Source organism: Mus caroli, unplaced genomic scaffold (assembly GCF_978045245.1).
Source record: "Mus caroli unplaced genomic scaffold, Mus_caroli_1 scaffold_19, whole genome shotgun sequence".
NCBI classification, from domain to species: domain Eukaryota; kingdom Metazoa; phylum Chordata; class Mammalia; order Rodentia; family Muridae; genus Mus; species Mus caroli.
Genome location: NW_028227274.1, coordinates 56,532,258 through 56,663,544, shown reverse-complemented (window position 1 = coordinate 56,663,544; position 131,287 = coordinate 56,532,258). Strand labels below are relative to the sequence as shown.

General features: G+C 40.3%; 1 protein-coding gene and 1 non-coding gene across 2 annotated transcripts; one reads left to right on the top strand and one right to left on the bottom strand.

Annotated features, from left to right (window-relative positions):
* Positions 1-33,577: 33,577 nt before the first annotated feature.
* On the top strand, positions 33,578-33,709 carry LOC115029903 (small nucleolar RNA SNORA17). The gene has a single exon (XR_003835480.1). It is a non-coding gene; the product is annotated as a small nucleolar RNA SNORA17 (small nucleolar RNA).
* A 2,059-nt stretch (positions 33,710-35,768) lies between these two features.
* On the bottom strand, positions 35,769-95,361 carry Slc27a6 (solute carrier family 27 member 6). Its single transcript, XM_021150779.3, has 10 exons — positions 94,610-95,361; positions 81,095-81,298; positions 70,106-70,264; positions 67,470-67,594; positions 52,142-52,336; positions 45,789-45,879; positions 43,103-43,301; positions 40,441-40,538; positions 39,347-39,477; positions 35,769-36,419 (listed from the first exon to the last, which is right to left on the bottom strand). Exons 1-10 carry the CDS (start codon positions 95,088-95,090, stop codon positions 36,243-36,245), a joined length of 1,860 nt encoding a protein of 619 aa, XP_021006438.1. The 5' UTR covers positions 95,091-95,361; the 3' UTR covers positions 35,769-36,242.
* Between the last annotated feature and the right edge of the window lie 35,926 nt (positions 95,362-131,287).

Here is a 131,287-nt window from a genome sequence, read left to right as displayed (position 1 = left end):
GTGACTGTTTACTAATAAGGAAGCCCAAGTCTAAGTTCCTTTGTGGACTATTTAATTTGAATCATATAGTAATCTGTGGCAATGATGACATCTTAAATACATCTACACATCTACACACATGTGGGAGAAAGTCGGGGCGGGGAGAGGCAGGGAGAGGGAGAGGTAATGGGAACTAGATCGAAGCTAAGAATGGCTATGGCCCACTTGGAGTAACAGAACTTGAAGTGCCATCTCAAGTAAGACATCTCACTTGATTTCAAGGGCTGTTGGTCACTGTTGTAGAATACTTCCCCTTCCATGCATGTTCTCTTCTTCAGGAAGCTAATGTTAGCTCTAGACACTGTTTAAGGCTGTTGATTGCAAGATTTTCATGAATGTCTTATATAACCCTGCCAGGATGTGTATAAGTCAGATACTGTAATTCAGCAGGAGGAGAAGGACTCAGAGGATGCTGCGTTCCTCTAACGCTGCATTGGTCCTTTGACTTTGCTTGATCTAATGATTGTCTACCAATGCAAGAGGGAACATTAAATTGGTGTGCATGTTTCCTTCATGACACTCATCACAGTTAGCTAATATGTGTGACACCTGCCCATATTTTAGTAAATCCCCTGAATATATAGCCAGTGGTCAATGAGCTTTTCTAGTTCTCGGCACTGAAGAGTGTAAAATTCTGGCCACTTTCATGAAATAAGAAAACAAGCAGTTAAGAATTTTCTGGCAGGGGTCCCTCTGTTAGAATTAGTTGTAATACATTTCTACTATCTGGGCAACTTAACGCAAAAGAAATTGTTTCTTTCCACCTGAAGATCTAGAACTTGTCCACTTCTGTAAAGACCTGGGCTGCCGTCAGAAATAACACATAGAGTTAGTCAGCCTGGGGAGCTATGAGTCAGTCTGCTTCATTCAGTATTGCACACTGTGGTGGTGTGAATAGGAATGGCCTCCATAGACCCAGGGAATGGCACTATTAGGAGGTGTGGCTCTGTTGGAGCAGGCCTGGCCTTGTTGGAGGAAGTGTGTTGTTGTGGAGGTAGGCTTTGAAAGCTCATAGTCTCAAACTAAGCCTAATATGGCAATCTCCTACTGCTGCCTTGGATCAAGATATAGAACTGTCAGCTCCTTCTCTAGCCCTGTGTCTGCCCACATGCTGCCATGTCCTGCCTTGATGCTAATGGACTAAACCTCTGAAGCTGTAAGCCAACCCCAATGACAGGTTTTCCCTTATGCCATGGTCATGCTGTCTTTACAGCAATAGAAGCCCTAACTAGGACACACAACTATAATTCAGTTAATCAAATCGCCACTAGAGTTGTATTTTGCCTATTCCTATCTTCTGCAGAAGAAAGTGACACCGAGTAGCGTCACACAAATCACTCAGGGGCAAATGGCTGGGAAACTGCAGTGTCTGTATTTGACCTCAAAGCTACCTGTCACTGGGGCTACACAAAAACAAAGCAAAGCAAAACAAAACTGCAGTCATTTATATAGAAGAACTCTCACAGAGTGCACCATAATCAAAGCCAACAGAAAAGAATTTCTTCTTTAAACCTGTCCTCTGAAGGCACAGCATTCCACTACTTTCTTCTCGTTGGCAGGACTTCTTGTCCTATCACTCTCTAGTACACAGAATCACTTTAAGTGCAGGGCTTTTAGAGTAATACAGGGAAAGGGTGTTGTATAAACTGTGTGCACTTGAGGTGTTTGCTGAACTAATGGACTTTTAAGCAATCCATCAAAGTCTGCCATGTTTGAGCCTGCACCAAACAGGGAATAAGCCTTTGTAGCTATTTCATATCAGTTTTTACTTACAAACACAAACCCTTCTAGAAGAGTTTGATAGTACCCCACTATTCAACCTTCCTAAAGCTTCCTTAGCCAATGCTGGATCCTAAAAAGGATTTTCTAAACTACAGAGCCACAATTCTGAACTTTAAGAATTCCTACCAGAAAGCCCACATCTTTCAAGCTAAGGATCTGTTTCTCCCAGCTTTTGATCTGGGTATCTTGCTTCTTGCTAAGGCTATTTCATCAAACAGCCTGTGTCTGTCAGCATGTGCTGGGGGCTATTACTTACAGATCTGTGATGACAGCTACCCTGGGTTGATGTTGATGTTATTTGTGCCGAATCATGTTCTCTTTTGCTTGCCCAAAGTCATTCTCTACTTTTCTCAAAGAATTTTCATAATTACTCATTTTGTGACTTTTTAGGGTTGCATCTTTTGGTCTGTAAGTCAAATATGCCCTTAATATGACTCTCATTTATGAAGCTGGACTATTATAGTAAATACATATATATATAACTTAAAAATAGCTAACCAGTGCTAGGATACAAGTACTTTTAGTGTTAAAAATACTGTGCAATGTGTTTAGATAATAGCACTATATCAAATAACAAGCCAGTTAAAATATTATATGTTAGTGGATGAAAGAGACATTCTCTTATATGTTTCTGGTGAGTGTATAAACAAATAGTCTTTACAAAAAGCAACCTGGATTTATATATTGGGAATCTTTAAAACATAATATTTAATTATGAATTTTATGGTGTAGATCAGGCTAGACTAAAGAGTTGTAAGTCACTGACCCAAATATATAAATTGATCTAAACACAATATAAATGATTTTAATATATAGAATATTATATAGGAAGGAAATATAGATCCACTACCAAGGGAACATGGGCTTCAGGAAAAGCCAAATTGACTTGGGATTGAGCACTGTCTGGCCTTCATAGACTGGTGTTCTTCAGGTGTTGCAAATTATTTCACCTTATCGTTTGAATCTGTCAAGAAATTTGGTGAAAATTCACACATTCAATAGAATACACTAAAGCCATTGAAGAGATAAATTTGCACAATACTAGAGCAAACATTTCTAAAGTGTAAGTTTAAAACACAGAGAACCTAAAAGGAATACAAATTCAACTAGTTTTATACAAAAATTTGAGCGGTCATTTGTGACTTTCCTCTATTTTTGTTTCTGTTTTTCTTTCTTTTTTTTTTTTTTTTTTTTGGTTCCTCGAGACAGGGTTTCTCTGTGTAGCCCTGGCTGTCCTGGCACTCACTTTTTTTTTTTTTTCTTGTTTCTGTTTTTGAGACCAGAGACTATTTTGCTGTTTTCACCTCATTGACACTCTGTTAGTTAAAGTTTCTTAAAATGATACAATATTGCAGACTAAATTGAAATTATTTTTTTAAAATTCTACCTGTTGTCTCCGAAACAGCCAATCTTTATGTATATCGGCAGACATTGTGTTCTGTCTGTGCAAATACAACTGCATAAAACATGTTCATTTCGAATGCTTTAGATATTTGAATAATAACCACACTTTAGTTTTCCCATGAAATAGTATATGTCTAACAGATATACATATTGAGTCTATAGATCTATTTAGTCCAGCGGTTCTCAGCCTGTGAGTCTCAACTCCTTTAGAGTCAAATGACCCTTTCACAGGTGTCCTGCATATCAGATATTTACATTACAATTCATAAGAGTAGCAAAATTACAGTTGTGAAGCAGCAACAAAAATAATTCTTTGGTTGGGGTCACCCAAAATGAGGAACTGTCTTAAAGAGTCACAGCATTGGGAAGGTTGAGAAGTACTGACTTAGTCTGCTTTTTTTCAACAGTTCTTTAACATTTAATTGAATGAATATAATCCAGTCCATTCACTCATTCAGCATCTGAATATTAATTGGTTTGCAATTTTCTCATAGTTTAGAAAATGCTGCAGTGATCTTTCTATGATTCCTAGTGACTTATGTGACAACATCTCTGGATTTCATAACAGAGTATTCTGAAGTTGATAAAATACTGCCAAGTAAACCCCCTACTGGGATTACTTCAGTCAAAATATGAGATTAAAATGTACGATTTTTTTTGCCACTTTAAAACCTTTTTTCTATTTTTAGCCAACTGTATGGCATTAGATGATTCTCCCCATGGTTTCAATTTTCTTCTCAATAACAAATTATGAGATTAAGCATTGTTCATATTTATTGAATGCCCAAATTTAATGTTACATTAACTGCATAGAACATTATTCCTTGCTAAAGCAATATCATATAGAACATCATAGATATTGTCAGAAACAAGTTCACTTTAAAACATTGGTATTTCAATTGCCCTTGTCTATTTTAATATATTGCATTAGAAGGGAAAAAAAAACAAGCTAATGTTTGGTAACTCGGATGGGAAATACTAACCTTTTCCTGGATAATTTTGTTGTGAGTAGGACATGTGACCCCCCCTCCCCACAGCGATGTCCTAGAGAAAATATGTATTCCACAGACCAAAGAATGACAAGCCACTAAGCCTCTGACAGTTCACCTTCCCTGCAGCCAAACACACCATGCTGCCAACTGCCCCCGTTTCATACTGTCCATCTAGGCTTAAATATCTGCTAATTTAGATAATGGCTGCAGTCCATCAGTTAATAGTATTTACAACAGAAACATATGGCCAGTCCTGGGAAGGCCAGTCATTAGCTAATATGAGTCATTCCGAAATGACATAGAGATGATTCACATTGTCAGTATGAATTCTCTGTGAGCAGCCTGACATCTACCAGAGTGAACCTTAAGAGTAGACAGCAGCAGCGATTTATGTGTTTATTACTTAGGAGCCCTGCAGCCTACTCACCCGTCCCAAGCACCAGGCATAGCCATAGACAACTGCAACACACACTACAGCTGGAAGGAGTTAAGAAGAGATGACAAACAGATAGGGAGTCACAAAACACCAGAAGGACAGACTGAGCCAATCTTGCATTAATCAGAATAGGTGCATGGTTATATTGCAATAAAAATAATCTATAATAATAATTCTAATTATCCCCCAAATAGTAACTTAACAGTTCTGGTTGTTTATATTATACATTCAGCTTAAGTTTTATGACACTTTTGTCTAGTGAAGTTATTTGGAAGATAAAATGAGTATTATGTCCATGGTCATTACTTGGTTGTCCAAAGCAGATTTTACATTCAGCTATAGTTTTTATAAAAAAGATTTATTTATTTTATTTATATGAGTACACTGTAGCTGTCTTCAGACACACCAGAAGTGGCCATCAGATCCCATTACAGATGGTTGTGAGCTACCATGTGGTTACTGGGAATTGAACCCAGGATCTTTGGAAGAGCAGTTAGTGCTCTTAACCACTGAACCATCTCTCCAGCCTTCCCACCCCCAACTATAGTTTTAAGAGGATTTATGTTGCAGTAAATATTAAAAAAGAATCCACGCTATTGCTAGCAGGCCCTGGTGGACAGGCCAGCCAGGCACTGGTGGGCATGGCTGGCCTGTTCTCATTTCATGGAAACTCTTTGACTCAGAGTTCCCAAATCTTCCCACCCAGCTCGCTAAGTTCTCACGGGGTGGGGAGGAGGGGTCACTACCATGCCAACCCAACGCTCCAAAATTCCCACGGTCTTTTAGGGCGCATTTCTTACAAACCCACTCTTTGATGCCGTGCATGATGTCTCATTGGAACCCAGTTGAGCCACCTCGTGAAGAGAAACACCACACAAATTTAGTTCAGAATCAATGCTAACTCAATCACTGGCTGCAACAACTAGCATCCACATTAGATGTCACACTAAGTTAAGTCCTCCAATAGTGGATCCAAATGGATCTGCCACCTGAAAGGGGTCTCCACCTAAAATGGGGTCTCCACTATCTACATCTTCACTGTCCAAAAGCCCGTCACCCTCTTCTGCCTCTTTCCTTCTTCCTTCCAACCCAGAAGTTCCGCCTACTTGCCCAGTGATTGGTTTCTTTATTCACTAGAAGGGACACATGAAGTCCTTAGTGCATGATTCACTCCTCATCCAGACAGCCCCTCTTAGAGAAATTTAATTAACATCAAAATACAAGCAGCACCAAGGCTACCACAACAGATCTAAAACTTAAAACTTTTAATAACGTTAAAGGAAAGAGATGAATCGAAAATATTTAGAAAGCAGAACAGTGACCCCAAAGATCTTCATTATGGTCACACACCCTGAGTCCCATGCATAGAAGTTATCTTGCCTCTTCTCAAGAAAGATTACTCCAGAATCCAAGCCAGTAACTTAATACATCGAACAACTGTGGTAAATTCACCACTTGTCAGTTTGTTTATGCTACTCATAATTCAGAAACCTAACAACAACAACAAGAAAAGTACCTTCCAACACACACGCACAAGCACACACTAGACACATAACACACCCAACAAGAACAGGAGACTGTCTCAAGAACTTAAGAACTGCCACAAGCTGTTTAAGTTTTGTTTTGGTGGTGTCTGCTTTTCTGTGAGCCTTACAAAGGCATAGAGTCTGAGACTGCTCAGCATTTCATTCATCCTAAACTCCATTTTGACTAATCCCTAGAAAAGACAGACATAGCATCACTCTCTTCAAGTGCCAGACTAGCTTGGTGACATTAATAGTCCACGTGACACACACTGAGGTAGCAGCTCAGGACAGCATTTGCTTTATCTCACACTTGTTTATTGGTGTCTAGGCTTGCAGATTTGAACAGCATCATAGATTTAGATTTTCAGTGATAGGATTTCTCTCTCCAGCCACATCTGTCTTCTCATCTCATTTTATTCCTGACAGTATGGGCAGCCGTTGGATGCATGCCTGTGATTCCAACATTGACTGTTTTATGCCAACTGAGAATTCTCTCTACAGAAAACAGTTCTACAAAAAGAAAAGAGACTTTAGTTTTTATAAAGATGGAAAATGTCGGTTGAAGGAAAATACCACAACCTTTCCCAGTGACTAATAACATAACTGCTGAAAAAGAACTCTAAATGAGAACACGTAGGTGAGGGTCTTATGCGGATTATACTTTAGAAGGAATGATATAAAATAATGAAATAATCTCGGACATAGAGGAGTACACATCAAAAAGAATACTGTCGAAACCCAAAAGGCTAAGGGACTTCTTAAACAGAAATTAGGCTCTTGGCTCCAAGTATGGCCTGCATGCCATTTAGGAAGTGCTGAGAACCTGACTCCTCCTGAAATTTACAAAGTCTGCATTTCAACAACAAAATCTGCTACCTTCTGGGTGCTAGTTGTTTGAACTTGTCTAGGCTGCATTTTACTGAAAAGTTATTTCTGGGAATATGGCTCAGTCTGAAGGTTCTTGCCACACAAGCACAAGGACCTAAGTTCATATCCCTATCTCTTACATAAAGATCCTAGTGTGACGTGTACCTGTGATCCTGGTGCTGAGGTGGGCTGGAGTGGGAGGTAGGGAGGGGGTTAGAATGGAAGTTAGGCAGTGTAGAGACAGGAGAATGACTGGGACTTGCTGACCAGCTAGCCTTACAGAAGTGTCAATCTCTAGTTTCAGTGAAGAGGCACTGTCTCTAAAATTAAGGTGGAAAATGACTGAGAAAGATATCTGATGTTGAACTCCGGCCTTCGTATGTATATCTCACATGTGCAAACACAGATAAACACACACATATATAGAAAGAAAAATTATTCACATATTCTTGCATACTAAAGGGGGCACTTAACTGACAAATATGCAACAATAGAGAATAATTTGAGCTAAGCAACATTTTACTAGGATAGATGTGAAATAGTATGGAATACTATTGCTGTCATAAAATTTATATGACATGACAAATGATAAGCAAAACTATGAAAAAATAAGCAGAGAATTGCCTGCCACTTATTTGTCTCCAACATGAACAGAGGCCAAATTATGAACAAAAATGTACAAAATGTAATTTTAAATTTTTTTCATGTAAAAACTTTTATTTAATAAGGGCTAGTGGGAAATTTGATCCAAGTTTATAACTCTTATTAAGTACCGTAATAGAAAACAAAATTTAACTTTCCTGATCATAACCCAATATCATATTTAATAGCATTGAAAATTGTTTTTTTTGAAGTTCAATTACAGCATTGATCTTTAAATTGATAATGTATCAATTGCAGTTGCCTGCAACTCTGTCTTAATTGCAAGTGGCCTGGGGGAGTGACTAGAGCAGAGCTGGGGAAGGCTGGTGGGGAGAGGCTCCATCTATGTAGCTACAGGGAAGCCCTCATCCCTGCTGGGTAAGGCTTTCCAGGTTCGAGTTGTTGGGGAAGCAGCACCCACACCCGCGTGTGCGTTCCTCACCTAAGCTCTGTAAGGACGCCCAGGCAACTCATTGATTTCTTGGAGTGAATTTCGGTCGAAATCTGCTTTGGTTGGGACCTTAGGAAGAGGTCCCATTGCTTATCTCTTTCCCTGGGAAGGAATTTTAGCAACAGTAATCAACAATTTACATATGTAATAAATTCATACAACTCAATAGCAAGAAAACAGCAAAAGGATCAATACAGATTGTCCACAGAAGAAGACATACACAGAAATATAATGTACAGTACAGTGCCATTAACCATCAGAACAATTCCAACTAAAACAATGAGAAGCTATCTATCTCATAGACAGCAAGCGTTCACAGGATGGAGGAAGGGGAATCCTTCTGCACTGTTGTTGGTGGGAGAGTGAGTTGGTAGCGTGAACATGAGAAGGACTGAGGGCTTAAGGCGGGGTGAAAAGAGCCAGACACGTACTCACACATGCTGCAGGATCCCACATATACATGGAATTTAAATAACCAACGGAGCAGAATTAGAGAGTGGAACTGAGGTCACGAAAGAGTAAAGAGGATGAGAAGAAATTGGGACAAGGAAGGTGCGAGCCATGGAGTATCAAGCCTCAGACTGATTCAAAACCCACGGGTTAAGAACCACTGCTTCCTGAGACCCAATCTAAAGCATAGCGGATTCATAAGTGTCGAGGTTTGGTCTGTTACTATGGATTGTAATGCTAAATTTTGTATACCAAGATCGAGTTGACTCAAGACTAGTGAATTCTCATGTATACCAACTTTTTTTGTACAAACCTTGCTCCTTAATTTAAAAGAATTGGTTGAATAAAAATGGCTACAGCCAATCACTGGAGAAAATAGAGGTAGGCAGGGTTTCAGTTACCTGGTTGGGGGTCACAGGTAGAGGGAAAAGAAGAAAGGACACAGAGAGAAGAGGGGCCACCATGAAAGGAGATGGACCATGATCACATGGCCAGGAGAAACAGCAAGTATTTGGGGTACACTGCCAGGGGGGAAGTAGCCAGGCCAGCAGTTAGAAAAGTAGCTTAGGGGTAACTCCTAGGAATTGTCACACTCAAATAAAATACCCTTGATCTGAGCCTCATTCATTTGTAAGCTAGATGCAGATGATTTTAAATCGGATTAATTACACATAAAGATTTTTATAATAGACTGGCTCTGCAGCTCAGCCTTTGTACCATGAATAAGAATTCTTTCAGCATCACTCTTCAATATCCCTGCCACCAGTTTTGGGTTATCAGAAATCCAGGGTCAAAGAGCCTCAATTGCTTGATTTGTTTCTTTGTATGTCTTTCACTTCATCCAATAAATCTTAGCCTCTTCAAATACACTTACTACATTTTAGTTAACATACAGTGATAAAGTAGTGTTTCATATAACGTTTTCATATACATTTATAAAGAAATTTGATCATACTTACTCATGATTTCTCGTTCTTGTTCCCATCTCCCCTCCAGTTGCTTTTTATATGAGGAAAACAAGCAGTACTTATTTGTGAGACTGACTTGTTTTGATTAGCATAGTAATCCATGTTTTCCCCAGTGGCATGTCTGAATACAATTTCATGTGTATCTGTATACCATATTGTCTTTATCTATTCATTGGTTAAAGAGCACCTAACATGATTCCATAACTTGGTTTCTTATGAATATTGTTACAATGAAAATAAGCATGCAGGCATCTCTACTGTTTGCTGGTTTTGGTTCCTTTAGGTATATACCCAGGAACAATGAAATTTACAACATGTTTTATGCAGGCTCTAGAATCTTCCTAGTGGGAAGACTGGTTCAAACCCTTCATTTGCAGCCACAAGTGGAGGCAATTTCCTTTTAAAAACATGTATAAGTACAACCAGTTTGCCCTTTTCTGATATAGCTAAAAATTATTTCACCAATTATTAAAGTTTTTAAAATAATTTTAATAAACAGTAAAAAAAAACATTAAAAGCCACTGAACCTCTTAGTTCGAACAGTTGTGTCATAAGGTTCTTACAGGTTCAACTGGTAAATTCTATGTATTGCAACAAAACCCAATCCCAGGAACACGAGCACATGTATTGTACAGGAGTGTTTAACACCAACTTCCTCAGCCAAGGTAAGCCTACAGAAAGGGCAGTACTACAAGTAGAACAAGGAACATCCTGCACGTGCATTCCAGACGGACCCTGAAGCCAGAAGCAAGGTGTAAGAGCATCGTACTGCTGAAAGGAAAGTGGAGAAATGACTGTGGATATGCAGACAGCAAATCTCTCTATCTCTCTCTTTTTTTTTCTTAGTGTTTCTTAGGAACAACTCTGGTTTCTTGAGTCTCTTATGAAGTAGCTGGCAGCTATCCTAGTATGCAGATAATGTTGAAGTTGGAGCGCTAATGTGAATATTCCTCCCATCTCAGTTGTGCTTAGTTATTCTTAATAATGAAAACATCCAGATGGCAATGCACACAGAGACAGCTTGCAGAAATTAAGTAGGTGGACACAGAGTAAGTGACACAGAGGACTTTGTTTGCTTTGCTTTGGATGAAAAAATGTGTAGTTCAAAAGCAAGAGATGAGTGGGATTACCTTTAACACCGCTAGCTTTGTGGGATCTGGTTTTGTGTAGAATCTACTTAGAGTAATGTGAGGGATAAAGGTGAAGGCCTGTGACTGTTGACTGTGAAGTATGAAATTTTAATGCATCAAGGGGTGTTGAGAGAGGGTAGAGGGAGCTAGCTAAGAAGGAGACTTTTAAGGCTACATCAGATAAGAAGCAAGGATGCCGCTTTGATTTTAGTACTTAAGTAGGAAACCAATGATGGCAGCCACTGGCATCAGAAATGTGGTCAGCTGAGATCTTGGGAGATTCTGGTAAGAAATTAAATGGGACTTTGAGAAAAGTGAATCCTTTCTTTCTCCTTCTTCCCTTCCTTCCTTCCTTCCTTCTTTCCTTCCTTCCTTCCTTCCTTCCTTCCTTCCTTCCTTCCTTCCTTCCTTCCTTCCTTTCTTCCTTCCTCCCTCCCTTCCTTCCTTCCTTCCTTCCTCCCTACCTTCCTTCCTTCCTTCTTCCCTCCCTCCCTCCCTCCCTCCCTCCTTCCCTCCCTTCCTTCCTTCCTTCCTTCCTTCCTCCCTCCTTTCCTCCCTCCCTCCCTCCCTCCCTTCCTTCTTTCCTTCCTTTCTCCCTTCTTTACTTCTTTCCCTTCTTCCTTCTTTCCCTTCTTCCTTCCTTCCTTTCTTCCTTCCTTCCTTCCCTCCTTCCTTCCTTCCTTTCTTCTTTCCTTCCTTCTTTCCTTCTTTCCTTCCTTCCTTCCTTCCTTCCTTCCTTCCTTCCTTCCTTCCTCCCTCCGTCCCTCCCTCCCTCTCTTCCTTCCTTCCTTCCTTCCTTCCTTCCTTCCTTCCTTCCTTCCTTCCTTCCTTCCTTCTTTCCTTCTCAAATGTCAGGGTTAGTATTGAGGACAGCTGTGGTATAGAAGTTAGGTCACCCTTCCTCCTAGCCCCATGTTCTCAGAAATAAGACACAGACTCAAAATCCATTTACTAATACTTTGGACATATAGCTGAAAACAGAAAATTTCCATAGTCACTCACAGTAAAAATTAAATTAAGAAGAATTATTTTTTTTAAACAAATTCAGCAAAATGAGAGAGGAAGGATGGTAATTTCAAAATTGTATGGCACAAAAGAATAGGTAAGAAACAGCCTTTGAGACAGACCCTGGGATTTACTGTGAATGGGTTACCCAACTGCATTGCTCTTTGTAATTTAGATAGAGTACATATCCTTTCCATTCATAACAGTCTTGAAGGTTGCAATATCATCCAGCACTTACTCTCTGGCTGTCTTAGATTTAGGAACACCTTGAATAAAATGAAGAAAGGTCATGCTGTGGTTGAGTAAGTGGGTTGAGTTACCTTATCTAAGAAATTTTTAGGTTTGGGTACTTTATTCATTCATGTTTATGTAAAGGTACTCCTAACCAAAGCATCACGCTTAACTGTCAATTGACTTTGATGATCTTGCTCATTATTGTAGAATAGCCTTTGAGACTATAGTAAATTAATTGATGCTGAACTGAACATGGTGGTTCAAATCTAATTGTTCAGTAAATTACTAAGAAACACATAAACTCCAGAGTTTTCTTAAACCTCCCAGTGGTGTCTGGGCTAAAAGCCTGCTGTGGTAGTTTGAATAGGTTTGGTCTCATACTCTCATGTGTTTGAATTCTTGGCCCACAGGGGATGACACTATTAGAAGGTGTGGCCTTGTTCAAGTAGGTGTGGCCTTGTTGAAGGAATTTGTCATTCTGGGGGTGGGCTATGAAGTCTCCTCTGCTCAAGCTCTGCCCACTGTGGAATTCCAGTCTCCTGGCTGTTTTTGGATCAAGATGTAGAATTCTCAGCTCTTCCAGCACCACATCAGCCAGGCTTCCCACCATCATGATAAAAAACTAAACCTCTGAAACTGTAACCCAGTCCCATTTAATGTTTGCCTTTGTAAGACTTGACTTGGTCATGGTGTCTCTTCACAGCAATAAAACACTAAGAAACATGTTCATAAGAAAGACATTTTATTTGTAGTCACAAATGAACAGGAATGGATATATTAGTAATTTATTAAGGGATATATTAGTAATTTATTAAGGGAAAAGGAGAAAAATCAAATTTGCATCCCACTGTCCCCTGATTGCTTTGCTTCCTTCCTTTCTTCTGTTTCCTTGTCATGCCTCAAAAGGAAAGTTTCCATTGGAATATTATTTCCAGAAAGAAAATCAAGACGAACCTTCTGTGTAGATCTAGTGATCAATGGCACAAGAAAGACTAAAGGGGATTGCTAAGACACACCCTTGAGGCAGCCTTTGAGTTTCAGATTCTCTAAGTACAGAAAGAAGCCTGGGAAGTGAGTAATAATATCTTCCTAGTGATGCTGATTTTACTGGTCCAAAACTACACCTGCAAATCATTGCCTAACTGTAGGCAGCAGTCCAAAGTGCCCCGTGTGAACTAAACATGGATTCATTTCTCCTGCAGCACCTGCCTCCTAGATGCTGATAAATAAATGGAAGCCAGCACTGAAAGGCCAGGTCACTTGTACCTCTCTTTTCATGAGCCTCTGAAATCTACAGGGCTGATGTGAACACTGAGCCTGAATGGGCATGAAGGGCTTGGTTACAGATATAATAGTTTACTAGTTACTCACTCAATGCCCATATGAACCAGACAAACAGGATTAATGAAGCCTTTCCATGAAGTTACAAACGCATAGCCCAGATATCGGAGCAGTCCAGAAACTCACTTCCTGCATGGGACTTAACTGTCCCGCATTCTGTCTATGTGCATAGGTCTGCTCACTCCTAGTTATTTCTATTTGTTGTTTAAAGGCAAATTTTTCATTGTGAGATGACTATAATCTTCCATTTGACAGATCAGTTGGTAAAACTAAGTATTAAACTATAATTCTAATTCTATTTTTTGTGGTTCATAACTTTGACTGAGGAGGTGGATCTATTTTGATAAACTAGAGAAAGCTGTGGAGATTTTTAGGGGAAGTTAATATGGTTTGGGCGGAAACATGTGTGCCCTGAGGTATATATATACATTTTCCAAATTCAGAACCTCGTCTTATGACTTCATGTTCAGTAGTTTCATTCATAGCCGATGAAAGCACCAGTCACTTTTCAAAGGACCTCAGACTCAGGATGGAGTAGGCGCCCTTGGAGCTAGTGAAGTTCACCTTCACAGTAATCTTTTGTTTGAGAAACTGGTATCATTCTGAACTGTGATTGTTGTGACAAATGTCTGCAAACTTTGTTGCTAGTAAGAGCACAGACTTATTACCTTGCAGCCCTGGATGCCGGAAGATTTTCAACCAGAATGCCAGTGGAACTGCATTCCCTGGCCCCAGGGGTGGAGCCTGTACCTTGCCACTCCGTATTTTAGAGCCATCAGCATTTCTCCATCCATGGCACCTGCCGAGGTATACAAAAATCAACCCAACACCTTCCCATCTCTCTGCTCTCAGCATTTGCAGGAGACATGTAGACATGCATTCTTAAATTCCATTACCATAATGTATCTTGAAAAGGGGAGAGGCTTGCTAATAAATCGGATACTGCTTTGATGGCATCGGTGTGCAAGTACTGTGCTAGAAAGCACAGTTACAGATATACTCCTTTAATATGCTGCTGTGGCTGGACCTTGTTTTCACTGTTGCACGTAATGGTTTAAATCAAAATGTGTTCTGTTTACAAGTCTGGACACTGGGCACACATGAGACTATACAAACACAAAAGAGAGGAGTTTTCTGAAAATGTGTACAGGCTTCTAAAATAAATTTATTGGCATGATCTCATGACTTTGATTATTTTTGAAGCTAACACATTTCAGTTTAAAAATTATACTACCAAAAAATTTTTCCTGAAGCTCTTTAAAAAGTTCACTGGTTTCCAAATGACAGACTTTCTTAAATATTTTATCTATAACAAAACAACCTTGGAAAATTCATACTGCGATTACAAGAAAAACACTAATCCTTATACTCGATATATCATCGCATAATAATTTTCTGAATTATTGTATTTGATTATTGTATTTATACCCATACATATGTAGCTGGTACTCTAAATTAATTTAACCTTTTTAAGATTCTAACTCAAATCCCCTGTTTATATATTTCAGATATACACATATTCTAAACTGATAATGAGACAGATTGCTTATCTTAGATACTTTTCATGAAGAAATAACTAATTTTCTCTTCCAACATAAGCATAAGCATGAGAGTTGAAACCTAAGCAAAGCTGGTTGGTGTCTGTATCAAGCTACACATAAGCTCTCAGGAGTTGGACTGGGGCCTTGGTCACTGTGATATCTTCATTCTTTCATCTGTTGGGTTAAAGACCATTGCTCCATCTGGTCTGTAAGCATCATTCTGTGTCGCTGCTGCTGATGCTAAAGTTTTTGTTTGTGTTCTTTCCCTGCTACTACATCCCTGTAGAGAGCTTGAGAGACACTTAGCCCTACTTCCAAACCCTACTGGCACAAGAGTTTCCTCATCTACCTCAGGCCCATTTTGTGTAGATGCTCCCAAAGGCAAGTCCTCTCATGCCTGTATTGTGTCATCTAAATGCAAGGGCTCTTGGGGTTTTCCTGCTTCCCTGGGTTGTACCTGCTCCAACTCTCTGAAGTAATTAAGTTTTTTGTTAATTGTTTCTTCCAAGGTTCTAAGCAGCACCATCAGCTGGAGCGCAGACACCTCTGGGAATGCAGCACTATTGAGTTTCCTTGCCTCTCTGCTTCCAGGCTAGCAAACTCAAATGCATTCTCCAAAGATGACACAAAGATGTCACTGACTTTGCCAAAGAAGACCTGGAGGGTCGCAGACCAAGTGTATTTTTCCAGGTTGTGCTGTGCCTTCGTGGAGCTAATTGATGTGATTGTCCTTGGTCCATGGAGTGATGGGGACATGGGAAGAAGAGAAAAGAACTACTTAGCATAACTTTGACAGGAATCCAAGTGAGAATGATACTCTACTGAAGTCACTTCTATAAGGAACACAGTTGTGCTCATCATTCCCACTACTAAATTCATCAGCGAGTGGCTCTAAATCTAAATACTCTTTTGTTCTGATTAATGTATCTATTCATCTAAGGAAAAGCATTGCATTGAATTTTTCCTGTATTTTTGGAAAACAGGTACTATGTTAGTCAGAAGTGTGTCATTTGACAAGGTGTCTGAAAGAATCAACTTAAAAGTGTCTGAAACCCCAAAGAATGGATTTGATATGAATTATATAAACACATATTAAATGGGTACTATCAAAGTCATGTCCTCATTGTCACAAATCGAAAGATAATAGGGGCTGAGTCTCTATCTCTTCTTCTCTCTCTCTCTCTCTCTCTTTCTCTCTCTCTCTCTCTCTGTGTGTGTGTGTGTGTGTGTGTGTATTTAACATCCATCCATTCATTTATTTTGTGTATTTAGTGGGAAGCATGGTTCTTGCCATGGTAGGCATGTGGAGGGTAGAAGACAACCTGCAGGAGTTGGTTCTTCCCTTCTATCATGTGGACTCAAGTCAGCAGACTTGGAGCAAGTGCTACTACCCACTAAACTGTACCACTGGTCTCAGCAAAGTTTTAAAAATATACTTTTCCTTTAGAATGCCTTTAGATTGGTAGAAAATTTGGATCAACCAGGCAGCTTGCCTGTGCACATAGCCAGTTTCCACTCTTGTAACATCCTAAATTAGTGTGGTATACTTGTTACAGTTAAGGAACGGATGCTGATGATATTATGAGGTACAGTTCCTTCTTTATCTTATTTCATTAGCATTTATTTCATTTCCCTTTCTATTGCAGAATTCTACCCAGGATACAACATTACATTAATATGTTTTATTTAGTCACCTTGATTTGAAGTGATTTTGTATAATGTTTTCAGTTAGGATTTCTCTGACATTTTTTTCACAAGACCAGGGTTATCTCTGTGTTATTGTAGTCCAGTGTCAGGAGAACTGGCCTCTTGGAAACTTGTTTTCTCTTGCTGTTTTACTCCTCTCAAGGAATTATGCAACGTTCACTCATTTTGATAACTACTCCATTTGCTCTAAATGTCTCCAGGTTTTCAGTCAGCATATATGACATATGCTATAATAATTCAATTAAAATATACAGTAGTTGTTATAAGAGTTTCAAGTATTTTCTCTTTGGATTTTAATAGGCCGGGTTGAAAATAACAAATTCAGCCATATTAATGTTGATAAAGAACAACTGACCATCATAGACTTTCCTTGTAAATCTAATGGTTTGACTTACCCATTAATTACCAAAATATTTGCTATCCAGCTCAGAGAATCACTGTCTGTGCTATGAACTAATGCATGTGTATTTTTCTTGTAAGAATTTCCCTGCTAATATGGAAAAGCACTGTTATTGTTTTTTCTAACTTTGATCTGAGAAGAAATTGTTCATTATGTTATTACTTTTTTGGCAGAACTTTTATGTGCCATTTTCAATATTTTAGCTTATTTGCATGATGGTATAATACTGACCTGTATACTATAGCTCTTAGTATTTGAATCTCTTGCTTTAATTTGTCATTATGTCATTGACAATTTAAAGAACTCATGTCTATAGAAACTGGTTCTTTAGACATCTACTTATAAACACACTTAAGAAAACAAGAGTCTGGTGAAAATGATGATGTCCTTTGCAAATTTGATGGCACAAGTAAACATGCAACTTTGGCCCCTCCACCCTCCGAGCTTTCTGTTTTCTCCTCAAGGACATTGAATCCACTGCAATTTCAAGGCTGCTTTACTGATTCAAGACACAATTCACAAATGCACTGAAAGAAGAATATCCATCTTTCAGTCCAAGAGATCTATCTGCCTTGGATTCACATGAGAAGACCATTAGAAGTACAGTCAATAGCACCTGAGCCTCCATACACTGAAACCATTTTAGTTAGCAACGGTTTTGTATGTAAAGAGTGTAAAGCTATCTTGCAGAAAATATAAGGTTGAGTTTGAATATCATTCCATGTCAATTCCCATGCCAAAAGTTTATAACAAAGCTTGATTTCAGACAATTATGGTCTTTCCCGTTCCAGAACATCAGGTCTAAGTTGTTTAGAATAACTAAACACATTTGGAGACGAGGAAGGAGTCAGACTTGATGCTCTGCAACTGCCTCCAAAGTAATCATTATTGTGTTTAGTTCTCAAACGTTCATAGTTTCAGTCACTGAAATGTCCCTCATACTCAGTCACTAAGCCTCTCGAAAGCACAGTAGAGTCATTGGAGCTGTTCTGCTTCCGAAATGACCTCATCAGTATCCATATGCCAGTTCTCTACAGCCAAAGGAACTGGTATGGATGGGGGCTCTGTTTCTCCTAAAATTACCCGTTCTATGATTTAATAAGCATGCTAGGTGTGCTTTACTTTTTGTTTGTTTGCTTTTTGTTGCTATTTTAGTAAATATGGGAGACTTTTCTATGTGTTCTGTCCTGGAAAACTAGATCTTGACACAAACTCTCCTCTCTCATATTCTCTCTGTGTCTCTGTCTCTCTCTTCCTCCCTCCCTCCTTCCTTCCCTCCCTCCATTCCATTTCATCTCCCTTCCCTGTCTCTCTTTATGATATATCTTTACACACACACACACACACACATCTGCAGATGGATGCATTCATTGTGAAATCACAGCTCAACCTCTGGTTTCTTTGTTCAGGTTCCTAGGGTCCCTCTATCTTGTTTTGTTATTTTAAGCAGGGTCTCTCATTGTCCTGGTGCTCACTAGTTAGGTTAGACTGGATGACCATTGAACCACATAGAGCCACCTGCTTTTGCTTTCCCAACCTATGGGATACAAACCTGTGTCACCACTCTAAGCTTTTTAAATCAAATACAGGTCCTCAAGCTTGGATGGCAAACACTACTTTCCCTAATCTGGAATCTTGTTAGGAATGCGTTTTCTGACATTCTCTTCTTTACCCTTATGAATTCTTGCTCTATTCACACTGCATAAAAATTATTTAGGGAGGCCAATCCTCTTTTTATCCTCCTGCCCCTTGTTTTCCATTCTCCTGAAGAATTCATGATTGCCCCTTTCCTCTGGAGAGGAGGCTGACTCCCAATGAGAAAGAACATTGCAATACCTGGGCCATTACACACAGTAGAGATTTCCCACAAGGGACTGATGGCCGTTTACTCAAATAATTACACACTAAAGAAAAGAAATACCCAAATTTTCTCATAGCTGTATATCAGAAAACTCATTTTAATATGTTAAGAGCGTATAATATAAAAGTTGTCACATTTAATAGAATAAAAATCAGAAATAAAGCAAGTTCACATGACACTGGTACATCTGAGTCTATAGACTAAGCCTGTCCTTATCTTCCCAGTTCTAGACTACACAATAGAGACAGCCATACAGAGAAAGTGAAATACATATTAGTTTTTGTTGTTATTGTTGTTGTTTTTTAGCCTATATGGTAAGACCAACAGCAGTGAAATAATCACTAGTGGTAGCCTTAGAATTTCACTAGTTCATGCTTAGGTAGACATCAACATTAAAATTCCAGGTGACATGGCACAAACTTATGCTGCCTGTAAAGTCATAAATATATGTTACAGAGGTAATGGTCTCCATCATATCCCTGGTTTAACTGCTCGATACATGAAAAGATTAATGGAATCATGGTGAATGTTTGTTGGTGAGTAAGAACAAGCCAGGACAATGAAAAGCTGGCAAACATATGGGAAGCCTTGCTCTCATAAGTTACATGCACTTTAGAAGGCAGAATAAAAGTGCTATAGATATTCAAAAGACTGCCTGTTGTGCTATAGTTTCCTCTAAGATAAAATAGTCCTTCCTGTAGGAAAGCTCCTTAAGCAAGAACTAAACTTTAAAAAGCTATAGAAAGTCCCTAAAACTATCCAGATTCAATAGGCCCCTTTTTGTCAAAGTAAGCAATACAAGCTGGGATTCCCTCTCAGAGAAGCAAAGCCAATTAAAAAAAAAACAACAACAACAACAAAACTTTAAGACAACACAAGCTGCAAAGAAATCTCTTAAGACCAGCCTAGTTGTCTGGAAGCAAAAACCAGCTAAGCTGCCTGGAAGAAGTTTAGACCAATTAAAGCATCTATAAAGGATGTTCTGCACCATTTTGATCTGGTTGCAGACTTTGCAGTATGCTCCAGGTTTTCCAGCTTTTGAGATCTCCCATGTCAGGGTGGACTTTGATGTTGCAATTGTCTTTGAGTCATTTCTTCTCCTGTAAATAACCCCTCACCCATACTACTATAAGTAAACCAAATAAAACTCATTGTTTCACCAAGTTGGGCTTTGGTAGCATTCATACTTTGGTCTGTCCTAGGTTCCCTATCTGGGGTGTATGAAGCTTCTCTCCAGGAAATGTTTTGTCACACAACATAATTGGCGCCCAACCAGGGACGTGCCAAATCCAAAGATGAGCTGGAGAGTATTGAGGGCATTTGTGTATGGGTAGTAAGGAATGCAACTGTGGTTGAAAAGTCTGAGTGGGGAGCATCTGTGGGAGAAATTCTGATACAGTTGTCCTTTCCTGTGTGCTGTGTGTTTAATGTACCTTTGTGCTATGACAGTGGATGCATATTTCTTGCTTTAGGTAGTGAGACATGCAACTAATGTTGAGTGACCAAGATTCGTAGTGTTTGTGTGAGGAATCCTAGCATGGCAGCCTTCATGTATGTGGTAGAGTGTGGCATGTCTGTGACATGAGTGGAATGCATGACATGAATAAAGAGATGCCCTAAAGTCATTTAAAGTTTTAGGGGAAATTTTCAGTCTTTGGGATTAGCACACAAGAGTGGGGATTGTTGGCAAGTGGCAGCAGAGGTTGCTAGGCCTCTTGTGTGTAGTTAGAAATGGTTCTGGCATCAATATAACAACCAATTAGGAACTTGTGTAAAGCAGGAAACTGTTTAAAAGAGCAACTGTGACAATAAAGGGAGTTGTAGCTAGCATCCTCCCTGATAACCTCTGATTTGACAAATTAGATGAGAGAATAAAGAGAGAAGGAGTAAAATATCCCAAAGTCTGACCTTCAGTAGAAAAGGAGAGAAAAATCTGTCGTCCAGCATATAGATGGAGGCCTTGATAGTGGTCCAACACAAGAAACTAGGATGATCAGGAAATACTCAGAACTTAAACTTATGAAATCAAGGAAGACTTAAAAAACAAACAAACAATGAAAGAACTTGTCATGACCTGCCTTCTGAGGCTGTGGGACATGGGATCAGATGGAATCCATCTGACTGCTATGGAGGCAGAAAACTGACTAATATATATATATACCTTAAGGCATAACCTGAGCCAGTAGGAAATTAGTCCCTGATGAATTAGTTTATTAGAGCCATTACTCTCTTATCTCCATTCAAGGTCTCCACAAAAATGTCTGGGAATGGGAGACCATGGAGAAAGGAAAGGCACCATTGAGAAATATGGAATGAAATAATCTGTACTTGAACTCGGTTCCAGGGTCAGATAGACCTGTGTTCCCACAGGCATTTTAGAAATGATTGATCCATGAGGGACCTGGAGACTGGGATGGAAATTTACTAGCTTTGCCAAGCCCATTGATGGGTCAAGGTCTTTACAAAGTAGAAAAGTCTTCATCAGATCTCAGTAACTTAGATAGCATGTAAATAGTATCCATAAAGTAAGAGAACAGCCTACTGAAGATTTTGAAAAAAAAAAATAAAATAAATAAATAAATAAAACAGAGAAAGGAAGACGGCTATCTGGGTTACTTGAAGAAAAATGTGGCAAGACTTGTGTTGAGTTATAAGGCCTAAGGAAAAATTGATAAAAAGCTAAAATGTATGCTAAGGAGCTATTGGAAGGCATTGAAGACAGCCAGCCATGATAAAACAGCACAAGCGAAGCCTGTCCCGGGTGTGGTAATGATTCTCCAATACAATAAGAAGGGAACATTTTGTTCCAGCAAAATGTTATATGCTAAGGATGGAGATGGATGCCAATCTGTAATATGGTCAATAGAAAGGCAATGGCTAGAGACACAATGCTAACCCAGGGTCACTGTGACCCTGGGAGCCAGCAGATACAGCAGAATAAGATCAGGGCTACAGTAACTGAATAAATCCGAGCAGATTAAGTCAGGCCCACTGAGTTGACCAGTGGTGGAAAAATGTAGGCAAAGCTCCATTAAACAGCTCCAAAATATAAAATGTAATGGCTCAGAGACAGAAATGTCTCAGGGCTACAGAGAACACCCCCTGTCCATGCTTTGTAGCCAACACTGACCTGTGGGGAAAACAGTTAATAAAAATAAATGGGCTGTTTCTATGCTGTATTAGACCTTGCTCGTGTCTTTTGGTGCCTTTTCAGCTGTGACCACTGGGCTCACCTAACATTTACTGAGACTGGATAGCAACAGATCTTCAGTGTTTCACCAAGGATCTCTCTGTAACCCTGATGTTTGTTATGGGATCATGATTAGGATGTTACTTTGTCCTGCTTATCTTCTACAATTGTTTTTTTTTAATTAGATGTTTTCTTTATTTACATTTCAAATGTTATTCCCTTTCCTGGTTTCCCCTCCAAAAACTCCCTCCCCTATCCCCTACCCCCTACCTCTGCTCACCAACCCACCCACACCTGCTTCTTGGCCCTAGCATTTCCTACACTGGGGCATAGAACCTTCACAGGGCCAAGGGCCTCTCCTCTTGTTGATTACTGACTAGGCCATCCTCTGCTACATATGCAGCTGGAGCCATGAGTCCCACCATGTGTTTTCTTTGATTGGTGGTTTAGTTCCTGGGAGCCCTGGGAGTACTGGTTAGTTCATATTGTTATTCCTTCTATGGGGCTGAAAACCCCTTCAGCTCCTTGGGTCCTTTCTCTAGCTCCTTCATTAGGGGTCCTGTGCTCAGTCCATTGGATGGCTGTGAGTATCCACTTCTGTGTTTCTCAGGCACTGGCAGAGCCTCTCAGGAGAGAGCTATATCAAGCTCCTGTCAGCAAGCACTTGTTGGCATCCACAATAGTGTCTGGGTTTGGTGATTGTATATGGGATAGATTCCCAGGTGAGTCAGTCTCTGGATGGTCACTCCTTCAGTCTCTGCTCCATACTTTGTCTCTGTAACTCCTCCATGGGTGTTTTGTTCCCCCTTCTAAGGAGGATCAAAGTATCCACACTTTGGTCTTCCTTCTTCTTGAGCTTCATGTGGTTTGTGAATTGAATCTAAGGTTTTGACCTTACAACTTACTGGGGCTTGGTTAATTTAAAAATAAAATTCAAAAGTCCTCCTTCATGGGTGGAAAAGGACAATCCCAGAGACCGTAAGATTATTAAATAAAAACCCAGTGTCAGGGGTGGGCTACTTCTCTATGAGTTGTTGACTACAGAAGCCCTTGAGGCCTTACAAACCATAAAGGCTATTGCTACTGCTATTGGCTGTATGTAAAAACTGAAAGGTAAGACCCTGTTGCTGAAGACACACATGCATGTTGTAACTTCAGGACATGGAGAAATTAATTTGGGACTGTACTAAAAACATTCACCACAATAGCTGATTTTTGTAGTGCCAGAAGGGGCCACTACTGGTGAACAACTATCACCAACATTCCTGTTTGGCTAAGGACCCTATATGCTAAAATACCAACATGCCAGGCAGGCTATGCCAGCTTGAGCAATCATGGCTCTGTCATCATGGGTAAAAGCCAATAGCTTTCTGAATGGATTTGAGATCCACTCCACAAGAGATAGAACACACCTGGTACTGTAAGCCAGGACAAACCCATAGCTGGGAAGGTCATAGGTCTAAGTTCAAAAACAGCCTCTATTGTATTACTAGAAGGATGTGATGTGCCTGTCAATATACTTTCTAAACTTATGTGTTTACACTCATAGGTCACCCATCAATGTTGTCAGCCACAACTCATGACCACTGGTAATGCTCTGGGGAACAAGTAACTGATTGTGGCTACATGTTGATACTATATGCTGCTCCAAGACCCAGAAATGATTTAAAAAGAGAGGACAAAAACAAACAAACAAACAAACAGACATAAGAGCTGGAAAAGGGAGTGGAGTGTTCTATAAATTTCCTCCACGATCAAAGTATTCTATCTAGTAGGGAAGTTCTTGAACATTATGGTAAAATTCAAAATAGCTCAGGAAGTCCCTAAAACTGATCAGATGCAATAGGCCCCTCCTTGCCAGAGTAAGTAATAAATGCTGGAAAAGAAAAAAAAAATCTTTTCAGACAAACTAAGCTGTAGAAAAGACTGAGACCAGACCAGCTTCCTGGATGAAGCAGAAACCAATTGCCCAGAAGAGGTTTAGGCCAGAGTCCCTTAGAAAGGATACTCGCTAACCTGGTCAGGCTGTGCAATATGATCCACATTCTCAGCTTTGTGAGCTGTTACCCATTCTGGGGTGAACATTTGTCACATGGATGTCTTTGCACCATTTCTGCATGTATATGTAACCCCTCATCTATACGTCTAAAGTAACCTCATTAATTCACCAAGTTGGACTTTTGTGGTATCTGTACTTTGGTTTGTTATTGGATTCTGATCTGGGATGAGCAGACGTCTGTATTGTGTATGTATTGGGTCTCTTAAGGAAAAGTTTTGTCACACAACACAGCTGGATCAATAAAGCTTTCAGGGGCTCTATAGCTGAATTTAAGGAATATCCAGGGTATCTACTCCAAAACAAAGGGCAAGTTTTTGGCTCTTGTGCTTCCTAACCATATGACAATCACATAATATCCAGAGGTATCCTAGGAATGCTTTTATAGCCATTCATGAATAAAAAAAGTATATAGCAATAATTTTTACTGTGAAGTTTCTGTAAGTATGTATACTTTGGAATACATACGTTTTTCATATCCACAGTCTCCAAAAGTTTTCTCTAAACCTCTTCTCTTATCCCTTTCTGCTTGGTCCACTGACCTTCTCTAATGGTTCCTCTACTATTTAGGTCACACTCTGACCCCAGCTACTATACAAGGAAGTCAATATGCAAGACTTGTCTTTCTTCATTTGATTTCCTTTGCCTGACATAGTGACCTCTAGTTCTGTTTTTTTTTTTCTTCTTCTGCATATGGCATGATTTTATTCCCTTGAGGCTTTACAAAGAAATGTATTCCATACTCATAAATATTGTTTTGGTTCATTTTTCAGGTAATGCAAAATACTCTGGTTTTGTGTGTGGTATAAAGTAAAAGTCTGAGATATCTAGCATGGTCTGTGGTCTCCACCATACCTTTGTACATAAAGTCTTTGTTTTCACATTATCTGTAGAAGATATTTCCAAAATTAGTACACAGAAAGTCACTTTTATAGTACTTTAAATATGTTATTATAACTTATTGAAATAGCCCTCTTGTTAGTAGATGCTTAGAAGCTATCAATACTGTTCTACTAAGTACACTCTCAAATTACTGGCTTTTTAAATATTTCTGCCAATATAAGTCTGGGTGAATCTTTTGAATAAACTCCCAGAAATGAGACTGTTGATTTAACATTACAGTTTTTAAAACTGTGTTGACCATGGCATGCTGGCTAGTTATATGTCAACTTGACACAAACTAGAGTCATCTAGGAGGAGGAAATCTCAATTGAGAAAATGCCTCAAAATATCTTGCAGTAGAACAATTTTAATTCATGATTAATGGGGGGAGGATCCTTCCCTTAATAGGTGGTATCATTCCTGGGCTGGTGGATCTGGGTTCTATAAGAAAACAGGCTGAGCAAGCCATCAGAACAAATCAGTAAGCAGCACTCCTCCATGGTCTCTGCATCAGCTCCTGCCTCCAGGTCCATGCCCTGCTTGAGTTCCTGTCCTGGCTTCCTTCAGTGATAAACAGTTGTGTGAAAGCATAAGCCCAACAAACCTTTTCCTCCTTGAGTTGTTTTGGTCATGGCATTTCATCACTGCAATAGAAACCCTAACTAGGAAGGTGGTTTGAATGAGAAATGTCCTTTGTAGGCTCCCTTACTTGTTCACTTGGTTACCAGTTGGTGATGTCTAGGAGGTCTAGGTGATTTCACCATACCCATTGGTACTTGAGGTGTCAGTGGCAGATAGAGATGCTGTTTGGAGCCTTTGGCAGGCCTCTCTAGGTGAATCACAGAAGAGACCTTTGGGATTTTGGAGCAAGGCTCTACCATCATCTGCAGACAACTATTCTCCTTTTGCTAAACAGCTCTTGGCTTGCTATTGGGCCTTAGTAGAAACTGAAACTTGACAACAGGACACCAAGTTACCATGTAACCTGAACTGCCCATCATGAGCTCAGTGTTATCAGGTTCATCAGGTCATAAAGTACAATGTGCACAGTAGCAGTCTATTATCAAATGGAAAGTGCAAGGAAGCTTAACCCCATGTTTTGGGATATTAAGTGGAATTAAGGGAGTGATGATCATAGAGCAAGATCCCACCAAGATAAGCTTATTGTTTATGTCTTTACAGTTGAACAAAGGATAGTGATACCATGTTAGATGTATTTATGACCCGGTTTACTGATAGTTCTGTACATTATGCAGGCACCACCTAGAAGTGGACAGCTACAACACTGAAATTCCTTTCTGGGACTGAACGATACTGGGGTAGGGGAATCTTCACAATGGGCGGGGAATCTTCACAATGGGCAGAACTTCAGGCAGTACACATGGTCATGCAGCTTGTCTGGAAGAAGAACTGGCCAGATGTATGACTGTTCACTGATTCAGGGGCTGTAGCCAATGGATTGGCTGAATGGTCAGGGACTTGGAAAGGTCATGATCGGAAAACTGGTAAGAAAGACATCTGTGAAAGGAGAAGTATGTGGGTAGATCCCTCCAAATGGAGAAAGGATGTAAAGATATTTGTGTCCCATGTAAATGTTCATCAAAAGGTGACTTCATCTGAGGAGTTCAATAATCAAGTGGATAAGATGACTCATTTTGTGGGAAGTCAGCCTCTTTCCCCAGCCATCCCTGTCATTGCCCAATGGGCACATGAACAAAGTAGACATGGTGGCAGAGATGGGGGTTGTGCTTGGACTCAACAACATGGACTTCCACTCACCAAGGCTGACCTGGCTACAGCTGCTGCTGAATGCCAGATCAGCCAAAAGCAGAAACCAACACTGAGCCCCAGATATGGCACCGTTCCTCAAGGCAACCAGCCAGCAACCTGGTGGCAGGCTGACTACATTGGACCACTTCCTTTCGGGAAAGGACAACATTTTGTTCTTATTTGAGTAAACACTGATTCTGGTTATGGATATGCCTTTTCTGCATGTAGTGCTTCTGCCAAAACTACCATTGATAGACTTACAGAATATTTATCCACAATCATGGTATTTCACCCAGCATTGCTTCTGAGAATTGAAAGAACTTATTTCACAGACAGAGAAGTGTGACAGTGGGCCCATGATCATGAAATCCACTGGTCTTACCATGTTTCCCATCATCCTGAAGCATCTGGTTTAATAGATGGAATGGCCTTTTGAAGATACAGTTACAGCAACAGCTAGGTGGCAGCAGCATGGAGGGCTGGACAGGGTTCTACAGAAGGCAGTATATGCTTTGAATCAGCATCCAATATATAGTATAGTTTCTCCCATAGCCAGGATTCACAAGTTCAGCAATCAAGGGGTAGAAAAGGGAATAGTTATACCTAGTGACCCACTAGGAAAGTTTTTGCTTCCATTCTGGGAGAGGAGGGTAGAGCTCCTGCCAGGAGCCACAACAAACATTCCATTGAACTGGAAGCTCATTTTGGGCTTTTAATGCCCTTAAACCAAAAGGCTAAGAAAAAATGTCAGTGTTAGGAGTAATGATAGCTACAGATTACCATGAAGAAATTGGAATGTCTCTTCACACTGGAGGTAAGAAGGATTATGTCTAGAGGGCAAGAGTTTGGGGCATCTTTTAGTACTACCACGTCCTGTGATTCAAGTCGCTTGAACCCTAAGGTAGTGATGAAGCCTTGCTGGGAAAATTACATCCCTGGGGCTTCCTGCCACTTCCAATTGGCTCTCTGTTTTGTGCCTGCATCTGACTATATGGGCTTTCCGTTCCCTGCCCCTGGCACTATGCCTGCTCTTGCTGCTGTGCCTTCCTGCCATGATGGATTCACATTTCTCTAGGACTATAAGCCAAAATATACTTCTCCTTCCTAACGTCGCCTTGCTCAGGGTGATTTATCAGAGCAACAGAGAAATAACCAATACAATAGAAACGGATAAACTGGCTTCCTTGTATTATAAAGTGTGATGATCCACGGGCAAAGTATAAAAAGGCCAGTTTCTCCATTTCCTTGCCAACGGTTACTGAATTTTTTTTTCCAATCTGATAAGAGTTGGAGTAAAGAATACTTCATGAGTTCCTGTAACTATGGAGTATTTTTATACTCAATATCTTATATATTTCATAGCTCAATATTTTATACATTTTAGGAATTATCTTCCTTCAGTTTTATGTGTTTATATCTCGTACCCATTTTCTCTTATGCTTTTGACACACTGCTTAATGAAATTCGAAAGTCCATTGTTTAAAAAGTTACCCCAGGTGTGCAAAGGCAACTCTGTAACTCTGCCACCTTGGAAACTGAGGCTAAGAAATTGCCAGGAGTTCAAGGTCAGCCTGGGTCACATAATGAGCACCAGGCCACTCAGGGCTGGACATTCTATACTTTGTTGACACTGGAGTATTAAAGTCTCTATTATTGTATGACTGCCTATTTCTTCTTTTAAACTTGTCAGTATTCGTTGACTTGAATGGTTTTTTTTTTTTTTTTTTTTTTTTTTTTTTTTGTCAGATAATCCATGTTGATAATTGCTGGATCTTTCTGTTGATATGATTGTTTTAGTACCACTTATTCACGTTGTCTCTCTAGCAGCAGTTTGTAATGTGAGTCTATCTTGCATTAAGGAGGCATAGTCTAGCTACTCTCTTTCACCTGTTTTGCTTAGCATCTCCTTTTCCAGCCTATGCATGTACTGGAATGTAAAAAGAGTTCATTGTGGATGACTGGCGTACCATTGGACGTTGAATCTTTATGCGTCTTCATGCTTCACTGGAAGAGTTTAACACATTTATATTTGGATCATTGATAAGTACTTATGTGTTATTGCTCTTTTACATTCTTCACACTAGTGTTAGAGTCCACTTTCTTACTCTCTTTTTGGCTCTGCCCTTCATTGGCTTCTGATGGGCTTTGATGCCTTTCTCTTTTCTCTTTTGTGTAACATCTACAGATTTATCTTTGCAGGTACCATGGCCTATAAAAAGTAGGTTGTAACTATAGCACCCTCCTTTAACTGCTTGGAGTTGGACACCCTATATTTTTTTCACTTCTCTTCCACATGATATGCTTTCAATGTTATGATGCATACCTACTTAAATTGGAGCTCCAGCTAACCAGAACCACAGAATCTTCACAATTAAAACAGCAATGGCTCTGAAAAGAGTCTTTAATCTTCCCTCTGAAATTTCACAAGCCAGGCCTCCATCTTCTGCACTGTTTTAAACATTATCTTCCAAGCTCCTACACAACATCCCACAGAGTTCTTAACACTGAATAGATCTTCTAGCCCCAAGTTCCAAAATCCTTCCACAGTCCTTTCCAAAACATGGTCAGATTGTCACAGGAATACCCCACTATGCTGGTACCAATTTGTCTTAGTCATGGTTTGTATTCCTGCACAAACATCATGACCAAGAAGCAGGTCAGGGAGGAAAGGGTTTATTCAGCTTACACTTCCATACTGCTATTCATCACCAAAGGAAGTCAGGACTGGGACTCAAACAGGTCAGAAAGCAGGAGCTGATGCAGAAGCCATGGAGGAATGCTGCTTACTGGCTTGCTTCCCCTGGTTTGCTCAGTTTGCTCTCTTATAGAACCAAGACTACAAGCCCAGAGATGGCACCACCCACAAGGGGCCTCCCCCCTTGATCACTAATTGAGAAAACGCCTTACAGCTGGATCTCATGGAGGCATTTCCTCAACTGAAGCTCCTTTCTCTGTGATAACTCCAGCTGTGTCAAGTTGACTCATCTGTCTGTGGGTTCACAAAACCTTTCTTCCAGTGGATTTTGTATTCTGCTTCTAACGGTGCTGTTACATGTGTTTAACCTATGCTTTGTTCTCTGGCATTCCTATGTGACCCCAAAATTGTAGGCCCTACCTGTTCTCAGAAACAGGTAAATGACCAAAAAATACCCCAGATTTCAGCTAGAAAACATAGCAGCCTGAATGGATGTCCCATGTCTTTCCAGAGAGAGGCTGCACGCCTGGTTCCTCTTTGAGACAATCCAGAAAGTTTGAGAGGCAGGTGAAAATGTACTTCAAACAGGATACAATACTAACTCAAATTTAGAATTCTAGAGGTATCGTCACAAATTAATATTTACAAGACACTGAGTTCTGGAGTTAATAAATCTGGTAAAACCCAGAAACACACATTTTAAAAGTTGCAAAAATACTTGTTACAGACTGTAGGTTGGAGGAATGTCTGATACATGGTGAAGGCAGGCCCTTAAGCTTATAAAGGTTTCAGTTATTGTTGAAACTGCAATTACTCTGCAGAGAAGGGACACACAATGCTGTTCACAAGGTCAGGAGTGTTTCCTAAGTCTTTTAAGACTAAGACCCTTTTCATCATCACATGGATAAAGTATGTCACGGGTGTCGTTAGCAAGTGCAAAGCTGTGTCTGACCTATAAAAGAGTCGCACAGTTTACAGAGGGAGGTGGCAGTATCTTTAAACCAAGCAGCCAGTGTTCTGAGGAAGGAAGGCCTTGCAAGTTCATAACATAAACTTCACAGACAGTTTTAGTAGTGCATTTTAATGTTGCTCTTTAATCTGTCAGTGATGATGTTAGCCAGCGCTACTTAGTATGGAGGCTGCAGTCAGGGCACTAAAACCTCTCACTAGTGAAATAGTCACACTGGTGACAAGCTTTCAGCGAAACAGTATGTGTGCATATGTGTATATGTGTATGTGTGTGTGTGTGTGTGTGTGTGTGTGTGTGTGTGTATTCATCAAGGGTGTATATGTATACACATGTCAGAAGAGGCCTGCAGACAACCTTGGGTGTTGCAATTTAGGGGATGTGGTAACTGTTAAATCTCTGATGGAAAGGGCTTCTCCAGTGGATGTGATAATAGCTATGAAGGGAGCTATCCTGGTAGTCGGGAGACAAGGAAATCTACAAAGTCATACCACACAACAAACCCCACATCTATGATTTACTGGGAGAGACACAAGAGTGTGGCTGCCTCTGCTCAGGCAAGAAGCAGCAGAGAAGTAAGCAGGAGAAGGATACAGTCTTATATAGCATTTCTTGGGGAGAGTTTTCCAGGGTGGAGATTTCTACGGTGGGTGTTTTAGTCAGGGTTTCTATTCCTGCACAAAACATCATAACCAAGAAGCAAGTTGGAGAGGAAAGGGTTTAGTCAGCTTACACTTCCACATTGCTGTTCATCACCAAAGGAAGTCAGGATTGGAACTCAAGCAGGTCAGGGAGCAGGAGCTGATGCAGAGGCAATGGAGGGATGTTACTTACTGCCTTGCTTCCCCTGGCTTGCTCAGCTTGCTTGCTTGCTTATAGAACCCAGGACTACCAGCCCAAGAATGGCACCACCCACAATTGGCCCTCCCCCCTTGATCACTAATTGAGAAAATGCCATACAGCTGGATCTCATAGGGGCATTTCCTCAAGGGAGATTCCTTTCTCTGTGATAACTCCAGCTTGTGTCAAGTTGACACACAAAATCAGCCAGTACAGTGGGGATTGGTGAGATTTCAAACCAGCCTGGATTACTCAGATTTTTGAGTTCAGGGATTGGTGAGATTTCAGACTCAGGGATGCGTGGCCTTTTGTGCTCAGGGAATGGTGGGTTTTGGTTACATTTTCAAACCAGGAAGTGGGTTAGGATCTTTTACCCTTGATTTTGGATGTAGAATCTCTCACTGGCTAGAGCTCTAGGCTGGTAAGCCAGGAAACCCTAGGTATCTGCCACCCTTCCACCTCTCTAGAGCTGGGATTATAAACGTTGTCACCACACCTAGGTTTTGGCATGAGTTGTGGGGACAGAGCCCACCCTTGCTGTTGATGGGCAAGCATGTCACTGAGCAATCTCACCCATCCAGAGGCAGCATCATGAATGTGACTAAGTGACATAAAATTTTTGACTTAAAATTTTACTAAAACTTAAGGAGAATTAAGCAAGCAGGTTGACTTTCCTCAAGAAGTTATGGGTGGTACTTAATATTTACTTTTTTAAAAATCAGACTCTTTGGTGCTCCTCATTCCTGAAAACGTCAAAATCTGATGAATTTTGGGGTAAGAATAATATATTGAAAAATTAATAGCAATCTAAAAAAGGCTTAAAGTATGAGAGTATGTATGTATATATATGTATACACATATATATGTCACTGAAAGTATAAGGTAAATTTAATGCAAAGCAGCACAATTTCTTTCTTAATTCCTTTTCAAACTGTATAGAAGATGTATAGACTTTGGGTCTGGTTAATTTTGCGGTGTGATATTTCTATTTATTTGCAAGGCTTTTGTAAATAATAAAGTTTATAAAATAAAATCTCATCCATTTGAATCTAATATAATACTTGCTTTTCACTTAACTAGAATTCTTCAAGAATTTCCTTCCAAATGTTTGCATTTGTCAAAGTACTTTGTAAAAGATATTTTACAAAGTATTTTGTAAAAAACAAATGATACACCCTTTGTATTATTATTTAACTGTACATCCATGGGCATTTGTGCCCGTTAGCTTTCACTGCGATAACAAAACACTTGAGACAAGTCAACTGAAAAAAGAAGGAAAGGTTTACTTGGCTTCTTGTTCCCAAGGTTTTAGTTTATTAGAACTGTGGTCAACTGACTCTTGCTTTAGGGCCAGTTGCTAGGCAGAACCCCAGGCTGGGAGTGAGCCCTGGAGTAAAGGTTCTTACTTCACCCGCAACTGGAAATCAGAGGGGGGGCGGGGCTAGGGTCCTAATTTACCTTTCAAAGGCCTAATCCCGTTGAACAAACTTCCTTGCACTGAGAGAAGAAATGAAAAATTCTTTTAATTCTACCCAAATACGTGCCTTCATTTCTTCCTTCCTGAAGATAGGAGTTTCCTTTTGGCAATATTTTACTTTGGTCTTAAAAGAACCCACTTTAGCATTTCCTAAATACTACAGCCAGGACAAAGCATGCTGGCTGTTTTTAAGATGTCATAACTGAGACCACAGCACTTCACCTTCATTGCTAGAAAACATTTTCACTGGGTATAGAGTTCTGGCTTGACTCTTAGATCAACCTTCCTAGGGCTGCAACTCTTTAATACAATTCCACATATTATGGTGAACCTGACCATAAAGTTATTGTTGCTACTTCATAACTGTAATTGTGTTACTGTTATGAATCATAATCCTGATATTCAGGATGGCCTTAGGTGACCCCTGTTAAAAAATTATTTGACCCTCTCCAAGAGGTTGCGACCCACAGGTTGAGAACCATTGGCATGGTGTGGTTAAAGCATAGTATTTTCCCACCTTTATTTGTGTTTCTAGTTTCGATAAATCGGACATACTATTATTATTATTTCATGTGGACAATATACTTAATTTATTGAGATATTTTCTTGTTATCCTAAACCCAGGGATTTGGTAACTAGTACTCTAGTTATCAAATTCTAGTGATTTGAACTCACTAGATACTAAAGTAGATTGCTTTCTTCCTCCACCTCTGCCCTCTCTCATAAACATCTATCCATCTCTCTATAACTATATTCAGACTTGTAATTACATTCACATTGGAAGTCTTCTGAAACATTTTTGGGAAAGTTTATGTTTGTGCAACATAGCTGTGATTAAATTTTAATGCAATTATTTATTCATATACTATAAAGATGGTCTTGTTTATTTTCTCCGAGTGCCCAGAACTTTTAAAGTCAATCCTCCCTGCTCCTGGACGTGTTGCTGGTGTGGCTGCTGTGCCACATGTTCGCCAGTAGGTGGCAGACAGGAGAGAGGCTGTGTTTATGCTCAGTGTTCTGAACTGTGAACATCTGAATGATTCGTAGCCTAACAATCCCTGAAAAAAAGTCCACCGAGATGACCGTCAGTCTGGCACCTTGCAGGCCTTGGGGGGAGGGGGCGGGGGGGGGCGCCAAACCATGCCAGAGATGTCCCCTGCTTGGTACCATATTACATGTCACCACTCAGAGACCCCAGGCACCACGATGAGGAGTAAGGTGGAGAAACAGAAGGTTGAAGGTACAATGAAGAGAGGCAGAACTGTGGCGAGGAACAGCCTGATGCAGGTAGCCAGTGATGCCATCTGGGACCGTAGTGGGGTTCTGACTTGTGCTGCCACTGGGGGGCCACATCTAGTCCCTGGCCCCGCAGCAGCACCAAAAGCCAGGTGGAAAACCCTGGTCTAGGTTGCCTCGTAGGGACCTGTTAATGTCTGAAGGTTGTGCAGAACTGGCCCCACTCCTCATCAGGGCATCATGGGAAATCTGGCCCTGGGAATTCTAGAGCAGGAGAGCTGACCCTACCCCTAGTTAGCTGCAGAACTCGGCGTTTGGGTTAGGGTGATGGTTAGGGGACTGTAGACCCATACATTGGGGGAGTTGGAGGTGAACCAGCCCCTGATGATATGAGTGTGTAAGAAATGGCAGTCCCACTCATGTCCTTTGTGGTGGCATGGACAAGAAAGAGAAATCCTCCTCTCCCTCCCTCCTTACCATCTCTGATGGGGGAGAGCAGGCCCTGGGGTCATAAGAGCAGGAGGGCTATCCTGTCCCTCACCAGTTGCAGCACTTGGGAGAGCAGGCCCTTTACCTTGCCTGGGCAGCACAGTAGAGCTGGCCTTAGGATTGGGGGGAGGGAGGGGCAGGGATTGCAGGTGTGTCGGCCCCAAGGGCTTGAGTACAGGAGAGCTGGCCCTATCTCTTGTCTGCTGGACGGTGGCAAGGACAAGGGAGAGATGCCCTTCTTCTCCTTTGTCCTTCCCCATCTATGGCAGGCAGGAGGGCTGTCTTGAGTCTTGAGAGTGGGAGAACTGGCCCTGTCCCTCACCTGCTGCAACACTCCGGAGAACAGGACCTGCACCTCACCTAGGCTGCAGGGTAGGGTTCCAGTGCCCCAGCTTTCAGCACACTACTCTACACAGTCCTTGTGCGCTACGTTGCAGGTAACCCCTCACATTCCTGTTCAGACTGGCAGCCCTTTCTGTCTTTGATCGTGATGGTAACTCCAGAGTTCTGATCCAGTCCAGCAGTTGAGTATCACTATTGGTTCCTGTGGCTCTGTGGAATTTATTGCTAGCCTTCTTCTTCCGTTTCTACAGCTGCCCGACAGTTCTAAGGATGTGGGAGCACCTGTTTCCCTGCTCTGGCCTTTAATAGTTTGATAGTTGTTTGCCCCTTTAGTGTACTTTTGAGAGGAAGGAAATATTAGTACATGTATTTTCAGTCAGGTTCCTTTGATTGGCGTTTACTTAAAAAACAGCACAACAAGCCTGGCGTGGTGGCACACGCCTTTAATCCCAGCACTCGGGAGGCAGAGGCAGGCGGATTTCTGAGTTAGAAGCCAGCCTGGTCTACAAAGTGAGTCCCAGGACAGCCAGGGCTATACAGAGAAACCCTGTCTCGAGAAACCAAAATAAATAAACAAACAAATAAAAAATAAATACAGCACAACAAAGATTGCTGGGCTGGAGAGATGGCTCAGTGGGTAAGAGCACTGGCCGCTCTTCCGGAGGACCTGCAGTTCGATTCCCAGCACCCACTTCTGGCAGCTCACAACTACATAATTTAATCCTGTTCTGAGGAACCTGATGTCCTTTTCTGGGCTCTGTATACATGCTGGCAAAACAGCCACACACATAAAATAAATAATAAAAATTTAAGACACTCAAATCACATATTAATAAAGATGGTTATATTGAGTTACAAGATAAATCACATAAAAATAAACTCAGTAAAAATTTTATTATTCACTGAAAACTAGAATCTTTACATAGTAGAAAGTATTTTAAATGATTAAACTGTTAACTACTTAATTCAATATTAAGGCAAGTATTTAGTTACCTACTGAACCTTAAAATTAATTTAAAAAAAAAAAACCAGCTAAAGTTTATGTCAATCAAAGCAAATTTAAGCCTCATTAAACCCAAGGAACTTCTGCTTGCGAAGGAAATGCAGCACCTGATGAACACTGCTTCCCCATCTCCGCTTCAGAGTGAATCCTCACATTTCCCCCAGTCCCGGAGTCAGGTGGTAATACTATGGCCTGTTTGGTTTTACAGAAATCGCTGTACTCTGGGCTCAGGCTATGAAGTATGCTGCTTCCTGGTGACTCTGGGCAGCAGCTGTAAGCTGGCATCCTCAAGTCGGCCTCACAACCACCACGAGGCAAACAGCTCCTACTTCATGGCCCACTGTGCTGCAGAGTGGGGGCCTTGATAGCTTGGGTCTACAAAGCATTCTTCATGTACAATTTTTTTTTCTATTTATGATTGATTTATGAAAGGAACTCCTCCCTGATTGTCCACAAAGAAGCTCACGAATCTTCCTTCATCTTTCCCAGGAAGTCATCAAAGTCCCACAAAGACAGTCTTTAAAGTTTAAGTTCCCCTGACATTATCTGATTATAAATCTCTTCGGTCATTGGGACATAAGATTTTTTCAAGTTATCCATAAAGTAAAGCGGGTCAGAAATCTTCAGCGGATCAAATCCTTCTTCCACCAGTTGTAGCTTCTTTAGCTTGAATGTCCCTGTAGTTTCCATTTTGTCCTAGAAAATAATCACAGATATGACCAGAAAATAATCACAGATATGACCAGAAAATAATCACAGATATGACTGGAACAAGTTATTAGTATTCATAGCAGCTACTATGTATGAGCAAAATGTTTAACAACATAGGCCATGTCTCCTTATCGTGTTTTATATCTAATTAATGTTTTTATATTTAGTATTAATTTGACATTAGAATTAAAAGCCATTTATTTGTCTGTAAACCTTATTGAAATGTTAACTTATCACATGAATAATAATTATTACTGTGACCAACAAATTAGGCCTGTTTGAAATACATATCCTATCTCATGGCAATACCAAAATGATATTATGAATATATTATACTGCAATAGGAGTTAAAGTTACAAAGGACAAAATTTATGATACGAGTTTTCTCAGGAGGTTCTGGTAATTGGTGTCTCTAGAACAGAACAAAAGGGCAGGTTTGGGTTAATTTCAGCAATATTGAGTATTATCACATTTAATAATTTTTGTAATGAGTAAAGCTACCTTGAAAGAAATGTGTCTTAAATTTTTCACAGAGCAGTTGCTTTATTCAAGTGCTCAGAAGTTTTAGTTCTTCATTTTCAAGATTATTTATTACTGTAATTCATTTGTTCTAAACTTTTTTGAGTTATAGTATTATTACTGTGTAACCCTGCCTAGCCTCGAACTCACTATGTAGACCAGGCTGGCCTCAAACTCAAAGAGATCCACCTTCTGTCTCTGCACCTTGAATCCTAGGATTAAAGCTGTGTAGTATAAGTTCTGCTACTTAAATATTTTGAGACCTGAGAATGTTAGGCTTTTCTTTATTTGTACCAAATGAATAATAATCATTACCTGCAATGGCCAATGCTCTGTTTGGAAAATTAATGATATTAAAGTGTTTCCTAAATGTGTATAATGCTGACCCAGTCTTTTAGAATAGTCCAATGTCAAGATATTCTGCTTCTGAGAGTGAATTGTACGTGATGCTGGGATTAAAGGTTTAAAATATTATCTTTTAAATCTGCATTCTGTTCCATGAAGATATATTTCTCATGGGATAAGGCAAGAAAGGACAGGGACGGTAGGCTTGGCTACAAAAGGACCAGGCAGATGGGTGTGGTGTGTAGCTATTGGTTTCTTCCCTCCCTTGGAAACTTGCATAACACCTTCTGGTACCATAAAAGCAATCCCCAGGAAGGAGGCTTTCTGCTCAGGTACTCTGGCTCCTGTGTCTACAATGTATGATCTCTGAAGGAGTAAAGACCTAGATACAATCTCTGAGAGGTAACCAACGGCAACAGTAACAGCCTACAGGGTTTTAAGACTTTTGGGTTTCCTGGGCAGCAACTGGTAAGGTGTCCATGAACTACAACAAGCAGCAGCATGGCACAGTCACCCTAACAGTGCAATAAGGACACTCAATTTTCAGTGGCAACCAAAGGCTTGATAATTGGATTTAAGAACTTCTCAAAAAGAGGAAAGCTATGCCTTGTACTAGAAGTGTATCTAACTACCCAGAGCTAGTGAGGTCATGAATATGTACATGTATATATCAATTGCCACCTTATTAAACCAGCATAGAATTCCTAACTGCATTCTAAATATTTAGTTATACCCACAGATATGTGTAGCTCTTACCCCTCAACAAAAAGCCATCTTCTGCAAAAGATGAAGACCATCACAGCTACAATTGATCATAATGTCGAAGCAGTGATCATGTGGTACCCAGCTTCACCTGACCCATCTACAACACAACTCCTAATGCTCAGGGAACATTTTCAAAAGAGGGGGTTGTAGTGATAGGTTTAGTAAAGCCTTTTTGTCTGGCTTTAAGTGAAATATTTGAGCAAAGTTTTTGCTATGCCTGGATTAATCAGTAGAGTCTGAGAAATGGTTCTGAGACTGTTTGAAGGTTGAAGAAATGTCTCTCTAGAGAACCTTCACTTGGTGCTCCGTGAGAGGTACAGCTGTACAAACCTTGGTCCTAAGACACTCTGGCAAACCTGGAGTTCTTACTTGTGACTGTGAATAGCCATGGTCAAAAGGGACTAAGATTTGTACAGGTTGTTTGCTCTCATGGGCAACAAGGGCAAGATAACTTTGGTAGCTGGAGCCTTTCCCAGCCCAAATTAACCTTGTATAATGATTTAATAAAGTAATGGGAGCGAGCTAGTTGGGTGTCAGTCTTTTCCTAGAGGCAGAACCCCTGGAAATTAAAGTTTAGCATCTTGGTGAGCTTCTCTCTCTACTGCAGACCAACATCAATCAATAAAAGATGATACGAACCAGAGGAACAGGTGTCGGTCTGTTATGAGATTAGATCTCCTAGAAATGTCAGGGAAGTTCTACTTATGAATTCTCAACAACATGGCTGCCTAAAGAAGACCTGAACAGGGATGATATCGACAGATATGCTCACACAGAAGGAGGAAATCTCATGGGGTCCCAACCCTAGACTGAAAACTATAGGCAACTAAGGAATGCTGAGGATGGGATGGAAATAGATTTTCCCAAGAAGGAGTCCCCTAATTGGTTAATCAACACCAAATTGCTCAGCCCTGAAATAATGTGCATATAGATAATATTATATTAACTGAGCAGGTTGTAGTTACATATTTAGGAATATATTATATGCAATACATGTATTTTTATTTATGTATTTAGGAATATATATATATATATATATATATAGAGAGAGAGAGAGAGAGAGAGAGAGAGAGAAAGAGAGAGTGCCCTTCATCAAGCTCCCCTCATATGCAGCTTCAGAGTGCCCAAGAGCACCAAGTCTCTGTTTCTCTGATTTTAATTCTTAAAACTATTTAAGATAAATAAATGGATGTATTTAAAGGAGAGAAGGGTGTTGTGCTGCTGACCCACCTCTTGGTTCTGGCTCCTACCTTTGACAAGAAATTGTGAGGTTGTAAAATTACCTGAATTCTTAAAAACAGCGGGCAGGCGTAAGCTGGCAGAGATGTCACCACTTGGCTGTACATTTTTTCTAAGTCTAAAGGCGTGTTTGGTTTTAGGATAACAGAAGTCATTCCTGCTTTTCCTTCATAACCTGGAAAAAAGTTGAAATAAAATCCATGTATCACTAGGTGAGTTTTCACAATCATTCCTGTCAGCACAGACTGTCACAGAAACATTCATTCTACATCCTCTTGCAGAGGTGACATGGGGCAGTAGCATAAATTGAGTCTGTGTCTTTCCCTCGCATATTATTTAATCACTAGAGTAACTGGACAGTAGGGATGAGCAGTCTGTCTTTGATGGTCTGCCCTACAGAAACGAAACAGGCTGGACCGAAGACAGTAAGTTATATATAAAATTTTCATCCTACCAACACAAAAACTAAGAAAGAAAACTTAAGGAGAGCTAACTGTAGCCCAGCAAAAATGTATATTTTAATCATTAATGAAAAAAAAACACAGGGAATATTTGAAGCTAGCAGAAGTAGAAATTGATATTTTCTTTTTATTAATTAAAATTAAGTCCACATTGCTTACTGCCCACCATGTGAGCTGCAGACCTCAGAGGGCTGGACCATTTCTCCAGTCCTCAATCTGTGGTCTCCTTCCTCTGCTGCTAACTAGACACTCCAATCCCTAGCCTCCTGTCCCCCCCACAGCATTAGCGGGGGAAGCACTGTCATTTGCATAAAATGACACACTTCAGGTACAAATGGTATTATTAAACATTTAATTATTGATTGATTTAATTATTGAGTGGAATGAGCCAGTACATATCATAACAGGAAAAGCGAGACAATTGGAAAGATCAGCTTCAAGTATTTTCCAAATGCACAAAACATTAAAACTCATTCGTACCTTTTTTTTCTAACGTGTCCTTAAAGTTTGTTAGCTTATTCAAGGGTATTGCTTCTCAAGGTGAGATGAAAATATTTTAAAATATTAATTTTAGGATGCAAAATTTTAAATGTTGATTCAGAAAGTGATAAAAACCTAAAGAGGATATGCATGGACATTCTCTTCCACAATTCTTAAAGTCGATCGCAGCCACGTACCTGGCACACGCACACCGTACACGTTTGCTTCCTGGATGAAGTCCAACCTCCCAAGCACATCAGCGACCTCTGTGGTTGCAACATTTTCTCCTTTCCACCTAAATGACAGACCCTTAAGAGCTCATGCATGTGAAGAGCCAAATGACAGATGATCCCTAAGAACACATGTATTTGAAGAGCCAGGTTCTGCTTTCAGTTTAGCGACTGGCATTTGGCTCTGTGAAGCACCTAGTAGCCCAAACCAACTAGTTTCCAGGCAAAAGCCACGTGTGCAGAAGCTTTTCGTTCAGAGTTCAATAAACTCAGCAGCTGGGGTTTGGTTAAAACAACTTAAGAGTTTTATGGGTATAAATTGTTCACTGAAAGAGAGCGGTGAAACAAAATGGTGAGGAATATATCTGTACAAAATCACTACTGTGTGCAATAATAAAAATTAAGTTTAAGGCTTTATCCTTGGAGGTAGGAACTAAGGAAATACTATAGTTACATCAGCATTGTAACCCACCTTACTTTCTAGGCATGAATGCCTCCACTTCTGCTATTTTAATGAGGACAATTTTATATGATGAGAACTTGGGCATACTTCTTACATATTCCCTATTTGTCTATTCACGAAAGCCCTTGCTAAATACTTACTCTATGCTCCTGACTATTTTATAGCCGTTGAATAACAAAATAAAATAAAGTTTTATGATAGGCTAAGACAAGCTTGAGAAATTAGAAAATAAAACGTTAAAACAAATTAGTAATTCTTTTCATCACATCAAAAGTCATCTCAGGACTGGCGAGACATGTTGGTGAGTGGCAAGGCACCTGCCACTGAATCAGAGTTTAACCCCTGAAACAGACATAGTTAGAACCAACTCCCAAAAGTCACATGCATGGTGTGGCATTTCCAGCCTTCCCCATAGAGAAATAAGAAATAAGGAAGAAAGAAAAAAAAGTGATTCGTTTATACAACAGAATTCTAATCAGCTATTAAAAACAAGGACATCATAAAATTTCAGGCAAATGTATGGGACTAGAAAATATCATCCTGAGTGAGGTAAGCCAGCCACAAAAGGTCATGCATGGCATGTACTCAGAAGTGATATGAGCCATAAAGTACAGGAAACCCATGCTACATACCCAATGAAGCCTAATAACAAGGTGGGCACAAGGGAGGATGATGCTTACATCTCACTCAGAAGGAGAAATAAAGTTGTTTTTGAACAGGGAGAGAACTGGGTAGTAGAGGAGATGGGAAGAGTAAGTAGGGGATCAGTCATAGGGAGAACTGAGGAGAGAGGGCCAGGAGAGTGGCCAGAAATTGGCAGAGATGAGGCGGGCATCTCTAGGAGGCGGGCATCTCTAGGATGTATCAGAGACCTGGGCTTGGGCAGGCTTTAGGGTGTTTATGACGATGACTCGAGCTGAGACTCCTAGCAGTGGGGAATATGGAGCATGACATGGCCACTCTCTGAAGCCAAGTAGGAAAGATAATTTCCCCAGAGGAAAGATAAGGATACCAATACACCCACAAAACCTTCAACCCAAAATTTGTCCTGCCAACAAGAAGCGCAGGGACAAGAAGCAGACTGAAAGAATGTCGAACCAATGACTGACCCAACTTGAGATCGATCCCATGGGCAAGAACCAATCCCTAGCGCTATTAATGGTGCTCTGTTATGCTTACAAGAACCTATCATGACAGTACTCTGAGAGGCTCCACCCAGAAGTTGACTGAAACAGACGTGGAGACCCACACACAGCCAAACCTTAGACAGAGCTCAGGAAATGTTGTGGCAGAGTTAGGGAAAGGATTGAGGAACCCAGAGGGGATGGGGATTCACAGGAAGACCAACAGAGTCAACTATCCTGGACCCTTGGGGGCTCACAGAGACTGAAATACCAACCAGAGAGCAGACAAGGGCTGGATCAACTCACCCACCCCACCAAACACACACATATGTAGCAGATAATCAGCTTGGTATTTGTGTGGATCCCCCCAACAACTAAAACACGGTTTTACTATGACTCTGTTGCCTGCCTATGGATCCTGGTCCCCTAACTGGGCCGTGTTGTCTAGCCTCGGTGGGAAAGGAGGTGCCTAGTCCTGCAGTGACTTGAGATGCCAGGGTGGGGTGGTGCTGATGGGGGACCTCAGCCTTCTCAGAGGAGAAGAGGAGGGGAGCTTGTGGGGTTGGGCTGTGTAAAGGGGGGGCTGGGAGGAGGAGGACTGTGATCTTGATACAAAGTGAATAAATAAATAAATACATACATAAATACATAAATACACAAATGAGGAAAAAAGAAAAACAATAACTGCAAAAAATAAAAAAAAATATTTCAAATACCAAAAAAAAAATAAATAAATAAAAAAATGACTTTAGACCCTATGGCTCCTCTGTATTTACCTAGTTCTAGCTTCACATGCTGCTCCTACTTTTGAACCTAAAAGTAAAGTTACTGATTGGGTATAATCTAGTTCATTTTTTAAAAGAACAACTATGGAGTTTGACATCAGAACTAAACTTGTAGTACATCTAGAAACAGATGGTGAGCCCATCTTTGTGCGGGAATCAATCATCTTGGAGCTGGACCCTGAGTATCCTCCCACTTTCCACAGAGGAGGGATTCACAGGCACAGGGCCTGCTGGGCATCCTGTGGTGCCATTCCTACCTGAAAGTGTCTCCAAGACGGTCCCAAAAATAAACGAAGTTCTCCTGATCTTGGAACATTAGGTCTCCAGTATTGAAGTACACGTCTCCCTTCCTAAACACATCAAAGAGCAGCTTGCTTTTCGTGTGCGTGTCCGAGCCAGCATAGCCGAAGAAAGGATTCTTCTTATTCACACGAGAAATGAGGAGACCAGGTTCTCCTGCAAGAGAAAAGGCCATTTTAGGATCACAAGAGTAATCAGTGCAGACACCACACGCACACCCAAGTCATAGCCGAGAAACCCAACCATTGTAACTTCATATTTTCCTTTATATTTGTTTCCATTCCACTCAATGGCATTTCTTCTTGGTGCCTGCATATAGCATATCTTTTCACAAACAACTTATCAAAAACAAAAGGCAAAAGAATCACACGAGAAGGAAATGTGAATTTAATTTCTCTTTTACTCTAGGTTGACCGACAAAGGGTAATGTCTCTTGGAACTGTACAAATTTTAACTCGGGTATTATTGAGAGCAAATAACACAATAATTTTAATAAGCTGGTAATAGCACTACCTATTAGCTTCCACACTTGCTCTGCCATTATAATTGTACTTATTTTGATGATCATTTGTTTGAAACTGGTGTTGCAATTCTAATTTTATTAAGAAGTAATGACCAGAAGGGTGAAGTCAGTAGTCTAAATCAGAAGAAGAAATAGATTCGGCACTCAACATGAAGCCTTTGAAGCAAAGAGTCCATGAAGTAGGCTGATCCAGTTAATGGCTCATTCTGTAAATCTTTGACAGGGGAGGGGAGAGCATTAGAAAGGGTTCCCTCCTCATGACACTTATTCATGTCATGACACTCACCCTTAGACATTTATCTGAAATCATTGTTCCAGTCAAGTCTACTTAGCGGAGGTTGGGCTTAGCCAACTGGTTTCACTTAAGGAAAAGGAAAGCAGAGATCACAGCTGCAGCCTTAAAGGTCCATGTTTGCCTCATTCTGGATTTGTTGCAGCGATGGATGAAGCAGTCACAGGGCTCTTAGCAAGGGCTGCTCCTCAGCCATTGGACAGTCCCTTCTGTCCCCTTATCTCCCTCTGGATAATAGCACACGTTCTACTTCTGTGGAGCCCCACTGCTTCTTTCTCTTGTCATTTCCATCCTCACTGGCCCCACCACCTCCGGCATCCTCTGCAGTTACACTGCAGATGTCACCTTAGAGTCCCTGTCCTTAGAGTCTTGAACATACATCCTCTCATTCTCAGCAAAAACCTCTAAGAAAGGGCTCGATGACAGTTCCATCTTACCAATGCAGAAAGGGAGGCAGACCAATGTCACACTGCTGTCACACAGAGAAGTTGGAGTACACATTTCAGAATGAGGTCCACATGCCCCCAAAGCCTCCCATATTCTGTGAAGCTTGTCAGGCTGCATTTAATAATGCAGAATTTTGAAAGACTCTTTTTTTTTCCCTCAAAATTATACTGTTTGTTTCTACTTCTCAGGGTGTAGGTACTAGCTTTTCCTCTGACAAATTATTGTAAATACTTTATAGGTCACGGGGTTTTCGTGTCTTTCCTGATGAGGCATAGTTGACACAATGAAGGGACAATGCTATAACACAAAACAAAGTGCAAGAGCCCATCGAGAGGACTCTAAAGTAAGCGCAGTCAGCATTTTTAGAATTGCTGAAATCCCAGGATTTAAGTTCCAGTTTCAGGGCTTACAAGGGTTCTAAACAACACTCTAAGAAAGACTTCAAGTTCTCCAAATCCTCCAAAGGTTTACTTTTTTCCTATTTTTATTAAGTGACTTATTATTTATTTCTATTTCATGTGCACTGGTGTTTTGCCTGTGTGTATGCATGTATGTTGAATCTCCTGCAACTGGAGTTACAGACAGTTGTGAACTGCCATGTGGGTGTTAAGAATTAAACTCAGATCTTCTGGAAGAGCAACCAGTGCTCTTAACCTCTGAGCCATCTCTCTAGCCCTCATCTTTTTTTTTTTTTTTTTTTTATCTTGGACAGTATCTGTGGAGTTGAATTAAGAAACATTTGAAAATGTTAATCTTATTAGTTTTAGTGTGCATGTGTGTGTGTGTGTGTGTATGTGTGTGTGTGTACACCAGTGCAGTTGAGTGCAGGTGCCCTCTCAGACCAAAGGCTCAAATCTCCTGGAGCTGGAGTTGAGGCAGTTGTGAGCAGTTGCGACCTGGGTACTGGGAAGTGAACTCTGGTCCTCTGCAAGAGCAATACCTCTGTACCATCTTCCCAGCCACTGAGCAACGTTGGATATTCTGAAGCTTGGGAGATTGTTAATTCTTTCTTTTATAATCTCTTCAGTAGCAGTAAGACAAACATAACAAGAATAACAGCAAAGCAGGCTTACAACTTGTATTATCATGTTGAAGCAAAGATCTAGGAAGTCATGTCTGGTGTGGTGTGAGGCAATATTCTGGAGTTTGGGTTACATTTACATAGATAATATCCATTCATTTCTAAGTGCATAGCCAAATGAGATGTCACTTAACTATTTTACAAGCTAGCTGGGGCTCAACATCCAACAGTTAAGCCAGTCCTCCTGCACTACACTTCAAGGTAAATCACCTTCTGAACAGTCAGTGTTTCATTGCTGAACTCAACATGGTGTGGACTCAGGTTCTTTGCTTAAGACAGCGACTTTGTAACCCATCTTACCTTTTCTTACACGGGAGCACCAGCCTTGTCCGTTCCGCAATGGCTCATCTTTCTGAAAGTCATACTTGATCAACTCAAAGGAGAAAAAAAGCTGCAAATCCAAAGTGAAGAATCAAATTGAGCATTTGGCTGGTTGTGCAAGAGCGGGGTCTGCGAACAGGATCTATGTTCAATTTAAAAAGGGAATCTTTTTACTGACAAAATAATTAAAGGAAGATTTGAAATTGGAAGTGGGAGGCACTAGTAATCGGGGCTCTCTGACACACATTCACTTTCGTTTCCTTTAGCTTGCTTCACCTGAATGCTGAGAGGCTTAACCATCAAAGGAGTGAGAGTGAGCTACAGAAGGTACCTGGCTCTGATTTATTTATTATTCTAACCATGGGCAGAGGGACCCATTTCACAGTCTTTGAAAACATTTTCTCTAGAGGGAAGTTTTTTTTTCTTTTATTTTTATTGGATATTTTATTTATTTACATTTCAAATGTTATCTCCTTTCCTGATTCCCCCCACCCCTCCAGAGCCCCCTTTCTCATCCCCCTCCTCTTGCTTCTATGAGGGTGTGCCCCAATCCACCCACCCACTCCCACTTCCCCTACACTGGGGCATTGAGCCTTCACAGCACCAAGGGCCTCTTCTACCATTGATACTCAACAAGGTCATCCTCTGCTACATATGTGGCTGGAGCCATGGGGTCCCTCCATGTGGACTCTTTGGTTGGTAGTTTAGACCCTGGGAGTTCTGGTTGGTTGATATTGTTGTTCTTCCTATGGGTTGCAAACTCCTTCAGCTCCTTCAGTACTTTCTCTAATTCCTCCATTGCGGAACCCTGTAATCAGTCCAGTGGTTGGGTTCAAGCATCCGCCTCTGTATATGTCAAGCTGTGGCACAGCCTCTCAGGAAAAAGCTATATCAGGTTCTAGAGGTAAGATATCTCTATGATGTGAGGTCTGAACATCAGGATTTTTGTTACTGTCATTTTCCTCACGGCCTCCAGAAAAATGACCAACTAACTGCCTAAAAATTAGAGTAACCTTAACTACTGTTTGGCTTTACTCTAGGTCTGTCAAGTTAACTCCTTCAAACTACCATATAGTAGTCTTTCTATCACTGTGGCATGAGAAGATGATTTGGACAGAATCTCCTTCTCAGTTCAGAAGCCAGGTTAACTGAATGTCAATTCCCCTTCATCTTCGGAGGATCCGAGCTAGATGTTCATCCCCGTGTCCCAGCTGCCTGGCCCTGAGGTGGCCATATCACAGTATCATAATGATGCTGTGTATACAATGTACGTTGTTCCATCAGGTCTCATCTGAGAATGAACTTAAAGTTGGCCAGTCCAAACCCCTATTTTATCTATAAGAAAATTGAGGGTTTGTTTATTTGTTTGTTTGTTTGTTTGTTTATAATTTTATTTATTTATTTATTTTTGCTATTTAAGCCTGTAGCCTTATCAAATGGAATTAGAAAGAAGATTTAACCTGGAAGAGATGAATTGAAGCAGGATAAAATAACTCAGGCTGGTAAATGAGGAAGCAGAAGAGGGGGCAAAGATAAAAAACAAGGACACAATAAGAATTTTAAAAAGTGCCCAAGAAGAACAAGTAAATTAAAGAAAAGAGAATCACTAAGGTAAATATATTAATATTAAAGTATAAGTAGAAACCATAGCTGATGTTTTAGTCTCATTAAAAACAGCATGTACTCCGAACCACAATTCAACATCTGAAGGTTTTTTTAATGTTTAATTATATTTAGTTATTTACTGTGAGCACGTGTTTGTGTATGTGTATGGGCACATGTACGCCATCATGTGTAAGTGTGTGTGAGCATGTGTGTGAGTGAGCATGTGCACGCGTGCATGTGAGGTCAGAGAACCACCACTGGGAGCCAATTCTCCATGTGGACGTCCAAGAGGACACTTTAACCCAGTGAGCTCTCTCACCCTTTCACAGTCCCTCATTTCAACACCATTTAAATGACAGCATCTAACGTCAAGTGTGCACTTAGTCCAAGCCAAAGTGCTGAGACCTTAAGAGTTCTCTTTAAGCACTGGAGTGCTATAGGAAGCAGTGACTAATGTCATCCCACGTGAGGACAAAAGGCCATCAAAGCAAAGAACATACTAGTCCTCAGTACATAAAGGTTCTTTATTAAAATGCATGTTTATGTCATGCTGGTATATGTTGCTTTGATAACACAATATTACGATACTTGCTTAATGACTGGTGGAAACATTCAGTCCAGCTTTTATCATCTTGTTCCAACAGGAAGGAAGAGAGCCTTTTCTCTCACCCTTTTCTCTCTTATTTTATACTTTGAAACACTTTCCCAGCAACTTCAGTTATCTGCTTTGGTGACATTTGTTTTCAGTTAATTTGGCAACAGTGTACACCAGTGAGAGTCACTTCATGATGAATTACTGCTAGTGAGAATATTGTCAGATAGGTAGGACTTGACAGCGAAGGTAATTTTAATTCCACATGAAGTTAGACACATTCTAATAGCTCTGAAAAGTAGCCTGGATTGAAGCATAAGTGTCTAACTAGAGGCGTCTCCTCCTTTCTCTCTTTAAGAGGTTTCCACGAAACCAGGACTCCCCTCTCTATTTATATACCTCTCTTTTTTGTTTGTTTCTTTTGGGGAGTGTTTTACCTGCATATGTGTCTGTGTGTCCTGTGCTTGCAGTGCTCACAAAGGCCAGAAGTGGCATCAGCTCCCTTGAGGCTGGACTAAAGATACTTGTGAGTCACTATAAGGGTGGTGGGTATTGAACCCAGGTCCTTGGGGAGAGCAGCCAGTGCCCTTAACTAAGGAGCCATCTCCCTAGCTGCATCTACATGCCTTTCTATATTCAGATACATAATTGCTAAGGAACCCAAAAGTCATTTTCTTGATTAATAGACGAGGAAACTTTAACCAGGAGAAAAGCAACTTGCTCAGGTAGTGGAGTCCAATAGCAGCAGAGCTGACACTGGAGCTGGGCTATCTGTCTCTCTGTGTGAGAATTTTGCCTTGAAAGTGACGCCTGGCCTTCACCCTCAGTGTCTTAAGACCTTGGCATGCTGTTCTATTTAGGAATGCACTCGTTTGCCTGAGACACTCAGGCCAACTACATAACAACAATTGGATTTTGAAGTGGGGTCTCTAAGCCACACCTCAGTGGTGTAGCTGAGCTACATCATCTGCACTTCCAAGAGGAGGAGACGGAGGTCAGTCTTGTGGGTATCAGAGCTGTTCTGACTCTAGGGAAGACATATGGCCTTGCCCTTGATACTCTCCTGGATTCTGCCTGGGAGCTGTCCCCTCAGCTGCATTTAGCCTGTTCTTTAGCTGTAACCTTGAGTGTAACAGCCTCCAGTGAGCTGAGTCCTTGCCAAGTGTCAACCCTAAGGGTGGTCTTGGAGGCTCCTGAAGTGCATGTGATGTCAGAAGTGTAGGTTGTCTTATGAATGTGTTCCAACGTTGCATTTCGTGAACTTTGCTCTTGGCAAGGAGAAGCTTACACTTAAGATGATTAAACAGCCAGTAAAAAAAAAAATTAGGAAATAGGCTTTTTGACACTGTCATATTTTATTTTATATTATGTCCTTGGATTTACAGCTATGGAAGAAATACCACCTATACTTCTCTGCTATGTCCTATATATGTTAGTAATACACATATTTTGCATTTTTAGGTTTTGTTTCCATTCCACTTAGAGGCCTAAAGTGGGTCTGTTTAACTTCCTGTATTTAAATGGATTTAATGCTGGCCATCTAACTTTTTAAATTGAAGGTGACTTCTTCTAAGTTTTATTTGATCTTCAGATTGAGCAGATGTGTCCATTCAATGCATTTTTTTTTCAGAGAAGTACAGCATTCGTACAATTCAGATGTTTCTTATTCTCTGTTTATTTGTAAAACTTTTAGAACAGTCCTTTGTTGTTCTTATACTGGGAGAGCAATTTAACCATTACTAAAATCCTCGGATGAAGGATGAAGATACTTCTGTTTCTTTGTCTGGCCTCCCGCATTCTGTTTGCATTGAGAGATGCCTGGACCATGCTCCCTTATCGACCAAGCTATGGTTTGTACATCCCTGCCCACCCCCACCCCTCTTGCCTTAGCGTGACCTGGTTCTTTACGCTTTTTTTCATTCATGTCACTAGTATATTCTTTCCTGTCTCTTCCTCTGTATCATCCTTTCATTCTCTGGAACATAGTATGCCCTTCGGTTAAAGACTCAGATCTCTATGAGCATTTTAGTATAGTTAAAGGACTCATTCCCACCCACCACCCCCCCCCCCCCCCCCCCCGTGATCAGTTCTTTTCTGCAAGAACAGTTAAGCACAGGCCGGAACCGTGCACAACTCCATAATCCTAGTCATTTTCTACCTAATGATGTTTACAGTCTGTTCTGCTTTTTAAACTTTTGATGTGTGATTCGTTTCTATTATAGGTTCAATTTTCTTCATTTTTTCCCCCTTTGAGCTGAACATGTTTAGTTTCTGATTCCTTCGCTGGACAATATCTTCCTTGAAACCTCCTCTCATTTGCACTCTTAATGTTTTGTGTGTTTGTTTGTTTGTTTTTTGGTTTCTCTGTATAGCCCTGGATGTCCTAGAACTCACTTTGTAGACCAGGCTGGCCTCGAACTCAGAAATCTGCCTGCCTCAGCCTCCCGAGTGCTGGGATTAAAGGCGTGCGCCACCACTGCCCGGCTTGAACTCTTAATTTTTAAAAAGCATCCCATTGGGATATTTTTCTGAGTCAATGGAAAAAAAATTATTTTGAAAGCGTGGCTTGGCCATTTTGAAGGACTTAGTATTTTTATGCAATCTCACTCTTTGCCTTCTGTATATAGTTTCCTTTTTCCCCAAGGCTTCTTTCTGCCTTCAATAGTTTTATGTTTAGCCTTTCCAAATTATTTCCCCAGGTGAAATGACCATACCAATGATAACGGCTACTCCTAACTTTGGTTTGAGTTTGCTTTGAATATTGCTTCCTGATTTCTATCTTATCCCATCAGTCACATTAGTGGGATGTCATCTCTTTAAGTGTCAGGGATTGCAGCTGTGACCACATTGGGGTTACAGGAAGCCACACTTTCTCCTTAGCTCATTCTCTCTACTTGGGAGTTTATTCCTTTCAAAGCAGCAAGCTTTCAAGTTTTAAGAGACACACTTATAATCCCTTTGCTTAATTATGGAATGGCCATTGAATTTTTTAAATTATTTGTACTGTAACCAGACAGCAGGTAGCTGAAATGATTTAAAAAAAGAGAGAAACTAGATTTTGTATGGTGTTAGGTTCAACTTTTAACATTTTTTTCAAGATATAATTAAGTAAACTAAAATGAATTGAAAATCAGTATTTTTCTAAAAAGTAAAAAATAAAAAAGGAGACAATTTTGTTTTTGTATATCACTGACATGACAGCAGTCTTCCAGGAGGAAGCTATAGTTATAGTGAATATAGGCCAGCAGTGTAAGCACAAGGCATCTCAGCCTGCTCTTGTTGGAAGTCTCTGCAGTGACTTGGAGTCACATATGGGCCTTCACTGGAATGCAATTGTTTTTAATTTCCTAAGCGTTGTGGCAATGTCTGTTAATTTTTCCCAAAACATTGAAATGAATGGGGGCTATACATTTAGTAGAAATAGGTTCCACATATGTCACTTAATTTAAGCAGTTTATTGTATTATTTAAATACCCTACATCACTAAAATTTTTAAAATTATCTTTATCTAAGTGTATTTTCTTCGTTTATGTATAGTATCTTTGTTATGTGCACGTGGCTTGTGAATGAATGTCCTGGGTGTGCAGGTAACTAAGGGGCCAGCAGAGGGCATCAGATTCCCAGGGAGCTGGAGTTAGGGACATAGAGCTAGGGTTGTCCAGACCAGTTGTGGCACATCCTACCCATTGACCCAGCTCTCCAGACCTTTGGTTCTGTCATTCTCTCCAGAACCTGCTTTGGTTCTGTCATTCTTAAAGTAGTATTACTGCTGTATATTATAACTTATAACTTATATAACTTATGGGGTATAAATGATAAAAAGATAAGGAGCTGTGGAGGGGAGATACTCAAGAGGAATGGAGAGACTTGTGGAGTCATCTCCACACTGCAGTCATCCCCACCCCACAGTCAATCATCCCCACCCTGCAATCAGTCATCCCCACCCTGCAGTCATCTCCATGCAGCAGATGCCACATTGCTGGGGTTTACCGATCAATCACCCACAGCCACCATTGCCTTTGCAAATGTGCCCAACTTCTAGAGCATACTCTGACTTTTCACAACATAGAAGTATAAGCTCTAGACAAGAGTGTGGACCTCAACGTACTATCTATAGAGAAACTGCTATACTTACACTGTAGAAGAAGTTTGCTCTCCCGACAGATCCAATCTTCCCAGTGTGGTTCATGAAGACTATGTTTCCCTCGGTAGCTCCATACAGTTCACACATTTTAATATTTCCAAATCTGTCCAAAAATTGCCTCCACACATCACTGCTCAAACCGTTTCCAACTGCCAAACGTACCCGATGGTCCTTTTCCCCTTCTCTCTGTTAGGAGAAAGGATTTCGCTTGTAAGTCATTTTAGTTCCCCACTCTCTCTTTTGCTGTTATTTATATGACAACTGAACTGTCCTAAAGTTGAATGGAGCATGTGCAGTAGCAGAAGAGAGAGACAAGCACAAGGGAACCACACAGTCCTGTTGAGAGTCAAGTCCAGCAGCTAATGCTGGGTAGGAGGGTTAGATCTGGTTCTCCTCCATATCTGGGAGGAAAACGTTCTTTCCAAATTACAAATCACAGACTCCTTTGATGAGGGGGTAGGCCTTCTAGGACGGGAAAAATGGCATTTTAGGATGAATTAAACTTTCAAAAGATTATGAAATGTTTATTTTCATTTATTACCTGTATAATTTTGCCACCAAGTAACCTTCAATTCCCAGCAGCGGAAGTAACAGTAAAAATTAAGTGCTTAGAGACAATTTGACAGAAATTGAGACAACTCGGCATAATTCATATTTAGAATGCACGACCTTCTCAACGTTTATTTGTATTTTGAGTTGAAGAGGAAATGGATTTTGTTCTATGTCCAAGAAACATAATGTCAATTAATGTGAATAATGTACATTTAAGTTCAAGTAAGACTGGATTATCATTGTAATCATGGTAAACTGATAATTTGCTCAGAACCACTTGTGGGTAAAATGTAAAAAGCAATGTTAAATAAGCAATAATAATGATAAAGTAGAGAGATCAATGGCCTTGACACTGACAATTTGATATGATCAGTTGATCGGAGTCTGTTTCTCTAAGCACCACCAAAATGGTTTAAAATGAAACATTTTAGTCTTTCAATGCTAAAGGATAAATAGACATGAACGTGAAGCTATTTGGGAAACACATAAAAGATGTGACTAGAAGTGGGTGAGCTGGATATTAAGCCTGTAGGTGGGAACCTAAGAAATGCTCCTCAATATCAAGAAACTATGAGAAAGAATGAGGGAGCTCTGTAGCCTGCCTGGGAGTCCTCGGTTACTTGTTCCTCATTGGCTAAGTGCTAGGAAAGTTACTCTCTGAATTCCAGAGGTAAGGAAACCAGTCTGGGTTGAGAAGCTACTGGACCCAAAGAACGTGACGAAAGTGCTTTTCAGATGAGAAATCCCCTTGACCTGATCACAATGACAATCTACGACACCACGGCTTTGAACGGGAGCAGTCAGTAATCAGAAAAATTAGTTAAGAGAAACTATATCGACGACTTTGGAAGTGCCTCCATGAAATGATTTGATCTCAGTTATGCTAAACTCTATTCTGAGCCCTTAGGTGCCAAATCCGAGGCATCTGTAATTAGATTTTAATACCGTTCTGAACGATTATTAAAGCATAGAGGTTTAAAGGTTAGAACGTGTCAAAAGAAGTCTAACATGAGTGGGTTGTGTGACAACTGTCCCAGAGAAAAATATATATTCCTGCAGAACAGTAAGAAACTGAGAAAACGAATAAACTTACCTGAACAATTTCTAAAAGGGCTGGGAGACTATCAGGTTATGTACTTAAGGTTGAAAATATCAAAAATAACAAATATCAGTATGGTGCTTAAACATTTTCTGGTAAAGTAAGTGGTAAGAAAAAAAGAGGGAAAAGGAGATGTGGAAAACTAGAGAAAGAGAGAAGGTGGAAGATTATTCTCAAGGAGGCCGGGAGGCTATTTATGGCTGGCTATTTTATATCCTATAAAAGCACTGTTGAAAACCTTAAAAACAAATCATACCTTCATAAGACTAAAAACCAAACATGAGCTCGAGTCAGAGAGATGGCGCGGTGGTTAAGAGCACTTGTTGCTCTTGCAGGGGAACTGAGTTGAGCTCCCAGCACCTGTGCCAGCTCACAACCATCTATAACTTGAGTGCCAGAAGTTCCGAGGACACTACACCCATGTAGAATACTCACATAGAAATATACACATTCACATACATTTAAAAATGTCTACAAAGATATGTAAAACTAAATACGGTACCTGACAGAACACAAAGGATGCGCTCAACACCAAACACATAGTGTTATTGATAGAGCAACAAACAAACAAAGAGCTAAAAGAGAAGAATGGGTCTAGAAAGCAGGGCACTCACATGTATGTGTGCATAGACATTTGCCCTTCAAGTTGATGATGCTTATAAGGTTTTTAATGTGCACAGTTAGACACAAGAGCTAGGATATAAATCTTCAAGGTCTATAACTGAATTAAAGTTTTATAAAATCACTGCATTTTCTGTAAAGTGGGAAAATACTACCTTATTATAGCATGTGACAAATTAAGGATTGATGTTGTACAATTTAAAGTAATTAGAGTACTCAAGGAACTCAAGGGAAAGCCTTTAAGTGTCTACAGTGAGTGTGTGAGTGTGTGGCATGCACGTGCATGCACGTGCATGCCACAGCCGGTATGTGTAGCAGGTTGGAGGATAACTTACGGGCATCAGCTCTCTCAGGTATTAAACTCAGGTCCTCGAGCTTGGCAGACAGTATCTTTACCAACTGAGCCAACTTTGTAGCCCAGAGGAAAACATTTAAAGAAAACAAAAGAAAGACTGTATATCTAAAAAGAGACAGTCAATGAATATATAATAAAAATAAAATTTCATGTAAAGATAAGTGAGGAATGGGGCAAATCACAGATCAAACAAACAAACAAGCAAACACTACCAACATCATAGAAGACTTAAGCTCAAATATGTCAGAAAATGTATTAAATATAAAATATAAATTCTGCATAGAAAACACTTTTTTTGTTTTTTTTTTTCCAAGACAGGGTTTCTCTGTATAGCCCTGGCTGTCCTGGAACTCACTCTGTAGACCAGGCTGGCCTGGAACTCAGGAATCAGCTTGCCTCTGCCTCCCAAGTGCTGGGATTAAAGGCATGCACCACCACTGCCTGGCCACACTTTCTTAATGCATAAATACATGAAGCCAAACTATATACAATGTGTAAGAAACAGGTCTTAGGTGCCAGACACATTCTTAGTGCTGTCAGGTTGATAGAACCTAGACTCACCTGTGACATAGTTCTCTTAGCCTGCCTCTGAGGAGATGCATTGATTAACTAATTGATGTAGAAGGCCCATGTTAACAGTGGGCAGAGCCATTCCTGGGGCAAGGGTTCCTGGACTGTGAGTGGTACATGCTAAGAATCAGTGTGACATTTGCTAAGAAGCAAAGGCAGTCATTGCCCTCTTCTTTGAGGACAGGCAGCGTGTGACCAGCTGTTCTTGCTGCCTGATTCCCCTGCTCCGATAGGCTGACATTGAACTGAGCTAATATAAAGCCTTTCCCTTTAAGCTGCTTTTATCAAGAGTATTTTATCACACGCCATGGGTTAGAAACTGCAGTAACAGCTGATACAAAACTTGAGAGTAGTCAGTTGGGCCAAGAAGAAGCTAGCACAAGCAAAGAACATCCTGTGGGGTTGGCTTTAACTACAGAAATGCTTTGGCTAATGAAGAATAGCATTTAGTAATTCATCAGAAGGATGACAACATTAAATTCCTTTTTGTTGAGTAACATAGTCAGGATATATAAAGCTCTATATTTGCAGATAAAGAGAAGCAGTGGATAGTCTCCATTGCTGGCCTCTCTCTGGTGCTGGCTGAGTAGGTGAGAAAAGAATCATAGAAACAAAGAAGCATGACATCAGCTTGATTGAATTTATGTGTATACACCATTAGGAGATGTTACTGAACAACACATACTCTCTTCTGGTATCCATAAAACATGTAGCAACATACATCAATCACATATCTAGCCTGTAGCAAGTCCTAAACTGATTCAAAGCACTGTCTGACATCAATTATTCAAATCTAGAAATTTTATAAATAATAACACAATTTTAAACACCCAATGAGAAGAAGAAAAAAATACCACTGAAATTAGAAGCATTTTAAACTAAGAAATAAAGAAAAATATTTTAAAAGCTCTCTTTCTCATGATATCAATAAATATATCCATGCACAGACAGATGTTTGTATATGTTTACATACCTATCAATCAATCAATCATTCAATCTACCTATCTACCTACCCATCTAATTGTTCATTCAAGGACATTACACAGAAGAGGACATATTATTTTTATAAATAATCAAATACAAATAGGTTATGATGTAGGCATACATGGTCTATGCCTATAAGTAGGGATGTCATAGAGTTATAATAATATGTGATTTTTAATAGAATAACAGTAACATGTTAGACTACTCTTTCAAGTATATCTCTGTAGAAAACAGCCTAAAAACATTAGGAACTATGGGTCCCAGAGAAAATTAGTTTACATTCCATACCAGGAAAGGCTCATCTCTCTTCTAGGAGAAATTTGAGATATAAAGAAAGAACTGATCTACCAGTAGCCTTTCAAAGTGACTCAGTACTCTCTACTCCAAGGGTATCATTCTTAAGCACTGTCACAGATTCATGACACAGATATGGACAGCATCTGTCTGGGCTGCCCTCTGCATGGTCCATGTGGACCCTATAAGGATAGAAATTTTCTGTAGACATGTGATAGGAATTGAAGTTCACGACCTGCTCTGTGCTGGGGCATGTAAGCTGTGTATACTGATTTGACCTCAGGGCTTTTTGCAGTTTTATGAAATTTCTGCTTGCTTGTTCTTGCTTAGGTGTTTGTCAAAAGGTTAAATGGGAACCATATATCCAACCAAGCACCTAATCACTATGCAAGAACATCGTTAGTCACCAGAGACAAATGACACTGTTGATAATAAATATGAAAAAATATTAACCTATGCTTTTTTTTATCACTACAAAATTTACACTTAGCCCTGGCAGGGATTCAGGGCACGTGAGATTCTGCACAGATTGCATAGAAGGCCATAGATTATTAGTACCACAACTGTGATCAGGCATTTAGTGACAGGTGTTAATGTTAGACACATGTATGCAAAACAGCCTATCAACTCCACTCCTTATTATACACAATCAGAAATATGTACATAATCTGCTAAAAGACTGGCATAAATATGACAATACACAGAGCACCATGAGTCAAATCAAGTCTTGTAAATGTGAGCAACCCAAACCCAACAACAGTAAATCATATTTCTTTATGGTATTCTCCTATACTAATGTAATGACCTCTCATTAGCTTTCTATTGCTGCCATACATGTCTCAGATGTAGCCATATAAACCCAAATGCATTACCTCTTATGGAGGCCATAGGCTGACATTGGCTGAAATGAGGTTGTTGACTGCTGGACTCTTATCTAGAGGTGTTAGAGGAATTCACTCCCAAGTCCATTCAGGTTCTCAGCAAGCTAGTTCCTTGAGGCTGTAGTACTATGTGCTGTGGACTGAGGGGATGTCTCAGGTCACAGGAGCCTCTCTTTAGTCTTGTAACATAGGCTTCTACATATAGGTCATCCTGAGTGAGGTAATCCAATCACAAAAGAACTCACATGATATGTACTCACTGATAAGTGGATATTAGCCCAGAAACTTAGAATACCCAAGATACAAGATACAATTTGCAAAACACATGAAACTCAAGAAGAACAAAGACCAAAGTGTGGACACTGTGCCTCTTCTTAGAATTGGGAACAAAACACCCATGGAAGGAGTTACAGAGACAAAGTTTGGAGCTGAGACAAAAGGATGGACCATCTAGAGACCCAGGGATCCACCCAATAATCAGCCTCCAAACACTGACACCATTGCATACACTAGCAAGATTTTGCTGAAAGGACCCCGATATAGCTTTCTCTTGTGAGACTATGCCGGGGCCTAGCAAACACAGAAGTGGATGCTCACAGTCAGCTATTGGATGGATCACAGGGCCCCCAATGGAGGAGCTAGAGAAAGTACCCGAGGAGCTAAAGGGGTCTGCAACCCTATAGGTGGAACAACAATATGAACTAACCAGTACCCCCCGGAGCTCGTGTCTCTAGCTGCATATGTATCAGAAGATGGCCTAATCGGCCATCACTGGAAAGAGAGGCCCATTGGTCTTGCAAACTTTATATGCCTCAGTACAGGGGAACACCAGGGCCAAGAAGTGGGAGTGGGTGGATAGGGGAGTGGTGGGGGAGGGTTTGGGGGACTTTTGGGATAGCATTGGAAATGTAAATGAAGAAAATACCTAATAAATAAAAAATAAAAATAATAAATAAATAAATAAATATCCATTGTTTTCTAAATCATACTTGCAAAATATCTAATGTCCCCATGGTAAACATTTCTTGCTTGCAGCCAGACAAATGTTTCTACTTCCAAAGCCTATGGCACTGAGTTGAATCTATAGGATCATCTTCAGATTTCAGAGTCATAACTATAATTTCTGTAAGGTCTCCTTTGCCAACATTCCTACTGAACACATATTGACAATGTTGCATAAATAGGACAAGAAAATCTCTGAAATGCTTTATTTCTGTAGCCTACAACTCAAAAGCAATGAGATAAAATGAATGACTGCTATGAATGAAACCAAAACTGCATGTCATGACAGCGCTGAGACGAGGAAGCCAGTGGAATGCAGACTTGTGCCTCCCTTCACCTCCAGCTTTTAAGAACAGGACAAAGAAGTTTCTGCTGCCAGAAATCAGAATTATATTCATGTTTGTGAAGATAATGCCTAAAAACATATCTCCATGGGGAATGTCTTGTTATGAATAAGTAAATAAGCAAACTTCATCAAGATAGTTAAAGGGTTAAGGCATGCTATTGAGAAATTTCAACTGCAGTGCAGAGTAGAAGAATTAGTGGCCATTTTAATAATGCTAAGTTAAAAATGAAATCACAGCTATTACATGAGGAACAAATTGTTGAGTCAAGTTTAAATTATATGTATCTCAGCTAAAATAATTAGTGTATTTTAAATATTTTCAAACACTAATGTTTTAAGACTACTCTACGTGTACTGGTGTTATACTAAGATGGTTACTTTTCGGTCAAGTTGACACAAGCAAATGTGTCTCCTGAGGAGAGGAAACTTCAACTGAGGAAATGTCCCCCAAGAATGGCCTGTAGACAAGTCTATGGACCAGTGTTACCTTGGTTGATGACTGATGCAGAGGCCCAGCCCGCCATGGATGGTGCCACTCCAGGGAAGGTGGTCCTCAGTCAGATAAGAAAGCAAACTGAGCATGCCATGGAGAGCAAGCCAGCAAGCAGTATTGCTCCAGGCTCCATGGTCTCTGCTTCAGTTCCTGCCTTGAGTCCCTGCCCTGACAACCCTTCATGATGGCCAGTCAACTGTAGGCTGAAGCGAATCCTTGCCTCCTCAAATTGCTTTGCTCCCTTTCTTTTTTTAGTCACAGTAAATGGAGGCACATGGACATGTGAACAGAAAACAAAGTAGATGGCAGTTAAAACTGAAGGAAAGTCACAAAACAATAGCACACATATTTTTATTTAGACACATGGATAAAAATACTAAAACCTTTCTTGAATATAGTCATATCACTTTATAGATCGAGGATCAAAAGATGGAATGGTTCATGTCTTCAGAGTACTCCTCCATTTAAAAATTACTTGTATTTTTTTCAGTTGAGCGTGTGGTGCATGTGTGTACAGTATATGCACACACTTCTGGGTGGGTGAGCCCACCATGTGCGTGAAGTGTGGAGACCAGAAGAGGATGCTGAGCATCTTTATCTACCATTTTCCACTTCATTTTTTGACACAGGGTTTCTCTCTGAACCCAAAGCTCAACATTTGGCTAGGGCTAAAAGGTGAGGTCCTAGCATCTGCATGTCTTTGTCCCAAATGTTGAGGTTACAGGCAAGTGAGAGCCTAATAAGTTTTGTAAGAGAGTGTTAGGAATTTGTTCTCAGGCCCTGCTGTTTCTACTGCTAACAATGTTACCCACAGAGCCACCTCTTTGAACTTTTTTCAACTTAAAAAAAAAAAAGTAGTTGTGGGGCTGGAGAGATGGCTCAATGGTTAAGAGCACTGACTGCTCTTCCAGAGGTCCTGAGTTCAATTCCCAGCAACCACATGGTGGCTCACAACCATCTGTAATGGGATCTGATGCCCTCCTCTGGTGTGTCTGAAGAGAGCAGTGGTGTATTCATATATATATATATATATATATATATATATATATATATATATATATAATAAATCTAAAATAGAAAAAACTTGGTTGTGAGTATGTGGGTGTATCCCTTAGAGCTGGGGTAACAGTGGTTTGAGCCTCCTGACCTGGGTGCTGGGAAATGAAGTCTGGCGCTGTGCAATCATAGCACCTCTGATGATAGGGACTGAGTCATTTCTCCAGCTCCTCTTTCAATCTGTCAACTGTGCAAAAAGACAACTTTGATTTTAAAAGCAACAGGAATAACTATAACAAAAGCAAAGCATACAGAACCCTTTGAAATATGCTCACTGGGTAGTGGATTCACGGAACAAAGAAGCTTCAACCGACTTCTGCAGATGATGGAGAAGACGCTCACTCGAGGAGAGCAGCTCTTTCTCTGCAGATGGAGAAAGATGCTCACTCGAGGAGAGAGCTCCTTCTCACACAGCCCAGGGCAGCTATGCTGGTCCTGCCTCCTGGGAGCCTGTAGATACTGCTTATCTGGAGTGGAACTAATTCTTGGACTGTGCACTACCAATTTTCTGAATAAGACAGTTACATTGCAAGCCTTATGATTTGTTTTGCCTGAGCAGACAGCAGTGTTTTATATAGCATAACTCTTGGATGCTTTTCAAGTTAGAGATGGGTTTCATCAAGACTCATTGTGAAATGTGTTGGCACGGTACTGAAGCGAATACAAAAAGGAGTCTGTAAATCAGATTCCAAAGACACGAACTCTTATGGGCTGTGATTTTATATATCTTTAAATGAGAAAGATAATTATCGTAATGCTCCAGCTCATATAGAAAGCCAAATGAATCAAAAGGATTGGCAGAACCTCTTGGTCCAAAATATCAATTTTGTTCCTCTGATGCTCAAGCCTTCATTATTCTACTGTGTCTTCCTTAAAAGAAAAAGAAAATCAGGGTCTGGAGTGATGATTCAGCAATTAAGAGCGTTATTAGCTGCTCTTGCAGAGTACCCAGGTTTGATACCCAGCACCCACATGGTAGCTGATAGCTGTCTATGACCCAGCTTTAGGAAACCTGACACCCTTTTCTAGCATCCATGGGCACCAGGCATGTAAGTGACATAGAGTTATACATGCAAGCAAGGTATCAGTACCTGTTAAAATAAATTTAAAAAGAAAGCAAGCAAAAAGAAAGAAAACAAATGATTGTCATTAGAGAGTATAAAGAAAGATCAACTGACTCAATATGTAGTATTGCAGAAAAAAAGAAGTTACAGATGCTACTGAAAACTTGTAAATTAAAGAAAAAAGGAAACAAAACCTAAAATCGGGCCATACAATATTATTTTACAGATCCACATATGTGCGCTGATAAAATTACATTGTGATGTAGCTATACATTTTGCTTTGTTGCTGTGTTCTAAATATGTCCCAAACTGTTAGCTTGTTTTATTTACTTACTCTCTTGCTCTGATTAAATGCCCTTTTGAAAGAAACTTAAGGAAGAACGTGTTTATTTTGGCTCATGGTTCAAGGTTACAGTCCATAGAGCAGCAACTCATGACAGCAGGAGCTTGAAGCACCTGACCACACAACACCTCCAATTGGAAAGTACAGGACCTGTACCTCAATGCCCAGCTCACTCCATCTTATATGGTCCAGGATCTCCACCCTGGAAATGGTACAGGCTATGTTAGATAGGTCTTCCCACATCAGTTAATCTAATGAATGTCAAGAAGCTAAATAATTCCTTGTTTACTGTTCCAGTTGGCAGCTGGACCTGGCAGAGTGGCACCTAGAAACGAGGCAGACTAAACTCTAGTGCAATAGGCAGCTCTAGTCAGAACATCAGGAAATTTATACTCTGAGAATTCAGAAAGGTTGCCTGAGTAAATTCTCATGAGTTCATGTATATAATCACAAGACAAGCCACACAGGGCAAGGACATGTTTTTCCATGGAGGCAGATAAACAAATAACAATAGCCAGTTGTAATGAATAATCTGAAGTAAACTCATCCCTACCTCCTACGCCTGGAAGGATCATGAAAACCCAACCCAAGAACATTTCTATGCTTTTGAAGAAACTGAGGTCACAAGACTCTTGTCTTGTTTTCTTGGAATTTTTTCATAAGCACTCAGAATTCTCCTCACATGACTCCACTGCTGGACCACGTTCTGACAATCCCTCACAGGTAGGACTGTCTCAGGTGATTCCAGATGCTATCATGTTATCCATTAACCCCAGCTATGACAGCTGTCATCCTTCAAGCACACGATTTCCCACTATTATACAAACAACAGATAATTATGCCATGATTTATTTCCTTATCATTTATTTTCTGATTACCACATTATTTTCAAATCTTCACCACTATTAACACTACTAAACTGATCTTCATGCCTGCCATCCCAGAAATGAATACATCATGGAGGATGGATCTGAGACCAATGGGTTGCTAAGACTTTGAAGCAATTATTTAAATTACTGTCTACCATGAAAGGTGAGCTAACTACCACTTTAACAAATTAAAGCTAAGGATTTTCACTTAAAACATCATTCTGTAAGAAGACATAATATCTTGCAGGCTTTGCTGACTTTGTGTCTAAGCAAATTGAATTCTTTCTGCTTAATGACATACTCAACGGATACACTCTTTCAATACCTACAAAGACTCTTCTCAGCATTATTTTCTCTTCAATATTGTAATCATCATTCATTTTATATTTAAATATAATCTTTTATGCTCTTGTTAATACCCCTTCATTTAATATTAACATACTCCTATCATAAGTAGCAATAATAATAATAATAATAATGACTAGAACATTTTCTTTGCCTCTTCATATTGAACTATTACATGCATTTAGTGTTAACTGTATAACAAAAGTGCAGCTTCTTTTATTTCATGGACTGAGTCACATCACGTATGGTCAGTTTTAGATTCTATTAGTCTAATCTTAAATCTATACACTGCACTTGGAAAGACTGGCAAGCAGACGCTCTCCAGTTCAATGGTCTTTCAGCTGACTTGCTAGACAGATATACAAAACTCCTTTAAATTATTCTCAGCAAATACTTAAAAATCCAAACATATGTACTTCTGGATGTAAAACATGGCCCAAATTATGTTCCTGTGTGATATGAAGTTATTATTCCACAGGTCACTGAGTTAATTATTGAACGCTACCACAGTCATTATTCACAGTTTTGTTTCCATGATTCAAATTGCTGAAACAGAAATGTGTGTGTATAAATAAAAATGGTTTTCTTACAATAATGAAAAAGCAGCATCACAGATCCACATAGCAGGCCTGAAAGTGAATCCTATGGAATTGTATACTCCTGCATATAACCATGCTCACACATATGTGCAAATATGAAAGGAAGGAAAGAAAAGAGTGGAAGCTTTAAAAATCTTATTTGTTCATGGACAGAAATTTTGTCTTATATAGCTGTCTAATATTATTATGAAGTCTAAATCAAGCCGTGGCGCGCTACAGCCTCCAAAGAACACAACTGGCCCACCTGTTTGACTCAAATGCTTTGATAAAGGACAACCATACCTTTTATTTGGAGATCAGCTATAGCATTTTCGAGATGTATAGGCAGAGCCATGTAATTGTGGGGGCACTAGGATCCATAAAGTCAAAAATATTTATTATTATGGATCTTCATAGAACAAGCTTGATGTCCTTTCCCCTAAATTATGAGTAAAGTTCAAAGTACAGGATCTCTATTTTAACATAAACAGTACCAACTGGTTAACTGGCACAGTTTTTGAAGTGACCTTAACGAATTTCATGGTCACTCTGGAACTAAGATAGGAAGCCTGAGAGTTTGAGCACTGGGTAGACCACTCTCTTGATCCAGGTCATTCTTCGAAGGACAGTCAGGTCAGTCATGTGAAGGAGTTTATTTGAAAGAACTTGTGAGAACAAGTGTTTCCCAGTATCCAGAAGAAGGGATGTGGACTGTACACACAGAATGCATACTACGATTACTACAAACATCTTCCAATATCCAAGGGTAAGAAAGGAAAACTGTGTTTCTTCAGGAAATGTTCCCATAATGCACTTTCTAGTCAATCTGCATGAGACTCCTCAAAAGGCCGTCGATGTCCATTCTACATGGTAGGTAGAACAATATTTTGAATGTGGTGTGTATGCCTAGAAAAGTGATACAAATTCTTTCGATTTTCTTTTCAATGGTATTTTTTCATGGACACTTACATACTTCTATTTACTATTGTTCTGAGACTTGAAAAAGTCTCAAAAATCCTCACTTCATTTTACTAAAACTAGACCAATGGTTTCAGACAAAGGAGGCATCCAAACATGAGCTCTGATGACTGCTTTTCTCTTATTTTTCTGGACATGCATACAAAAAGAACCCCTTACATCTTTACTCTTAAGTCTATAAATAGTCTCACACACGTAGAAAGAATGAGAGAGGAAGATAGTTGATAGATCAATAGATAGATAGATAGATAGATAGATAGATAGATAGATAGAAGATAGATAGATGATAGACAGATGATAGATATAGATAGATTAGATAGATGATAGATGAATAGATGCTTTATAGATAGATACATAGTTGATTGATAGATACATGGATGATAGATAGATTAGATAGAGCCATTTAAGAACCACAAAAATTGCCTATTCCTCAGCCATTTAAAGTCCCTCTTGCTGGGCGTGGTGGGGCACGCCTTTAATCCCAGCACTTGGGAGGCAGAGGCAGGCAGATTTCTGAGTTCGAGGCCAGCCTGGTCTACAAAGGACAGCCACAGCTATACAGGGAAACCCTGTCTCGAAAATAATAATAATAATATATATATATATATATATATATATATATATATATATATATAGTCCCTCTTAGCAGTAGACAGACTTTCTGACACTGTCAGAACTTCTGTCAGAGCTCTCCTATGGCTTAGTTCACAATAGACTTGCCCATCTGGCTTTCAATACAAAGTACCGGACTGGTGTGATCTCAACCACAAAGGAGTCACACCAACGCTGGAGCTCTGGTTGCTTTAAAAGAAAGAGAGAAAGAAAAAGAGAAGCAAAAACCCTCTTTGTTAAGCTGCTATCTGGTGCAGCATGGACTGAAGGGCAGTTACCTCCTACCAGGTTGGCAATTTCTTCCCAGAAACAGTCTCATTCTTCCAGAACACAGGCTCCCATACAACTCAGAAACCCTAATACAACTGGGCTGAAGACCCTCTTTAGGTGCCCACAAAAAGTGACTCTTCAGAGGTTCTCTTGAAATGCAGAAAATTCTGCATAACTTTAAGTTTTAAGGAACTGAGAATGTTTGTTGCTATAGATAGAGGCAAAAGCAAGACACACAGAAAACAAAACCAAATCTTTGTTGCCTACAGCCCAGCCTGCAGAACTGTGTACTGAAAACAGGGTTTCGTTCCGAAATGATCATCTAAAAGCATAAACAGCAGATGGCATGGATTTTGCTCCTTCCACTCTGATTCTAGGTAAGATCTCTTGGCCTAAATCTATGAATCACATGCATGATTGTCCCCAGCACACGCCTATGTCTCGTTAAGAAAAACCATGTGTTCTAACAGTTGGCTTTCCTTGCAAATGTTATAATAACATACGGAGACAGTACAAGCAGCAAGTTAGGTAGGTTTACAGAATGGGAGCAAGACTGAGTATTCCATTGTCCATGGTTTTAAACCTGAAACCGCACATGCATATGTGTATATATATATACACACACACATATGTATATATATACATTGTATATATATACACATGTATATGCATATGTGTGTATGTATATATGATGAGAAAGGATAATGAAACCAAGTGTTCTTTAAATAGATACAGATTTGCTGATAAGAAAAAATATAGATGGCTTCTGACAAGGAGACAAGTAGACAAGAAGTCTCCCGATGTTGAACTCCAAGCTCATGAATAAAGGTCTGCCACAGATCAGGCTATCCACATCCATTCACATTCTTTTCTGTGTCCATCTGTCCTGTGCAATCACACATATTTATTACATTTTTATTTAGGGCTCCCAGCCTAGTTTCATCTGTACTGCACATAAGGAGTGGAAGCAGCAGTGTTAGTGTTTTAACCAGGAAGAAGAGAAGAGCCGCCCAGTCAACCATCCTCCACATCTTGGCAAACAGGCTAAGAGAGGGAACTCAGACCAGGAGGTGTAGCTGCCTATGGCTCTGCTGTCTCTCCTTGCAAAGGGCAGCATGCTCTCTAGCTCTTCTGGAAGGGGTTCGTGTTGATTTGATTAAAGAAAAGAAAACCACATCTTAGTTGTCAAGAGCGTTTAGAAAGTCAGAAAGTCTTTTTTTGTTTTTTTGTTTTTTTGTTTTTTCAGCATTTAGGAAGATAAATGAGACCAGAATAAAGCCAAGGACAAAAAAAGCAAATAAGCCACAGAGACAAACCCCAGGCTCTGACAAATCTCCGCACTCACCTATTTTTCATGCAGCAGCAACTGATCAAAGCAATGTCAGCTTGGCTGCTTGGGGTGGGGGAGGGGCGGAGGAGGAGTATAGAATAAAATTCCTTTCAACATTAAAACAACAACAACAACAACACAAACAAACAAACAAAACTGAACAGGAATGCACCCAATGTCATCGTGTACTCAAAAGAAAACTAGGAAATTATAATTGATGTCATTTTTAAAGCCCAGAATTATCTTTTAATGAAAATAGAAAACATATTAACATATTTATTCAGTGTGACTAATTTTGACCAGTGATGAAGACATAATGTAAATAGTTCATCCTTGGGGTCCTAACAGGTTGATATAGAAGGCATTATCTGCGTTCAACTTGGAATTGTTTTTCTGTAAATCTATGCATCTAATTTCACAATCAAACTGGAATTGGCCTGACCCTGAAGTGCTCCAGACGATGGATCTGCCTGGCCCTGCTGCAGGACAAAGCGTATTATTGACACTTCCTTGGGTGGCCTTCCTCTTATTTTCTTGGACTTTTATATTTCTTCTATCCTGTATACTATGAACACCTGTGTGTGCTTGATAGATTCTCTTCTGGAGGATTGTACAGTGAAAGCAAAGAAAGCTTATTCTGTCTGAAGCCCTTAGCATCTCCAGCAACACTCTCTTACCTGAGGTTGTTTGCACAGATAACGGCAAAGTTCCCCAATGTACTGAAACACAGTCACGTTGTACTTCTTGCAATCATTCCAAAACTGGCTTGCGGAAAATTTCTTCTTTAGCACACATGTGGCGCCTATGCGAAGAGTTTGAAAAAAGGCATTAAGTTAACTTGGCACATAGCTGATATTGATGTCCTAACAGATCCAGGCTTTCATGCCTCATCCTCGGTCACTTGTAACAAACTCATTTGGAAACATGACCTTTAAGATCCGTGTCTTAGTGCTGTCACGTAGTATTGATGGCAAATGTACTTGTTGTGATTTGTCGAATGGAAACAAAAATCAGTAATTACATGTGTACTACTATAGCATTGAATGTGCAGGTATACTCCCACAGCATTGGAAGTGCATGTATGTATTCTACCACAGCCCTGAAAGCATGTGAATACTGCCGTGGGCACTGGGCAGTTCATCCATCCTTCTTCTCAGAGATAAATGATATGGCCTCACTTTATCTTTGCACAAAAACATGCAGTTCATTGTGAAGACTTTAAAGCAGCTTTATCATACCCTGAAGACAAGATTTAATAAGCTAGAGCCGGGCGTGGTGGCGCACGCCTTTAATCCCAGCACTCCGGAGGCAGAGGCAGGCGGATTTCTGAGTTCGAGGCCAGCCTGGTCTACAAAGTGAGTTCCAGGACAGCCAGGGCTATACAGAGAAACCCTGTCTCGAAAAACCAAAAAAAAAAAAAAAAAAAAAAAAAGATTTAATAAGCTGTTCTAAAATCCCATCAATAATGGGTATAGAACCTAGTTCTAATAACATTTTTAACGTGGCATCCATTTTTAATTGGGATATAATTTACAATTTAAAGTATGTAATCCAAAGCTTTATAATTTAGTCACAAAGGTGCCATCACCACCATCATCTAATTCTAGGACATTTGTTTTTATTTCTCCAAAAGGACCGTCATCACCTTAGCAGTCATTCCAATTTCCAACTCCCCTTACTGTTGGTGATCACTTATGAAAATCTGCCTCTAAACTTTCCTGCTCTGGACTAATCTGACATATTGTGTCTGGTCTTTTCATTTGCTATAAAATGTGGTTTGTGTCTGTTTATCTTGTAGCATATATCAACACTTCATCTTCTTTATGGTTGAATATAGCCATGGATATGTAATATTCTGTTTGTTAATATACATCAGTAGTGTGTTTTGGGGCTTGCTTCTTCTCTTGGCCATCAACAATAATAGGCACACCCACGGCCAAGTGTGACTGCATGTTTTCAGTTCCCTTGGACATGTATCCATGAGTAGCATTACTTGGTCTTGTGACTATCCCTTGCTTTACTGCTTCCAAGTTCTAAAATAGGTATCCACACTTGTTTTCATGCCCTGCTTCACAGTGGATAGAGTCTTGCTCCTAGATCTGTCCCTGATTGTTCAAGAAGAGATGCGAGGGGCAGTTAGTAAACCAGCTTTGGAATTTCTATAGCTCAGTCCATAACATGTACGGTATGGCAGTGGGGTTCCTAGGGCTAGCAGTGGGTTTTTCCACACAGTTCTGGCACTAGACTTCACGAACAGACCTGGGTCAAATATCTCATTCTCTCTCTCTCTCTCTCTCTCTCTCTCTCTCTCTCTCTCTCTCTCTATATATATATATATATATATATATATATATATATATATATATATATATATACATGAGAATAATCATCTTGCTGTGTATGTGGAGAAGTAACTATGGTCCTACACTTACTTCTAACAACCCAATTTTGACAGCAATTTATGTCTTTATACATACTCTTTTTTTGTTTGCTTGTTTGTTTGTTTTTTTCTTTCCAAGGCAGGGCTTCTCTGTGTAGCCCTGGCTGTCCTGGAACTCACTTTGTAGACCAGGCTGGCCTCGACCTCAGAAATCTGCCTGCCTCTGCCTCCCAAGTGCTGGGATTACATATTCTTACATATACTTTGAACAACTGATACTTATTTCATGTGAATGTTGATCACAGTCTGACTGACTTGCAATCACAGATCAGGCACACACGAGCAGTCATTAGTGAACTATATTCTTTGAGAGATGGCAGATGAAACATCATCTTGAATGTCTGCAAATGGAATCTATTGGATCATCAACTCTCTCATAAGGCTTCCTGGGTGTTTGGGACACACTGTGGGGAGAAAAGAAACTGGCCTTACAACTCATCTATGTAATAGAACCTTGTTCTTGCCTGGTAGAGACGCAGTCTGTTTTCTCACTGTTCATATGTAGACTCTTGTCTGAGCTTTGACTTGTTTTTCTCAGCAGAATGCTGCTGAGGTAATTGTTGTGGTCTCAGGGATTGCTCTAAGCTATTATGCAGCGGACATATGTCCTCACTGTGACTGGCTGTCAGGGGATCAGTCTACAGGAGAATGAGTAACCACAAGGAAAGGGAGTCTATACCACAAGGGCAAATGCCCAGGATATTGTTCTTTATAGTTTAAGAATATGCTGTTATGAAAATGTGTCCTTTCCACACATAGTACATTGTAATTGTACAATATGCATACAGTCCCTTCAAAGTCTATGAATACTTTCAAGTTATAATGAACATAATCTCTGATTGAACATGATGATGTATCGAAAAAAGTTCTTACCCAACTCAACACATCCACCAATTCCAAGGAGAGACCCTGAGCTGTGGTACAGAGGGAGGGTTATATAAATGATGTCATCAGCTGTGCAGCCAAACGCCCATAGCCCAACAGATCCCTTCAACACTTGCAACTGGCTAATCACAGCTGCTTTGGGTAGACCTGGGAGAGAAGGAAAGAATCATTAGCCCACACACATTCTCTGAGGTACGGCTATCCAGGTTAAAATGTACACAAATTGACCTCAGCAAACTAAATTATCATTATTATGGAAAGATGGAATGGAGGTGGAGAAGAAAAAAATATCTTGGTTAGCTTTAGAAAATGGCTATGTGTGCCTTCATATAGGAGCTAATTTTCTCATGATCATTGGGTAAACCTTTCGGGACATATTGTTAAGCTTAGCAGGCTTCTAGTCTTCATCAACCTACAGCTAAGAATGCTTTAAAATAATATTTTGAAGCATACTGAAAAAATTTCTCCACTTTGCTGTAGTTCTGTCTAATGTCACCACTGTATTTTCTAAATGAATTGACTTATAAGTTCCTTTGTTCTATAGCTTCAATGGCAGAATATGGCTTCCAGAGTAGCTTGAATCTGTTATGTAGTTTCATGGTCTCTCATATTGTGTTCAGAATAAACTATTTCTCATTCTTTTAAGTGGTGTTGTTATTTTTTTTTTAAACTTTTATTTATTTATTTATTTTTTTAATATTTTTATTACATATTTTCCTCAATTACGTTTCCACTGCTATCCCAAAAGTCCCCCATAGCGCCCCCCACTTCCCTACCCACCCATTCCCATTCTTTTGGCCCTGGCATTCCCCTATATTGGGGCATATAAAGTTTGCGAGTCCAATGGGCCTCTCTTTCCATTGATGGCTGACTAGGCCATCTTTCGATACATATGCAGCTAGAGACAAGAGCTCCGGGGTTCTGGTTAGTACATCATGTTGTTCCAACAATAGGGTTGCAGATCCCTTTAGCTCCTTGGGTACTTTCTCTAGCTTCTCCATTGGGAGCCCTGTGATACATCCAATAGCTGACTGTGAACATCCACTCCTGTGTTTGCTAGGCCCCAGCATCGTCTCACAAGAGACAGTTATATTTGGGTCCTTTCAGCAAAATCTTGCTAGTGTATGCAATGGTGTCAGCGTTTAGAAGTTGATTATGGGATGGATCCCTGGATACGGCAGTCTCTAAATGGTCCATCCTTTCATCACCGCTACGAACTTTGTCTCTGTAACTCCTTCCCTGGGTGTTTTGTTCCCAATTCTAAGAAGGTGCACAGTGTCCACACTTTGGTCTTCATTCTTCTTGAGTTTCATGCTTTTAGCAAATTGTATCTTAAATCTTGGGTATCCTAAGTTTTGGGCTAATATCCACTTATCAGTGAATACATATTGTGTGAGTTCTTTTGTGATTGTGTTACTTCACTCAAGATGATGCCCTCCAGGTCCATCCATTTGGCTAGGAATTTCATAAATTCATTCTTTTTAATAGCTGAGTAGTACTCCATTGTGTAAATGTACCATAATTTCTGTATTCATTCCTCTGTTGAGGGACATCTGGGTTCTTTCCAGTCTGGCTATTATAAATAGGGCTGCTATGAACATAGTGGAACATGTGTCCTTTTTACCGGTTGGGACATCTTCTGGATATATGCCCAGGAGAGGTATTGCTGGATCCTCCGGTAGTACTATGTCCAATTTTCTGAGGAACCGCCAGACTGATTTCCAGAGTGGTTGTACAAGCTTGCAATCCCACCAACAATGGAGGAGTGTTCCTCTTTCTCCACATCCTCGCCAGCAACTGCTGTCACCTGAATTTTTGATCTTAGCCATTCTGACTGGTGTGAGGTGGAATCTCAGGGTTGTTTTGATTTGCATTTCCCTGATGATTAAGGATGTTGAACATTTTTTCAGGTGTTTCTCTGCCATTCGGTATTCCTCAGGTGAGAATTCTTTGTTCAGTTCTGAGCCCCATTTTTTAATGGGGTTATTTGACTTTCTGGAGTCCACCTTCTTGAGTTCTTTATATATATTGGATATTAGTCCCTTATCTGATTTAGGATAGGTGAAGATCCTTTCCCAATCTGTTGGTGGTTTTTTTGTCTTATTGATGGTGTCTTTAGCCTTGCAGAAGCTTTGTAGTTTCATGAGGTCCCACTTGTCAATTCTCGATCTTACAGCACAAGCCATTACTGTTCTATTCAGGAATTTTTCCCCTGTGCCCATATCTTCAAGGCTTTTCCCCACTTTCTCCTCTATAAGTTTCAGTGTCTCTGGTTTTATGTGAAGTTCCTTGATCCACTTAGACTTGACCTTAGTACAAGGAGATAGGAATGGATCGATTCGCATTCTTTTACATGTTAACAACCAGTTGTGCCAGCACCATTTGTTGAAAATGCTGTCTTTCTTCCACTGGATGTTTTTAGCTCCCTTGTCGAAGATCAAGTGACCATAGGTGTGTGGGTTCATTTCTGGGTCTTCAATTCTATTCCATTGGTCTATTTGTCTGTCACTATACCAGTACCATGCAGTTTTTATCACAATTGCTCTGTAGTAGAGCTTTAGGTCCGGCATGGTGATTCCACCAGAGGTTCTTTTATCCTTGAGAAGAGTTTTTGCTATCCTAGGTTTTTTGTTATTCCAGATGAATTTGCAGATTGCACTTTCTAATTCGTTGAAGAATTGATTTGGAATTTTGATGGGGATTGCATTGAATCTGTAGATTGCTTTTGGCAAGATAGCCATTTTTACAATGTTGATCCTGCCAATCCATGAGCATGGGAGATCTTTCCATCTTCTGAGATCTTCTATAATTTCTTTCTTCAGAGACTTGAAGTTTTTATCATACAGATCTTTCACTTCCTTAGTTAGAGTCACGCCAAGATATTTTATATTATTTGTGACTATTGAGAAGGGTGTTGTTTCCCTAATTTCTTTCTCAGCCTGTTTATTCTTTGTGTAGAGAAAGGCCATTGATTTGTTTGAGTTAATTTTATATCCAGCTACTTCACCGAAGCTGTTTATCAGGCTTAGGAGTTCTCTGGTGGAATTTTTAGGGTCACTTATATATACTATCATATCATCTGCAAAAAGTGATATTTTGACTTCATCTTTTCCAATTTGTATCCCTTTGATCTCCTTTTGTTGTCGAATTGCTCTGGCTAGGACTTCAAGTACAATGTTGAATAGGTATGGAGAAAGTGGACAGCCTTGTCTAGTCCCTGATTTTAGAGGGATTGCTTCAAGCTTCTCACCATTTACTTTGATGTTGGCTACTGGTTTGCTGTAGATTGCTTTTATCATGTTTAGGTATGGGCCTTGAATTCCTGATCTTTCCAAGACTTTTATCATGAATGGTTGTTGGATCTTGTCAAATGCTTTTTCCGCATCTAACGAGATGACCATGTGGTTTTTGTCTTTGAGTTTGTTTATATACTGGATTACGTTGATGGATTTCCGTATATTGAACCATCCCTGCATCCCTTATGTCATATATATATATATATATATATATATATATATATCCTGATACCAACTACACAGAAGATTGAGACAAAAATACACCAAATTATTCTAGAATCTAGAATAGCACATTATATAGAAAATTCTAGAAATTTGAAGAATATATTAAAATAATAAAAGAAATGCTAACATTGGAAAACATGTGCCCTCAAAGGAAGGGATCATAATAAAATCCAAATGTTGGAAAGCAGAAGTTTTCCAGAGAACAATTCCTCCAAGCAGGACTCTCACTGTGGTCCATTCATTTCGTCATGTTTAAACATGTCTTGTCAAATGGTCCTTTAAAAATTCAGGGATCGTGAAATATGTTAGGACTCTTCATACATTTCATGAGCCAAGAAGAGTTTTCTTCTCTGCCTAGCCTTCTTCCACATAGAGTGTTTCTCATGAAAATGTATATTTGTAAGTAATATCTAAATGCATCTACAGACTGATATTTTCTTTATTGTTTTCAAATTTGTTGTTACTGTGTTTGAATATGCGAGTGTAAGAAATTCATCGATCAAAAACATCTGAAAGGTTAACACATATGACTCTGTATGATGTTTGAACATTAGCACTTTTATGTGTTTCAACCTATATGTCTCTATAGGTTGTCTATATGTCTCTATATGTTTCAGGGAACACAATTTGTCTTTCTGTTGATAAATATCATCACTTTAAGTAATTCACTGTGTTTGATTGTATCCTCCTCTTGTTGGCATTTAAAGTGTCTTAGTTCTTCAAATGATTTCTTGCACAGGCTTCCGTTTTGAATCTACCCCATCTCTACCTCATTGTGGCTTGAAATGCGGCTTAGTGGTAAAGAGCTCCCTCCATTAGCATTCATGAGCATACAGTCCCGAATCCAATCCCTGGAGCCACAGAAACTAACAAGCTCTTTTATTAATAAACTCGTTGGCTTCATAACATGTTAAGGGGATGAGGCCAAGCAGGGGTTTTTCCTGGAGGCAGGCAAGAAGCAAAGCCCGAGACACCACAGGCGGCATCAAAGGACAGTCTCAGTCAGTCCATGGAGTTTTCAAATGCCCTCCAGAAACTCTCAAGTCTGCCTTGTCAAGTGTACCAGCTCTGAAATGCCTGACAGACTTCATGCTCTGCTTCATTAATGGGATCAGACTTGACCTTACACATGAGGTTGGGATAATATTTGCCACTAACTTAAAATCATGTTCTTTCTCAAAAGCTATCTTTGTAGCTGCTTCCATTAGCTTGGTCTTTTACACCCTGTACTGAAAATCTCTCCAAATTTCCTCCTTAAAACTACAGGTAAATATGTGAAGCGAGTCTAGCCCTAGCCACGGCTGTAAAGAACAGCTTTCCATTCCTCATCCAGGAGAGCAAATATCCATGCTTTTTCTGCTACAGAGAAGCTCTATGCATCCGTTACCACATCCTCCATTCCCTGCGATGTCCTGCAGCTCAGGGCAAACCAGAAATTAAATTACATGATCTTCAGGGAGAGTCCGGTCCAAAGGTAGCAACACTACATCTACTGTTCCTGCCACCTTTCAAGCCACTTTAGCAAATTTCTTGGCTTACTAGTTTAGTTATTTTTCCATGTGTAATAAACGCATGAACTTAACCCAAAGAATGGAGGGTACATGGCAAAATTTTTGATAAAGAAAGCAAGGGATAGGAACTTCTCAGAAAATGATCAAAAGTCGATGTGGCTTAGGTTTAAATGAAGCAGACGAGTAGAAGAATAAACCAAACCAAAATTAAGGCTCTCAGGGAAAATGTTCACACACTAGGCTTGGTGGCATATGCCTTCTACCACAGCACTCAGGAGGCAGAGGCAGGAGAACCTCTGAACTTGAGGCCAACCTGCTCTACAGAGTGAGTTCTAGGACAGCCAGTGCTACACAGAGGGAAGAGAGAGAGAGAGAGAGAGAGAGAGAGAGAGAGAGAGAGAGAGAGAGAGAGAACAAAAAGCCAAAGAGCTTAAGATGTCAAGGAGCTTAGGAACTTTGGAAAATAAATTAGTGGTATTTTTAAAACCAATGCAGTCACAAAGCCCTGGATTGCATCTTTCCTGGTGAACTTTTTCTTGAGAAAAGCTATCTTATGTGGGCTATCAATTCTTGACACCTTTAAACTTTGTTCATTCCTCACATTGGAACTCTTTAAATGTAATTTGAGTTGAAAAGATCATTGGGTTAGGGTCCAAGAAGGAAGTGGGGAGTTTGGATATGTCATGTGGCTTGAGAGCTAGGGGACAGATAAGAGCTAGGACATGTCAAGAGAAAGATAACTGCAAGGCAAGTGTAGTTTGGGGAGGATAATTGTGAACATTTATTTATTATATTGGATGCATGAAGGAGGGATCTATAAGGAGAAAGGACAGTGTAAAAAGGGAACTCTTTCTATGGTAATGACAACTGTCTCCAGACAGAGAAAATAAGCTAAGGCTTGGTTTCCTCCCAAGATTTACAGAATTTTTGAATATATAGCTGCCCTATTCATGCTGAGATGACCTTATTAGGGAATCCTGATCCCACCTCTTCAAGTCTAACTCATAATGGCAGGATGAGACTGACCACATATGGGGACCCTAAGCAGAAAGGAGGCAGAGAGAAGATAGCAGCCCCAGAGTTCCATTAAAGAGATGAGAGTGTGGTCAAACATAGAGCCCACCCAACAAAGCCAAACATAAGGCAAAGCCAAAAGAAAGTTGTTTCCACAGAATCCGAGAAAGGATCATGAAAAATGAAGTTAGCCCCCTCAAAGAGTAGACAATAAAGATGTAAGCATAATAGGCTACTATGTGGGAATTTCTGTTTGTGAAACAATTCTAGTCATGGGCTTTCCCAACAACCCTGTAGACAGCTAAGATTTTTCCCCTCTGGAAATAACAAACAAACAAACAAACAAACAGTTCTGGAAATGTCAAGAAAAATAGAGGCTAAAACAGGGAGATAAGAAGAAACGTATAGACATTACTAACTTCTCACTTCCCCTTTAACACTTGCTGTTGGTGGTGGTGGTGGTGTAGATTCTTTTCTGAGGCTCTGAATAGCTCACAAATGAAGACAAGTAGCTAGGGGCACCCTACACACACGCACACGCACACGCACACGCACACGCACACGTACACGTACACGCACACACACACAGAGCAAAGCCTAGGCATGGAAACCAATTAGTAACAAAATCTCACCATACTGGGCTTATACTGCTGAGTTCATTTGTTTTGGGTTTCATTATGTTCGCTTTTAAGTATGAACTGGCAGTCAAAAGAAACCCAATATTTAAGGAAATTTAGCAGTGTAAAACAAAGCAATATAAACTAAAACATAAAAAAGTGGGCAAACCAGACAAGATAAAGACACTTGAAAGACATGGCACAATAAATTAATTATCAAGAGTACAATAATGGGTTTCTGACAGAAGAATATTCAAAGAACACAGGATGGGGAAATAAATATCTCAAAAAGTAAATAAAAAGTGAAGAGAAGGAAAATAGAAAAAAAAATAGGAAATTTGTGACTTAGTCCAAGAGGCTTAACCTGTAGAAATGGAAAGGCTTCAAAGATGGTGGAATGAACAAAGCACTGGAGTGACCAGAGACGGGGAGGGCAGGAGAAACAAAAACAAAGAGAAGAAAGGTATGGTTTGTTTTTTAATTTTAAAAATACATAGAGCTGTAAGACATTAATTTCTAGATTGAAAATAGTTACTAGCTTCCCAAAAAATGACTAAACAAGATTAGTCCTGTGGCCGGGCGTGGTGGCGCACGCCTTTAATCCCAGCACTCGGGAGGCAGAGGCAGGCGGATTTCTGAGTTCGAGGCCAGCCTGGTCTACAAAGTGAGCTCCAGGACAGCCAGAGCTATAAAGAGAAACCCTGTCTCGAAAAACCAAAAAAAAAAAAAAAAAGATTAGTCCTATATAATATCTTCAGGATACTATCAACTCCTGGATAAAAGACCTATCAGCATGTACCACAGTGTTAGCCATCAGGCACTTCCAGGGACAGCCCGGAAGAGACTCCAGGACAATGTTGGCAATCAGGCATCTTCACAGCCAGCTCCCGGGGTCCCAGTAACAGCAAGATACATCATCACTAGCTGCCCAGAAGTGACACATTGTTGCCCCTGCTGCATGTCCTCTTGTGCATGTGCCATGGCCTGATAGATGGCTAAATTTTCCCTTGCCTTTCTCTTCTTCCCTTCCTTCTCATCAGAAGCAGCCCCTGTATGTACCTCCCGCGTGAGACCTGCTGCACGGTGTGATTTTGTTGGAACCCGCCGCCTAGTTCCATCACACAGGAAATCCAAAATCAAATTCCTGAGTAAAAATAATTTCCAACTTATCGTTCTACAGTCTTCCACTGACAAGGATAAAATAAAAGATGTTTTGGGATATATAAGAATTTGTAAAAAAAAAAAATAATAATTCCCTCCATGTATCCCTTATCAGGATGCTGCTCAGAGAACTAGGCAGGGAGAGATGGAAGAGTAGAATAGCTGATGCTCTGGTGAATAGGGTACCAAGTAAAGAAAATGTGGAAGGAATTCCAAAGATGAAGGTAAAGGACAAACTCAAGGCGAGAACACAGCAGCTGGAGAGGACTGAAGAAGGAAGGAAGGAAGGAAGGAAGTCTGGGACAGGGATGTCCAAAAGTCACTTTGATAGACTACATGGGAGTATTTACAGCTGTGTGTCCTTGTTGAGGAAGAGGTGGTATCGCAAGTTAGTTCAATATAATTGCTATCTCAGGATCCATTTTGTTGGGAACGAGTTGTCCCTGTCAGTGTTGGAGAACTTTCACCATGAGACAGTGTGCTACAGTAACTAACATGTCCCCATGTCACTGAGCCAAACCCTCACCCGGTAGGTTTTGACCAGGAGAAACCTAATGATCAACACCAGAGACATGTAAATTTCCTTCTTTATGAGTATTTTCTTTTTCCTTTCTTTTTTTTTCCCCAGAGACAAGGTTTCTCTGTATAGCTCTGGCTGTCCTGGAACTCACTTTGTAGACCAGGCTGGCCTCGAACTGACCATACTTCATCTTTATAATCTAAGGGACAGAGTCCCATTGTCCCCTCTCCCACACAGCACTTGAGCTAGATTTCCTTGCTGCCCCTTGACCTGCAGGCACCTCTCACCTCTCTGAGACCTGTGTAACCCATTCCTTCTCTTTCTTATTTTTTGCTTTCATCCTTCACCATGTTTTCACCTGCCACACACAAGCAAACCTCCCTCCAGTGGACAGTCTCTTGGAGTTAACCATCTTGGCTTCCAGACAATATGAGAGGGCCTTCAAGATTAAATTGTCAGAGTTCTGGGGCTGGATCAAAGTCTTCAAATTTTTCAGTGTCCTTTGATCTTACACACTAAGGAAATCTCAGATGAGATTAAGGCCAATGAAAATGGAGGTTTGCCAAAATGGAAACAACTGGCCTTTTAAAGTCAAAGTAATTAACGTCTCTATCTGCATTTGAAAGTGCCTGGACAAGAGAACTTTAGGTCTTCTTGAACACGTTTTGTCAGATGTTAATTTTTTACATATGGTTGAAAAAGATGTTGTTATCAAGACAGCATTTTGTTATGTTTCCCTGTTTGGCCTAGAACTCATATGTAGACTAGGCTAGCCTTGAGCTAACACAGTATTGCCTGTCTCCATTTCCCAAGTCCTAGCATCAAAAGCATACACCATATCAGGAATGGAAACATAAAAAGGAGGACATGATACCCCTAGGTATGGCTTGGGGAGAAGGTCTAGTGTACATACCATGGAAAGCATAGCCCGGGGCATTTAGAAGATCCCAGACTGGATGGAGGAGGGGGCAAATAAGATGAGAAGAGAGAGGCAAGAGAGAAGCTGAGAACTAGAGACTGGCATAGCCAAAGTGTCTGGGTCATACAGGGAAGAAAAGCTTGGGGAAGAGCCCAACTCAGTCCTTGGGTTGGAGAGTTCAGGGTAAGGGGCAGGCTATGCCAGTGAGGATTGAAAGAACCCAGCACAAGACTCTCCCAAACCAAGTTGTCAGCACAAAGGAGATTTATTTGCCCCAGAGGAACAGAGGGCAAGAAATAAGAGCCAAAGACAGGAGATGAAGAAGAAGAAGAAGAAGAAGAAGAAGAAGAAGAAGAAGAAGAAGAAGAGAAGAAGAAGAAGAAGAAGAAGAAGAAGAAGAAGAAGAAGAAGAAGAAGAAGAAGAAAAGAAGAAGAAGAAGAAAAGAAGAAGAAGAAAAGAAGAAGAAGAAGAAAAGAAGAAGAAAAGAAGAAGAAGAAGAAGAAGAAGAAGAAGAAGAAGAAGAAGAAGAAGAAAAGAAGAAGAAGAAGAAAAGAAGAAGAAGAAGAAGAAGAAGAAGAAAAGAAGAAGAAGAAAAGAAGAAGAAGAAGAAAAGAAGAAGAAAAGAAGAAGAAGAAGAAGAAGAAGAAGAAGAAGAAAAGAAGAAGAAGAAGAAAAGAAGAAGAAGAAGAAGAAGAAGAAGAAGAAGAAGAAGAAGAAGAAGAAGAAGAAGAAGAAGAAGAAGGGGAAATGAACAGAGGTGAAGGGAGACAGAGTATTTGCCCAGGGAGGGGCAAACAACTGCCTCTAGATAGGGAGGAGACAGGGTGGCCCATAGGCAAATGACAGTTTATAAAGATAAAAGGGGAAACCCTGTGTCAGGATGAAGTGTTTAATTTTGATTGGGAAGGTTAATTAAAGTAGCCAAATGGGCCTTTTGATTGTTGGACTTCAATCCTTTGATAGCTGGATCTTGGTAGTTAGCATCAGGAGGAGCAGTCACATAATGGAATAGATCTTGGTGGCTAGCTTTAGGTATGTAATCTATTAGATTTAGCAAGGCAGAGAAAATGGAGGAAGGGCAAGGTCTGCCAAAATCATGTTTGCCATGTTCAGGCCTGCTGGAGTCGCTTCAAGGATGGCTCTGTAGTAGGCAATGAGGGATGTTGGGAGAACCTGGCAGACATGTCTATTTTGATGCATCAAATAGGCTCCTCAGTTAGCCATCTGTCCTGAGCTTGAGATATAACACATTAGATCTAAAATTTTATTATTTTTAATTACTTTTATGTGCATCATGTCTGTGTAGTGCCTATAACATGGGCAGACTCACATGCACATACCAGGTGGAACCAAGAGCTAGCTAGCTAGTAAATCTAGTTAGAAATGATAGCCCTCCTTAAGGCAATAAGCAGGAGAGCAATGGAGGTCACATGAAATCCTATTCTGGCCTCTATTTGTATGCACTGGCATAAACATCCATACATGCAACAGGAGAGAGAGAGAGAGAGAGAGAGAGAGAGAGAGAGAGAGAGAGAGAGAGAGAAGAAGAAGAAGAAGAAGAAGAAGAAGAAGAAGGAGGAGGAGGAGGAGGAGGAGGAGGAGGAGGAGGAGGAGGAGGAGGAGGAGGGAGAAGGGGAAGGGATGGGAAGGGAGAAGGGAGGGGAAGGAGGAGAGGGAGAGGGAGAGGGAAATGGAGAGGGAGAGAGAACATACCCGTTGTTCCAGAGGTAAAAATGTAGAGGCAAGTAGACTTGAGGCTTGAGGTGACATGATGGCTTGGTGGCACTGGCTCATCAGAGGCAAGACTCAGCTTTTCTTGGAGTGAAACTATACCTTCTGGAACAGAATCCTTCATTCCCCAAACTCTGACATGTTTTGGGAGACTGGGAAGGATTTCTTCTATGCTTCCAAGCAAATCTGAGAAGCAAAAAATTTAGAAATAGGTCAACAAACTCAAACCTCAAATGTTTCATGTTGGGTTTCCTTCCTGTGTTAGGACGGAGATAAAACGGAAACAAAGCCTCTCCTCTGTCTGATTTAGTGGCATCAGGGCTACTTTATGCTTATATTTGGTTTGAGAAAATTTGTTCTGTCTTGTGGCATGCCTCCCTAATCTCTCTAGTGGGTCCTTGAATTTGTAATCTCCCAGCTCAGTTTGCAAAATCCAGTGGTGCATGAGCACCACTCCAGGCCTCGAGGCTCGATTTCAACAGGAGTCACAGAAACAACAATTTTGTCACCATCTGATTGAACAACACAAAGCAGATTCACATAAATGTTGGCCATTTTGATAGTTTTCTGTTAAAAGATTTTACTTCCCAGCTTCCTTTTGCCAGGCCAATCAGTTCTAGAAGAGCGGGACTGTGGTGTAGTAGTAGTTTCTGTCTTTACAAGGGGCCAGATCCCATCTTCTTCTGTAGACATTTTGAGCATCTGTCCAAATGCCCCCTATCATGAAGAAACATTTCTTCACCTAAAGTCAGAACAAACCTTGCTTCCTCCTGCCTCCTGTCTCTTTACAGCTGCCTTAAATAGTCTAAAAGACTTATTAGCAAACTTATTTTTTTCAGTTTCAAAGTAAAACTACTGTAAGGGCCAAAGTTAAGCTGTAAGCTAAGCCTCACTTGCCCAAAGATGGACACTTCCTGAAATACTGGAGACTATTGTTTGGGGGAGATAGCAAGCCACATATTTTTGTTCCCCTAAACAAGTTTGAGCCAGCTGAGCCAGATATACTTGATCACATGTAGGCTGGAGGTATGAGGGCAGGAAACACATCAGGGTACATGCTTACCCCTGTTTGGTTGTAGGCAGGAGGAAATATGTCAGGATATATGCTTGCCCCTGCTACAACCCAATGAGAAATACAGTGGCCCTGTGGTTTTGCTTTTTCAGCCTAAGAAAAACATGACTCTTTGCCATTTTCTTGAAACCCAGGAATGGAACTGGCCTGAGTCCAACCTTTAATTAAACTTGCTTCAGATTTGTCTCCAAATTGTGGTATGGTCTAATTCTCACCCAGTGGGATGAGTCCTGCTTTCCAGATTCTCTTCAAATCTAAATTTAGGATACTTCGATAGACATTTTCTTTTAACTACAACTAGTTGTTAATTGTTCTGGGAGCACATCTAGGGGCTTAATTGTTCAACCTCAATAAAACACATTTGGGTAAATCCCTTGGCTGCTCTGGAAGTCATAGGATCACTGTGGTCTTAAGGCCAGTTGGAAGCCAAAAGTTAAGTGAATTTAGAAAGAGGCCTGTTCTTGGCACCACTGATAAGTCAAGTTGCAAAGCCCTGGAGCAGAGGGGGTGGGGTGGGGGGAAGAAAGGAAGGCTAGCTTCCAGAAAAGGAACAAGGTCCTTCATTCAGAAAGCAATGTGAGAGCTGAGCGTGGAATGATGACCTGAATCTCCAGAGCAGCCTGAGGTTGAAAACCAAGGACAGAACCAAAGTCAAGCAGACAAGAGGAACAGATGACCCCGAGAGTCCATGTCTCCACCCTTGGAAAGCCTTGGAGTGTAGTGAGTTCAAGGGTCTGCATGTCAGAGGACTGGAAAGGAATCAGGATACTGTTTTTAAAGAACTCTTTTTTTTTTCCAGCCTTAAGAATACAAAACGCAGGTGGATTTCTAAGTTCGAGGCCAGCCTGGTCTACAGAGTGAGTTCCAGGACAGCCAGGACTACACAGAGAAACCCTGTCTTGAAGAAGAAAAAAAAGAAAAGAAAGGAAAAAAGAAAAAAAATACAAAATGCCATGGTTGGGGTGAGTACCCAACAGTGCACAAAAGAATCAAAATCCATCATTCCTGACAACTTTCCCCTCCCCACCCCCCCAGAACATAGAAATTACATTAAATCCCTTTGGCTGTATTTCTGTAGTTTAATATGGATCTCTGAGAGTAAAAGTTTTATATTTATTATAACTTCTAGGTTTTTTCAATATTTCTATGATATGCTATTCATTTCCAAGGTGTGAGGGACTTCTTCATGCTGAATTTTAATTCAGCATCTACTGCAATGTCTTTGGTGGTGCTATGCGATGATACCCGCTAGCCTTCTGCAATTGGCACAACCAGAGTCAGGCGAGATGAAGAAAGATTCTTTCTTTACTTTTCTGTAAATATGACCCTGACAATTCCTTTGCTTTAGACTGTTAGCCTCCAGAACCAGGCAGAATACATTTCTCTTATTTTAAACTCCCAGTTACTTTATCATAGCATCTTAGAAAGCTAATAAAACAAGGTCTCAAAATGATTCCCAGTGCAACAGGTAATCAAACTGAAATTAAATTATTCTAAAACTATATATGCGTCATAAAAGAAATCAATGACTTGGCCTAGAGAGAGTGGGATCAGAGGTTACATGTTTGCATTGTTCCTGCAGAAGACCTGAGTTCAGTTTCTAGCACCCACATCAGGAGGTTCCCAATGCCCTATAATCTAGCTCCTAAGATCAGAGAGCCTCTTCCTGTATCTTTGGGCACTTCTATTCACATGTACATTCCCCAATACAGAGACACACAAAAATATACATGCTTTTAAAAAAATCTTTAAAAACCACAGTGATTAAGAATGATGTAATTCAATATACAATAGACCCTACTCAGATGCTCTAGAATATATGCTATTTTTGCTCTGTACATAAAAAGCAACTATATGTTATTTAATTCTTAAAATTAAACTTGAAACATAATCACAAAGTCTAGCTCATTTTGAATCTGAATCGATAGTACTATGTGAAACATTTTCAGGAATGAGAATATGAAGCATGCAGGATTATCTGGCTAGAGCTGTCAGTCTCTGTTCAGTTCTATTACACTCCTGGTTAGAGCTTTATAATTCAGATGAATCATAAAGAAGCAACAGCAGACATGAGTCATACTTCACTTCTGTCTCTCCAGACTTTCTCTTTGTCTTCTTGCAGCCTGCCCAGAGAAGCTTTTTCTCCTACTTTACCTCCATTTTCTGGAGACCTTGCCCATCTGTGCTGACCCAGGGCCTCTTTAGTTCTTTCCAGGAAACCTTCTTTCCACCACAAACATCACCCTTTTCTCCTAGCCCATTTCCACTCCTTTGTGTCACCTACCAACCAACAAATTTATTCTCTTCCAGGGACCCTATACCCACTACACTTGCCTCGGATCCAGAGTGAGGAACAGCAACCACAGAGTAGATCACCCACTCAATAAAGACTAGAACCATTATTTATACCAACAAACCCCTTAAAACACTTGATAGATGGTTTCATAAAGATAACAGGATACAGAATTATCATACAAAAATCAGTAGTCTTCCTACATCCAAATGACAGATTGAGAAAGAAATCATAATAGCAGCAGTACCTTTCACAATAGCCTCAACAAAAAATAATAAAAACTAATATCCTGGGATAATTCTAATCAAGCAACTAAAAGTCTTGAATAAGAAAAACATAATTGTAAAACATAGTTCTACATGATTATTGAGAAAACAATCCTCAATGTCATGTGGAAACACAAAAGACCCTGAATAATAAGAGAAGAACTCCTGGAGGAATCACCATTCTAGATTTCAAGCTGTATTAGAGATGTAGTGATAAAACCAGGATGGTCTTGGCAAAAAAAAAAAAAAAATAGACACATTGATTCAGACAGATTGAATTGAATTGAAGACCCAGACACAAGTCCACATCTATGGACACTGGATTTTTTTCAAAGAAGACCAAAATACAGTAGAGAAAAGACAGAATTTTCCACAAATGGTTCTGTTTAGTCTGAATGATTGCATGTAGAACTTCTAACTGAACTTACTGAACTTAGAACTTATTAAGTTCTTATTGAACTTAAGTTCAATCATGCAGACACCATGTGAAGACAGGAACTAGGAAATGTGGTCCTCTGCCCTGGCTGTTTTGGGTGGAATTTGGGGAGCATTTGTTACAGCTATCATCACCCCACTAGGGTGACTGAATGTCATGGTTCCTGAGGGCAGGGGTCTTTTCCAGAACCCAGACTCTCAAGTGCTGAGACTGGGGACCAGTCCTGGGAGTCCTGGGGGAGGGGGTGGTGTCCTGTAGAAAACTCTACTCCAAATGGATCAAGGCCTTCCACATAGATCCAGATACCCTGAACGTGATAAAAGAGAAAGTGAAAGGTAGGCTGGGACTCATGGTACAGGAAGGGACTTTCTAAAGCAGGATACTGATGGTACAGGACATCACAGTCACTAACACGTAATAAGTATGACCTCATAAAGTAAAGAGGCGTCTTTATGGCAAAGGACACTATCATTCCATCAAAGCAGCAGCCTTCAGAAAGGGGAAAGGTTTCTTTTTATCAATTATACATACAGTAAGAGTAGTATCTGGAACATATAAAGAGCTGTAAACAAAAGATCCTGAACACCAAGAAAATAGATAACACAATTTAAAACTGGAACTTAGAACTGAGAAGAAAGGTCTGAAAAGATGAAACACGAATGGCTGAGAAACACTTAGTGAAACGTCCAACTTCCTCAGCCATCAGGAAAATGCAGATTAAAACTCTTATCCCAGTCAGAATGGCCAAGATCAATAAAACAAAGGGCAGCTCATACAGGTGACACGGTTGGCTAGGGGAACACTCAGTCATTGCTAGTGGTGGTGGCAACTTGTGGACCACTGTGGAAATACATGTCACAGCTTCTCAGGGAGCTGGGGATAGAACTACCTCAAGACCCAGCTATACCACCCTTGAGCATATGCCGAAAGGACTCTATATCCTTACTACAGAGACACTTGCTCAACCGTGTTCATTACTGATCTATTCCTGATAGCCAAAACTTAGAAATGGCCTGGATGTCCATCAACCAATGAATGGATAATGAGAATGTGCTATGTTTACACAATGGAATATTATTCACATTGAAAACTAAAATTATAAAAGTTTGTCTTTAAATGGATGGAACTGGGGGCGGGGAGGAGGCAGGAGTAATCCTCATGAGGTAACCCAGAGTCTAAATAACAAATAGTCTCTGTTCTCTCTTTTGTGTGTATGTCAGTTTTTAAGCTTTCAAAATGTGTGATTTAAACCAAATAAGCACAGAGGTTAGGTAGCTAGTAAGGGACCAGAGGAGAGGAAAGAATCTCCTATGGAAGGAAAAATAAAATTAGTGTTATGGAGAGGGAAGAGGAACCTAGAATAGGAAAACTAAATAAGGAAGAATATGGGAGTGAAGGCTAAATAAAGGAATATGGGGAGGGGCAAATAAAACTCAAAGCCATCTGAAAATCTACCACTGTGGAAACTTCCATATATGTGTGTGTGTGTGTGTGTGTGTGTGTATACATATGTGTGTGTATGTGTGTGTGTGTGTGTATACATATGTGTGTGTGTGTATTCATTCTAAGTGGAACAACCAAATAATAGTGGCATCAAAGCCCCAACTAGATATCTTATGCACAAGGTGACACCTCCAGTGGCAGGAACTGGTTAAATCCAGTTGAGTCATTGTACAAAGGGACCCCATATAAATCCCCAAATACCACAGGCTATTGCCAGTGTTATCATTTGATGTCCACAACTTGATGATTAAGCCCTACTAACACTTATACCATAAAACACAGAAACATCAAGTCAGTGCCTAGCTAGAATCCCCTCCCACCCCCAGTGACTAGCATTTGTGGGATAAGAAAATACTCTGAACACCACCAAAAGAGAAAGGCACACAAAGATCACCCAGCTACAAACTTGTGACCCACAACAGTGACCTGGATACAAGATATTTTGGTGGGGTGCTGGTAACAATCATTTTTAAAATTGGATTTAAGGCCTGCTCCATGAGATAGAAAGAACTCATACTCTCATTGCTAAAGTATCCAAGAACCTGAAGCTAGATAGGTCCTGGACCCTATTAGGGGGAGACCTATCAGGAGAATAGGGAGAATATTATTATTCTGCTAAAGGAATAAAGTGACTCTTAACAACATTCTGCTATACTCCTAGATGAGTGCCTTGCTCAGGCCACATTAGAGAAACTTCTTACAGTAGATGGGAATTAACACAGAGACCCAAAACTGGACAAAGTTCAGAGGGAAAGATCTTGAAGCCTTCAGCTCCCAGGGATCTCCATGGAGAAGGAGGCGGAAAGATTATAAAAGCCAGAGGTGATGGATGGCTCCAAGCAACAGGTGTCTTCCGGGCACAACAAGACTGACACACATAAGAACTTACAGATACTGTGAGCATGTACAGGACCTAGTCCAGGTTCAGCTAATGGATCCTAGTACTGAGACTAGGAGGCAGCCACAGGGTCCTAGGTCTAACTAGGAAGCTATCTCCAGTTGATGTTTGCTGGCAAAGGGAAGGTCATTTTTTCCCAATGGAGTCTCACTGGGTGTGACAACCACACTTCAGGGCGAGCCTCATGACCAGAATTGATTGGCCAACAGAAAAAACAACAAACAACAACAACAACAACAATGCCAAAAGCCCCCCAAAACAAAAACAAAAAAAAACCCAAAAAACAAAAAAAACCTCAATAGTATTTTGTGGACTTTTAAATTTTTTTCATTTTGCTGTTTTTGTTTGTTTGTTTGTTTTTTGTTTTTTGTTTTTTTGAGACAGGGTTTCTCTGTGTAACCTTGTCTGTCCAGGAACTCACTCTGTATACCATGCTGGCCTCCAACTCAGAAATCTGTCAGCCTCTGCCTCCTGAGTGCTGGGATTAAAGGATGTGTGTGTGTGTGTGTGTGTGTGTGTGTGTATGTGTGTGTGTGTTGTGGTTTTCTCTGTTGCTGTTGTTTGAGAAAGAGAAAACAGAACAAAGTTAGAGAACATCAAGTTAGGCAGGTCAGGAGGATCTGAGGGAGAGGGAAAAACATGAATGAAATGTATTCTATGAAAAAGTCATTTTCAATGAAATTAATAAAAATGAGTCAAGTGGCACTAAATAATTCATAAATAGAATTTGTAAGAAACTCAAAACAAACACATAACTAACAGGGTGCCATGTCACCAGGGAGCTTGGGGTTGGGACTTTAAGTGTCTTATTAATCTTTATTTCTATCACAAATTCAAATACAGCAAGATATAAGAACAGAAGGCGAATGCGCAGTTCTGGTTGGTGCTTGCGGTTACGCCACATCCTGCTGTGTGCAGACTGCTGTTGGCCAGGAGCAAAAACCCACAAGGATGGCTGGAAGGAAAGACAAGACGGATACAGAAAGACAGCACAAAGGAGCTAGTCTTTCAAAACAATAGCTCTACAGTCTGTTTAGTTCTCCCACATTCAAGGCCCAGAATTAGGGAAGACCCCAAGTGTGAACATGGGTAAGTGACATTCCTGTGTGTAAGCCTCAGGACCCTTAGTACAAACTGACTTCTTCTTACGTCATTACTGCACCTCTCAGTCACGTTTCTGAGACTGTAAAGTCAATAGCAAAATTTTCACATGTCCCTCCAACTTGCCATATGAATTTGCTTTGCATGTTGCAAAAACTGTTTGTTATCCTGTTTAACATGTGAGGGAAGGGATCAATTGATATATATATATATATATATATATATATATATATATATATATATATACACACACACACACATAAGCACATATACACACACACAAACACACACATATACATATATACATACATATATATACATACATATATATACATACATATAGATGTGTGTGTATTATATATGTGTATTTTTAAATGATACATATATAATTAATATATTGGCAAGTATTTTATATAAATAAAATATTTTATGAAATAAAAATGTAAAGGTAAAATATTTACCAATGTGTATGTGTATAACAATCTTTACAAAGAAGTCAGGATGAGAGTATAGATCTTATCACTCTTCTGTGCAGAGCAGCTCAGGAGCCTTGTTATAGAGGCGTGGCTAGGCTCCGGTTTTTTAAGAAAAGCATGCTGAAATAAGCCGTGTCCTACAGTACTATACAGACATTCTGATTCCAGGGTTTTCTGTGAGGCCCAGAAACTCACTCTGGCGTAAATAGTGGCCCAGCTACTTTTATGAACACTGTTTATTATACATCACACACCTCTCAGGGAGTGTGTGCTGTTTATGCTACTTCTGAATAATCTATTAGCTAATGATGTATACTTTCATGAACCCCGTTTATTATAAATCATGGCACACATAAGCAGTGAGCGCTATTTCCTGTCTTGGAAATGAAAGGAATCTGAAGGCAACTGAAAGTGTAAAAGGAGATGAGAGCCTGCCCAAGCTAATGCCCTTGTTTTTACCCAGGTGTACTGGACTCCAGCATTTATCCCCTCACCTCCCACCCCCACCCCTCCCCACCCCCACCCGCCACAGATTAGCATCCTTTCTACATGCCCATTCATTATAATGATTTTTCAAATCCAGTAGTCTCCACAGGATGTATTAAGTCATTTTCCCTTTTCCGTTGAGAAGAGATGGGTATGAGCCATGCTGTTTCATTCACTTCTCTGTCTAGGTTTCTTCTTTTTAAATTACACTATACATTTAAATTAGTAAAATTATTTTCTTTTGTAGCAAGGTTACTTTCTTGACCCTGCTAAATCCAAGATGGGGAAAAAAAATAAGAATGTGGTAACAGCCATTCTAATAAATACAAGAAAAAAAAATAGCCATGTCCTGGAAAAATATTCGTGTCCTGTGAGAAGGTATCACGGAACACAGGGTAGGTAATAAAGTTCCTAGGGTCCCTTAGCTTTCTGTATCTCTGTACATATAATTTTCTATGAAATGTAAAAGGGATCTTTCCCTCTCTTCCTGTTGATTTTAATAATTACCTTTATGGCTAAAGGGTAATTGCAGGGTGACAACAGATCAGTTGTTAACCTGAGCATTTCCTCTGCACAGCCTGAGGGCAACTGCTTATAAAAACAGGGCAGGGCCGTAGCCATTAGCTCCTCAACTATGAACGGAAGTCATGACTTCTCATGACGAGAAATCTCAAGTCTTAAAAATAAACTCGCACACTAAGTGCTATCGCATTTAAAGTAGGGGAGACGGGGTAACAGGAGAATTGTAAAGTCATCTGTTTGTAGAGATTTAAGCGGCAGAGTACCGAGAAACAGCACACACACACGCACGCACGCACGCACGCACGCACGCACGCAGTGAGTAGCCAGGGAACCGTGGACACCTGGTAGACCCACAGACCCACAACATTACTTATTATGAGTAGCATTTCCTCTTCCCTAATAAACCTTTTTTTTTTTTTTTTTTTTTTTTTTAAACAGCAGTTTCTGTCTGCCGCAATGAGAATCTTCCGGCTGTCGTCACCTGTCCTGCCTGAGATTTTTCCTGTCTTTTCATTTTCATTCTTTGATTAGCAGAGAACACTAACCTGACCCAGACCCCGAGACCAGAGCATAGGAGACCCCTTTGCAAGTATATTTGAGTCTTCAGCTTTGTTGGAAGAATAATATCGTACACATTTTTCTAATTAGTGTGTATTAAAAGCCTGGTATCTTGATGTTGCCATTTTGTAGTGTTTTCATAGAGCCTGGACATATATAGTTTTTTATAACTGTGTGCAATGTAACTGGCGGTCCCCACATAGCTGGATTGTGATCAAATCAAGACCTCACATCAGAAGCCGGGATTTTGATCCTGGTTATGCAACCTACTGAAGGGAGGTATTTGACTGAGCTAACATCATCACGTGTGCCTCTCGGTACCACTGGGAACACCTTACAGGTGTCCGCCTTGAGAAATGGTACCATCGTTACTGAATAAGGTTTGTTGATTGTGATCAATACCTTTCCTTAGGCTTCCTCCTGAAGTTTGTCAGAAAGATAAGCCAAGGTGGAAACTGTACCTTTCACCAAGAACGTTATCTGACCTGACCCATGAAACTTGTTTAAAGTCGTATATAACTTCTGGGGCTACAGACATGTCATTTGGTAAGGTACACACAGAGCTTGAGTTTGATCCCCAGTACCCCATCTTTATAAGTTGGGTGTCATAGTTTGCATGTCTGATCTCAGCACTGGGGAGAGAGAGACAAAGTGCTTAGTGGCTGGGTAGGCTGATCTATTCAATGAGGTCCAGGGCAGTGAGAGAGACTGTCTCAAAAGGAATATGAATGGCAACTGAAGAAAGGCCCTGCAAATTGCCCTATGGTCCCCACATGCACACACATACATGCATTCACACACATGTGCACTCTCACATGCACTCTGGCACGCTCACACACACACACACACACACACAAATCTGTACATTATTTAGAAGTGTAATTTTTCTAAAATAGCATTTCAAACAAACTGTGTATAGTTCTTTTGGGTACAATGTTTGATGAGCACAGCATGAATTAATTTCAATTGCTAAGAGTCTAGCAACTATCTAAGAGGCACTGCCTAAGTCATGAAAGCCAGAACTGGGCTGTGAAATAGTTGACATTGTCACCAGCCATCTTATAGCTTTGTAAAAGTGATACTCACAACGGATTCCATCAGCTACAAAGCAGTTGACTATACCTGAACTGCAGGTCTGCCTGGCTGCTCTGTCTAAACCACCCATCTCTCCACTTCAGTATGCTTGTTCTAGGATTATATGAATCCCCATTAGGAATGGCTGATCAGAATCTATGGATTCTGAAATTTAAATACCGAATTATTACTAGTATACTGTTCACCATTGCGGCTTAAAATGTCACTTAAAAGAATACACTGTTTCACAGTAAGAACTTTAAATGCACACAATTTACTGGGACCTAGGCTGTTCTTAACAAAGCAACCCATTCATTAGTTAGAATAAAACTATCACCTCTTTAAAATTCATGTAATTTGTGTTTTAAGATATGTGAACATGAATGGTTAATGTGACTTAAGCTTAATTTCTCTAGTTAACTATTTTGTTGAAAAAACTCTACTACATAGTATTTGACTTAAAATACCAGTAACCTAAAGTTGTAGTCTGTGTGTGCATGCTTGTGTGTGTGCATGCTTGTGTGTGTGTGCATGTGTGCATGTATTTTTGCATATGAAATATGAATGTATGTGGATGTGTGAATGTATATGTGTGTTCATGTGTGTGTACAAGTTTGAATGTGTATGAGTGTGTGTGTGTATGTGTGTGTGTGTGTGTGTGAAAGTGCATGTGAATGAGCTGTTGTGAAGGTTAGAGGTCAGCCTTGTGTGTTCTTCCATCGAGTTCCACCTTACCAGTTTCTGAGATAGAGTCTCTCACTGGCCTGGAGCTCAGCAAGTAGGCTATGCTAAATGGCCAGTGTGCACTCGGGATCCACTTACCTCTGCCTCGAAACTCTGAGATTACCACACATAGCTTTACTTACTACTTACTTACTTACTTACTTACCTACCTACCTACCTACCTAGATGTCTACTTACTGACTGACTGACTGACTGACTGACTTATTTTTAAATTTGGGTTCTAGAGACCAACCTTGGGATGGTACTTTGGATGGGGTTTGGATGGTACTTTGCTGGACTTAGCTATGTTCCCAGTCTCCATAGCTCTTATACACTAAAAAGGAAGTGGGGGAGGCTGGGATGTATTAATTACTGGAGAACTGAGTAAAAGCTAGAACACACGATCTGTGCCAGTAGTTGAACATGATTAAACAACACCGCATGCTACAGCTAGGTCCGCACATCAACTTGAGAGGTGCCCTGTACTGTGTCCCTCAGAAGAACTTCTTCGTGTTTTGTTTTATAGGAGGTCCTCTTATTGACCTCAGCATCTTAGCCACAAAGAGCTCACACTGGAACCCTTTTAGTGTGCTCTTCTGAAGGGAGGTAACATTTCCTAGCACAAGTTGGAATTCACAGTCGCTACCTGATGTGTAGTGATGTAAGCCATGAATAAAAGCCGGAGTATGTCCACAGATAATAAACACTGCTTATTTTTCTGCCACATTCACAGCTCTAGTCATTGATCAACACTGGTTAGCCACACTGTCAGAATTCTGCATGATTCATTGATCCTACTCCTTACCACAGGTCACTGAAGCCTCAGTGTACAAACACGGCTCTTTACAAAGTGAAATGGAACACAGGGCAGAGGAAATCACCAGACAGCACTCCAGGGACACTTTTGGTTTCTCTGTTCCTATGCCCCTAAACTAGCTGAAACCTGTGCTTGACAATAAATATTTCCCGACTTGATTGAATCACAAGATAGGCTGGAAGGACACAGAGATGTAGGAAGAATGACGGTGTTGACGGCCAGCCCTTCTTGTGCCCACAGCTATGTGTGAATATGTGAGAAAAGCAAGCAGGAAATGTCTACCTTTTTAGTCATCAATGAAGCAGAAATTAGATTATGTTCCATACTCTCACGGGATTCTGAAATCCTGTATGAAGAACTGGTATGTATCAACTAATCTAAGATACCTAAGTAATTTTACCAAGCTCTTTACCAGGGACATCTGCATGACATTTTTTTAGCTCTGTGCAGAAGAAATGGTCTAAACCTTTTAGATTGTACCAACTTACTATCATGGTTGCTATTTCAGTTTATTGAGCAACCCACCTCCCTGGTTCCTTAGTTAATTACTCATTGAAACCAGAGATTTATGTTTTTCGTTGTGAATATGTGTAATAGTAGGTATCTCAACTCACATCAGGGAAGGAAGAACGTAACTGAAAGAAAATGAAGGGGGAATAAGACAAGGGAAAAGATTATTGTCTGCCAAGAGCCTGCTCCTGACTGATGGACACCCAGCCTTGCTCTGTCAAATCCTAGCCTGCAGAGTATGCAGTTAAGTGCAGCAATGGATATAAGAATGTGTGAATCTCGCCTTTAAATGTTCTGTTATCCAAATGCACTCATTCTCGATAAAGTTACTACGGGGAAAAAAAACACTTAAAAACATGATAGCTTTCTTATTCATGAGATATTTTGTCAAGGCTGATGAAATAACAGAATCAGCCCTATCTCTCTTGAATTCTTTCAGGGACGGAGGGTACCAATAGCTCCTCCCCCAAAATGGCAAGAAGCAGAAATTTTATAAAGATATTCTTTAGTTCTATTGCTATTTGCTGATCTATAGCAAAGTGCTTGAGGAGGTGTGGGAGGAGCTAAGTCACTGGCTACGGGGATGGAACTACTATTGCATACGCATATCTTACATTCCTTATGGAACTACTATTGCACACGCATATCTTACATTCCTTATCACCTACCTCAAAGTATTAGACAGGAAGTATGGATAGAAAGGGGAGGGCAGGAAATAGGTTGGTTCGCTTTGGGCATAGCAGACCACAGTCCATACTCTACCTCCGCCCACCACCACCGCAGTGGGTTCACAGGTGTTGATGCAGTGTAGGAGGGAATCGAAGCGAAGGTTGGAGTTGAGGAAGGCCACCACGCAGCCCAGTTTAGCCAGGCCAAACCACACATGAACGAAGTCAGGCTCATTGCTCATCAACAAAGCCACAACGTCCCCCCTTTTCAGCGAGGAGTGGTTCAGGAGAGCGTGGGCTACTCTGTTACTCCTCTTGTCCACGTCTTCGTAGGTGTAGACGTCCCCCTCATAAATGATGAAGGCTTTCCGTGGTTGCTTCCTGGCGTGGCTCAGGAACTTATCCAGCACCGTGACCAGCTCCCCCCTCAGTTTGTACATCTCCATCTGAATTCCGTAGCGCACCACCTTCAGCAAGTACCAAAAATCGTCCCAGAAATACGGGAACAGGAGTTTCTGCAGGAAATGCAGGGAGAGCAGTCCAGCCCCAAATCCTGTGAGCCATGACAGGAGCATGGGTGCCCAGACCTCCAGCAGACCCGATGGGTCCTAGCAGTGTCTCTTTCTTTTCCAAGAGTTTCACCTCTTTTTGCCCCGAGACTCCTGTCCTGAAAGCTCAAGGCTGGCACCTGTAGTTCTGGCTCAAGATGTCTTTGTATGTCCCGTGAAAGAAATCAAAGGTTTTCGCCCAGAAAGCTACAGAATGCTGGTGATATGCCCTGGGGCATTGGGCTAGGCAGCTGTGGAGCAGAGCCCTGAGTCTTCTTAGATTAAAAAAAAAAAGGGGGGGGGGTGAGCTATTGTACTCACAACACTCACAGCGCTGGAAATGAGCCCAACACAGCTCAGTGCACCCACTCTCCACGGCTGTCCAACAGGCTCCTTGCAGCTCCCTGGGCTTCAAGCTGGGGATGCCTTTAGCACCTCTCACTGCCTCTGAAAACCCTGCCTAAGCTCCTTTGAGCACCAGGGGATCTACTTTGGAGCTGAGATGGCTGAGCAAGTCCACGGTTTCCTGTTGGCTCCCTCCCGTGCTCCGTGCTCCGGCAGGGGCTCAGCCACGCCTCACAGCCCCCAAACCCGCTGCAGCCAGCGCCACCCTCTCCCAGTCAGCCTCGCCCCGCCCAGGACAAGGCTCTGTCTTCCCTCCTACACAAGCTCCAGTCTGTTGGAAGGAGTTGTTGAGCACCCAGGCCAACGATCTTCCTCCCAGTGTCCTTGGAGCTGTGAGAGTCACCTCCTGCCTCCCCCAGCCCCGGGGCCAGTGTGACAGTGACTGGACTGTTAGTCAGGCTTCTTGCCGGGCAAATGGTCCTCCCCTTCCACGTGGGAGTGTAGTAGCCAGCTCACACCTCAAGCCTGACCTCAGGCTGGCCATCCCTCAATCCCACTTGATGAGAGGCCTCTGGAGAGACTAGTGAGGTGAAAGAATGCTGTCCGAGGGGGGCCAAACTATTGATGAGATTTACTGTTGAGGCTCCAAATAAGCAAAGGGAAATCAGCTGAGACAGGGAGAATGTATAGTTATGAATAAGTTAGGTCCCAGAAGAATTATTTTCTGAGAAAAGGAGGAATGTTTGGACCTGCTCATGAAAACTCACATTTTCTTCTTTTACAAAAGGCAATTTTTAAAGTGTGTGGTTACGTTAGTGTTGGCCCGACGTTGTAACACTATCCTTAGAGCGCCAGTTTCTTAAAATATTGACCTAATGCTTTAAATCATGTCCGTATTTTTTTAATATATGAAATGCTGCATCTCCTGTGATTTTGGAAAAGAAACTTGTAAGGTAACAGGGACGGGAAAGGCAGGAGAGCAGGCAGAGTTGCAGTCATCAAAATGCATTAAATGCACGTACGAAACTGTCAAAGAATCAAAAAAAATTAGGTTTTTGTTTTCCAGTTCAACCATTCAAAAAATTGTCAAAGTTCAAAGGGTTTCATACCTATGCTTAAAGTGGGAAGGTAGCAGCTATATTAAAAGAATACAGATTTTTGTGAAAAAAAAAGAGAGAGAGCATTCTACTAAAAATAAAACACAGAGGAACATTTTATTATGCGGGTTACATGATGTTTTCTGTGTATTTACATACACAACAATTATTTATAAGTGTGTATGTGTTCATGTATGCATACTTGCAAATCAGTGTGCAAACTGGTGTGTACACTTGGTATGGAGGCCATAGGTTGATGTCAGGTGACTTCTTCTATTACTCTCCATATTATTGTTTTTGAGGTTGATGATGATGGTGGTGGTGGTGGTGATAATGATGATGATGATGATACAGGGTCTCTCATTGAACCTAGTGGAATGGGCAAGGTTGACCGGTCAACAAGCCTGCTGGACCTTCTGGTCTCTGGTTCTCCAGTGACGAGACTGCATGCTCATGCCATCTGGCCTGGCATCCTACATCAATGCTGGAGATCCAAACTCAGCTACTCATGATGGTTGAGCAGGTGCTTGCTTGACTCATGTCCTTAGCTCTCACTAATAAATTCTTTCCTAGTAGACACCATCAGCCCAGCTCTTCGCCTTTAAAGGTATACACAAGGCTAATTGTAATAATTACCAGTGCATCATTATGTCTGGCTTTTCTTCCATCCATCAGCTGGCTTCTAGCTTAACTTCAGATTCTTTAAGATTAGAAGAAAGAGAGAAAAAGAAAACAAACAAACAAACAAAACAAAACAAAAAGAAACTAACAAGACCCTGGATAAAACCAAACACAGGCTGTGGCTGCCCTGGTTGGTTTGAAACCACAGTAAAGATCCCCGAAGTCACAAGACTCTCAGATCCTTCCACGTAGATGAAGAGAACGTTTTCTAACTTTACACACAAGCTCTTGACTTTTTGGTTCAGAAAGATCTTTTTGGGTAGGAGGGAAAGGCTGCAGCAGCGAGCATTTTAGACTTGATGAGCGTGTCTGATACGGCATTGCTTGCCCTACTGTCTCAATGATTCAGTCATATCCTGGAAAACACCTCTGAGCCACAGAAGGAATACAGAGCAGTTAGTGTCTCTGGTGGGTGGCTCACTGATAGGAGTAAATATGTTCTTCTCCCCCGCCCCAGGGAAGTATGCTTGCTTTTTCTTAGGAACTTCTAACAATGTTTCAACAGACAGAACTTAATTTTCATCAGTGGCCAGTATAAGTAAGATTGGAGAACGTACAGGGTTGTTGGTGTGAGATGGTGTGTTAGACTGTTCACGTTCGACTCTAACATATTAAGATCGTAGAGCTCAGGCTATTAAAACACAGGCATATTTCCTATGTGCTTTCTCCCCATGGATGATAGATGCTGTGAAACCTTTAAGAGGCCTGTGCGTTCCTGTCTAAGCACGTGAATTGTTCATCTCATCCCTAAGTTTTGTGTACCACTCTCAATATTGCCAAAGACAGCTATCAAAGATGGCTATAACTTAAGCCACAATACCAAGTTGTTGTACAGTGGCTGTCAGACAGCAATAGCTACAAGTGAATAGATCTACGCTTTAAGTAAAAGAAAGAAACAAGATTCCCGAAATCGTCTAGACACCTGTCTGGAGACTGCTTTTGACAAGGGACAGTGTAATACTCTACAGGTTCCCTCTGCAACATATATCAATATGTTTTTTTTTTCTCTAAGGGTATTTGAAAGTAGAAACCAGTATGATTAAATACAAGTCAGCTCAGGAAGAGAAGGGTCTTACCAGTCTATGTATGCTCTTGTGAACCTCTTCCTCACTTTGGATTTGAGATTCTTCTCTACAATTCTTCCCTACCCTTCTTCCAGTCCCTTCTGCGCCTTCAGTTCTGTTGAGGACGGACTGTATGTAGCAAGGGATCAATGTCATCCTGAACAAACAAACAGCATTACACGATGGGCAGTAACTCACTTCCTCAGAACATGGCCACTAAAACCTCCATTTCCCTCCTGGGCTTTCTGGTGCAGCTCTGCAAGTCAGCCTTGGGATTAAGGGAGGCTGGAAATGATTTCGTGGGATGCAAGCTTGACAAAAAGCATCACCATGGATGCTCTCAGTGAATCAACTGGTTGGGTACTTAGGACTGCCAGGGCTTAAGAAAGGGATAGACAGATAACGTCATATATATGAAGGGTATGTATGTCTCTATAAATGAAGGGCTACACCTTCTCAGTTTCTCCCCCAGAAAGTAGTCCTACAGAAGCTGTGGATCTCAGTTGATCAGGTATGGAGTATCTTGGTTGATTGTGTATAGAGAAGGAAACTTTAAGGTCTGTGGAGCCATGACAATACTCTGCTCGGCTCACCTGATCTCTCATCTCTAATGATGGCTAACTGACCAATTTTCCTAGCTAAGTTTCAGCTGTGGCCCCATTTCTTGTAGGCCTCCCATGACTGTGAGGACAGTACTCTGGTAGACCTGTTATTGAGGAAGGCAGAGAGGAAAGGCTTTGTAATTTGGCTAATTGGTCTCACCCAAAAGACCAGTAACTTGTCTCCCACTAGTAATTTGCCACTTAGAGCAAAATGCTCATGGAGAAGCTTGGCTCCTACCCTTCTGCAGAAGCAGGGAGACACAGGTACTACCTTCCCTCGTGATGACGTTCCAAAGGGGAAAAGAATAGAGTTGAAGATACTGATTGCAGAACTCGCCCACTTCTTAATTCCACCCAGAAGCTGCGGCCTTTTACACTTTGTAATGACTGCCTTTAGAATGTGATATCAAGTTGGGGTTTGGTGGAAGGCTTAATTTTCCTGTAATTCAGTGTTTGTTTGTGTTAATGAATAATTATGTTTAGAACGTTTTCACCCACAAGGCCTCATGAAACAAACAATATTAAAGCCAAAGAGTGCTATTGGAGTTGGTGGACTATTAACACTGCTTCATATCTTAGACACATCAAACGCATCTTCAAATATAAAAAAGTTTTATAGTGCCAACTAAACCACCCCATAATAATAGTTCTGGCAGCAACTCTCAAACAAATTAAATATTTAACTATTACTTTACCACTAATTGAAAATGTAACTAGAAGTTTATGTGAATCCAAGTCCTAAAGAGATACTCGACACATGTGCTTTATGCAGGGTATTTTTTAGATCCAGACACTGCTGGTTGTAAAAAAAAAAAAAAAAAATTCCCGTCCTTGCCATTGGTAAAATTGACTTTCTGGGAAAGATATTTATGGAAAGTTTTATTACTGACAGAGAATTCATGGAGGCTTCATGTTTAGTTCGTAAGCTGCCTGTGTAGATGTAGGTCATTTGATGACTACTAAAGCAAATCATAGAGCCTCTCTGGCAACTTCTATAAGGCATCAACAATGCTCCAAATGTCACAGGGGGTTGTTCCCTGGGCCCCTGTTTTTAAATATATCATAAGGGCTATGACTTAGTTTCTAATGTACAGAAGAATCAGAGACTTCTAAAGTGCATTCTCCATTTTATCCACCCCTCAAATTTTACAGCTCTTTAAAAAAAAAGTTTTTCTAATTATGTAAGAATGATTTTTCAGTGGATAGTTAAGTAGTCTATGGTTGGCTTGATTCTGCCAATGTCATCTTGTGCTGGCAACCCAGTCACAGACATTCACAGATTCCAGGATCCAGTCATTTTATTACTGTGTTCCTTTAACAGCACGCTAGTATATGGTTTTCTCCCAGGTCTGTGGCCTATCTAGTCCCAGGTCATTGGCCACCCAACAGTTGAGCATGGTTCCATCTCATACAGAGGGCATTAAATCCAATCAGATATTGGTTGTTTGCCCATGTGACTTTTGTGCCACTAATGTACCAGCATATCTCACAGGCAGGACACCACTGCAGATCAAAGAGTCTGTAGCTCTGTCCATGTTTCCCTTTCTCCTCTGGTAGCATTCAATGTACGTTCCAGTATCACATCATGGACACTAGAAATTGTAGCTGTGTATAATTGCTCACAATTATAATTTAGGTACTTGGAAGGCTGTGTCCACAAGATTATGGAAGGTAAGTCTGGGCTACAGTGTGAAACTTGTCTAAAAATCAAGCAAATACAGAAGCAAAGAAACATAAATTATTTTGTTTGTTTTTAAGAGACAGGGTTTCTCTGTGTAGCCCTGGCTGTTCTGGAACTCACTCTGTAGACCAGGCTGGCCTCCAACTCAGAAATCCACCTGCCTCTGCCTCCCAAGTGCTGGGATTAAAGGCATGTCCCACTACTGCCCGGCCAAATAAATTTTAGAATGGTATTTACTAAATTCTTCCACTGACAATAATAATCACATCTAGTAAGAATTTCAAAACTCAGTGCTTCATCTAATGTTGTATATGCAATACTCTGAAAACAATTTAGTTTTTGTTTTGGAGAAATTAAAATCATCCTTGGCTTAGAAAAAAGTTTAATCTATATACTCCCTGTCACAACCTCTTTTGTCTTATCCCAAGATTTATTCTTTAAAAAGAATAGTCCAAGATGTTCTCTTCTTATGTAGACTATCTATTGCATCATCTGATAGTTCACTTTGCTGTGCAGAAACTTTTAAATTTATTTAGTCCATTTGTTATTTCTTGAAGATATCCCTGTGTTCTTGGAATATGCTTCAGAAAGTTTTTGTGTACACACATCTTTATTTTGAAATCCTTTTATTACTGTTTATTTGGTTATAAGACAAATTTATCATCTCAACAGCAAGAAAACCAAATTCAAACTTTAATATTATACTTGGCAGTAAAATTTTCACAAAAATTTCCCCCTTCTTATGAATAAATCCATCAAAAATGAACCCAACTTGAAAGTATTCTTCTGATTTTACTCTCTTCCAGACTTGCTGTTACCGATCAAATGATTAAGGTTCTCTCCCTGAAACCGTGTAACTTTCTACATTCATTTGGGTTCCATTTTTCCCTCTTAGCTTAGTGGTTTTCAACCTGTGGGTTTCAACCCCTTGTGGATCACGAGATCCTTTCACAGAGGTTGTATATTGGATATTCTGCACACCAGATACTTACAGCTCATAACAGTAGCAAAGTTTCAGTTATGAAATAGCAGCAAGAATACTTTTAAGGTATCCATAGCCCGAGTATCTATGTCAAAGAGTCACATACACACATCTTGATATATATTTTGATGTTTTCTTCTAGTAGCTCCAGGATTTCAGCTTTTAAATTAAAGTATTTGATCCACTTTGAATTGATTGTTAAGTACCATGAGCAAGATAAATCTAGCTTTATTTATTTATTTATTTATTTATTGCAGTATATCCAGTTTTGTCCTCACCATTTGCTTAATAAGCCGGTTTTTATTCCCAGTATAGTTCTTGACACATCCTGATAAAAATTCAGATGGCCTTAGCTGTGTTATTTCTTCATATTCTGTTTACTGGTCAACATTAATGTTTTTATGCCAATATCATGTTGAGTTTGTCACTATGGCTCTACAGCATAATTTGAGGTAAGGTATTGTGTTACATCCTGTACCATTCTTTCCACTTAAGGTTATATTGGCTTTGTCAATTTGATGGTTAGTATCTAGACTGTAAACGACTGCTAAAATAAAATGCCATTAAAATCTGCCAATCAATAAATGAGGCAATTAATTGAAGAGAAAGCTCCCAAAAGAAATATATGGATTACTAATAATGATTTTTTTAAGATCCAACATCCTAAGTCATTACAAAGATGAGCTGTTTTGATATTTCATCTCACACATCAGAATGGCTCCCATCAAGAAAAAAGACACCAAATACTTGCAATGATGAAGAAACGAAAAGTAAAAACTTCCTATTTGCTACTTGGGGGGAGTATGACTAATACAGCCCTATGGAAATCAATGTGAATATTTCTTGAAAATTAAAGGTACAACTGCCATGTGACCCAGTTACATGATACTGGAGCATATAGCTACATCCTACTAGAGACACTTGCACATCCATATTTATTACTGTCTATAACTACAGATCCAGGGGACCTGATACTCTCATACCGACATACAAGCATGCAAAGCACCAGGGCACATAAAATAAAAATAAATTAAGAATACTTCATAGATGATGCTATACAGTTTATATTATATCACAGTAATGGCTATTTGGGCACCACGAGTCAGTCAGCAGTCACTATTGGCAATGACAATACTGACTAATGCTTTCAGGTGGTGATGCCTGATTTATCTTCCCTTTGTGGTGTGTCATGTCACAAGCACTAGCAACTGGCCATTGTTTCTTTGTCAATGTCCAATTTTTTATCAAGAACCCAACCATTTTTTTAGCACCAGTTAGTAGATACTTGCCCTAAATTAATTCCTTTAACCATCATCCCATCAACATTGCTAGCTGACATTTTTTTTTAAATAATGAACGTTTTATGGTTATTTTGAATGTTTTTATAGGACAGTTTGATAAATGCTTAATTCCTTTTCTGTAGTAAATAACTGATAAAAGAAAGATATGAAACAATGAACTTCATTACTGACAAGCACAAATATATTTTTTGTTTATTGTGTGTTACTTTTAAAAATACCATCTAAATATATTTTGAAAATTGCATACATTCATATAAAGTTATTTGACTATATATGCCCTACTACCTCCCCCAAACTTCACCAATGACCCCACCAGTGTCTCTCTCACTTTATGTTCTATTTGAACAAAATGAATAATCCACTGAGTCAAACTAGTGATGTCCACATGTACCTCGATAGGACGCCATCCCCTGGTTCAAAGCATTCAACCAGCTGCCATACCCCAAGGAAAAGTGACCTTGATGCCCTCAGCGTTCATCAACTGCCCATAGCTCTCATCCTAGGGCTGGGCCCTCAAGAACCTTTTCCAAATCCACTCTAAAATTTTGAGTTGCTCACTAGCCATGTTGTTCTCCCCATCATTCAGCTCTTTCAGTATTTCAGGGGCCCCTCTTATACAATGTCCTTGGGTGGTGGAAGGTTGATATCGATGGTTCTTTTATAGCTGAAGACGCAGGCTCATTTATTTTCAGCACATTGGCCAGTTATCAAGCTCTGCATTAACCACTACCAACTGTGAAAAATTGCTTCTCTGACCAAGGTTGAAAGCAGCATAAATCTAAGTTTATAAATATAAATATTTAGAAGGCAGTTTGAAAGCGTGACTATTTAGCTAAACACTGCCAGCAACACACCACTTCCTAATACCCATAACCTCCCCAGACATGGGTATTCGATCAGGTTTACTGGCAGACACATGGCCCCAGGGGCTTTGTCCCAGGAACGCTTCTCACTGGTGATGTGCCTTCTCATGTTTGTCATTGTTGTATTCCTCATTGTTCTGACAGGGTATGATTGGGCAAAGAAAGTCCGTTTTGCTTGTAGTCTGTTATGATTGATACCTGGGTATTAGCTCACCCTACTGGGTAAATTTCCTACAGATCAACATGAAGATGAACTTTCATGAAATAATGCTGTTTAGATGAATTAATGATCTTATAGAATTCCTGATTTGATTCTAATAATTTTAAGACCTAAGATAGTTGATAGATCTGAGCAGTGGTGGTGCACACCTTTAATGCCAGCCCTTGGGAGGCAGAGGCAGACAGATTTCTGAGTTTGAGGCCAACCTGGTCTACAGAGTGAGTTCCAGGACAGCCAGGGCTACACAGAGAAACCCTGTCTGGAAAATAACAAACAAACAAAAAGATAGTTGATAGAAAGTTTAAGGTTAGAATCAAACGTAGAATATGCTTCCTCTGACAAAATAACAAAGACTGAATGAAAAGTAGGACAGTGAGCATTCGTGTACTATAAGCACACCAATTGCACTAGGAAGAAAAACTAAATGATCAAGAAAAGTCTTCATTCTAGGTCAGGCCCAGGAATGAGGCCACAGCTTTCCACCATGATAGGATGAGCCCATGGAGTGAAAGATCGAAAAACTACTGCTTTGAGCATATGATCAATAATCCTGCTGCAACTCCCTCTTGTGTAGAATTTATCTGTGAGGTAATTCTTTTGCTTACATAGAGAACCTTACCTTAGGGGATATAAAAGGACTAAAGGAAAAATAAAGCTTTTGGAGTTTTTTTCCACCCACCAACTGTGTGTGTGTGTGTGTGTGTGTGTGTGTGTATATATACACACACACATATATATATACACACACACATATATATATATATATGGTTAGAACTTGCTCATTAGAGCTTTGTTCTATCCATCAAATGTGTGTATGCATATATGTGTATATATGTGTATGGTTACGATGGTTGGAGCTTGCTTTGTTTCACCCAGTGTGTGTGTGTGTGTCTTGCTTTGTTTCACCCAGTGTGTGTGTGCATGTGTATGTGTGTGTGTGTGTCTTGCTTTGCTTCATCCTCTGTGTGTGTGTGTATGATTCTTTCCCTCTTTCTTTTCTCTAACTGAAGATCACCATCAGTGACAGCCCAACTAGCCACTATCAGTGGCAGCTTCCTCTGGCTACTATTAGCAGCAGTTTAAACCAGTTGTCACCAGCACTGGTCTCCTCCTCTTTCTTTCTTTTTTTTTTTTTTTCATTCGCTACCACCAGTAGAGGCTTACACCCCGGTGCCATCTGCACCAACTTCCCCCTCCTCTCTTTCCTTTTAATCACCTGCCACTATCAGTAGGGTCGAGGGGGAAACTTAGTTGCTATCAGAACCTACTCCAATCACTGACTCCATACTTGCTGCCTTCCTCAGTTTACCCTGTGGTGTCAAAGGTGGCATAAAAATCCATCCTGTGGAGTAGGCCTCAAATCCAATCAGAACCTGATTGGTTACCCCTAAAACCATCATGCCACTATTGCAGTTGGCACATTTTGTTTAGCAGATGCTATTATGGCACATAACAGTAAGGGTCCAGCACTGAGAGAGATCGCTGATGTCTTTTCTCCCCCATACCACATTGCATGCCACAATCTAGCACCCTGAAAGCTAGCTGGAAGGCAGAGAGTTTCTTACTGATTTCAAGATCGAGCTTCCTATGTCATGCATCCTGAGTGTTGTCTTCAGCAACGGGGTCTTAATAGCTAGTTATGGTGGGCAACCAGGAACAATAGCAATGGTCTATATTTATCTTTGGGAACCTCTGGGACCTCCAATAACCCACAGACAGAAATCCTATCAGTGACACTAAGATTTTTATTAATAACTCACATTGTTTTCTGCTCCTCCCACCCCCTTGACCTTAAGTGAGATTGCAAGATAGTAGGTTTCCATATGGCTGTTTTACACACCCTTCATTTTGGTTAATCCCTCCTCGCTTCCCCTTCATCTCCACCTCTTCATCCCACTGTGTGCTTAACCCTCTCTCTCTTTCCTCCCAGGATCCACCATTTCTACTTTCATTTTATGCACATTTTACTGTCTCAAGCACCTTGATTCATTCATTCCTAACTGTGTGTTTCTAGCTTCCTGACTTCAAGATGTACTTTGAGTTTATCACTCAAACCCCAAGTTCATCACACAAAAACCAAGATCTACATATGAGAGAACGACAAGTATTTGTCTTTCTAGATCCGGGTGATGACAACCAGTGTAATTTTTTTTCAGTTCCATCCAATTTTCCTGAAAAAGTAATGATTTTACATTTTTTTACAGCTCCATAATTTTCCATTTATACATACACCACATTTCCATTATGCATTCATTGGTTGGTAGATATCTACATTAATTCCATTTCCTAGCTATTGTGAATAGAGAAGAAATAAACAGGGAAAGTGTCTCTATAGTAAGACTTAAAGTCCTTTTGGAATATGGCTAGGATGTGGTAGACCTGAGACATAAGGTAGTTCCTTTTCAAGTTATGTTGAGAAACTCTAAACGATAAATTGATATATTACATTTTAAATATATAAATCATTCAGTCTTAAAATTAGAAGATATACTCAGAACATTTGCTGGTAATCTTACTCCTTCCACCTCGTACACTGAACATGTGTGCATGTTTTCAATTGACATTTTCAATGCTTATTTCTGTAAATATAAGAATGTCAGTTAACCAAGCTTCCATTTTATAAGCTATTTTATGGACTTTCAAGTCTTATTATTTAAGAACTACATTTTGTAAGGGCTTGGGTAATGATTCACTTGATAGAGCTGGAACAGTAAGGTGAAAGCCTTCAGAGTGAGACTCCCTTTGTAAATCCCATTAAGAGCATCAAGTACTCCTTGAAATTAGATTATCAACATTAAAAGGAATTTTAATAAAAGTGACTTAACATCATGAACAACTTTGAAAGGTCTGATGACTTCATTTCAACAAGTTACTCTGCTTGTGGCCCAATGACAGAAAAACCTGGATTTACTTGTGGAACATGTAGCAATGACTGAAGGTAAAAGCTTTAGTGGTTGGAGAGTCTCTTCTTGTAAATACACACACACACAGAGACATACACAAACACACAGATACACACAGAGACATACACAGACACACAGATACACACGGACACATACACAGACACACAGATACACACGGAGACATACACAGACACACAGACACACAGATACACACAGAGATGCACACACACAGACACACAGACAGACACACAGATATACACATACACAGACACTAAGACACACAAACACACACACAAATGGACACACAGATACAGACATACAGACACAGACACACCGACACACTCAAAGACACACATACAGACACACAGACACACAGGCACACAGAGACACACAAACACACACACAAACAGATACACAGCACACACACAGGTTAAATATCAGCCAGCTGTGAGAGGATAAAGATACATAGACACACATACACACACACACATACACACACTTATATACACACACATACACACACTTATATACACACACATACACACACACACACACACACACAAACAGGTACACAGCACACACACAAGGTTAAATATCAGCCAGCTGTGAGAGGGTAAAGATACACACACACACACACACACACAGAGACACAAACAGATACACACAGAAACACACACAGTCTCTCTCTCTCTCTCTCACACACACACACACACACACACACACAGAGTTTTTATTAATTCTTCCCCAAGCTGGAGCTGCTGCTGAAATGTCAAGAGTCACATTATTATACAACCTTTAGTTAGTGAAGCATCAGAGTCTAAGGGGACCAAGTCCATTTTTAAGGTTCCATAATGATGAAAATACTGTTGACTAGCTTGTATGTGACAGCAAAGTTTTCCATGAAAAGAGAAGTTAACGGATGCTGACAACTTCAGTGCTGTCTCTCTCCCAACAATTAACAAAACCACCTCTGTCTTTTCCTGCCACAGTCATCACGACCAGCAATTAACCCTGAAGGAAGATGCGCACCAGCAAAACTTCAGCACTTTTTAGCAATAAGTTATTTTTAATTAGGGTATGTTTGTTTCTTACTAAAATGATTACACAGTAGTCGACAGTATAATGAAATTTAAAAATTTTATATTGAATTGGAAACCACACACACACACACACCCAAAAATCCTGTGAGTCACTTCACTACAATAGTACATTTATTACTGTGGCCTGAACCCAAACCCATTATATCTCCTACGTGTATGTATGTCTGTGCAAGTTAATTTCATATATATATTACACTTATATAATATATGTGTTCATTATACTATATATATTATATATGCACGTGCACACACACACAAAGTGTTTGATTCTGTGTTCTAACAATATTATTAAAGTGTTTTCCACTATAGAATGAAAATCTTAGTTGGCATGGAATTATATAATTCAAAGTCCATATGTTTTATTCTTTTCACAGTGCTAAATTTCCCACACATACTTATATACCAAATTAGAAAGACAAATTTAAAACAAAACCTAAACTAAACAAACAAATCCTCCAAAAATGAGATATGGCAGTAACATGGCCTAAAAATCTAGGCCACACACTTCAAAGAGCTATTGTTCTTTGAACTATTGTAAGAGGGAGTGTGTCTCCTGATCTGCCACAGGAGGCACGTAGAGAGTTTGGCTCGATGAATCGGCAATGCACATGAGCTGTGTAGGATAACAGTAAATTAAAATACAGAGTTGCAGCAACAGATAATCTGATGCTTGACACCAGGGCTAACGTGCTGGTTTCCAAAACTAGCTTCTGAACTCAGGGAGCCTCTCAAAGGGCCTACTCTAAACTTTCTTCAATGTAGCAATGTCATGAATAGAATCACAAAGTCGATATCTTATTCTTGTGCCAACAACATTATATATATATATATATATAATATTATATATAATATATTAATATATATAATATATAATTAATATATATTATATTAATTATATATATAATTATATATAATATAAATATATATAATATAATATAATATATAATATAATATATATAATATATATACATACATACACACATATATATGTATGTGTATATATGTATATGTATATGTATATGTATATGTATATGTATATGTATATGTATATGTATATGTATATGTATATGTATATCAACTTAGAAAAAGACCAGCTTGCTTTTTCTTCACTGCTATGGGTCTCCAAGAAACAGAGTCAAAGCTAGTTGCTGTGGTGCTGTTGCAGAAGAGACCAAGAAGAAAAGAGGTAGAGTGCCAAGCAAATGCCTTCCAGCATCAGTTTGGAGGACTTACTTGGGGGAGGGAGCACCATAGGCTTGATCTCACTGCTATCAGGCCAAGCTTAGACACATGACATATTTCTGAAACTGGAACCATTTACTTAAAGCCTCCTGAAGGAATGTTAAGTAACTAAGTGTTATCTTGCCACAGAAAGTCATGTCTGCCCTATACCTATGCCTGGCATGATCCACTACCACCAAGCATACAGAATTGCAGCTTCAGGATCATCTAGAATGCTCACAGGACATAAGGGGCATTGCTTATCTGGATGGAATAGAATATAGTTCTATATGTTTGCTCCTGATTACCAAACACTGAGGGTTTAAATCTCTGTGTTACTACATGTCCATAGTCACACTCAGAATTGGCAGGTTGGCTCCATCAAATTCTGCTATGAATAATTCAGTCCTGTGTTGCTCTTCCTGTCTGACTTACAAGATCACATGACATAAGACCCCAAAGCTCAAGTAATATTCTTTTCTTGATAGTTTTTTTTTTTTTCAATTTAAGTAAATACATAGTCTGACATAGTACTCTGGTCCGAGCTAACAGCATTGAATGAGCACACGTTTCTCTTCCTATCAGCTGTCAGCTCCTCCCACAGCACGCTGTGATCAGGATTTAGGGAAGCTGCATGATCTGAAGGGAAGCTGAACCAGACCTATAAACTATGGCCGATAATCATACAGTTTTTATGTCCTTACATTCCCTGGGTAGAATGAGCTGCAGCTAGGTATTATCTCTCAGGAATCATTCTACTTGGACCTAGCTGATGCTCAGGGTCCAAGCTAATCCACCAGGAAAGCGTCGGCCTGTAACGTCTTTCTACTTCTCCCAAGGTTTATCTCTATTGTTCTTTCTACTACTATCCCATAAAACCCTGCCTCATCTTTCCCCTTTCCTCCTGGATCTCATTACTAAGGGTAGAGGACCAGACGAGATGGCATGATAATCCTGTTCTCACATAATGACAGTAGCTGGCTTTGGGGTGCAGAAGAAGCCCCACATGGGTGAAGTCCCAAGTCAATGTGTATTGTTTGACATGGCTCTGCCATGTCAGGCACCCATATAAGTGACAAAGCTTCTGTGGAAGGAGGGGAGAAGCCAAGTGATTGGAAGAGCAGGTTCCTGCAAACCACAAGGTTAAATATTGGCCAGCTATGAGAGGATAAAGATGGCAAGAAGGGATGGACAGGGAGTTGGACCGATGCTGTAACTGACACCTTACTGAAACTCGAGTGGAGGATGAGGAGGGAACTAAAGAGCCTCCATAGAGATCTCCTCAGAACCTCTTTCTTACTTGATAATGCATTTGGGGATTAGAAGATGGGTTCAGTGGAGTTTGGAAGATAAACTGGAAATGCAAATTATTTCATTGGGTTTCATTGCTCTGATATCAGTTTTTTTTTAAAGCACCAGGCTGAGGCTGGTACTTTATGAACATGTATCCTACTTACGACTATAGCTTTTTTGTCTCATTTGTACAATCCTGGATGATTTCCTTATATGTTCTCACAAACTGTTTGATGTTCATAAAGATTTGAACTATGGAAGATTTTTCAGAAAATTCATACTTGATTATAACAACTAAGATAAAAAGTGAAGACTCTTCTGGGTGTAGTAGTGCACACCAGTAATTCTAAGACTTGAGAATGTGAGGCAAGGCACTCTTGAGTTTGAGGCCAGCCTAGCTACTAAGTCCAAGGCCAGCCTGTGCTGTAAAGAGAGACCTATCTTGGAGAGAGGGAAGGGAAACTTCTTTTTTTAATCAACATGCATATACAGAAAGATCTGAGGCATTCACAACCCTAATAGAATTGTCCTCAAGATTCCTCCCAAGTCTGTTTCTTAACTTTATTACTAATGAGACTAAGAGTTCACAACAGGAAGCCCTGACTGGATCTAATTTGTTCTTTTATTCTTGGCTTTTCTTTTTAATTAGATATTTTCTTTATTTACATTTCAAATGTTCTCTCCTTTCTTGGTTTCCCCTCTGAAAACTCCCATTCCCTCCCCACCCCCATCCCTACCCCCACCCCCCTGCTTACCAACCCACCCACCCTTGCTTCCTGGCCCTGGCATTCCCTACACTGGGGCATAGAGCCTTCACAGGACCAAGGGCCTCTCCTCCCATTGATGACCTTCTAGGCCATCCTCTGCTACATATGCAGCTGGAGCCATGAGTCCCACTATGTGTTTTCTTTGGTTGGTGGTTTAGTCCCAGGGAGCTCTGGGGTTACTGGTTGGTTCATATTATTGTCCCTCCTATGGGGCTGCAAACCCCTTCAGCTCCTTGGGTCCTTTCTCTAGTTCCTTCATTGGGGACCCTGTGCTCAGTCCAATGGATGGCTGTGAGCATCCACCTCTGTATTTGTCAGGCACTGGCAGAGCCTCTCAGGAGATAGCTATAACAGGCTCCTGTCAGCAAGCACTTGTTGGCTTTTCTTTGAAAAGGAACTCCAGCTCCTTTAAGACTAATTTTTAAGCTTCAGCGAGAAAACCCACAATTCTGCTTTGTGTGGAATCTGCAGGTAGAACCTCTCTGACGATCGATACAATATCCCGTGAGTGCCGGGTTTCCACTCCGAATGCTAGGCTAGGAGAGAATTGTTTCAGGTCTTCTGTGAACACAGACTATTGCTTCCTCCCACTTTTTGGGTTGACTGTTGTCAGACTTGGGTCCATCTTGCATGGAGACAGATCTGAGCTCAGCTGTGGTCTAGACAACACTGCAGATTTTGTCCTTTCTGGGTAGCCTCTCACCTCACCGACCACTGGCCCCGGCTGTGTATAGCCATGTCCGTCTCCCTGGATTCTGAGCTCCATCTCTCAGTTCAGGGAAGTTTCCAGAAACATCTACTTTTCCCAATGCACTGCTCTTCAAAACTCCCCTGTAAGCAAACGAAGGAAGGGAGCCCCAGTGTCCCGCCTCTCACCCCTCTAACGACTTAGGAACTGTTGCTATTCTTTGTTGCCAGATATTCAGTATTTTGAAAACCAGTTTTTATAAACTTGTGAAGCTCTTAAGGAGGGTCAGACTCCATGTTTTATCAAACGCATTCGCAGGAGCTTCACATGGATGGCGTCGCTTCACTCTCCGGCAGAGATGGGAAACAAAGCATAATTGAATCCCTAGCAAAGTCTTGATATAAAGAAAGATTAATGCTTATGCTATTGGCAAATTCCAAATTCAGTGTGCTTTGTTTGCAGAACAAAGGAAACATCACCACCTTCAGGGATTCTGCTTTGCTTGTTTGTTTTTGTTTTTCGAGACAGGGTTTCTCTGTGTAGCCCTGGCTGTCCTGGAACTCACTCTGTAGACCAGGCTGGCCTCGAACTCAGAAATCTGCCTGCCTCTGCCTCCTGAGTGCTGGGATTAAAGGCATGTGCCAGATTCTGCTTTGAAGGAACCAAGGATCCAACAAGAGAGAAACGGTGGCAGTCTTACTGAATAAAAGTAGTACTATCTTCGTAAGGACATATGCTCAGCTTTGCTCGGTTTTGCAATGTAATTGCTTAGCATATATTATAAATTTTACTTTCTGTTCATTTTTTCAGATATCCTTTGAATAAAAAAATCTTTTTAAAAATATTGTTAGGTAGTTTTAGAATGTCAGCTTGATACGGTATCATCTATTCCGCCTCTATTATTCACTGGAAAGTTTATATATAAATATACAATATAAACATATATTGCTGATATGCATGGGAAACTCAGCAGACTTACTAGAGAAAACAATGCTTGAAATGAGTTTCTTTGATTTTTTCATTTCATTTTCAAGGATGAGAAGTGACTCAGACACTGGCACAGAAATATCACCTGATCTTGGCATGATATGGCAGAGTGAGGCCAGCCTGTGAGTTTGATCTTAGCAGCAGCTATTGCTGACATTAAACAATGTGACACACATGTAAAGGAAAATGTCAGCAGCCACATAATAAACTGTTAGTACAAAGTATCTAGTCTTTGTTCTGGCTAACTATATAGGATGGTTGTGCCACTTGGCTCAGGATTCCAAGATAAGGAAAAGCAGATACAAAGATACTAGCAAGCCATGGTTACATGGGTAGTTAATTACCAGAGATAATTTATGAAGTCTCTTCATAAGTCTTCTGGAAAAGATTTCAAGTTTCTTTCTTTAAAAGAAAAACCTAAATATGCTTATGCCCTGGTGTAACTATTTCTAACTATGGAAGTACTTTCGAATTTCTGACTAGAGAAGAAAGACTTCAAAACCTTCATGTTGTATGTGCTATATCTCAAATTTGCTTTTCTTGTTTGAGAAAGAGTGTCACTATGTAGCCACAGTTGGCCTGGAACTCTTGCTCTCTCACATCTGGATTCCAGATTCTGGGATTATAGGCATGTGCCACCATGAATAACTTTGATTATTTATTCATTACTTGGATCAAAGATTAAATACTGTCTCTTCTAGTTTTTTTTTTTTTTTCTGGTTCTCAATTTATGGGAGTCATGAGTCAGAACTGTTCTTGCCAAACCCTAAGACTTCAGCTATACAGAAGTTAGTAAGCCATATCCCCTCTTCACACTGCTCCGTCACAGTCCAAAATCAAGCTTAGATGTGCTGGCTGTGCGTGATAGTTTTGTATCAACGTGACACAAGCTAGAGTCATTTTGGAATGGAAAACTCTCAATTGAGAAAATGCCTCCATCAGACCGGCCTGTAGGCAGCCTGTCTCTCATTTTCTTAATTGATGACTGCTGTGGGCAATCCAACTCATCTTAGGCAGTACCACCTCTGAGCTAATGATACTGATTGCTATAATAGGCTGAGCAAGCCATGAGGATCAAACCAGTGAGCAACACTCCTCCATGTCCTCTGCATCAGTTCCTGTTTCCAGGTTCCTACCTTGAATTACTGCCCTGACTTCCAGAGATGATGTAAAAGGAAACAAACCCCTATTCCCCCAAGTTGCTTTGGGTCAAGGTGTTTTAACCAAAGCAATAGATACACTAATACATTGATCCTGACCACATTCAAGTCTAAAACTATAGGCAATGATTATTAATTCTTAACTGACATTATGGAAATCTCCACTACATATGAACCCTATGAATAATGTGTGTGATCTGTACTGGTTTCTTGTGATCATAACTTAGTTGAAAAAGGGCAAATTTCTTAGAGAAATTTCTCAGGCCTGGCAAGTGGTATGCCTACCTCCGGATAAGAAAGGAATGATAGAGACCCAATGGTTATGGTGGGATAACCTGGGCTAAATCCACAGAACTCAAGTGGTGGAGGGAGACAACTGATTCCTATAAGATGTCCTTTGACTTGGATATGCATGCCAACACGCACAAGCAATTTTTAAAAGTTTCTAAGGTTCTTTTTTAATTGTTTTCAATTTGGGTGTTTATGGTGTGTGTGTGTGTGTGTGTGTGTGTGTGTGTGTGTGTGTATGTATGTGGGGGGGGTTATATGGGCATCCATGTCTGTACATATGTATAGAAGCTAAAGAAGGGTATTGGGAATACACATTTATTTTCTTGAGAAAGGGTCCCTGGTGTTCAAATGGAGGTCCTCAAGTTGCATAAGACACTGTTAACCATCAAATCGTCTTCCTTGCCCAACGTTTTGTTTTGTTTTCCTACTTAATTGTGCTTCATGTTTATTTCATCAAATGTTTCTGACGTGCTCATTTGCTGGAGATATTTATCCTGACTTGGTTTCCTGGTATGCATAAAAAGTCACGACATTAACACATGTGTGTTAATTCAGTGCAGATTTGGTAAGCTGGTGATATGCTGCATGAGGGCTAGCTTTGAATATGCCTTCACTGAGTTTATATTTGGTCTGAATTGTCCCATGCCAAGCTGGTGCTTGAAACGTAAAAACATGGAATTACAAAGACAAAGGCACCAAGCAGCTCCAACCTGCACCTTTTGGTTTGGAATCCTCCTTGTTCCAATCCTGTTCATCAGAAATGACAGAAGAACGAAGCATCCTCTGGGTAGTTCAGCCTGGAGGGTTACTACTGCACACGCATCTGTTGATGGGGAAGAATTCAACCAGATCTCATGTTTTATTCTACAAGCATGTATGGAAAGATGCATGTTTCACTGGCCTTCACATATGATTGCACGTGCAGACCCTGTTAAAGCCACCCTGGACTGGCCTTGAACGCGAGAAAGAGAAGGCATCACGATGGATGCTGCTCTCCCTAAGGGTATACAGCATGTGACATTTCCCTTTCTCCTCACTCAATCAGCCTTGCATGTCTCCCAAAATGAGTTTTTGATGATAGAAGCTGAATTAATGAGGAAGTTACTTTTTAAAAAAGAAGGAAACTGGAAAAAAAACCCAACAAGGATTCTTTTACTTCTAGTCTCGTCAGCAATTCACACTAATCCTCCAAAGTTTGAGCCTCTCAGGCTTCCTTCCATTTGAGACACAACCTCTGATGTTTAGCTAAGCTTCAGGGGAAATGGTTGCAATTGATTAGAAAAGGCGAAACCAACGCAGATTGTCACAAAGTTTGGGAATCAGACCCAGGTAAGAAGAGATAGAAGGGGTTCAAGAGAATGACACAGTGAAATCCACAGCGCTAAAACCATTTCACGCAAAAATTACCACCTCACACGCTAGATAGGGTGCAGCATCTAGAACTCACACCCACTTGGCAGTGTGCAGTGCACACTGGGCATCTCCTTCAATAAGCCAGTTACTGCCACCTTATGCTGCCAGAAGGATTTGCTATCCAAGGCCAAAGGCTTCAAAGGGTCTTGTTCCTTCTTCATTCTGGGTACCAGAGAAAAAGTGTGTGGACTATGGAAATCTTTGGTGGCTAAAGAGCACAGGCTCCTCCAAGCTTCATTTCTCACAGGAAGGACTTCTAAAGTCACAACACTCCCATGCTAAAGGGTAGACGCATGTCATTCCAGTTTTGAGAAGGACAGGAGAATCACATATTTGAGGGACAGCTAGGGCTACAGAGGTGGCTGACCTCTCAAAACCAGAAACAAGAGGAAAAGAAAAAAAGCTTTAACACTCACTGAACTCTGTGCTCAATAGTAGCTATCATTTTGATCATTTAGAGAATGACCTGACCTTTTTTTTTTTTTTTTTTGGTTTTAGAGCTTTATTGTACAAAGACAGAGAGAACGAGAGGAGGTAAAAGAAAGAAAGAGGCAGGCCATGGCCACGTGGGGAGAAGGGGAGAAGGAGGGGAAAAAGGAGAGCTAGAGATGAGAATAAGAAAGGTGAGAGCTTAAGAGCTTGTTTTACTTTTAAAAGATATTTTACCATATTTTTAAACTATAAAAGACAAAAATTCCCTTTGTGATACTCTCTAAAAGACTTATTTTATTTTTGTAGGGTGTGTGTGTGTGTGTGTGTGTGTGTGTATGTGGGTGAGTATATACTCGAATGCACATCTGTGGAGTCCAGAAGACGGTATCAAATCTCTTGGTGCTAGAGTTGTAAGTGGTTCTGAGCTAGGCACATGGGTGGGAGATCAAAGTTTTGTTCCCCAACAGAGCATATCATTTCATAAACTATGGTGTATAACCAATCTATCAGCCCTAAAATCAGTTTAATAAGCTATAATTAGTATATTTTAATGGAATAAAGTAAAATTATAAAAGACTTAATGTGCATTTCAGGCAGTTGTTTCAGTGTGTAAATGTGGAGGGAAATATTCATTAAGCTATGACATCAAATGCTTTTATTGCTAATAATAACAGTAAAACAAGCAATGAAAACTGCTATTTCAGACAACTGTATGCTTAGTATCTAGAGAACAGCTTTGGCACAGGGCAGTAGCAGGGGAGAAGAAACAGAACAGGACCACAAATGAGCTGGCTTGGGGCTGGAATTGGAAGTATCTGAGCTACTTTCTGGGCTCTATAAGAAATCTAATTAGGATGTAATAGAGAACTGTCCCAAGAGAATTCTTCCCTTTATCCTTTCCCCAAGGCCAGAGGCTAGAACCTAACTCTTGTTTTTATTAACATTTTATTACATATAGACCATATCCCTGCACATTTCCATGCATGCACACAGCCTGCATTCATCTCTTCTGTTCTGTTCTCTCTATTCCACATACTCTTACAAGTTCTAGTAATTACTATTATATTTTCAAGTCAACATCCTTATTTATTTTGTAACACTCCGAATTTTATTTCCCTTCCGGTTCACCTTCCAACTGTTCCACATCCCATACCTCCTCCCTGCCCCTCTGTCTCCATGAGAATGCCCCCCTCCCCTACACCATCAGACCTCTAAACTTCCTGGAGCCTCCAGTCTCTTGAGGGTTAGGTGCATCTTCTCTGACTGAACCCAGACCCAGCAATCCTCTGTTGTATATGTGTTGGAGGCCTCATATCAGCTGCTGTATGCTTCCTGGTTGGTGGTTCAGTGTCTGAGAGATCTTGGGGCTCCAGGTTAATTGAGACTGCTGGTCCTCCTGCAGGGTTGCTCTCCTGCTCAACTTCTTCCAGCTTTTCCCTAATTCAACCGCAAGGGTCAGCAGCTTCTGTCCATTGGTTGGGTGCAAATATCTGCATCCTACTCTTTCAGCTGCCTGCTGGGTCTTTCAGAAGGCAATCATTATAGATCCCTTTTTGTGAGCATTCCATAGCCTCAGTAATAGTGTCAGGCCTTGGGACCTCCCCTTGAGCTGGATCCCAATTTGGGCTGTTGCTGGACCTTCTTTTCTCAGGCTCTTCTCCATTTCAATCCCTGCAGTTTTTTAGGCAAGAACAATTATGGGTCAGAGTTGTGACTGTGGGATGGAAACTCCCTCCCTCACTTGATGTCCCGTCTTCATGATGGTGGTGGGCTCTATAAGTTCCCTCTCCCCACTGTAGGGCATTTCATCTAAGGTGAAATGAATCCCTTTGAATCCTGAGAGTCTCTCACCTCCCAGGTCTCTGGTGCATTCTGGAGAGTTCCCCCCAACCTCCTACCTCCAGAGGTTGCCTGTTTCCATTCTTTCTGCTGGCCCTCAGGGCATCAGTCCTTTCTCCTCACCCAATATCATATCTGGTCCCCCTCTTCACCCACCCCTGACTCCCTTTCCTCCCAGAGAGATCCCTTCCCTTGTGATTGCTTTCTTCTCCCTCCCAAGTGGGACTGAGGCATCCTCACTTGGGTCCTTCAGCTTGTTGACCTTTTTGAGTTCTGTGGACTGTATCTTGGGTATTCTGTACTATTTTTGTAGCTAATATCAACTTATTAGTGATTACATACTATGCTTGTCCTTTTGTGTCTGAGTTACCTCACTCAGGATGGTATTTTCTAGTTCCATCCACAAGCTTGAAAAACTCAAGATGTCCTGGTACCTAATAGCTGAGTAGTATTCCATTGTGTAAATGAACCACATTTTCTGTATCCATTCTTCTGTTGTGGGATATCTGGGTTGTTTCCAGCTTCTGGCTATCACAAATAAGGCTGCTGTGAACATTGTGGAACACATGCCCCTGTGGCATGGTGGGGCATCTTTTGGGTATATGCCCAAGGGTGGTATAGCTGGGTCTTCAGGTATATCTATTTCCAATTTTCTGAGGAACCTCCAGATTGATTTCCAGAGTGGTTGTACCAGTTTGCAATCTCACTAGCAATGGAGGAGTGTTCCTCTTTCTCCACATCCTCGCCAACATGTGTTGTCACCTGTGGTTTTCATCTTCGCCATTCTAATTGGTGTAAGGTGGAATCTCAGGGTAGTTTTGATTTGCATTTCTCTGATTACTAAGGACATTGAACATTTCTTTAAGTGCTTCTCAGCCATTTGAGATTCCTCAGTTGTGAATTGTCAGCTTAGTTCTATACTCCATTTTTTTAAAGTGGGTTGTTTGGTTTTTTGGTGGTTAGCTTCTTGAGTTCTTTATATATTTTGGATATTAGCCCTCTATCAGAGATGGTGTTAGTCAATATGTTTTTCCTAATCTGTAGGTTGCCGCTTTGTCTTATTGACTATGTCCTTTGCCTTACAGAAGCTTTCTAGTTTCATGAGGTCTCATTTATCAATTTTTGATCTTAGAGCATGAGCCACTGGAGTTCTGTTTAAGAAATTTCCCCCTGTGCAAATGAGTCCAAGACTCTTTCCCACTTCTACATATGAGAGAGAACATATGATGGTCTTTCTGTGTCTGGCATATTTTACTTAAGATGATGTCTTCTGATTCAATTCATTTCCCTGCAAACAACAGGATTTTTCTTTATGATTTAATTCTCTGTTGTGTACACAAACCATTCTCTTTAGCCATGTAACATGAGCAGTAGGGCTGATTTCACTCCTTAGCTGCCATAATGAGTGGTACCACAATAAACAGGGAACTCAACTATCTCTTTTAAAGGCTGAGTTCATGTCTTTTGTTTTATGATAGCAGTTTTTTAATTGTCCACTTAACACAATGTAATTTCTCCCAGGAAGAGAACCTCAAGATATTATCGAGATTAAATAATCTAATAATGGCCTGTGGGGCATGCCTATGGGAAATTAATTATAGAAGGCATGACCACCAAATCCACCATTAATGTGGCCCCCATCTCTGGGTTTGTGTCCTGGACTGTGTAAGAGTGGAGAGAGTAAGATGAGCAATAGAAGCATGTGCACTTTCTGCTCTTGTCTGTGGATATGCTTAGCTGCTTCAAGTTCCAGCCTTGACTTTCCCACGGTGATGGACTACAAACTGGAATTGCAGGTACAAAAGCCCCTTTCTCCCCTAAATTACTTTTTTCAGGAGGCATCCAATCACAGAAACAAAAAATGTAATACAGAAACCCTAGGGTGTGTATCAATTTTAATAAGTGGTTATCATATTTTCAGTTCTTTAAGTAACTGCCATCCTTTTGTCCATAACAATTTTACCAATGCATCCTCCCACCACATGAAAGACTCTTTCCCCCAACATCCTTTAAAACATTCGTTTGTTTGTTTTCCCTGATTGCTAAAGGTATTTTGAGATGATATGATAGCTCATTGAAGTTTTCATTTTCGTTTCCTTGATGCCTAGACCAGAAGAATAAATTGTCTCAAGTGATCAAAGTGAACAATTAAGTGGTACAATTATAGGGTAGTGGGACACCATCTCAAATCGGAATCCATTACAAAAACTTCTCCAGAGAGAATTCCCATACTGTGGTAGGATCTATAGTCACGACTGATACGTTAGCAGCACTGTTAAGTAGGCTGCACTTGTAACATGCTTCAAAACAACTGATTCATGCATAATTTTGCAACTTCCTCAAACATTAAAAGGTCTTGAGTAGAAGCTGGGGTGGAGAAAAGCCACATGGGCAGTAGAGGAAGCACCCCGAGGGTAAACATATGAAGCAGCAGAAGAAAGATGCCCAGAAATTTCTTCATCCTTTTGTTCTCTAACACAAAATGAAAGTTGTTTTAAGGGCTTCCAAAAGTTAAGTCAGCGTTTTATAGACCACAGCAAAGATGGACATCATCACATTGTCTCAGCTAATCATTTCTAGGTCTCTCTATAATTGAGTGTCATTAACTTGAAGGTCTTGAGAACCAGGCTGATTTCCATCCATAGAAATGAACATGTCTTACAAAGCATCTTCCAACACACCGCACGAGGACTTTTCTTTATGCCATTGAAGAAAACACTCAATTCTATAATTTATCTACTGATTAAGTGTCATTCTGTTACTTGGGCTCCTGCTTTGTGGTATGATTCACAGAGGAAGGAAGAATTACTATAAAACCACCAACCAAAATGCATAGGCATGTTCTCATTCAGAAAAACAAACTGCAGATTTCCTGAGGGTAAAGAATGTGTGTGTGTGTGTGTGTGTGTGTGTGTGTGTGTGTGAGTGTGTGTGTTAAACAATTTGTCTGAGTTAAACATAGAGCTTGATAAGAGACTCTTGAATTGGTAGCTACTTTCCTCTTCAGCATATACAAAATCTTTAATTTTCACAAAAATTCTGTAGGATTTTTTTTAAAGATAGCTACATTTTACTAACAGAAAAAGGAGAGAGACTTATATCTCACAGTTTAGGGGCAGCTGAGAATTTACACCAGTGACTTAGCTGCAGTGCCTCCTTCCCTCTTTCTTCCTAGTAAATTGTTGTTGGAAGGAAAGGGAACCACAAGAATGTCACCAGAGACACAGAAATAATTATCAACACGTGAATAAAGGGAAACTGTACACTCACTGTGTCAGTCAGCTTTTTGTTACTGAGATAATAAACATGCAGAGAGAAAATGTCCAGAGAGAAAATGTCCATTTGGCCCCATGATCATTCAGTCCTCTTGCCTTGGGTCTGTTGGGAGGCACCACATCACAGAAAACTATGAAGCTGGATAAAACTGGTCAACTCATAGATTGGATGTGAAGAGAGGAAAAGGGAGAGAGTTCACCCTGTGATTCGGCGACTTCCCAACATACATCATATCTTAAAGGTTCAGTCACTCCCATGCAAAGCAACTCTGAGGAATGAATCTATGACACATGGGTCATTAGAAGATGTTTAAAGTCCAATCTAATAGAGCATTGTCCTATCTCTCTCACGAGAGCCTCAGGACTGCTAGATTGGGATGTTTTAGCTTATGGGCTATAATAACTCATAACACATTCTTACATAAATTAGACTATCTTATTGCGACATATGGCATGAAATCTTCTTTCCTTTAATTACACAGCTAGTTTCACAGGACTCCGATTGTAGGTTTTATTAGCATGTTATGTTATACACTTTCCCTTGAAAATTGATGCTCACACCTTTGAAGGAAGAGAGTCTCAAACTTCTTTGGGATCTATGTGGTAACAAGAACAGGCTCACACTAAATAAGTTTTTAACAAACATGTAAACTGAGTATTATTTTCAAGCATTGTTTAGTAAAGCGTAATAAAAGAAGTAAATACTAATATACACACACGTGTGTGTGTGTCTGTGTGTAAGTGGATTCTGAAATATCAAAAACAGTGTTTCTCAACAAATTAGACTATTCAGGAACCTATAATACTAGTTTGTTGGTTTGTTGTGGTTTTTTTAATTTCCCCGTTAATTCTGAGAATTTCATACATATATACAATGAAATATAATCACACCTACCCCAAACTTCTCCCCTCCAACTTCCTTCATATTTTCCAAAACATGACCTTTCTCAACTTTATGCCTTTAATAAATAACCCATCAAGTGCAATTTGAGCTGCCCCTAAGTGCATGGATACAGGCCATCCATTGGAGAATATAAAATGTACCAGCTTTGAGTCCTCAGTCAGGGAATTCCATCTCCCTCAGCAACTGTCTACTACTGTGAAGAGAATCTCAGGGTGCACAGGGCCCTCCCTCACAGCAGTCTCCTCAGAACTGAAGCACCCCCTCCAGCAGGGAGGGAGCAGCTCAGGAGACAAACCAAAGAGAACCTGTCAGGAAAGTGAAGACTTGGAACATTTTAAAATTTAAGTTTATTTTTTTCCTGCAATATATTTTGAATATAAGCTTTCCCCTTCTCCAACTCCTTTCCCCTCCATACTCACCCAATTTCATGTTCTTCTCTAATAATAATAATAATGATAATAATAATAATAATAATACCAAACAAACAAAAAGCACCAAACCCCAAACAAAACATGGAATCTGTTTTGTGCTGGCCAACTGCTCAAAAAAATGTGAGACTTACCCTGGCATGTGATCCACATTCCTAGTTTTTTGAGAAAACAGAAAACAAAAATAAAAAGACAAACAAACAACCTCCCAAACCAAAACAAACAAAAACAAAACCAGAGCAAAAGCAACCAACCAACCAAAAAAACAAAAAACAAACAAACAAAAAAAAACCAGGGACTTTCCTTCTCCCAGCAATTATCAAATGCAAACAGCATCTTCTCAGAGCTGGGATTGTGTGTGAATGGTTTGAATTTGTACAGACCTTCTGCATCCTGTCTCAGTGCACCTGGTCCTGTTATATCTGAAACATTGTTTCCTTGAAATCTTTTACTGCCTTCAGCCCTTACCTTTTTCTACCTTTCCTCTTCAGCCTAGACTCCTGAGCCTTGAGAAAAGGGGCACAATAAAGACATTTTGAGTAGTGTTGCACATTGAGTATTCTCCTTCTCTGCCCACTACCCAGTTGTCGGTATCTCTGATAATACCATATTGCAAGAAAAACTTCTCTGTTGAAATGCACATATGTCATTAGGAGTCATTTTATAGCTTGGCTTATGTAATAGAATAGGGGTAGTAGGTTTTTCCCTTACCTGTGACCTAGTTAGTCTTAGGTTCCCATTGACAGTGTCAGAGATAGGTCTAACGGAGCAAGCCTCAAATCTAATTTTTAAAAAGTGGTTGATTATTCCCATAACACATGTGCCGGTGTTGTACCGGTGGACATATGTTTTCAGGCAAATTGCTATTGTGGTTCTCAGAGTTTGTACCTGGGTAGCGTTGGTGATTATTTTTCCCCTTCAGTAGTGTACAGAATACTTTCCAGCACTATGGATGCTAGTCACTAAGGGGCAAACTTCTCTATGAGCACCAGCACAATTTCTCCAAGTTCAATAACCTAAGTAAGTGATAACCCCAACAGTAGATAGAGTCTTATCATCAGGTAAGCACTGGCAGGAGTCGGTAATGCTAGAAGGGTTTACTGAACCTCTTAGACCAGTCACTCAAAAATATGTAATCCATTCCTGGCACCGGGGAGGGGCGTGTTATTTGATGACATGTGATGTCTAGTTGAAGCAGTGCTTTTCTTATTATAAGGTAACTCCATTTAAATTCCTTTTGATATGAATGTGTTTTGGGAAGGTTCTACAGTAGTAGGTTTCCATGTGGCCTTTTAAAGGGGCTTTAGTGTTAGTTACCCTCCCTACATTCTCTTCCTTACTCCATCCTTCCCTCCCCCTCCCACTTAATCCTCCTATTCTAACTTCTTGTGTTTCTTTATAACCCTACATTTCTCCCCCCCCCCACTCCTTAGTCCTTTAGCAACTACGTAGCTACTACTGATGCTCTGAATGAAACACATATACCCAAAGACTACAAGCTAATATCCACATATAAAATAAAACATACAATGTTTCTCTTTCTGGGTCTGGGTTTTCTCTGAGTGATTGTTTCAAGCTCCATCCACTTACCTGCAAATTTCATAATATTCTTCTCGAAACAGCTGAATAATACTTTGTTGTGTAAATGTTCCACATTTCCATTATCCAATCACCATTTGGTGGGCATCTAGGCTGTTTCTAATCTCTGCCAATTGTGAACAGAGTTGCAATAAACATAAATGGACAAGTATCTCTGTGGCAAGATACAGAGATTTTTGGGCTTAGGCTCAAGAATATAATACCTGGATCTTGTGGTAGATCTCTTCTCAGCTTCCTGAAGAAACTTTGCATTGATGTCATACTGGCTGTAGTAGCTTGTACTCCCAGCAAGACATGAATAAATATTCCTCTTTCTCCTCATCCTTGCCAGCATATGCTGTCATTTGTTTCAGCTATTCTGTCTTGGGTGACATCTCCAAGTAGTTTTATTTGCATTTTACTGATGGCTAAAGATGTTAAACACTTGAGTGTGATTTGATATCATACTCTGGGAATCTTGGGTATGAACCTGGCCTAGGCCATTATCCTGGCTAGAATTTAATAAAGCTTGCTTCAATATTTGCCTCAAAAAAATGTTAAACACTTTTAAGTGTTTCTCAGTCTTTTCTGTGTCATCTCTTGAGAACTCTCTGTTTAGTTTTATACCCTGTTTATTAATGTGTATTTCATTATTATTTATCACACTTAGTTTTCTGAGTCCTTTGTATATTCTAGAAACCAGTCATCTCTCAGAGATATGATTGGCAAAGATTTGTCTCCCATTCTGAGGGATGCCTCTTTGAAACTTGGAAGATTCTCGAGGACACCTCCCAGCTTTGCAGAGGAGTAAACAGATGCCTGGGGCAGAGACTCAGCAAAACCTCAGAGGGAGCATTCTCAGTCCTGTCAAGCCACCTTCAGAGTTCCCCTGCTTGCAGCTTTCAAAAGTCATCGCTCCTGTTGAGATGTGCTTCCGGGCTATGCAGTTGCTTTCTGAGTTATCTATGTCCCTCTGAGTAAGCGCTCACTCACACTCCTGTTAGTGATCCAACACATTCCACTGGCTCACCAAACTGAACTGCAGTGCAATCATTGGTGCAGTCATTACTTCGGTTTTTCATGGGTTCCCTCTCGGGGGCATTATCCTATTGAAGCTTTAGGACTCACATAATAGCCTTGCCACGCTACTTTTCTTTTACACACACACACACACACACACACACACACACACACACACGGTTTTAGATACAAACCATATTGTACTAAACAACAACAAAACAAAACAAAACAAATTCCCAGCGTGATAAGACAACTGTAAAAGCCCTAATAGCTCAGTAGGATAATTTGATTCATTATCAAATACAAGATAAACTATAGAATTGTCTCTCCCATACTTCTGCTGTGCCTACAGCCCTGAGTCAGCCACACTCTCTCATCTTTGTGAGCACCCACAGCATCAATTGAAATGGAAAGCAGACACCATATTAACTGATCATTATTTCACCTAATTTTTTTTTCTTTCCACTCAATCCATTTCTAGCAGTTATGGAAGCCAAGTGGTACATTATTTATAGGTTACGAACCTTTTAAGACTATTTGCAGTTAAAATTTAACTGCTTTATATTAAGTAGATTTATGTCTGCTCATCTCAAGAGACGAAATAAAATGATAGTGGAGTTATTGGTGGGTCCTCAAGAGAGACCTAAAACATTTTCTAGGAATTAAAGAAGCTCTTTAGCTGCTAGAATATACGGTGATGGTTGAAAGGAATGGATAATCTGAAGACATCAGCCAGCCACTCAGCAAGGTAGACTAAATCAATCATAAGACTCATTACTTCCCACCCTCTCCCAAACTCTCTTTCCTTTAGTTCATGCTGATTCTTGCCAAACTAAACCACTCACTGCTTTCAGCATGCATCATGGTGCTCTGCTGTCCATGGCCCGGACAAGAGCCTTCCTCCAAGCACAGCTCCAATATGGTTCAAATAAGCCTCTTTGCTGTATCACCTTCACCCTAAACCCAAGAGATACTTGACTTAGCACTGGCTGGAGCACATCTTGTTTTATTTTATTATTGTCTCTTAGAAGCCTGTTTGTTTTATTTTCTTTTTTTAAAAAATAATTCATTTATTTTTAGTTTATGTGCATTGGTGTTTTACCTACATGTATATCTGTATGAGGGTGTTAGATACCCTGGAACTTGAGTTACAGACAGTTGTGAGCTGCCATGTAGGTGCTGGGAAATGAACCCTGGTCCTCCAGTAGGGCAGCTAGTGCTCTTAAATGCTGAGTCATCTCTCCAGCCCTGCCTGTTTGTTTTCTAATGAAAGACAGAAAGACAGTGGATCTAGACAGAAGGAGAGGTAGGGAGCAACTGGAAGGTGTAGAGGGAGGGGAAACCATAATCTGGATATACTATATGAGAAAAAAATATTTTCAATAAAAGATAAAAATAAAAATAACTCACACTGACTCCTGCCAAGTTTCAAAGAAATAATCTATAGTATGTATGATTCGACATTTAGACACTTTCTCACCTCTAACAAGAACCAAGTTATAAATTCAGGCACGATCATGTTCTCTATGGAGCTCAAAACATTTTCATTAAAGTCCCACTTTAAAATACGATGTCTACACAATATACATATACATACATACATACATACATACATACATACATACATATACATGGCTGTATGGAACAGATAGTAGAACTTGCTGGTGAATGTTTCGTGTTCAGTGGTCACAGCATGACCCAGAGATGCTTTTTCCCCTCTTTTCCTTAACATTGCAGAGAGGAGTTGGAGTGTAGTCTTTAGTCCCAGCCCTCAGCCAGGCAGATCTCTGTGAGTTCAAGGCCAGTGAGGTCTACAGAACAGTTACAGGACAGCCAAGTCTACCCAGAGAAACCCTGTCTCAAAAATAACAAAACAAAAAAAAACAAAACAAAACAAAACAAAACAAAACAAAACAGAAAGCTGAGAAAGGTAAGCTATAATACTCTAAGAGTTCTCCTTTTTTAAACAATCAGGTTAATAATGGAGGTGATATGGGCTAAGGCGATTATAGATTAGTTAATCTGTGCCTATAGTTTGACATAAAATTAAGTAAGCAAGAACATTTTAAGAGTTCTGGGCCGTTCTATTAAATGTGATTCTGGATCAGGGAGATGGCTCAGTGGCAAAAGATACTTTCAGCCAGGCCTGACCTCCTGAGTTCTGTCCCTGGAATCCACACAGTGGGAGGAAAGTGACAGTTGTCCTGGGACCTGAAGACATGTACTGTAGGAACAGACAAACACAGAGAAATAAATAAGTGTAATGAAAAAATTAATGTGATTAAAATTCATTGAGAATATACTATATGCGTGACATTTGAAGTAATTCAAATAAAATAAAGCAAACTTGATCCCTGATTCTATGGGATATCACCTAAATATTGATAGTAGTAGAGTATGGGGTCCCTGAGGAAAATAATCACTAAGAGACCTGAATAAGTCAAGTTATACGGAGCCTTTATTCACTGCCAGTGGGGCTGTCCTAACGGGAGTGGCAGTTTATTTATTTATTTACAACTCCAATTTACTCAAGTTTTAAAAGACTAAATACCACAGAAAGGCAGCCCTGGACATCTGTGGCAAACAAGTGTCATTTACAGATGCAGGGATAGTAAGTGGTCACACTATTCTCATATCCTGGAGGTCAGGGATATATTGTACAGAAATTTCTGGCTGCTCTATGTGGCCAGTGAGTTTCTTGTTGGTCTATGTGATTAGAGGCCAGTTCACTCAAGATAGTTTTAGCACTTTAAGTATTCTTAAGAATACTTCCACAAGAAGGTGTCACTACAGTTCAGTAGCCCATTACAGTAGGAGGGAGATATGTTGGGGAAAACTAATGGTTTCTATAGAAGTGGAGAGGGTAATGGGATACGAAAATAACCAAAACACACTATAGACATGTACGAAAGTATCAAAGGATAAAATAGTATAAGCAGGCATTGTGAAAAGTGATACTGAAAGGATGATGTCAAAACAAACGGGTTTTGAATATCTGTTATTTTGCATATTGGCAATTGGTTAGGAAATGTAAACATTAGAAAGAATCTCAACTAGACACTGAAAATAAATACCCATGGATGCCCAACATAAGCAAAGATGCCAACTGTCACCAAGAGGATGAATATGACATTTTTCGTTCACTACAGAGCATCTGTATTTTTACCAAAAATTCTAAAAGGTCTGCACAGAAGTCAAATGTGACAGAAGTGTCCTCATAGCAGTTCAATTAGGTTTTGTTTCCCCTATTGCAAAAGTCATTTTTGATATTTATTTATTTGTTTTCTTTCTGTGACATAATCAGGTTTGGATAGGGTTGCCTATGTGAGCATGGCCGGGGGTTATTTAGGCAACTAACACAAATGATGTATTAATTTTACATGTAAATATAGAAGTTAATGTTTCTGTTAAAAACACTTAGTATCTTCTTACACAACGTGAATCACATCTTTCCTTATTTTGGAAACAAATGAATACAAATTGCCATTAGGAAGACAAGGAAAAATGAAGCAGAGCGATTAGTAAACTCTCAGAACATTCCTAATAATGTATTCAACTTAGAAAACCAGTCTACAATACAAACGGGGATTTTCTGCCGCACTGAAATTAAAGAGCTCCTTCTTCTAGTTTATTTCAATTTGAAACTCAGCAACGCTCACCCCACCACAATACTGTTAAGGTGTCAGGCTACAGAACTAAAGTAACATTGTATTCTTCTTTTTATCAGTCAACTAGAAGTTAGCACAATTGCTCTAAATGAAATGTTTGCAAAAAATGCATTGAATAACACCATTGTAGAAGATTTGGGCATGCCTTCCTGGGAAATATCAGAGCGAATTTCATCAATTATCCCACAGGGAGTGCAGAAGAGTGACTCATGCTATCCTGAGGTCCTTTGTCCTTGTCACTGAACGTCTCATTACAAGGTCAGAGAGCAGCTAACGCTAAGCATCCGTAGCCAGACTGTTAGAAGGAAATCTGAAATGTCTCTTCATTATCACAGTAAGCAAAGCTCTCCACCAGGAAGAAGCAGGCGGGGCCACACTCTCTACATAGCCAAACTCAGGCCCCTTAAAAGTAAATACACGCATACAGTTACTCGGAGGCTAAAAATGATAAAGCAAGAGGGGAAAGTTTTATCATCTCCCGTGAGGTTTCAGTCACCTCTTACTGCATACGACATGGTGGTCTCAGAAGAAGTAGCTGTCACTCAGTGACTTCGTAGCTATTGCAACAGTGAAGCAAAACATGCACATGGGTTTTCTGAAGGGGATGTAAACAAACTTACTAGCTTGAGAAAAGCATATCACATACAGTTATGAACACTACACCAAACTCGATAAAGGCAACAAATGACTATATGTCAAGCTTATATAGTTGTTACAACTGACCTTTGAGCAACGGGAGGCACATTGGTCCCCTGTGCAACTGAAAAAAAAATGCAGGCATGTTGGCCTCTGCACAGTAACAGCAGGATATTTTTCAGGAGTCCAGTAGTCTTACCTAAAGGTGTTACCTTTAGTTAGAGAATACTCTCACAAGTTATAGGGTTTTTTTTTCCCAGAACAGAATGTCCTAGTGCCAGCAGCAACGTCAGACATCCATGTTTATTGCATTTCTGAGTCATACCAGGGATCAAGTATAGCTATTAATCTAGACCAGTAAAATTGGACTGATTAAGTTCTGTGATGTTCATACAAAAATCATCACTGGATGACATAGTTCTCAGAATGTAGCTCATTTTTAGCAAAATAAAAAAAACTTGGAAAGTCTATTTCGGTTAGAGTTCCTGTCTCGGGGAAGTTGGAACTTGTATGTTCTTGACTTGTCCGGTTTCATGCATTCAAGATGACTTCTCTAGAGTCACATTTTGGTATGAACATGTTTGATTTTGTTTTTGTTTTTTGAGATAGGGTTTCTCTGTGTAACCCCAACCATCATGGAACGAACTCTGTAGACCAGGCTGGCCTCAGGCTCATAGCGATCTCCCTGCTTCTGCTCCCAGGTTTCTGGAATTAAAGATGCGCCACTGACCAGCTGAGGACTTGTTTCTTAAAAGCCACATACACTGGTGTACAACAGTGTTCTCACTTGCGTGTTAGTATATAGAAATTGACAAGATGCTAAAAGAAGACACGAGTTAATTTTGCTTTTTTGTTGTTGTTGTTCTAGTTCTTCTGGTCATTTGGTGACATCTGATGAAATTTTTGTAGTGTGAAGGCTGGAGATATTTTTCATGTAGTTGATAATTTTAAAAAGAAGTTTTGCCCATGTAAAAGGCAAAGCAACAAGCATAATAATTATTGTATTTGTTCATCTAGGATACCAAAGGGCAGGTTGGAATTATAATAACATCTTAGTAGGAAAAGGTTTTAGGGACACCGTGTTGAAACAGAGGAAGGGGGTCTGTGATATACAGAGGCTGAGCATCATTGAAACATTGTTAAAAGCATCACCAGTGTTAATGACCAGTTATTAAGCCTCGTTGTAAGGCCTCCTAATGTGTATTCCCCATGTATAAGTAAAGATGGTGTGGGCTGGAGCACTAGCTTCCTTAATTAACAGCTGTTAGATCTCCCTGCTGCCTTGGCTGCCTTGAAGCCAAAGGGGATCTATCAGTCAACCAGCCAGCCAGCCAGGCTGTTCTGAGGCTGCCAGAGCCTACAGGAAAATATGCAACAGTCACAATCACAGCTGATTGCTTCAGCTCCTGAAGGCAAGCCTATTTCAAACAGTTTTCATCAGCCATTTGACCGTTACAATTCCCACTGAACTTCAGATGACCCTGCCAGCTTTTCTATGTAGGCATAGGAGAGCACCTGCCATGGTGGCTTAGGAAAAGAGTCCCTGTGATTGCTCCAAACACAAACCTTCATTTCCACATGATATATGATCAGAATGGGCTAAAACCTTCTTCCCTAGCTACATAAGCAGGCAGTGGAGGATGTCTTAATGAGTCAGTTAGAGCCACTCCTTTGGCGTCTTTCCTGGAAAGCAACATCAGGTTCTTTAAATGGCTTCTCTATGGTGTGTTTTTTTTCTTTCTTTCTTTCTTGTTCTTTTGTTTTTTCTTTGCTTTCTTCTGTGGT

Excerpts from the sequence above, each read along its gene's own strand:
- Slc27a6 (XM_021150779.3), bottom strand. The coding sequence starts at position 95,090 with ATGCTCCTGTCATGGCTCACAGGATTTGGGGCTGGACTGCTCTCCCTG. Across the intron at positions 67,595-70,105 it reads TGGTGGATGTGTTGAGTTGG|GCGCCACATGTGTGCTAAAG; the intron begins GTAAGAACTTTT and ends CTCTTCGCATAG. Across the intron at positions 52,337-67,469 it reads ATCTGTGCAAACAACCTCAG|AGAGAAGGGGAAAAGGACCA; the intron begins GTAAGAGAGTGT and ends TTCTCCTAACAG.